The sequence below is a fragment of the Saccopteryx leptura genome, chromosome 6 (genome assembly GCF_036850995.1).
Source record: "Saccopteryx leptura isolate mSacLep1 chromosome 6, mSacLep1_pri_phased_curated, whole genome shotgun sequence".
NCBI classification, from domain to species: Eukaryota; Metazoa; Chordata; class Mammalia; order Chiroptera; family Emballonuridae; genus Saccopteryx; species Saccopteryx leptura.
Genome location: NC_089508.1, coordinates 26,896,742 through 27,037,934, shown reverse-complemented (window position 1 = coordinate 27,037,934; position 141,193 = coordinate 26,896,742). Strand labels below are relative to the sequence as shown.

General features: G+C 50.4%; 3 protein-coding genes and 2 non-coding genes across 5 annotated transcripts; 1 reads left to right on the top strand and 4 right to left on the bottom strand.

The window, feature by feature from the left end:
* Window positions 1-22,775: 22,775 nt before the first annotated feature.
* Window positions 22,776-34,912, bottom strand: NPC2 (NPC intracellular cholesterol transporter 2). The gene is made up of 4 exons (XM_066388404.1): window positions 34,733-34,912; window positions 29,368-29,475; window positions 25,567-25,739; window positions 22,776-23,475 (listed from the first exon to the last, which is right to left on the bottom strand). Exons 1-4 carry the CDS (start codon window positions 34,812-34,814, stop codon window positions 23,389-23,391), a joined length of 450 nt encoding a protein of 149 aa, XP_066244501.1. The 5' UTR covers window positions 34,815-34,912; the 3' UTR covers window positions 22,776-23,388.
* LOC136377702 (U2 spliceosomal RNA) lies at window positions 26,671-26,865 on the bottom strand. Its single transcript, XR_010746374.1, has one exon. It is a non-coding gene; the product is annotated as a U2 spliceosomal RNA (small nuclear RNA).
* LOC136377710 (U2 spliceosomal RNA) lies at window positions 26,932-27,121 on the bottom strand. Its single transcript, XR_010746375.1, has one exon. It is a non-coding gene; the product is annotated as a U2 spliceosomal RNA (small nuclear RNA).
* Window positions 34,913-35,218: 306 nt separating the features above from the next.
* ISCA2 (iron-sulfur cluster assembly 2) lies at window positions 35,219-37,718 on the top strand. Its single transcript, XM_066344036.1, has 4 exons — window positions 35,219-35,315; window positions 35,562-35,664; window positions 35,777-35,892; window positions 36,336-37,718. The coding sequence occupies exons 1-4, from the start codon at window positions 35,245-35,247 to the stop codon at window positions 36,508-36,510; spliced, it is 465 nt and encodes a 154-aa protein (XP_066200133.1). The 5' UTR covers window positions 35,219-35,244; the 3' UTR covers window positions 36,511-37,718.
* A 585-nt stretch (window positions 37,719-38,303) lies between these two features.
* Window positions 38,304-139,241, bottom strand: LTBP2 (latent transforming growth factor beta binding protein 2). The gene is made up of 36 exons (XM_066344034.1): window positions 138,427-139,241; window positions 131,471-131,541; window positions 116,087-116,333; window positions 92,644-92,834; window positions 90,171-90,341; window positions 89,670-89,876; window positions 88,498-88,784; window positions 87,363-87,465; window positions 76,309-76,383; window positions 73,566-73,688; window positions 70,470-70,634; window positions 70,003-70,218; window positions 68,857-68,876; window positions 67,664-67,703; window positions 66,850-66,963; window positions 64,636-64,764; window positions 63,813-63,941; window positions 59,283-59,402; window positions 54,296-54,415; window positions 53,123-53,245; window positions 52,785-52,910; window positions 52,223-52,348; window positions 51,274-51,396; window positions 51,050-51,175; window positions 50,505-50,627; window positions 49,706-49,837; window positions 49,283-49,408; window positions 48,633-48,776; window positions 47,549-47,740; window positions 47,359-47,442; window positions 46,526-46,654; window positions 46,038-46,175; window positions 45,791-45,958; window positions 45,205-45,486; window positions 43,461-43,610; window positions 38,304-42,861 (listed from the first exon to the last, which is right to left on the bottom strand). The coding sequence occupies exons 1-36, from the start codon at window positions 138,918-138,920 to the stop codon at window positions 42,716-42,718; spliced, it is 5,460 nt and encodes a 1,819-aa protein (XP_066200131.1). The 5' UTR covers window positions 138,921-139,241; the 3' UTR covers window positions 38,304-42,715.
* Window positions 139,242-141,193: the final 1,952 nt, after the last annotated feature.

The following is a 141,193-nucleotide window of genomic DNA, read 5'->3' as shown; positions in this document are numbered from 1 at the left end:
CTGGGCATTTTCGAATATTGATTGCATTCAAGCATGTTTCTGAAAGTGCTTTGTAAATTAGAAAGTGCTGTGCAAATGCCAGTTATTATAGAGAAACCCAGAACGCCACTGTGGCACACATGGATCTCCTTTGTACCCAGAAAGTAATTAAATGGGCGCTTTTGAACAATTCTGTTAATAAAAATTTTTATACATACATTATCTTATTGATCTTCACATGACTGCTCTGAAGTGGGTAAGCAAATATGACTAGCCCCATTCTATGGATAAGGAGATCAAACTCAGAAAACAGAGTCTGGGGAACTCTGTTTCCTTCACTTTCCTCTGCAATCTCCTGTCCTCCCTGCCCTCTGCCCCTCTGCAGTGGGTTAGAGAAGACACCTGTTTCATCTTCTTGACAGTACACGGGGGCTGGGGTGGGCCGTGTGTGAGTGTGTGAGTGCCATGGGCAGCTCTTGAAAGATGGAATGAAATACCAGAGAATTTGTCTAGCAAGAACTTGTTTTACTCTCTGCTAACCTTGGGCCAAACAGATGATCTTCCAAAGCACACCTGGCACCCCGCATCCTCAGGCCACAGGGCCAGACTGGCCCAGGAGCCTGTGTGTGAACTGGAAGTCCCTTCCAGGCAGCCAGTGTAATTCCAGGCCTCTGCTAACTCCCTCCAGCCACCAGAGGCCACTGCTAGATCCTACGCAAGCTGAGTCACTGCACCAGCCCGCTCACTAGGACCAGGGCTCCCTCAGAAGTAGGAAGAGGCCCTGGCTGGGTAGCTTAGTTGGTTAGCACATTATCCTGATGTGCCAAGGTTGTGAGTTTGATCCCTGGTAAGGGCACATAGAAAAATCAACTAGTGAATGCATAAATAAGTGGAACCACAAATAGATGTTTCTTTCTCTCTCCCTTTAAAGTCAATAAAGAAACAATTTTAAAAATAAAAGAAGTGTGAAGGATAATCAAGCTGCCTCTGACCCCTCAGAGAGGCTCTATTTCTCCCAGCAGTAATAACTCACTTTCTGAGGGAATTCCTTTAAAAATCGCAGCCCACTAAATCCACCAGGACGCGGTCCCTTCTGTCAGCTAGGCTTTCTTACTCTCATCCCATATCACTCTACGCTTCCTCTTCTCACCTCTCATGGTCTTCCTCCCTCCAAAATGTCCCCTGCCCCCCCCACCTCCCCTCTGTGGCCTGATGCACTGTGACGTGGTTGCCCTTTGGGTCGTCTCAGGTGGAAGCTGTCTTGCTCTCTCAGCCTTTGGCTCAGGCGACAGGATGGTGGCCTCTGGCTCAACAAACCATGAAGCCCTCCCTCTGTCCTGAAACCCGGCTGCAGTGGTTCCTGCTGCCTGCTCTGCACTCCACTCTTCCCTGGTGCTGGCCTGGGTCCGCCTCACTCATGGAGGGTATCCCTCTCCCTCTTCTGGGGACAGCTTTACCAGCCGAAGGCCTAAATGTCATCATCACCTGGAATGACATCGCATCTTCAAGAGCCACTCCCTCAACAGCATGGTCTCTTGCTGCAGGAACCCCCCCCCCTCCCGCCCCAATCACCCTCTGAACCAAATTGTCTTGGAAATGCCACATCTCTGGGACATTAAATCCGAACATCCTGTGGCAAGCCACAGTCCACATCCTTTGTACTCTCCATGGCCTTTCCTTTAACTGTCCTGTGATATCATTGGTCCTCCAATTTCCTGGCTTTTTATTTTCTCTCTGTATCAGTCCCTCCTGTCTTCTCTTCCATCTTGGGTCAGCCTGGGTTCCATATTCCATTTCTTCCAATAGCTCATACATCAACAGCACACCTCCATTGCTCCCTTGTCTTTTCGTGACACTCCTTTGGCAAAGACTCAGTCCAAAGCTAATTCACTTATTTACCTTCTCTGCACTTCTAGCTAAGGTACTGGGCGCTGTCAGAGAAAAGTCAGATGGCTGCACAGACTGAGGGGACTACACAATTGAGCCTGCATCGCAACCAGGCCTTCAAATGGCCCAGAATTTTCTTCCCCTTCTTTTCTTTTTCTTTCTTTCTTTTTTTTTTATTATTAAGTGAGAGGCAGGGAGGCAGAGAAACAGACTCCTGCATGCACCCTAACCAGGATACACCCTGCAAGCCCCCTCAGGACGTATACTCTGCCCATCTGGGGCCATTGCTCGATTGCTCAGCAACCAAGCTATTTTAGTGCCTGAGGTGAGGCCATGGAGCCATCTTCAGCACCCGGGGCCAACTTTGCTCAAGCCAATCGAACCATGGCTGCAGGAGGGGAAGAGAGAGTAAGGGGGGGGTGGAGAGGGAAGGGTAGAGAAGCAGATGGTCGCTTCTCCTGTGTGCCCTCACCCCTTACTGGGACTTCCACACTCCAGGCCAACGCTTTACCATTGAGCCAACTGGCCAGGGCTTCTTCCCTTTCTTTAGTTAAGTCCCTTTCTAGAGCTCATCATCAGCTCTTTCAGACCTTTCCCACTGTCTTCAGATCATCACTTCGCCCAACATCTCCCTCTATATTCTCTGCAGGGAACCTTTGGGAAAGTAAGAGACATCTGGCAGAAATCTCATCAACATCCTAACATCATACAGACTTTATACTCTCCTTCTTTGTTCTCTGGTCACAATGGAACAGGTAGGGGTCCAGATGTCCTCTTAAGAACCTGGGCTAATTCTTTTAAGTGCTTTGGACCCTCTCCCTTTCCACCTCCCTGAAACCTCATTCAATTGATTTTCCATGTACTTCTCTCTTATCTTGCATTTCTTCCTCTCTGCTGGCTCCTTCTCATTAACATTTAAACATGTTTGAGATTTATGCCTTAAAAACAAAACTAAACAAAAAATCCTCTCCCATATCCCCCACGTTCTATCTCAGTGCCCTGTATTCATTAGTCATTGCTTGTGTAATAAATTTACCCCAACATTTCGAGATTTACAACAGCCAACACAAAACAATAGCCATTTATTACTTCACAGTTTCTGAGGATCAGGTATCTGGGATCGGCTAAGCCAGATGGCTTGCATCTCTCATGAGGGTGCAGTCGAGATGGGGCAGCGATTATCTGAAGGTTTGATGGGGGCTGGAGGACCTGCTTCCACTATGGCTCTCTCCGAGGTTGTTGGTTGGGGGCCTCCGTTCCTTGTCATGTCAGCCTCAGGACGTGGCAGCTAGCTTCCCCCAGAGGGAGTGATCTGAGAGAAAGTGGCTACAATGAAAGCTGCAAGGTTATTTGGGTTTTTTTTTTTGTACTAGAATCTTGGGAATGACGTTCCATCACTTCTGCGGTACTCCATTGGTCCCAGACCAGCCCCTGATCAGTGTGGGAGGGGACGGCGAGGGTGAGACTGCCAGGGGGTGAGGGTCCTCGGGGCCATCGTGAAAGCTGGCTGCCACACCTCACTTCACAGCCAGACTTACCTGAGGAGTTGTGTACACTGGCCGTCCCCACAGTTTTTGGCCATCTCTTCACTCAGACTGCTCTCACGGAGTCCCCGGTGACTTCCTCACTCTGAAGTCCAATGGCTACTTCTCAGTCCTTGTCTTAGGGGCCACTCTGCAGTATTCCATCTTGGCGAGTTTCTCCTCTTTCTCACACTTTCTTCCTTGGCTCCTGTGTTTCTGTTGTTTTTACATTTTGGCCCTTCTTGATTGTAGTCACAAGCTTCTTTTCACCCATCTGTCTTCTCTTTAGGTTGCTACACCGCAGGGTTCTGCGGGAATTCCCTCCTCTGACTATCATTTGGCCCCTGCTAGCCTTATCACCTGACACTCCTGGCTTCCCCACACCCTACACCCTACCTGCCAGCCCTACAGAATGTCCGGTGGCTCCTGCTCTCTGCCCACCCCTCAGGGCTCCTCTTTGTCCAGTCTTGGACTCCTCAAGGAAAGGAGGGAAAGGCCTGAAGGAAGGAAATATAAGGCCATACATTTTTAAATGGGTGTAGTGTAACTGAGATTCATCAGCCTCAGGTGGAGAAATTTTAGGGGTGATTTGATTACTGTTTTCAAGTCTACAGGCGCCCCTTGCTTTGAGAAATATGACCACTGCCCTCTCTACTCCTAAGACCTAATAGGAAAAGGTAAAGTCTTAGTAAGGACAGAAATGACAGATCTGGGTTAGAGACAGAGACGCATTAATTGCCGGGAATTAGCTAGAGCAATGTAGAATCTGATCAGCAGATTTTTAAAAGTAGGTTAGTCTTTTGAACATCTGAGATGACTCACGGGTAGACTGAGCTCGGGCTGGGCAGGTGGATTGGGTAACCCACTACACCGAGGATCCACACCTTCCATGGCTGCATGAGGGGCAAGTCCAAGAACTGAGCTTAGAACCCAATCGCTTGCCTATTTCCAACAGTAGAAAGTGACTGTGACAAGCCCCCGACTGCAGGGTGGGTTCATTCGGCCTGCAGGGTCAGGGCACCCCAGCTATGGCTGTCGGTTTGCACCAATCCTGAAAGAGGCCCGAGGTCGGGCTACAGGTAGGGAGAAGTACAGTGAGGACTGAGTTGGTCTGGTATTTAGAAGAGAAGAACAGCACACTCTCCCGGTCTCCCAGGAACACACCTGTGCCTTTTCCTTCCCCCTTGTCTCCCCCCTAGGCACATAGGCACATTACCTTTTCCTTCCCTCTCCCAAGCTCCAAAGGCTTTTATTTATTGATTTATTTGTTTATTTATTTATTTATGTTTTCCCGAGGCTACGCAGCCCAGCTGGCTTAATTCTACTACCTCTATAACTTTCTAAATAAACTTTCTCTTATAATTTGAAAAGAAAAGCAGCACAATCAGAGAGAATAACCTTGGCTAAGGAGCTGGCTGGCGCACCACCTCCTTCAGGGAGTCCTGAGACCTCCAGGCTGGCTTACTACTTTTTCTCTGTGCTCTCAAACAGTCAGTGCTATCTTGGTCCTTAAATTAACTTTGTGGCACTGAGATGGTAGGGTTTATCTCTCTTTATCAAACTATGAACCCCTTGATGGAAAGAAACTATGTTTTATTGATTGTTGTCTCTGGGACCTGGTACAGGACATAGACTGGGCAAACAAGCCTTGACTAGCTGACCTAGGGGACAAGGCCTTGGGCGACTTTGTACTACACTGTCTCCAGAAGAGACCAGGATAGCCCAGGAAAAAGCCCTGGCTTTTTGGAACCACATTAAATGACTGAAGACTTAACCTAAGAAAATCTGGGTTCAAGTCCCTGCTCAGCCACTTATTAGCAGCATGACTTGATTTAACACATGATGATCCCTTCCCTATGCCTCAGTTTCCTCATCTATCAAATGGGGGTGATGATCCCACAGATTCAGAGTTGCCTTAAATAAGCTAATTGTTGTGCAGGTGGTGAAAACATCTAGAGAAAAGTCCTTAAGACTTATACAGAGATAAGAAGTTATTAATAGCCTCATTATTATTCTTACCCAGAATGCCTATGGAAAAGCAGAATGTGGCAGCCCCCGTCGCTACACCCCACCCTTCCATACTATTTCTGTCCCTGGAAAGCAGGTTCTTAGAGTGGTAGTCCCCACTTTGCCACTGTGGGGCAGGGGGCGAATGTCAGGTAGAGCTGCCCCCCTCTCCAGCTCTGCAGCCTGCCCTTGCTAGTGGCCCTCACCACGACACTGGCACAGCAGCCATGCGGAGGGTTGCAGGCAGCGTCTTGTCTCCATGACTGCATTTGATGCTGGCTAAGCTGGAGAGGGACTCAGGTGACCAGTTAGGCCCAGGTGAAAGGGGAAGCAGCTTTCAGTCCTCTTCTGCATTTCTAAGGAAGAGTGAGCAGCCCAAGGAGGTTCATTCTAGCTCTTCTTAATTTCCTTCCCATGGCTTCTCCACTGCCTGCAGCCCACCTGCCTGGGAGCTGGAGGGGAAACGAATCCGGTGTTTCTCCTCCCCCACACACTCCTTCCCGGCCATCCAGTGTGATGCTTGCACGTAGCAGCTGGCCCATGACGAGGGAGCAGCACAGAGAAGCAGGTGGCCCGAAGATAAGGAGAAGAAATCCGTATGTGTGGGGTCTGATGGTCACCCCATCCTCCATAAAGTTCTGGAGACAACATCCAGGTTCTGCCAGCGAGCAGACTCCTTCAGTCCAGGGGTCCCCAAACTTTTTACACAGGGGGCCATTTCACTGTCCCTCAGACCGTTGGAGGGCCGGACTATAAAAAAAACTATGAACAAATCCCTATGCACACTGCACATATCTTATTTTAAAGTAAAAAAAAACAAAATGGGAACAAATACAATATTTAAAATAAAGAACAAGTAAATTTAAATCAACAAACTGACCAGTATTTCAATGGGAACTATGCTCCTCTCACTGACCACCACTGAAAGAGGTGCCCTTCCGGAAGTGCGGGGAGGGCTGGATAAATGGCCTCAGAGGGCCGCATGCGTAGTTTGGGGACCCCTGCTTCAGTCTGTAAGCCCAGCAGGCTCCCAGCAGACCTCCTGACCTCCCCACCCCTGGGTGTCGTCTTTCTGTTTCGCTGCTTTAACCTGTGAACCTCAGCAGGAGGGGCAGAACAGATCTATAGAAGTGGGGTCTTCCTGGCTTTGGGAATAATCAAAGCCCCTGGGTCAGCAAAATAGGGGCGGAGGAGAGATATCAGGAGAAGATATCTGATGCCCAGGAAGGCTGGCATCTGGAGTAAGGTGTCAGACAGAGGCTCCCCCAACCCTGCTCAGTGCTCTGTCCACAAGTGGAGGAGGACCAGCAGAGGTTCCTGCCAGTTTCACGGGAATGGGCCATTATCAGAGAAGCGCAGCCTGGCTGCTCTGAGGTCCCCTAACTCAGCTTAGCTCCTCCTCCCCCGCTCGGCCAGCCAGGTCTGCTCGCTGCTGACTTAAAACGCTGCCCTGAATTCTATCTTTAGCTCTGGCTGCTGGAAGCCTAAATGACAGGCAGGATGGGGGCTTGTGCAGGGGTGGGAAAAATTTGCACCTACCAGGTTTCCTGAGAAAGTGGCACAATTGTAAGGAGCAGGGTCCATGTTGTATTTATTGCTGCAGCTGTGGCCAGCACAGTGGTGTGCATGAAACAGGTAGTTTGTTTTTCAGATCTAAGCCAAGCTACAAATTACATAGACAAACTCAATACCTGGTTGGGAAAGTCCCTTCTTGCATCCCATAATATGTGCTGCATGATCCCAGAATGCTTTGTTTCACTGACATATACATCAGTGTTCGTATACCGGGATATCTGTGTTCCAAAAAAGAGAAGCTTGCTAACCTACCCCTTAGTTAGTTAACCCCAGCAACTCCCGTGTCCCCAAGCCATAATGACCCCTAAGTCCCACGTTCAGGGTGCAGAACCTGGGATCCGGTCTCAGTGTTTCTGCCCTCTGCAGAGCCCTCAATAAGTCTGCTTTTGCTTTTATCAGTGTCCCTGATCTAAATTCTTTTATATCAGGAGACAAGAACCCGTACTCATCAGTAATGTGCACAGAGCTCCACCAATAGTGGTTGAATGGATGGGTGATAAAGCAGAGGCCCCCAGAGGGGAGGGTGAAAGCAAGGCTAATGGTGCATAGACCAAGTCACAGACTTCTGTGAAGGAACTCTGTATCATCTTGGGCACGTCACTTCTTCACTGGCCTCAGTTTCTTCATTTGTAAAAGGAAACTAGATAAGCAGTTTTCAGACCATCTCCACGGACCATCGCCACCACCACTTCTCATCCTCCACCCCATCCACATAAACAAGGCACTCTGCTGAGCTTGGCGTGGACAGAAGAGAAATAATGGATTGACAGGCTCTCCTACTCCTTCCATTGGGGTTAAGTCATTTTGATCCATTCTGGATAGTGAGCTTCCTGGAAAGAATTCTTTAGACAAAGGGCAGCTCAGTTCCCCAAGCGCTTCCAGACTTGAGAAGCCAGAATGAAATTAATTCTTGCAGCAGGTGGTAACAACAGCCCTCAACTGCCTCTCATCAGGACTGATATGAAAATCTCTAATCTAAGCCATAAAATAGCGAGTTCCTATGCAGCCAATTCTCTTTTCCGATGAGAAAATGAAGTGCACAGGAAAGGATGGCAGGGGCACGGGGGCAAGGGGAGGCCCTTGCAAGGCAGTAGGAGGGTGGGTTTGAAGCACCTGACCCAAGGATGAGCCAAACCCACAGCTGGACCTAGAGAGAAGAGCTGTCACGGAGCTGGCAAGACTAGAGACAGGGAGAGTTCAGAGGAAAGAGCCAGGGGGTTACTGACAAGTTTGGGCTCTTATCTCCTGATATAAAAAAATTTAGACCAGGGACACTGATAAAAACAAAGGCAGATTTAATGAAGCTCTGCAGAGAGCAAGAACACTGAGACAGGGTCCCAGGTTTTGCGCCCTGAATGTGGGGCTTAGAGGTCTTATGTTTTGGGGACACAGAAGTTGCTGGGGTTAACAAATAGGAAGTAGCTTGGCAAGCTTCTCTTTTTTTGGAACATAGATATCCGGTATATGAACACTTATGTTCAGGTATATGTTAGTGAAGCAAAGCATTCTGGGATCGTGCAGCACTTATGGGATGCAAGAAGGGACTTTCCCAACCAGGTATTGAGTTTGTCTTTGTGATTTGTAGCTTGGCTTTAGACCTGGGAAACAAACTTAAAAGGAGTCAGGTTAGTTCCTGGACCATTGTTTTATAGCTACCTATTGATAATTGCCATAGTTCCGGCAGGACTTGACTCGATGGGCAATTTATTCTGGTAGGGCTAGACTCTATGGAACAATTTTGCTGAATATTTTATTCTACCTGTTTCAAGGGGAGGAAAAAGAGTCAGAGCCTTCCTCCCCTGTCTGTCCTGAGGTGGGAGGGTACCGCAGGCCTTTGCGGTCCCGAAGGGGTTCTAGCAGCCTAGTGTCCCAGGACCTGGATATCTGGGGGTGCTGGCCCAGTGGAGCCCAGGAGGAAACAAGGTTAGTAGCAAGGCACGAAGGCCTCGTGGAAAGGGAAGCCTAAGCATGGAACTTTCCATTCTTCCATTTGGCTTGCCTCAAGAAAAGAATGGGCCTGACCAGGCGGTGGCGCAGTGGATAGAGCGTGGGACTGGGATGCGGAGGACCCAGGTTTGAGACCCCGAGGTCACCAGCTTAAGCATGGGTTTATCTGGTTTGATCAAAGCTCACCAGCTTGGACCCAAGGTCGCTGGCTTGAGCAAGGGGTTACCCGGTCTGCTGAAGGCCTGCGGTCAAGGCACATATGAGAAAGCAATCAATGAACAACTAAGGTGTCGCAACGCGCAACGAAAAACTAATGATTGATGCTTCTCATCTCTCTGTTCCTGTCTGTCTGTCCCTGTCTAAACCTCTCTCTGACTCTGTTAAAAAAAAATTAAATTAAAAAAAATAATAAAGAAATATAGAAAGAAAGAAAGGAATGGGTGTGACTGGGACCTCAAGCAAGCTGCTTTAATCCTGCAAGCCTCCCCCCACCCCCTGTTGTATGGAGATAACCTTTGACCTACATCAAGGAGCTGTTCTGATCAAATCACATTAAGATATGAAAGTTTTTCTTTTTAAGTGTTAAGACTGCTCTTTAGGTATTATTATTATTATTCCATTTTTCTTTTACAGGGATTACTCACGGGCTAGAGGCTGTGGTTTAGCTGGCAGGTCTGTTCCTCTGGGCTCTTCTTCCTCTCTTGGAAAGTTGCTCCAGTGCCGCCCAGGGCTGCCTCTCACCCCCCTTTGAACTTCCTTCTCCCTTCCTTCTCAAAGGCATCCTCCTTCCACCCCTGTTCTTTCACTAGCCTTTATCCTGGTGTGGCTTCTGGCACTGAGCTTCCAATAAGACAACGTTCCTGTTTGGACCCCCTGTCCCAACCCCCCAGCTCCAGCTCATCTTGCATAGTTGGGCTGGAATCATCTCCTTCTTGGAAACAGGCTGCGTGTTCAGGTGTGCATCCCACACAAGCCCGAGCTACTCACCGGGGACTGGCCGAGGCCCACTCGCTTCTCACTGACCTGACCTCCCAGGCACCAACTCTGCCATGGCCCCTCTGCAGACAGTCAGTTTTCTATACCCTCCTGCCTCCAAGCCATCCCCTCATCCAGTACCCGAATTTCCTTCCCATTTTTCTGCTAAATCAACCAAATACACTTTGACTAATTGGTCAAACATCTCCTCCACTCCAGGAAACCTCCCCCAAATAACCTCATGAAATCTTGACCTCCCTTCACTTGAACACTTTCTAGAATAGAACAGGATTGGCATCTCGGTAGTGTGTGCATATTGAGATATATGTCTCTGGGTTCTGGTAAATTCTGAGGGTCATCCTTCCCAAAGGCACCATACCTACTGGTTCCCCATGGTGCGATTGGTACAGGCTACTAATCAATTAGCAGACTCATCATGTAGGAAGATGACCCGGTCAGGCTGGGTGGTGGGGAAGATGACTGACAGCATCAGGCGTAGAAGCCGCAGTGACTATCACAGCAAGACTTCCCAGAGCCTTTTCACTAAGACGGGGTCACAGGGTGTCCTCTACTGCCACTCGCAGCACTCATCATCTACACCAGTGGTAGTCAACCTGGTCCCTACTGCCCAGTAGTGGGCATTCCAGCTTTCATGGTGGGCGGTAGCGGAGCAACCAAAGTATAAATAAAAAGATAGATTTAACTATAGTAAGTTGTTTTATAAAGATTTATTCTGCCAAATAGCGAAAATCTGACATAAAAGTACTGGGTAAGTAATTATTATTATATGCTTTAACTTGCTGTAACTCTGCTTTATATATTTTATAAAGTAAAGTTACTTCCCTACTTTATAAACCACCATTACTGTGGAACTGGTGGGCGGTTAGAAAATTTTACTACTAACAGAGATACAAAGGTGGGCGGTAGGTATAAAAAGGTTGACTACCCCTGCTCTACAAGCTGTGGCCAGGACTGTAGCTGAGGTGCAGACACAGCTGCCATCCCCAGAATGGAGGCTGGTTGGATCTGGCTACCTGCACATTGCGAAGGGGTGAAGGTTCGGGGATAACTTACTTGCACACATTGGGCTCAGCACATAGTCCTGGCCCATTCTGTGATCTTAAATTCAGAGATGGCAGGAAGAGTGCTTTTTTTTGCTGCTAGGCCTGGCAATTTAACCCAGAGTAACCTTTGGGTGCCTTCAAATTCTGCAATTTCTTTCTGTATTGTTCTGTTTGGAAAACTACAAAGCCCACTCTGCTAGCAATTTACCAAAATAAACAAGAATTCTGCTTTCCGTGACAAAGATGGTCCCTGAATGCCAGTCTCAGGGCTGCCAGATTGCAATCTTAAGTGGGTGCAGCCAGCGCGGTTATAATGTGCAAGTGATTTATCATAGAGATGTGAGAACAGCAGAAAATGCAGTCAGGAGGGAGTGGAGAATTGCTGTCTAGTTCTTGCTTCATCTCTAACTTCTTTGACAACAAATCTCATGCCCTTGACTCTCTCTACCCCCCCCCCCCTTTAACCGCAGATGATTCTTGGTTTTCCATTCTGTTCTATTTGGCTTATTTTCATTTCCTTGCTGACATGAGAGTAGCCTGGCCTGCTGCTTTCAAACCACATCACTGCCTGCTGGCACATCCCATGCCAGGCCATTCAAGACCTTGGGCTTGCGGTCGGTCTGATCCCTTCACCAGAGAGCTGCTTCTGGGGTGATTGATTCGATATTCTTTTGGAACAGTATCCAGATTACAAAAATGCAACCTTGCTCCTTCCCCTGTCCTGAACACTGAATGAATAGGGTCTCTGATTCTTTGGAAAGGTAGTGGGCAGGCTTGGATCTGACATACAGAGTTGCTGAGAAGCTGGAAAGAATTTTCTCAGGTAGGCAGAGTGGGGGGTCTGGGAGTGGAGGCTCTGAGTGGCACCAGCCAGGGACCATTAGAGATTACATTAGGGGAGTTAAAAGCAGCAATTAAGTCTGAGTACATTGTCTCCCTCATCTCAGCCGCTGGGGAGAACCGGTCCCAGTAATCACCACTATTCCCACTGCTGCTCTCCAGCCTTCCTCACTCTCCTACTCTTCCGACTTCCTGCTTCCTACTGCCTACCCCTGAGAACTGTGCTCGTCACGGCTTTGCAATTTGGATGGTTATCTTTGCCAAGATTCTATCTACTCTGATCCCAGGGATTCCCTGGGCTGGACAGTGAGCATGTACTTGCTGTGCATGGTTTCAAGGTGCCTCGTTTTAAAAGCACACCCAGCTCTGACTTCAAGGAGCTCATAGTTTACCTGGAGTCAAGGTAAACAAGATAGCAACGGAAACATGCAGAGAAGCTAGGGAATAATTTCCTTGCAGACAATGACAGGAAGTTCAATTCTCTTTGTACTTGGGGCTTTCATCCCACTCATGTCTCTCCCTCATAATTTCTCCCTGGAATGGTTTGGACATAACACCGCACGAAGCCTCTTTATTTATAGAGTCTCTCCAAAGAGAAACAGAAATGGTCCTAACTCTCTCTGGGGGAGGGGGTAGGCAGAGTAATCTTGATAATAAAATCCAATTAATTTACAGACCAGACTAAGAATTGTTTGCTATGGAATCAGTTCAACACTCAGTGTGCAACTACTCTGCCTACAGGACACTACTGTGCTTGATAGGTCTTTACACGAGTGGTGAGTGGTACAAAAACGAACAAGAAAAGTCCTGCTTCTGAAAAGCATGTCCTCCATGCATTTCTGGTGATGACTTATAAAACTTCAATCATACAGAATCCTTTGGAATCTAGTACTTTGAGTTATTAATGCTTCTCAGACTCTTTCATGGCACTACTGCTAAAATCATTAATGTCTTTAGAAGTCTCATCAGTTTTTGCCCTGGCTGGGCCGCTCAGTTGGTTAGAGCATTGTCCTGATACACCAGGTTGTGGGTTTGATCCCCAGTCAGGGCACATACAAGAATCAACCAATGAAAAAAAAAAAAATCAAACAATGAATGCATAAATATGTGGATCAACAAATCGATCTTTTTCTTTCTCCCTTCCCCTCTCTCTAAAATCAATAATTTTTTTAAGAAGTCTCATGAATTTTTATAATCATATGAAATGTATATTCTACTTATATCAGTATTGGTTTTAATATAAAATGATGCTCCAGCTTGACCTGTGGTGGAGCAGTGGATAAAGTGTTGACCTGGAACACTGAGGTCGCTGGTTTGAAACCCTGGGCTTGCCTGGCCAAGGCACATTATGGGAAGCAACTACTATAAGGATGCTTCCGCTTCCACTTCTCCTCTCCTCTCACTCTCTCTCTCTCCTTTACCTAAAAATCAATCAATAAAAAAAAATTTTTTTTAATGATGCTTCTTTCCTCCAATCCCATTTTCCTCAAAGTCTAGTTACAACTGCAACAGTAGCAAAATGGGACAGTTATCCTGTTTTTATTTTAGTCTTTTAATTTATTGATTAATTTTAGAGAGACAGGAATGGGGGGAGAGAGAAAGAAAGAGGGAAAAAGAGAAACATCAATTAGTTGTTTGATTCTTGTATGTGTCCTGACTGGGGATCGAACTCACAACCTTGGTGTATCAGAACAATGCTCTAACCAACCAAGCTACCCAGCCAAGGCTATCCTGTTTTTATGTACCCCTGCACATTATCTTATGCCCATACCTAAGAACACAAGTACCTCTGAGGGACAATTAGGGTAACAGTACTTATTATCAATCCTCCCTCCTTCCCAGGACACCTCCTAGGTCTGACCTTGCCAGGCAGCTCCAGACTCTCAATATTCCTACCTTGATCCTCCACTCCTTCAAACCAGGAGCTTCCTAGTCCTGGGACCTCCCGTCCCAGCCCACCTTCCTTTGTGCTTCTATTAGAGGAAGGCTCCCTCTCTCAATTCTGGTCCTTGTTTTTATGATTTGTATTGCTTTTAGTTTTGGACACATAACTATTTAGGCCCAATGGCAAATAGTGCCACAAAAAAAAAGTCATTAAGTTATTAATCATTCCATTAATTAATTCATTCAAAAAATATTTATTGGCCACTTTCTCCTTAGACACTGGGAATAATACAGTGTTGAGCAAAGTAGAAATGTTTTCTACCCCAGTGGTGTTTACAAGTTCCTGGGAGAGACAGACATGAGTCAAACCATCATATCAGCATGGAATTCCAAACAGTGCCATGAAAGGGAAGGAACAGGAGACTGTGAGACGACAGAGCCAATACTGGGTCTGATGTGGCCGAGGTTGTCGGGGACAGCTTCCCTGAGGAAGAGGCATTGCTGCGGAACTGTGGAGGTTGAAGTAGGAATTCACTAAACGAAACTTAACTAAGTGAGGGGAGGCATGCCAAGCAGAGGGAACAGTATGTTGTAAGAGTCCCGTGAGCAGGGAACATGACCAACGTGAGGAACTGAAAGGCGACGAGTGTGGCTGGGACAGAGACAAAGAAAGGAGAAGTGGGTCAGATGGGCTGAGTAGGTGGGGGCCAGAACTCTACAGTCCACATAGATACTTTTAGCTGGGTACTTATGTATACATACTGGGTATACACTCAGGGCATAACCAATTATGCTTATTTATTTCCACAGAAAATTAAGTAGGAGGAACTTTAAGTAAAAACAAATGAACTAAGATCAGTAGTTCAAGAGGAAGTAAATTCTACAATAAATATTTTCCCTCAAATTTCAGGGACCTATTTGTTGAATGAATGAAAGAATCATAAATGAAGGATGAGTCAAGACCTAGGACAGTATCGGACATCTCCATGTACAGTCATGCGTCTAGCAGAAGCCCCTGACCTGGCTCTGCCTCTTCCAGAACAAATCACCCACAGTGCTCTGCCTCTGGTTGCCATGGCATTCAGCACACATGACTGTCATGACATCGTCCCACTGTATTCCAGTGATGGTTTGCTGCTTGCCTCTCTCACTAGCCTCTGAGCTCCCTGAAGGCAGGGATGTTGCCTTACTCACTTTCATCCCCAGGGCTCAGCACAGTGCCTGACACAACATAACAGGTGCTCAGTAAGTGCTGTGTGAAGGAATGCACACTGTCCTGCCCCTTGTCAGGACAAAGAAGTGAGCAGTTGCCCAAGCCTTCTATACCCTCAGGGCTAACAGCAAACATTTCAGAAGAGCCAGCTGCATGAGACATCTGTTTTGTGGCCAAACTTTAAACTTAACTAAGGTTAAGGGATCAAGCCTAGGACCTTGCTTTTCTTGTGGGTTTTTCTGTGGGTGTGTTCAGCTCAAGTCAACAGGAACTAAGCAGGGAAATCCAAAGGAAGAATTGTCAGTCTTCTCTGCTAACCTATGATATTAATATTCTGAGTGTGAGTAGCCTTTGTTTTTCCAACCTACAGGCACACACCTGTCATTTCCTTTTGTTCATGCAATATTTCTATGAGGTACTAAACTAACAGAGGTTAAATGATTCATCCAAGGTCATGGCAAATCAGTTAGGCCTAGAGGCTTTTCTCCTATATTCATTCCACTGCCTTCATTTCCTACCCAGCACTTTCCCTGTTAGCCACCTTGCAACAAGACGGTTATCAGTGGCCATAGTCTGGGAGATGCTCCGGATAGTTCCCTGGGCCTTGTGCCTGCCGAGACAGTTATGGTGGGAATCTGAGGGGATTCTGCCAGGGGCTGCAGAGATTCAGCACACCAACGAGGGGAGAGAGTTGGGTAAACTGAATCTTCTTTCTCCCACCCTCTCATACAATATGCAGCTACAGAGCCATGACCCAGGCAGGGGCAGGGAGGTGAGAGGCTAGAGACAGACAGCAGCCAGGAGGGAGGGGGAGCCATTTCCTCCTGAGCCTAGGGCCAGGAAGCCTGCAGGCTGGAGACAAGCTAGGATTGTCAATGAGTCCTGGGCACAGATGACAGCTGGCTTCTTCAAGATGTAAGCTCAAGTCCTGTTCTAGAGCTACCTACCCAGGATAAAGTACTATGTGCCTTTTTTCAGAAGAACGAAACCAAATCAACCATTAGCTTCCTGCCCCTTTGGAGACCAAGACTACCATAGGGTTAAGTGAGTCAGATTAAAAACCTCAAGAATCATGACATTTTTCTACATTAAAAAAAGTTTATTTTGCCTGACCAGGTGGTGGTGCAGTGGATAGAGCATCAGACTGGGGTGTGGAGGACCCAGGTTCGAGACCCCAAGGTCGCCAGCTTGAGTACGGGCTCATCTGGTTTGAGCAAAAGCTCATCAGCTTGGACCCAAGGTTGCTGGCTCAAGCAAGGGGTTACTCGGTTTGCTGAAGGCCTGCAGTCAAGGCACATATGAGAAAGCAATCAATGAACAACTAAGGTGTCACAATGAAAAACTGATGATTGATGCTTCTCATCTCTCTCTGTTCCTGTCTGTCTGTCCCTATATATCCCTCTCTCTGTCTCTGTAAAAAAAGAAATAAAATTAAATTAAAATAAAAAAAAGTTCACTTAGTACCTACGAAGTGCTGAGTTCTAGGCATTTACATAAAGATGTAAGTGCAGTCTCTATTAATATGTTTACAGTCTAGAAGGAAGATGAGCTGACACACAAAAGTTATACATGAAAATGAACATGGTTAAGTGTCATAAAGAGAGGGTTAGAATCTACCTTGATGGAGGATGGAGGAATCCCACTGGGAGGACCATCAGAATGGCTACCACTCTTTTTTTTTTTTTTTACAGAGACAGAGAGAGTCAGAGAGAGGGATAGACAGGGACAGACAGACAGGAATGGAGAGATGAGAAGCATCAATCATTAGTTTTTCGTTGCGCATTGCAATACCTTAATTGTTCATTGATTGCCTTCTCATACATGCCTTGACCGCGGGCCTTCAGCAGACCGAGTAACCCCTTGCTCGAGCCAGCGACCTTGGGCTCAAGCTGGTGAGCTTTTGCTCAAACCAGATGAGTCCACGCTCAAGCTGGTGACCTCGAGGTCTTGAACCTGGGTCTTCCGCATCCCAGTCCAACGCTCTATCCACTGCGCCACCGCCTGATCAGGCTGAATGGCTACCACTCTTGACAGGCACCTGGAATTAAATCTGGAGGACAAATGTGTGGCCAATGCCGGAGATTCTGGGCCACTGAGTAGTTTCCATGGCTGCAACCTTCTTTTCTTATCTAGGAGGCTAATATTAATCAGGTGCTTATTAGAGTCAGGGACTACACTGAGCACTTTGCACACACCACCTCAGGTCATCATGAAATCGCCCTGAGGCGGGTGTTTTTACCCTGTTTTACAGCTGAGAAAACTGAGGCCTTAAGAAGTTCAATAAAGAGAGAAGATCTTAAAAAATACTCATCACACACATAAAAAGATGGTCAACTGTAATTGAAAAAAAGATGTTGAATAAGTGCCCAAAGTTAATCAGCTAGAAACTGTTAGAGGCAGTATACAAAGCCAGTTTATATTAAAAAATTTAAATGTTACAGAGATCTATAAACAACTACTGTGATCCAACAGTGAAAACCTCCCCACAGACCCTGGGGCAATGCTCAGCTGCCTTTGGAACAGTCCAAATTCTGGGTGGCATCTCTGTCTCTCTGGTATCAGGCTCACAGATGCTAAAGATCGCTGGAGGGGCAGAGACCAACTCCAGGCAGGAGAAGGCAAGATTAGGAGGAAATGTCAAGACCATAGACTTCAGAATCCTGGAGACTCAGGAAAGTCTCATGGGCCAAACATATCTGAGATGGTCACTAACTGGATGTCTAGGCCTTTGTCTCCATCCTAAGGCCCCTAAGGGACTTCAGAGGTTTTCCTTGCTCTTACAGGTATAAATAGTCTGTGTCTGTTTCCCTGTGGCATTCAAACTTCCCTGTCTTGTGAACAAAAAAAGGGACTATGTAGCAAACCTGGGGACTCAGGCCTGACAAGCCCAGTGACCTAAAGTAACCACCCAGAATTGTCTGATCATAAACTCCTAATTGGGCAGACCAGGCAGGAGTCAGGTGCCAGGCCTATAACTTCCTTAGCAAAAGCCAGTCTACCTTAACTGAGCTCCGTTCACTGTTCTTATGCAGCTAAGATAACATAACCTTTGAAATGTCAGAGTGATTTTCTTTTCTAGACCCCTCAAAGCATAAGCACGAGACTACAGAACCCCTCATGGTTATCTCGTTCCCCACACACCATCTCTGTGTGCTGTCAATGACCCACCAATGCAAAGAAGCATATGTCTATCCATTTTCTTTTTTATCCACTTCTACTGATTTCCCCACTGTTTTCTCCTGCTTCTTTAACTTACCACCAACTTATTTCATATAACCTGCCTTACATTTCTCCTTTGAGACTAATGTATAAAATAAGCTGTAAATATATAAAATAAGCTGTAAAACTGCCATTTTTGGGAGCACTTTCTCTACCCTTTGACATCTTGCTTCTGGGCATGTCCTTAAAATTTGGCTCAAAGGAACTTGAATAAAACTTTTCTATAGGCTGGGCATTCTTTTGTTCACAGTCCCAATGAATCATAAGCTGATAGTTCTGACAGAGACTTAGGGATTGTCTGGCCAGTCCCTTCAATGTGTACATTCCACATTAACAGTAGCTCATGGCAGAGCCACCAGAATGTTTTCTGTGTTTCAGTAGGGCATCTAACCACGAAACAGTGATGTAAGCTACTTCCCTGGCTTACAGAACCCAGACAAGAAGCTTGTAACTGTTGTGTGCGTCCATGGAGAACCTCCCCTTTCTATTTACTCCATTTGCGGTACCCCTTTTTGTGTTAGAGGCATGTGGTTGGGTAGGGGGTGGGTAGGGGGTTTGAGAGGGAAGTAATGCATTTCTCTAACGCAGCAAACAGAGCTACCTTAACTGAGCTCTGTTCATTGTTCTTATGCATCTAAGATAATATGACCTTTGAAATGTAGACCCCTCAAAGCATAAGCATGAGATTATAGAACTCCTCTTGGTTATCTTGTTTCCCACATTCCATTTTTGCATTGCCCACATTCCAGAGACTACTGTTGCCTCCTGCCTGTCCTTCTGCTTCTTCACCTGGAATCCCTGGCATCTCTGCCATGTTCAAGGCCAGCAGCCATCCATTTTGTCTGCCAGGCCCTTATCGGCCTGACCCACTGGCAGTCAGAGCTGAGCTGATTCTCTCACCTGCCAGCTGCTTATCTGAGACACATACAGTGTGGAGAACAGCCTGCCATGCAGAGAGGAGCCAAGACTTTTCCACTCTGGGCCCAACCAGATGAGGGGTGGCAGCACTGACATGCTAGGTCTGCCCCAGGACCTCCTGTCCTTACTCTCCATCTGGGACAGCAAACATCCGTGCTCTGTGGCCACCATGGGGCCATGAGCAAAGAGCAGGTGGGGAATGCCTGCAGAGTGGGAGAAATTACTGCTCTTCTGCCACCATCCTAAGGAGCTGGCCAGGCTCACCACACTGCTCACTCTCTTCCAGGACCCTCGAGCCAACCGTGCAGCCTATTTCCTGGGCTTCTACCCTCCCCTCCACTTTTTAGGAACCAAACCCCAGGTTTGGAGAGCATGGTAGGTTTCCATAGCAATGAGCCTTTTAACTGTTTCCATGGTAACCAACACCCAGACCATTTAGTTGCTAGTCAACTGACAGCTGTAAATGAATAGGCTTCAGTTTAGAATCTGAGGCATAGGCCAGGGGATTCTCTTCATAGAAAAAAATACAACCACCCTAGATATTCTCTTAGGCAGTATTTGAGGAGATCCAGTGCCACTTCCAAACTCAGGTCACATGACACTGCCCATACCATTCCCTACACACACATACACACCCCTGAGTATCCCAGGACTTGAAATCCTCCAAGCTCTATTTCCTGTTCTGTGTCCTTCCCAAAGGGCCCTGGGGGAAAAAACAAAAATAAAACAAACAAAAAAACCACCAGTTGTTCAGGTGACTATCACCATGGTGACATTTCTCACACATAACCCTTTCCACTGTGTCAACGCTCTTGCCATGCACCCCAACCCTGTCCTCATACCAACCCAGTCATGTAAGCAACATCTACTTTGCTGATTATCTGATGTGAATGGCTACTTCCAGGTCATCTTCCTTTGGCCTCAACCTCACCTATGTCAAGCCACCCTTCCTACATCTGTGGGTGTTCTCAGAGAACAGACTGTTTTATCAACCTTTGCAAAGCATAATTAAGATCAACCTGTTTCTTTTAAAAAGTCAACTAACATTTTGAATCAAAGAGGATTGGAAATTACTCCATGCTTTTTGCTTTTTATTAGCCTAAATGCCAGGCCTCCCACCTAGCCCTCTACCAAACTGGGTATACTAGGTACTGTATTACCTTTCCTCGGCAAGCGGGGGTACCACTCATGATTTTTCTTTATAAATAGTGACTAGAGTCTGGAATTCATGCAAGAAATATGTCTAAGCCTCCATGGCCTGCTCAGTGGATTAGAAAAGTATGAGACTATCGGTGGAAAGAACATGACCTTTTTTATACAGCCTAAGATCTGGCGCTTCTCATTGTTCTAATGACTGGGGGGGGGACACTGTGAACGTCTGTACAGAAAGTGACCTTTCAAACTAATCCCCCTGCAGGAGCCCTAACTAGCTCACTGCTGCAGGCTCCAGCGAGCCTCACATTGGCCAGAAAACAGAAGCTGCGGCGTTACCTTTCGGCTCTGACTGAAGGGTACATGCTAGCTGAACCATTTTTCTTCATTTCACATATGAGGGCAGATGTAGGAAATGCAGAGCAGGCCGCTGTTAGCCTCAGAGGAGCTCAACGACATGAGGTGTCCCTGGGGACAGGGAGCGAGCGGAGCTGAGCTCTTCCAGGCACCTCAGGCAGTTCTGTGCACATAGGGTAGCCTCATTTTTCTGAGGCGACATACCACACACCAGGTTGAATTTTGATTTTTTAGATGTTTCCAGATGAAGAACAATATCTCCTAGAATAATTGCTAACATTTACTGAAGCGATGCTATGTGCCAGGGGTCTTTCTAAATGTTTTTCATGCATCATCTCATTTAATCCTGAGCCCTACTGTTACTATCCCTGTTTAATAGCGAAGGAAACTGAAGCACCGGAGAGGTTGAAGGATTTAAATACAGCACCAGTAGTCCTATTAATTGGTGAAGGAATTCATACAAGTCTGATATACCTAGGGCCCATGATAGGGAGACAAGAGTACCCTGTCCTCCAGACACAATGTGATGGGATACATAAAAGTTCTCAGCTAGAGTCCAGTGGTTGGGCCCTGGCCAGTGGTGCAGTGGGTAGAGTGTTGTCTTGGAGTATCAAGGTCTGCAGCTTAATCCTGGGGGCTCTGGTTTGAGCCCTGATCAGGGCATGTATGAGAAGCAATCAATGGGTGCACAACTAAGTGGAATAAGGATTTGATGCTTCTCTCTCTGCCTCCCTTCCTCTCCTCCAAATCAATGAGGAGAGGAAGAAATAAAAAGTACAGAGGTGGAATGGCTCCAGGAATTAGCTAGTAAATCTTGGCCTGTTCATAACTTTATTCCCAATCCACGGCTGTCCCCTGGTGGTGGAAAATTCACAAGCCAAAGAAATCCAAGACTAGTGAACTTAGCAGGATGAAAAGACCTGGATCAAATGACTTATCTGCTGTATAAACACCCTAACCAAAAAACAGATAAGCCTTTCAAGGTCCATATTACCCAGCTCACTTGTGAATAAGATTGTAATCCCTGTGACAGCTAAAAGCTGATTGACAGTATAAGTGATTAAATCAGGTAGCAAAATATATGCCCCATGATTATACTTGTACTTCAAAAGCAGGAAATTCCAAGATATAATTAATTAGCCATTACTTAAAACTTCACTTTTTTTTTTTTAGCAAGACAGACAGACAGACAGGAAGGGAGAGAGATGAGAAGAATCAACTTATGGTTGTGTCACTCTAGTTGTTCACTGATTGCTCCTCGTACGTGCCTCGACTGGGGGGCTCCAGCTGAGCCAATGACCCCTTATTCAAGCCATCGATGTTGGGCTAAAGCCAACAACCATGGGGTCATGTTGATGATCCCTTGCTCAAGCCAGTGACCCCTCACTCAAGCTGGATGAGCCGTGCTCAAGCCAGTGACCTCAGAGTTTTGAACCTGGGACTCAGTATGCCAGGCTGATGCTCTATCTACTGTGCCACCACCAGTCGGCTCACATTTCATTTTTAAGCTTCTAGGCTTTCCTTGTGGCAGAAGAAAAACTACTATGCTTCAGGCCAACTTGTAATCTTGCACCCCTCCCCCACCTCAATTCAGTTTCCTCGACTTTTCAGATGTTATTATCAATTAGGTAATGTTTGCTTTCACTGCTTATTTCAAGCATGCTTGGTGGTATAAAATTCTGCGCAATAAAGCAAAACAAGGTCAATTCATATATATAGGTAAGGTCTAACAGGGCAGAAAGGGGAGATAGACTCACGCATGCATCCAGGTCAGGATCCATCCAGGATCCCGTCTGGGGCCGAAACTGCACATCTAGGACCTTGCTCGCAACCGAGCTATTTTTAGCACTTGAGGCAGGCTCCACAGAGCCATCCTCAGTGCCTGGGGCTGATGCGCTGGAACCAATCAAGCCATCGCTGTGGGATGGAAAGAGAAAGGGGGAAAAGGGATGGAGAAGCAGATGGTCGCTTCTGCTGTGACATGACCAGGAATCGAACCCAGCACATCCACACGCCAGGGCGAAAAAGCAGTTTATGAAAGAGTCATGTCTTTGCTGTACTCTGGGACCATGGGACTGGGTATCTACCCTGCATGGATCTGGGGGATATACTCTGAAAGTAGCACCTGACCTAAGCACAAATGCAGAAGACTGCCAAGTTTTTATTTATGCAAAGGGACATTTCCAGGTGTGTAAAGAAGTCACAAGTTGAAGTTCAAAACAAAAAACAAACATCTGCTAATCAAGTGTTGCATTTAATGAAAACCGCCTAAGACAGAAAAGGAGACATGAGAACCAGTCACCCAGAGTTGAATTCTGTCACAGACCACCTCCCCCTCCACTGAAATGCTGGAGAGCATTGTTGAAGCGGCTGAGCTGAACGTACTGTCGAGTCAGCAGGCTTGCTGGCCAGATGCACTGCACTCAATGAGGCACTTGGGAACGTAATATCCCAGGTAGAGGAATGTGGTTTGGAACCTGTCCTCCACTAGCTACAAGGGCCAAGAACCCCAGGGCAAGTTCTTCAATATCCCTAAGCAGCCTCATTTGGGTCCTGTCTGGCTGGTCCCTCTTTATTCCAACAGGAAAAAACACTAAAGACAATTAAATCCATCCCTACAGTCTCTCTCTTCTTTCCTTCAACCCTTTTACAAAAGATATTACAAGGGCAGCGGTTCTGGGCTCCCAGGAAACAGGGTCTTAGATGCGGCTGGAGGCTGAGAGGCATGAAACAGCAGTCTAGAAATTCCTTTCATCTTATGGCACTGATTTAGTTTAGACTTGATTTCTCCTCCCTCCCCCTGCCCGTGTCTCTACTCCCCAGACGGACACACTGGCACCAAATGGCTCTAGTTTTCAAGCTGCACTGGGATTTCCCAGCAGAAGAGACTTTGGTTTTTGTCATCCCGAAGTTCCCACTGCACCACCAGTTTTATCTGGAGAAAGAGAAAAGAATTGGGAAAAATGAACCTGGGACCTCACATTGTCACAAACTACCTAATTCTTCCTGTGTTTTTTCTTTTTATTTATATTTGTTTATTATTTTGTTTTTTTAGAGAGAGACAGAGACAGACAGGAAGGAAGAGAGATGAGAAGCATCGACTTGTAGTTGTGGCACTTTAGTTGTTCATTGATTGCTTTATCGTATGTGCCTTGACTTGGTGACTCTAGTCAAGCCTGTGACCCCTTGCTCAAGCCAGCGACCTTGGGTTTCAATCCAGCAATCTTTGGGCTCAAACTAGCAACCACGGGATCATGCTGATGATCCCACGCTCAAGCCAGCGACCCTGTGCTAGAGCTAGATGAGCCGACACTCAAGCTGGCGACCACGGGGTTTCAAACCTGGTACCTCAGTGTCCCAGGTTGATGCTCTATCAAAATGCCACAACTCGTCAGGTTCAACTCTTTTTTTTTTTTTTTCTGAAGCTGGAAACGGGGAGAGACAGTCAGACAGACTCCCACATGCGCCCGACCGGGATCCACCTGGCACGCCCACCAGGGGGTGATGCTCTGCCCCTCCGGGGCTTCACTCTGCCGCGACCAGAGCCACTCTAGCGCCTGGGGCAGAGGCCAAGGAACCATCCCCAGCACCCAGGCCATCTTTGCTCCAATGGAGCCTTGGCTGCGGGAGGGGAAGAGAGAGACAGAGAGAAAGGGGAGGGGGTGGAGAAGCAAATGGGCGCTTCTCCTATGTGCCCTGGCTGGGAATCGAACCCGGGTCCCCCGCACGCCAGGCCAACACTCTACCGCTGAGCCAACCGGCCAGGGCCGGTTCAACTGTTTCTTTACAAGACAATATTTGAGTGATAGTGATACCCAGGCTTAATGAACCTTGTTTTATAAGTTTTTCAAGACAAATACACATTAACTACTACTTCACTTAGTGCTTAATTAACATAGTTTAAGCTGTTTTTCAAATGTACTATAATTTACTTAGTAAATAACTACCATATATAAAGTGCCTACCATGTATCAGGGCCTAACTAGACACTCTGCATATGTAACTGAGGCTCTGAACACCCATGATTACATGGCTACTCTGCAAATTAATCTACAAACCTGTCCCTGACCTTTAGGGTGTCTGACATCCCTTAAATGCAGACTCTCTACGTTAGAGACTCTTCAGAATGTTTTTTAAATACTTGTCATTTCTAGAAAATAAATGGCCAGACTGCTCCTAGGTTCTATTTGATCGGAAAAAAGTAATTCCTTTACTTTCTCCTTCTTATCAAGATTTATATTTTTAATACAGGCTCATTCCAGCAGGCTCTATCCCACAAATGTTTGGTAGAAAAAGAAGCAGGTAGCCCTGGCTGGGTTGGTTAGAGTGATGTTCCGATATGCCAAGGTTGCAGATTTGATCCCTGCTCAGGGTACATACAAGAATCAACCAATGAATGCATAATTAAGTGGAAAAGCAGATTGATATTTCTCTCTCACTCTCTCTAAAATCAGTAATAATAATTAAAAAGCAGGTGTAGCAGGGTGAGTCAGGGGCAAAGGTGGGGTCAGAGTGGGGTGAAAGGGAGAAAAAAGAGTGGAGAAAGCTACCTCTCTGCTCTGGAGCTAACAAGCTACTGCTCTGTTGTTAACAGAATAATGGAGAAACCAGGATTTTCTGATGACAATACTATGACAACTCAAACCATTTGATATCTGGCTAAAATCCTTTAACTGTTTTGGAGTCACAAGACCCACCTCTGAGTCTAGGCTGTACTATTTCTTAGCAGAGTGGACTCTGCTCATATTGCATAATATTGGAAGCTCAAATTTCTTTATCTGTAAAAAGGGGATAATATGCCCTCTACAAAGGGTGGTCATGAGACTCCAGTGAAATGCATATAAAAATGGCTAACCATTGGGCAACATACAAAGAACAAAGGGACACTAAAAACTACCTGCTGGACATCCTGACTCCTAAAAGGCTAATTTATCTCCTTCCCTCAGGCTCCCTGCCCGCAGAGATGAAGGGCTCCTGCCCCCACCTCAGAGACCTAATCTAGTCCCAGGTCTCCAGCGCCACTCACCGGGGGGTATTCACTCTTCACTGGGAGTTTAGTCACGTAGTTGTAGGTCTTGTTTTCTTCTATGGGGCAGCTGACTCCACTCTTACAACCATCGGGCTCAGGAATAGGAAAAGGAACCGCGGCGCCCATCACGATGCCATGCACCACGGCTTTGCTCCCTTGAGACTGAGTATCTTAGGGGAAAAGAAAAGAGACTCAGAGAGTGAAGGAAATAGCCTATTTCCAAACTCTAAATAAAAACCTGATATATCTCAAACAACAGCACTGCTATGACGGCAAATCATGAGTCTGTACCTTTAATTCCTAGGGTCTGTTTCTCTTTGTAGTTCTGCTTTGTACCTCTGTGAATGCTGCAGAGCAGGCATGCACTCCAAAATTTGAAAAATTACTGAATTATGCAAAAAAACAATATCAGTGGGGTTGTTTTCTTTGCTCTTAACCCTACCTTGCTCTTTATTGCCTTTAAATTTTTTTAAAATTTACTGATTGATTTTAGAGAGAAAAGAAGGGAGAGAAACATGATTTGTTGTTCCACTTATTTATGCACACATTGGTTGATTCTTGTGTGTGCCCTGACTGGGGCTCAAACCTGCATTTTTGGCATTTCAGGACAATGCTCTAACCAACTGAGCTACCCAGCCTGGGCTCTTTGCCGCCTTTTATAGTTTTTCAGGAGAATCAGACCTACTTGGATAAATAACCTCTTTCAATAAAGTGACTGAAATTTGGCCATACACTTTCTTTTACTATTTATGTTGGCTTCTGTCAGAGTATATTGTGTATCTTTAAGAATTTTACTAGACTGGTCTCTGAATTCTCAAATACTCTGGCACAAAGGATTCCACGAGAAATTACAAAGGAAATACTAGGTAATGTGGAAAGAAGGAACGAGTCTACACAGACATGCCATGGACTGTGACAGTAGAGAAAGAGGTAAGCCTTTATAAACTGGTCAAGATTAGAAAGAGGTAATTTTCTTGCTAAGTTCTACCCACCATATGACGAGATGGGCAGGAGGAAGAATAAATATAATAAAATTGGGGTAACCGGAGTTAGGAGCCGTTAGGTTACTCTGGAGATCTGAAGTATTGGCTCTGGTTTTGGTGTGTGTGCACCGTTCCTGGAGGTACTGCGATACCGGGCTGACGCACGAAGTGGATGGAGCAAGCTCCTATTCCATCTCCCTGCTCAAAAAAAAAAATCCATTTAATGTACTGTCCTCAGCTAGAAGATGTATCAGATATTAAACTAGTAAGAACAGCCCTAGATATTAAACTGGTGGCACAGTGGATAGGGCATTTTCCTGAAGCACTGAGGTTGCAGGTTCGACCCTAGGGTTGCAGGCTAAAGCCTAGGGTCGCTGGCTTGATGTCGTTCGAGCCCAGGTTAGGGAGCGTATGAGAAGCAATCAATAGCTGCACAACTAAGTAGAACATAGAGTTGATGCTTCTTTTTTTCTCTATCTCAAAAACAAACAAACTTATGATTATAAATAAAAATAAACTGGTAAGAACAGATACTATACTTGATCTTAGCCAAAAAGCCGAGAAGTGATGGGCTGTTTCTTTCTGCCTGGGTTGACAATTACTTTTGTTTAGAAAGTACTTCTTTTTAGCAGGAACAATGAGACCAGGGTATCATCCAGTAGAGAAAACAACTCTAGTACTTAGAGCTGTCTTTAGGCTTAAGAGCCAGGGATGCACACTGACTGGGTAGCTCAGTTGGTTAGAACGTCGTTTTGATATGCCAAAGTTGTGGGTTCGATCCCTGGTCAGATGGGCACATACAAGAATCGACCAATGAATGCATAAATAAGTAGGATAACAGACTGATGCATGCTGCTCTCTCTCTAAAGGCAATCAGTGATTTTTTTAGAAATGTAGAAAAAAGCTCTGGCTGGATAGCTCAGTTGGTTAGAGCATCATCCTGAAGCACAGAGGTTGCTGATTCGATACCTGCTCAGGGCACATACAGAACAGACTGAAGTGCTTGTCTTTCTTGTTCTCTCCCTTCCTCTTTCTAAAATCAGTAAAATAAATATATTTTAAAAATGTAAATAAAAAAAATAAAATAAAAAGGAACAGGAGATGACAGGAACTTTGAGATTTCCTTTTTGGGGGGGGAGCAGTGAAGAAGGAAACTTTATTCAGAACAAAATAGCTCAAGTGTATACAGCATGGCTATGAGGCAGCCCTGGGGCCAGGCCCCACTCTGCTAGGTGGCTCTGCTCTGCTCCTGCTGGTCTGGTCTGCTCTGCTCCTTCAGCTCAGCCAGGGAGACGCTTTCTTCAGCCGTTGTGGAAAAGGAAAGGGCACTCTTAAGACAGCGGTTCTCAACCTGTGGGTCGCCCACAGGTTGAGAACCACTGCTCTAAGATTTCTTTTTTTTTTTTTCATTTTTCTGAAGCTGGAAACGGGGAGAGACAGTCAGACAGACTCCCGCATGCGCCCGACCGGGATCCACCCGGCACGCCCACCAGGGGTGACGCTCTGTCCACCAGGGGGCGATGCTCTGCCCATCCTGGGCGTCGCCATGTTGCGACCAGAGCCACTCCAGCGCCTGAGGCAGAGGCCACAGAGCCATCCCCAGCGCCCGGGCCATCTTTGCTCCAATGGAGCCTTGGCTGCGGGAGGGGAAGAGAGAGACAGAGAGGAAAGCGCGGCGGAGGGGTGGAGAAGCAAATGGGCGCTTCTCCTGTGTGCCCTGGCCGGGAATCGAACCCGGGTCCTCCGCACGCTAGGCCTCTAAGATTTCTTATTAGACACTCTAGTCTAGTTCCACAGGCCAGAAAATGAGAGGAGGATCAAGATAGATGCCCTTTCCAGAAATAAAGACTTTGTATTTGTCTAGATTCCTGGGAATCTGAAGGTAATGAATGTAGTATCAGAAACCAACAAGTCCTAATAATATTTCTTCAAGTTGAAGAAAGTTCTGAGATTTCCTGATTGCTTCTTGGATCCCCAGTGAATTCCCTAATCCTTAAGGGGCTAAGTATTAACTGCTCTTATATTTTGAGGCAGAATACAGACTTAGTAGCTGGAAGGTATAGTGCTTAAAATAGTATTTTGGAGGAGTTCCAAGGTCTACAGAACTGGGGTCTATACTGATACTCTGCAGTTTGTAGCTAAGCAGAGCTGACATTCCACAAAAGCCTATTGTGCAATATAGTGCAAAACAGGACATAGAGACGCCCAGTTGTCCTCTCTCACCTGTGAACACATGGATGTCTCTCTTTTGCTTAAAGGGAGTCTGGACGCTAGCAAAACAGGCTGTGGGAACTCTGTATAAGAAGCTAAGCCTGACCAGGCGGTGGCGCAGTGGATAGAGCGTTGGACTGGGATGCGGAGGACCCAGGTTCGAGACCCCAAGGTCACCAGCTTGAGTGTGGGCTCATCTGGTTTGAGCAAAGCTCACCAGCTTGAGCCCAAGGTCGCTGGCTCGAGCAAGGGGTTACTTGGTCTGCTGAAGGCCTGCAGTCAAGGCACATGTGAGAAAGCAATCAATGAACAACTAAGGTGTCACAACGAAAAACTGATGATTGATGCTTCTCATCTCTCCTCTCTGTTCCTGTCTGTCTGTCCCTATCTATCCCTCTAACTCTCTTGTCTCTGAAAAAAGAAAAAAGAAAAAAAAAAAAGAAGAAGCTGTGTAAGGGTATAGTGAATCTAGCTTTACACAGGTTGGAAGGGAAGGCACAGATTGTTTGACTGCAGTTCCCCTGCTCCACATTTCCATGTTCATTCCAATACTCGAGATTGATGTTATGTTTTAAGATCATTTCAAAGAGCCACATTTACTCACAACTGGTGAAGGTGACATTGACAGTGTATGACTGTCCTTTCTGCAGATGGCAGGGCTGAACAGGGCATGGGATCACATTCACTTCCTTTATAACTCCAACCCCGGAACCTGTAAAAGAAGAAAAGTTGAGTTCAAATAGGTTGTCCCTACCTAGTGGAAAGACTGTGCTCTCCCAATTACGGTGAGCTCTTTCTCCTGACCATCAGTGGTCTCCAGGAAACCGTTCATATTTGATGAGAGAATTAAAACACAGCCAGCTCCCCTACTCTGTAACCCGAGAGGGCTTCACCATGGAAAATCATTCTCACCCCCCTCCCCTTTCACCCCCACACAGGATTTTAAAGCAGCAAACATATCGTACAAGTGATGGCTCAAGTCCCAGCACTTGTTTCCATTTGGAATCTTGACACGGGTTGCTTCCAAACTGTTCTCTGCCACCATCTTCCAATCCTGTCCTGATACCTCTCCAAATTAGTGGTCTCCAAGCATAGTATACCTCACTAATGAGAACAACTTTAAGTACTCATCGGCAATATATAGATATGTATACTCCACTTTGGACACCTATGTTCTTCAAAATAAGTATCTTTGAAGCAGAGTGTGTGTCCTTTCTTTCTTTTTTTTTTTCAACTTTCTTTTTTTTTTTTTTCATTTTTCCGAAGCTGGAAATGGGGAGGCAGTCAGACAGACTCCCGCATGCACTCGACCGGGATCCACCTGGCATGCCCACCAGGGGGCGATGCTTTGCCCCTCTGGGGCGTCACTCTGTTGCGTCCAGAGCCATTCTAGCGCCTGAGGCAGAGGCCACAGAGCCATCCCCAGCGCCCGGATGGGGAAGAGAGAGACAGAGAGGAAGGAGAGGGGGAGGGGTGGAGAAGCAAATGGGCGCCTCTCCTGTGTGCCCTGGCTGGGAATTGAACCCGGGACTCCTGCATGCCAGGCCGACACGCTACCGCTGAGCCAACCGGCCAGGGCCTTCTTTTCTTTTTAATTTAATTTAATTTATTTATTGGTTTTAGAGAGAAGGAGGGGAGGGAGAGAGAGAAATATCAACTTGTTCCACTTATTTATGTATTCATTGATTGATTCTTGTATGTGCCCTGGCTGGGGATCAAACCTGAAACCTTGGCATATTGGGGACACTCTAATCAATGGAGCTACCCCACCAGCCTCCCCCCCTATTTTCTTTTTTTTTCTTCTTTCAGCCCAAAACAGGACAAAAGTGCTTTTTGTTCATGAAAAATGCTTGAGCAAAGAAGGTTAAATACAAATCTTATTAATCCCCATATCTCATCCAGGCCCCTGACACTAGACAAGTGGATGAGAGAGAATGCAAGTGAACTGCTGGTTAGCACTACCTGTAACAGGGTAAACTTAAGCTCTGCAACTCAGCCATCGCTGGTGAGAGGTGGGCTCTGAGACCTGATGCCTAGGCTGGAAATCTCACTGGCTTCATACTTACTATGTAACCTCAAGGCAAGATACTTGCCCTCTCTGGGGATAATAATAGCACCTATTTCATAATGTAGATGAGCTAACACACATATAGTTCCAAATGCTTTGAACATAGTAATGGTACACAGTAGCCCCGTTCTCTGTGGTTTTCCCTTTCTGTGGTTTTAGTTACCTATGGTCAACTGTGGTCCAAACAGATTAAATGGACAATTCCAGAAATAAATAATTCTTAAGTTTTAAATTGTGAGCGTGATGAATCTTGCACCATCCCACTCAATCCCGCCCAGGACATGACTCACTCCTTTGTCCAGCAAGGCATTTAGTAGTTGACTGTTCCAGCATTACAATGCTTATGTTCAAGTAATCTTACTTTAATAATGGTCCCAAAGAAGAGTAGCAATTCTGGCACTTCAGATATGCCAAAGAGAAGCCGTAAAGTGCTTCCTCTATGTGAAAAGGTATGTATGTACAGGAAAAATAGTATACAGTGTGTCCGTAAAGTCATGGTGCACTTTTGACCGGTCACAGGAAAGCAACAAAAGACGATAGAAATGTGAAATCTGCACCAAATAAAAGGAAAACTCTCCCAGTTTCATACCTATTCAGTGCAGTTCGATGTGGGCTCATGCACAGATTTTTTAGGGCTCCTTAGGTAGCTATCCCGTATAGCCTCTACAGACTCGTCACTGACTGATGGCCTACCAGAACGGGGTTTCTCCACCAAACTGCCGGTTTCCTTCAACTGCTTATCCCACCGAGTAATGTTATTCTTATGTGGTGGCGCTCTGTTATAAACGCGCCGATATTCATATTGCACTTTGGTCACGGATTCGAATTTAGCAAGCCACAGAACACACTGAACTTTCCTCTGTACCGTCCACATCTCGACTGGCATGGCTGTGGGCTGCTCCATTGTATACACGGTATTACGTCATCATCTGCGCATGCGCACATGCTGCCGCATCATCCTACAGAAACTGGGAGGGTTTTCCTTTTATTTGGTGCAGATTTCACAATTCTATCGTCTTTTGTTGCTTTCCTGTGACCGGTCAAAAGTGCACCATGACTTTACGGACACACAGTATATAGGCTTCAGTACTATTCACAGTTTTAGGAATCTACTGGGGGGGTGTCTTAGAATGTATTTCCTGTGGATAAGGGGGGTTACGATATAAATGTTCACTTCTATTGTCACCATACCAGGATTCAGTCCATAAATTTAATCTGGAATAGCTGCTCCTGGGTTGGCTATAATGTTTGCTTTGGACACACAAGGTGGGTCTCCCATCTCAAATATACTTTTTGGGTAGAAATGACAGATCCAGCTGATAGAATGGATTCTGTCTCAAAAATAGGACCCATCTGAAGATAAAAAGGAACTGAAGGGTTGAGAGCACGTTATGTGCTTTGTAGTCACTAAGACAGCTCCCTCCTACAGGACATGAACAGAGAAGCTCTGGTGGATGCCCTGTGCTTTTCAAGCGTGCAACTGCTCTTGGGGAGAACAGGTTCATCTTACTGACCAACACTGCTCCAGCGAGCTCTTTAAACACCTTGTATTCACTTATGCCCGGCTTACTTCTCCATCATGGCAAAGTTCTCAAACTATACACTCAAGAATTCTCTTCTCTAAGCACTCTGTTCCACTCTGTTCTATCTTCCATGGAGATAAAAAAATCCAGAACTTTAACCAAAAACCTACTGAAAACCAGTGCTTATGCTCAAGTTTCCACATCTGGCTTCTACCTGCTTTTTTTCAAGGCTGGGTCACCTGATCTAGAAGGAAATGAGTCAAGGGTAGTACTTGTAGCTCCTTCATCCAGTTTTTTCGGCTGACAAGAGGTTCTTGGACTTCCAATGTCAATAGAACAAACTCCTCAATCCTAACCTGCAGAAATTGCAAAACTAGTTTGCTTGGCCCTATTTCTCACTTGAGGCAATGCCACTCCAGCAAAAAGGGGGTGTATACCGGAACTCAAAAAACTTTTGATGTGGTCACTGAAGTTTTTACATTGCATTTCCCAACTCAAAAGTAAATTGGAAATCTGTTAACTGAAGCCCTCCTTATCCAAAGTTTTTTAAAAAATAAATCAATCTTGTTATTTATTCATTTTTTTTTAGAGAGGAGAGAATGAGAGAGAGAGAAAGAGAGAGAAAGGGGGGGGGAGCAGGAAACATCAACTCCCATATGTGCCTTGACCAGACAAGTGCAGGGTTTCGAACCGGCGACCTCAGCATTCCAGGTTGACGCTTAATCCACTGCTCCACCACAGGTCAGGCCCAAAAGAGTTCTTGCCACAGGTGTACACCTGCTTTTTCAAATGAATAGAACAATGTCTGCTAGATTTAGTTTCTTTCTTTTTTTTTTTAATGTTTCCACTGACACCCAAAGTGGCTCAAAATCACTCACTAGTTTCCTACTGTTTACTAGCTGAGAGCTTGGGCAAGGTACTCTATGTGCCTGTTTCCTCATCTGTAAAACAGATTGTGAGGGCTGAGTGAGTTAATACACTGTCTTTATCCAAATGCTGGCCACTAAATTTAATGAAGGGAAAGGTAGTAACTTGAGGTAATAATAGCACCTTTCAAGTGCCAGTCTCCATCTGTGGAACAGCGTTTGTTAGGTATTAACAGGCCAGCCATCTTTATTCCTTAATCTGTCCCCTGGACCCCAACTTTGCTTTTGCTTCAATATGAATTTTTTGTGTGTGTGACACAGAGAGAGAGACAGAGAGAGGGACAGATAGGGACAGACAGACAGAAAGGGAGAGATGAGAAGCATCAATTCTTCATTGTGGCACCTTAACTGTTCATTGACTACTTTCTCATTTGTGCCTTGACAAGGGGGGGTTACAGCAGAGTGAGTGACACTTTGCTCAAGCCAGTGACCTTGGGGTCATGTCTATGACCCCACACTCAAGCTGGTGACCTCGGGGTTTCAAACCTGGGTCCTCCATCTCCCAGTCCGACGCTCTATCCACTGTGCCACCACCTGGTCAGGCCAATATGAATTTTGATGACATAGTGGAAAGAGTATTTATTCCCTCATTTACTTTTTCAACAAATATATTTATTGGGCACTTACTATTACTTGTAAACTGGATAAAAAGGAGCAAAATTCTGCTGTGTGACTTTGGGCAAGTTTCCTAACATTTGAGGAATTCCATGACTGACTACATGATCTCCAAGTTTGCTTCCAACTCATAAATTTTATAAAAATCAGTTTCACGCCTCTTTCATTTATCATTAAATGTCTTCACTTCAAAAAAGTTTGATTCGAACAGTTAATTCTACAGACTTGACTGAACGACCTCACAATTTCTACACCCCATCCCTGGTACTTCCCAACAAAGATTCCAACCACAGCGGTAACAGGGGGTTATGTGTCACCGGCTGCGATCACAAACACGAGTTTTATAGATAAGAGGAGTCATAAATTCCATAGCCCAAGGGACACACTAACGGAAAGAATCATGAAAAAGAGAAATGACTTTTCACTTGGCAGCAAAAGGTAAATTAAAAGAAAAAACAAACAGAGTGGGATGAGAGGTCATCCAACATACAAGGCAAAAATGAAAGTTCTGCGTCGCACCCCTCATCCCCCGCGCTGCCTATGGACCTTCGGTTGTCTGCCCTACACACTTTAGTAAACTTTAGCAAAATGTCCATCCATCCCCAGGAATGTCCAGAGACCACCACACACTCTTTCCATGGGCAGAGGAAAAGTCTGTGAACTGTAGAGTTTCCTCAAAGCCGGCACCTTCACCCCTACCCGAGCCCGCCCACGGGGGTCCAAGGCTGAGCCTGGCCGCCGACGGGGCCCGCCCAACCTAGCTCGGGGTCTCAGCACCAGGTTCCGGCGGAGACTCCCACCGAGAGCGCGGGAACCTCAGGCTGGTCCGGGGCTCACCGCAGTCCTTGAAATGCACGGGCTCCGCCAGGGCGTAGGCGCTGAGCGCCAGGAGCAGGAACGCGGTGGCCGAGAAACGCATCGCTGCTAAGGAACTTCCAAGAGCAAGGAAGAAAGAAGTTGCCGCAGCAGTCACAAAATAAACCTGCCGGGGCGGGGTCGGGGAGGGCTCAGTCAGGCGACCGGAACCAGTAAACAAGGCCGAGTCCTGCCCTCGTCCCGCCTCCGCCTCTTGGGAGCCAAGCTCCGGTCGGTCTCCGCCCACCATGGGGACTTCACTGCCCCGCCGCGGGCTGAGATACATCTTCGGCCCCGCCTCTCTCTTCAGCTCTTGGTTTTGTTGCTGCGCCCTCGTTTCCGCAGTGGGAGCATTTCTAGCCAATAAAATCCCTCCCCTTCTCTCACCACCCTATAGGCGTGCTTGGAGGCGGGGTCTCTGTGGGTCCCGCCTCCCGAGGCTCACGAGGAAAAGGGGATTGGGGCGACGCGAGGGGTGGGGTTTGAGGGGGAAGATGGCGGCCGCCAGGGGTTTATCCCTAACTTCGGCGGCGCTGAGGGCGGTCGCCCCGTGGTGGAGGAGCAGGTACCAGGCCTAGAGGGCACTTGGGAAGTGTGTTAGGTTTTGCGCCTTTCATAAATAAGTGGAAACTAAGGTTCGCGGGAGAGGTGAGGTTGTGGCGTGAGGCTGTCCTGTTGGAGTTCGTCAGGTTTGGCCTGAGGCAGTGCAGGTGGATGGATGGTCGTCAGGTTTGGCGTGAGGCCGTCCAGGTGGGGAGTCACCAGGTGCCCCTCTGCTCCTGAGCTCATCCTCTTTCTTTGCGCGCGACAGGCTCCTCGCGGCCTACGCCGGACCCCGGGTGCATCGGGAAGTTTCGTCCTCCAGCGCTGAGGTTGGCGAAGGGCAGATTCACCTCACGGACAGCTGCGTCCAGGTAAGCGGGTCAGCGGTGCCCGGACTGGAGTCGGAAGTGCAGGGACCTTCCTTTTCTCCTCCTTCTTCCTCTCCTTGCCTGGCATTCCTGATCCCCTCTTCCTGCATTTCAGAGGCTTCTGGAAATCACTCAAGGGTCAGAATTCCTCAGGCTGGAGGTGGAGGGAGGTGGTTGCTCCGGATTCCAGTACAGATTTTCACTGGATACAGTTATCAACCCCGACGACAGGCAAGGAGGAAGGGGTGGATGCTCCGAGAATGTGCGGGAGGGATCAGAGTGTCTCCAGGTTAAGGTGCACTTTTATTCCAGATTTAAAAGGTTTGCTAGGATGCTTAACACCACCCTTCTCTCACATTGGGGGTACAGCGAGGATTTGTTGTCTTGATTCACAGTAACTAAGTTATAGGAGGAAAGTTTGCCTGCCTGGATCCATAGGATAGTTGGTAGAGTTAGGATGGACTAGATCCCAGGCCTAAATCTCTCTTAAACATTTACCAGTATTCATTCTGTTGACTCTTTTTGCCTCAAAATCAGCACCTTTTGGAGGTAAGGAATGCTTCCTCTATTTCAGATAACTCAGGATGTGCACCTCTCACGTCAGGGCCCAGAGGGTGTCATGTTTTTGGTGTTTATGATATTTATTAATGTTTTTCTCCTTTTTTTTTTTTCAGGGTATTTGAACAGGGTGGGGCAAGAGTGGTGGTTGACTCTGATAGCTTGGCCTTCGTGAAAGGGGCCCAGGTGGACTTCAGCCAAGAACTGATCCGAAGCTCATTTCAAGTGTTGAACAATCCTCAAGCGCAGCAAGGCTGCTCCTGTGGGTCATCCTTCTCTGTCAAACTTTGATTAGATGACAGGTGACCCAGAGATTGCTACCATTGGTACCAATTAGAAGAACCTGGGATTAGTAGAATTTTGGTGGTTTTCTTCCTATCATGTACCTCCATCAATTTTATTTCCCACAATTTAGGAATGTTGTGTTTTGCCACTATTACTCTCAGAATGTGAAGCTTTTACTCCTGACTTAGTTTCTCCTGCACAATTCTAAGGCCAAGGCTCTAGATCTTGTTACCTAAAATTTAATAACTAGTTGAAACCCAGTATAATCTGTAGAGCCTCCAAGAGTCCAGAATTTGAGTTACTTTTCTGGCCTTCAGAACTGCTTTACAAAAGTGTATAGTTATGTATAAAAGCTTCATTTTAAAGAAAGTCCTTGTTACTTGTGTTTTGGAGTAGAGTCACAGATTAGGTAGCTTGAACACTCATCAGTAGGCCAGAGACGATGAGAAAGGCAGATGAAATGTTCTCGTTTTCATCTCACCTTTCCTAAATGTGCTAGTTGATTTGTCCTTATTTTTTCTGCTGCTCATGCTCTGCTTCCCAGTTGATAAGACTTTTTCTCACACTCAGGAATCTTCTAGGTTCACAAAACCAAAAGCCCATCACTCAGAAAACGGACCTAACACCTACTGAAAACTGAATCACTTGAAAAATAACCTCTAAACTCCCACAGACATTTCAAGATTCTGTGGTCATTTACTGACTCAATCTTTTAAGGATATGTTGCTTCATTTACATTATGGTGTAAACTGTTCTGGTCTTATGTATAGCAGGAACTGGTCCCTTTGTTAGAATAGATAGTGGATACTGTAATTAGAGATCTTCTTTTAGGTGGGATTACCAGATGAAGTGCAGGATGCCAGTTAAATGTGAATTTTAGGTAGATAATTTTAGTATAAGTGTGTCCCAAATATTGCATGAAACGCACTTATACTAAATATGATTTATCTGAAATTTAAATTTAACTGGGCATCCTATCTACTTGTTATTCCTGGAAACCTTACTTAGGATCACTGAAGGAAAAGTGTTTTAAGCCACAGGTTCTAATGAATTTTAAAGTATTTGTTTTGGGTATGCATTTAGTTAGGCTATAGAGCTAGAAATACACTGCTCACAAAATTTAGGGGATCAGGGAATGTGCAGATACTCCAGTACTTCCAGCCTTTTGTATAGTGCATTTTCACTAATGAAATAAAAGTTGGTTTTGCATCTCATTTGCATTATTGAATAACTTTCTTTGACTTGTCATTTGCTTTTCTGATGTTTAATTTTAAAAAATGCCTTTTTTTAATCACTTCATATTCATTTTGAAATATCCCCTAATGTTTGTGAGCAGTATGGTTATGGTAAGTATATGACTGCTAGGGGAGACAGAACCGCATGGACAGACAACTGAAAAACAAAGACGGAAATACCACCACCATGACATGATTTATGAAAGCTAATGATGGGGGAACCACAACCAAGTTGATTCTGGAAGAAAAAGGTAGTTAAACCTCTCTTTTTTCTCAAGAGCCTAAAAGTTTCCTATGGCAGAAACTTGTATTTCTGGATTGGACTAGAACATTTCTCGACTGGATTAAAATTAAGGTTGTTCAGTAAAAAAATTTGCCATTAAAAAAATGGAAAGAGTTCAGAGACAAAGGATCTGAGATAGAAACCTAGATGTTTACATTTTAACTCTGGAAAATCTAGGACTTGGAGAAAACAAACCTCATGTGGATACAGTGCATACGGAGAGGAAAGAAGGAGGCACTCAGAAACCTGAGCAGATTTCTTAGTAGATTTTCATGGAAGGAGATATAAACCAATACACCGTGGAAGCATCTGTTTTGCCGGCAGTAACTGGGCCTAATAATGTTCAGTTCAGGCTCAGCCTTTTCATCCTCCTCAAAAAGATATTTTGCTGCACTTTAAGTGTTAGGAATATTCTTCCAGAATATTTTTGTGGGTTATTGATTTGGTGATTTAAAAACTCATAGCGAGCATCAGCATAATAGTTTTAGTAGCTAAATGTACCTCCAATTGGGATCAATTAGGAAGGAACAGGGTCCCTTGGAATGCCTGTGTGTGAAGTACCTACTGTTAATGGGGGAAATGGAATTTTGTGTTTGGAAAGGGTGGATTTGGGAGAAATCACCTTATGTTACACCACAGACTTGATGGGGGAACCTGAAGTAATGAGAAGTTTCCACTGGAGGTGGGTGATGGCAGAAATTTTAAGAACACAGGACATGGGGAAATGATAGTGTCAAGGTGATAGACAGTTGGCAGTTTGCTTGGAATAAACAGTAAACTGTGAAACAGGTTTGAGATCTTTTGCAGGCACTTTCTGACCAGATGCTTCCTGGCAGGCAAGAAAAGCCAGACATTTTCACAAATTTTGCTCACTGCAGATTCGTTTGGGAAGACTATACTCTTCTAGTATCAATTGGAGGATTTTTTTTTCTTTTTGCCTCCCTTTCAAGAGGAGGCTATCAAGACCCTGTTTGTTGCAGAATTGATGTTACTGAACTGTATATGCAAGCTAGTGAGTGCCACCTTTGTTTTAGCAGAACAGGGCAGGAGCCACAGGCAGAGAAGCCCTGGCTCTGCTTTATGTTGGGTCCAAAGAGGGGTCCTCTTGGACAACGTATACATATTACCTTGATATGGAATAATGCTTTAGTTGTATGATTGACAGTGACTAGTAGAATGGAAACTATAGGTGTCTAACCCACCCTTCGTTTCTTTCATGTTAGGAGAATACAGGTTCAGAAGTAAGAGATTAGGAAGGACTACTAAAGTAGGTGTCTAAGAAGATGCTTTATTTTCTCTTCTGAAAATTGAACCTTATTCTTTTGGTCTTTTGTTATATGTTGGCTTTAATTGTAAAATATAGTCAGGTAAATATAGAAATAAAAGGAACATTTAAACAGTCTATGGCCAGCAGCTGTATTTAAAAATATTTTATTTTTTTGAATAGGCAATACATATGGTACAAAATTCCAAGAGACACAAAAGGGGATACAATGAAAAGTGTCCCAGTCCTGTACCCATCCACCCTGTCATCCTCCCCACAATTACCATTGTCTCTTTAAGAATTTAGCCCACAGATATAATCCCATAGATATAAAATAACATTTGCACAAGAATATTCATTATAGCATTTTTAATAGTAAAAGATAGGAAACAATGGAAATGTCCACCAGTAGGGGACTGATTAAATAAATTATGGTTTATCCATTCAATGGAATAGTATACATTTATAAAGCAGAATGAGACAGCTCTATGTGCAAGTATGAAGTGAAAAAAGCCAAGTGTAGAACAGCATGCATAGTATGCTGTTTGTGTTTTTAATACATGGAAAATGTGCATACGCATGACATATCTCTGGAAGGGCAAGCAGGAAGGCAGCAAGGGTTAGGAACGGGTAATGAGGACAGCATTTAAGAAAGCACAGTGCCAGCAGGGTATATTGAGGAGTGGTAAGACATTCTCTGAAATACAGGGTGGAAGGTGGAGTTAGAAGATATCCAATTTTCTTTCCCCTTTAGACAAATAGCAGCATGTGTTACACTTTGTTATACAACCCTCCTTTCCCCCTCCATCTATTTTGGATATCTTCCCAGTAGAGGTCTGCTTTACCTTCCACTAATAAGAGGTACTTAGGTGAGACGTGGAAGGCGCTGACTGCAGACTGACCTGGACAACCACATCTTCCTTAGACTTGATGTTCTCATTCAGATATGTAGAGAGCTTCGGTTCACCAGCAGTCTCCTGAAGTTACCTGATTTGGGGCTTAATATCCTTCCTTGACTGTTCCTCTAGCACTTGCAACAATTTTGTAAGAATTTATTTTTCTGCATTTCTGCTAAAAATACTGAAGAGTTATTTTGGATATCTTAACAAGGCATTTAGAGTCACTTCTTTTAAAGGCTCCACAGCAATGAATTGTTTCTAGTCTTTTGCTATTACAAGTAATGCTATAATAACCTCTTAACATACACCATTTCACATTTGGTGAGACTATAGCTGAAGATTAAATTTCTAGAAGTGGAATTACTGATTCAAAGAGTAAGTGCTTTTATAATTTTGAAAAACATTTCCATATCCTCTTTAGAAGTTATATCAATTTATGCAGCTGTCAGCTAGCTATGTATGGAGTGCCTCTTTCTCCAGATGCTTGCCAACAGACAAAGTGTCTCCGTGTGGCATAACTTGCATTTCTTTTATTATGAATGAAGGTCATGGCCATGGCTGTTTGGCTCAGTGGATAGAGCATCAGTCCAGCTTATGGACATTCTGGGTTCAATTCCTGGTCAGTGCACACAGAAGTGACCATCTGCTTCTCTCTCCCTCCATCCCCCCTTCCCTCTTCCTCTATCACAGCCAGTGGCTCAGTTGGCCCTAGCATCAGCCCCAGGTGCTGAGGATAACTCAGTTGGTCCAAGTGTGTCAGCCTCCGGCTCAGTTGATTCAAGCATTGGCCCAAGACAGGATTGCCAGGTGGATCCTGGTCAGGGCACATGTGGGGAGTCTGTCTCACTATCTCTGTTCCTCTCAAAAAAAAAAAAAAATTAAGGTCAGAATATTTTCATAAGTTTAAGAACTATATGCTGAAAACAGCTAGTATAGTGACCTAGAGCAAATTGAACGGTGTGTTTCCATTTCCTTATGTCTAAGTTGGGAATAAAAGTACTAAAGAGGATTGTTGGATGAATAAATGAAACGTGTATAGCACTCCACACTGCCTAGCACATAGCAAACATTCAATAAGTTATGTGATGGCTGACAATCAGAGCAGCAGGTAGGACAGGACAGATTAAATTAAGAAAATAGCGTTCATTTCCTTGTCTCCAGGCACAGGGAGCCTTGTTCATTTACATTGCTGTTCATCAGAAAAATACAAAGTCAGAGCTTTTCTTGTCTTAGAAAAGGAAAGAACATTTTCCCATTGGAGCCCAACCATAGGCTATTGGCAGAGCTGGCGAGGGTTAGGCACAGCCTCCTTTTTAATATTTAGCCTTAGCACGGTGAAGAAATTTGGTTTCATGTGAAACAGAAAAGCCCAGGTCTACATTTCTTTCTGCGGTGGTTCTAAATTCCCCTCTAGCCAAGGCTGGAGTGGGCCTCTGCTTGTAAACTCAGAGGAATGCCAGCCAGCCATTTTATGAAGGAAGAGGGCAGAGGTTTCTGAGTAGAGAGGAGAAACAACATAGGAATTTTGCTTCTAAAACAAGATTACCCTGTACTTCACAAGTTAGAAAATAGACCTCTTTATTTTTAGCACATCAAACTGGTGTCCACAAAAGAAGAGCTCAGGAGAAGTTTATTTCCTGTAAGAAGTATGTCGTTAGTACAGGTCTTCAGGGACAGGCCCCCTGTCTTGCAGCAGCCCTTGTTGCGTAGGAGCTACCACTGGATATATTCTGAATGTTTAATTACTCAAAGGTACTGAATATTTTCTTTAGACTTGTATAAAGCCCTGGCTTCCCCCCCCCCCAATCAATTTCCCATATTTTTAATAATGGCCCTCGTGCTTTCTCAGGCTCCTTGCTCCTCTTCATTTGTGTTTCTTACCCTCAGCAAGCTAGTATTAGTTTTGCTTCTCTGAGATGAGGGGATCTTCTTCCCCTCCCACGGCCTCAGAAGTGGCCACAAGATGACGTGGCAAGACCTGGTCTAGACCAGACTGGCCAAGTGGCAGTGATGGTTCTCGGGAGGAGGTTTTGGAGTCGCTCCCCAAACGTTCTCCAGTTCCTTTTTTGCTCCATAGATTCTGAAAGACCATTCGAGGACAGATGTAGCCTCTGACCCAGTTTTAGAATCATCAGGATGATAGGTGGATCACGGCTGGAAGAGGGTGTCTGCAGTGTGAGGCCGAAGGACCTTGCGTGTTTGCACAGCTTGAGGGGGAGAATGAGGGCTATCCTTTGGTAAGCACCCCATAGCAGGGCCAGGACAGATGGCAGACTGGGTCTCATGGCCAGTGGCTGAAGCATTAAAGCATTTGGTGGTGTCTGAGCCAAGCAAGGGCATGGCGGCAGTGACGAGATCACAGCCCAAACCTAAGCTGGGCGAGATGAAAAGAAGGCAAGGCTGGCTGGGAGTGGGGCTACAGGGCCTCCTGCCTGATGTCTTCATGTTGTCTTCCCAGCTAGGAAGCGTCTTCGGGGGCCCCCTGCCTGAGGCCCATTTCCGGGTACCTGCCCACACTGACCTCTCATTGCTACTCCTTGGCAGTGCAGTGGGGGGGCCCCGCCTCGGCCACGTAACCTGGGGAACAGTGGCAGCGGTAGGAGCCCTCCGTGTTCTCGCAGTGACCATGGGCACAGAGCGCAGCAGGCCCATTCAAGTCATCACACTCGTTCACATCTAAGAGAAAGGAAAGCAGGAGAGGGCTGGTGGGAGCTGAACACCCTCTGGCCTCTTGCTTCTGGTCGCTAAGCCCTGGCCCTGGCCTGGAGTGGAATCCTAGGTATGGCAGCCAGAGGCTGAAGTAACTGCCCTAACCTAAGGACACAAGCTGACGGTAGGGAGCCCATACTGTGCCCAGGAGAGTGATCAGACTGTTGTCCTGGCCTTTTTTAAAATTTTTATTTTTATTTTATTTATTCATTTTTGGAGAGGAGAGAGAGAGACAGAAAGGGAGAGAGAAGAGAGAGAGAAGGGGGGAGGAGCTGGAAGCATCAACTCCCATATGTGCCTTGACCAGGCAAGCCCAGGGTTTGGCCTTTTTTTTCTGTCTAGACACCTCCATGGAAAGGGCTTTCCTAACAAAGCATTTGACCTTTCAGAGCTTTCTTACCACCCGACCTGGTGCTGGGTGCCCTCGCCAGGGGCAGCAGTGGCTATCCCAGCAATCCTGCTTGGTCATGCACCCATAAAGCAGACAATGGGTCAGCCTGGCTTTTCCACACAGAGCCATCAGGGCCAGTCTGCTTCCCAGGCGTTCCCACTGATGCGACACTTACCCACGCAGGCCATGTGGGCCATGTCCAACTGGAAGCCCTCAAAGCAGTCACAGGTGTAGCCCTCCCGCACGCGCACACAGCGGCCATTCTCACAGCCGTTCAGGATGCCGCACTCCTCTGCCTGAAGCCCTTCGAAGCCGGCCTGGTGTTCTGGTGGGAGGAGGTCAGAAGAAAGCTGGGGCCTGCACCCCCTGGACCCTCACCCTCCACTACAAAGGTTTGCCCCAGTTGAATTCCTGGGGTTAGGGGGAGGGTTATAAAACTCATACAGAAAGATGCTAAAACAAAAGGCAATATTCTTTTTAAAATGAGTCATTTTAGGTGGGGTAGACCTTTAAATGAGGCCCCTGAGAAAGCTGGGATTCACTGCTTTCACAGTGCCAGAGCTCCTCAGCAGTGGGGTGTCTATATAATTTTGGTTTTGTGGTTGATGGGAGAATGTTTGGTAAAAACTTTACTTTTTTTTTTTGCTGGGAGGCAATTGGCAGCAAAAGTGGGTTACCCTCACTCAACACAAAGCAAAACTACCAGATCTGCCAAACCCTCGTCTCTGGACTAGGATAGAGCATTGGACTGGGACATGGAAGACCTAGGTTCAAAACCCCAAGGTTGCTGGCTTGAGTATGGGGTCACTAGCTTGAGCGTGGGATTATAAACTTGACCCCATGGTTGCTGGCTTGAGCCCAGAGGTTGCTGGCTTGAAGCCCAAGGTTCTGGCTTGAGCAAGGAGTCACCCTGCTGTAGCCCCCTGGTCAAGGCACATATGAGAAAGGAAACAAAAAACAACTAAGATACTGCAATAAAGAATTGATGCTTTTGGCCCTGGCCGGTTGGCTCAGTGGTAGAGCATCGGCCTGGAGTGCAGGAGTCCCGGGTTCAATTCCCGGCCAGGGCACACAGGAGAAGCGCCCATCTGCTTCTCCACCCCTCCCCCTCTCCTTCCTCTCTGTCTCTCTCTTCCCCTCCCGCAGCCAGGGCTCCACTGGAGCAAGGTTTCCTCGGGCACTGAGGATGGCTCTGTGGCCTCTGCCTCAGGCGCTGGAATGGCTCTGATTGTGGCAGAGCAATGCCCCAAGATGGGCAGAGCATCGCCCCCGGTGGGCGTGCCAGTGGATCCTGGTCGGGTGCATGTGGAAGTCTGTCTGACTGCCTCCCCGTTTCCAGCTTCGGAAAAATACAAAAAAAAAAAAAGAATTGATGCTTTTTATCTCTCTCCCTTCCTGTTTGTTCTTCTCTCTGACTCTCTCTCTGTCTCTGTCAAGAAGAAAAAAAAAAAAAAGAATACACATCCTAAGTGCTGGGGTCATTGTCACTTACAAACCAAGTCACCGCACAGGGCCTTTAAAGTGATTAGAGATCCTTAATTAACATTTCAGGCCACAAGTTTGAACTTGCAGAGCAGGTTGTTCTGCATACTCAAAGTGGTGAGGGAGAAGAAATGGACAGTACCAGAGTGCACCTGCTCTCTCTGTCCGCTTTCACTCTCAACCTCCTCCCACAGGGCAGCTTCTGAGGGTGGGCAGTGGTGTCCTGTACCTCTGTGTCCCCCGTGCTAGTTTATCCGGGGAGTTGTTGGGGTCTGACTTGGCCATTTGGAGTTGTATCTGCAGTGACCCATGAGAGGGCTTGGTGCATCTTTCCCCCTTCCTGTCCTCACCCTGCTGGCAGCGATTAGCAGGTGGAGGAGACGGAAGTGAAACAACTTTGGTGCCCACCTCTTCCCTATTTTTGCAGCAACACAGACCTGGATGGCTGGCCACGTAGTGGGGCTGCAGTTCCGAGGGCTGCAGGGGAGACTCTAGGCCTGGTGCGTGGTCCCCTGCGCGGCTGGCTGTGTTCGGGAAGGGCGGCTCGGGGATGGTGTCCTCAGGGCCCAGGTAGTTGTAGAAGGGGGCCCCATCTGGGCCATAGAGGCCGTAGTGCAGGTCGTCGGGCCCAGGGCCATACTCATAGCCTGGCCGGAAGTGGACCCCAGCTTCCCGCTCTGCTTCAATCCGGGCCACGTTGCACAGCTGAGCATAGACCTCTGTCAGGGAGGAGGGAGAGCAAGCTGGGCCCAACTCCTGGTAACTAAAGCCTGGTGTGCTATCCCCTGGCCCAGTGCCCCAGGGTGAGGGAGCATGTGGGACTGGTGCCCTCCGAGAGTCCCTGGCAGGGCAGCTGTCCCCAGCTCCATTTGATCCCCAAACAAGACTGAGGACAGGGGCACTACTCTGATACTCACTCCTGTCTATATCCCCCCTTCCAAGGTGAGGGCATTCTCGACCCTGAGGCCCAGCCCAACGCTGCAGGCGTCTGCCCCGCTCCACGCGCCTGGCCACCCCTCTCACCAGAGCTCCTGGGGGGGCACAGAGCACACTGCTGGCTCCAGGCCTCGCCGTCCTGGCAGCAGCATTCCGTGTAGGTGGTGCGGCGCCCGTGCAGGGGTTGGCTGCACACATAGTTGGTGACTTTTTTCCAGCAGATGTCCATGTGGATGTCGTGGTCAGGCAGGTCCTCTGGTGGCACAGACAGAGACGTGTGAGCCCCCTGTCCAGGCGCAGCGCCCCGGCTGCCCCCCACCCCAGGCCCACGGACCCATGCTGCTGGTGCTGTTCACGCAGCGCTGCTGGCTGCGGTCCAGGGTGAGGGGAGGGCTGCAGAAGCAGTGGAAGGAGCCTTCCGTGTTCACACACTCGCCGTTCTCACATGCCATGTCCTGGCACTCATTGTGATCTGTGGTGGCAGGAAGACGGGAGGAATGTGTGGGCACTGCCGAGGCAGCTTGCCCATGGTCTACCTTCATCAAAAGGAATTTGCTTGTAACTGACGTCGAAGAGGTAGCACCCTGCTCCCCCTCCCCTGCTGCAGCCCAGCCTCAGGCCCCTCCCCAAGGATACTCTCCTCACAGGTTCCCACGTCCAGTCCCTGACATCCCCACAGCTCCCCTCACCTCAGACCTGCCTGCTGCAGCTGGCATCTGTCCCCAGGAGGGGGACTCCCAGCAAGAAAGGGGCTGGCTGGCAGGGCTGGGTGAGCACTCAGAGGTGCACCTGGGGATGGGGAGGGGTGGAGTGTGTCCTCACCCTCACACTTCCTGCGGGCGGCATCGTAGTGGTAGCCAGGATTGCACAGGCAGATGTAGCCAGGAACCGTGTTGAGGCACCGGCCGTTCTGGCAGAGCCCGGACCCGAACATCACACACTCATCAGCATCTGTGGGAAGGCAGGGCGGTGAGGGGACGGTAATAAGCAGAATGAGGCAGTCCCAGACAGAGACTCAGGACTCCGAAGCCAGACTTGCTGGGATCGAATCCTGGCCCTGCCACCTGCTAGTTGGGTGACTTTGGGCAACTTGCTTAAGTTCTCCTTGCCTCAGTTTCCTACCTAAAAATTGTAGATATGACTACTTAACCTCTTATAGTCGTGACGAGAATTAAAAGATTAATACATTGTAAGGTGCTTAAAATAGTGCTTGGGACACAGCAAGCACTTGAGGAAAGCTACTTCATTTTCTGTCATTTCCTTCTCCAACTTTAGGGTCAGGGCACTCATACCTACACTACCCACGTTGAGTATGACTTCCGCAGTCACTGGCTCTGTAAGTGAGGCCAGGGCCCTAAGCAGCAGCTCTGGCCTCTCGCTCTTTCCCTATACCTGTGACTAGCTAGGGAGGGCATCATGGTTTGCTCTTGGAGGGTTCAGCCTTGGGGGATCAGAAAAACCAAGGTGGGGTAATATGGACGTTCCTGGAGGAACTCCAGTCAGAGCTTCCAGCCAAAACTCTGCAGGTCGTCAGCCCTAGGACAGGAATGGGAGTCTGGGACAGCAGGCAGCGTTTCCCAGGGGACTCCTGGAGAACCAGGCTGGGTCAGCTCAGCTGTGCGGAGCCTGGGGAGCAGGGTGTGTAAGGAGTTTACCTGTGTATGTGGTCTGTCCAAACATCCAGGCTCCTTCCACAGGGATGTAGCCTTTACCACTAGGGCAGATCTCACTGAATTCGACTGTAGGGAAACATCCAAGCTCAGAGACAGGAGGGTTCTGCCCCCATTCTCTCAGTGTGCCCTGCAGAGCGACCCTGAGAGGATTTGGGACCCCTAGGGGCTCTACCTGAGTCCTCAGCTGGGCACAGGTCACAGGCGTCTCCCCAGCTGGCACCCAGGGTACAGCAGCACTCGGCCTGCGTGGTGTTCCGGCCCAGGAGGCTGGAGCAGGGCGGCTGGCCTTCGTGCCCAGAGTAGCATTCCATGCGGATGGGGCCTGGGACGTGGTCCTCTGGTGGGGCCTCGGGGATACTCTGACCTGTGTGTGATAGATACCCCTATTATCGTCTGTTCATGGCCCTCTGGGACATCCTAGCCATTACAAATTTACCATTTATATACTACTTTACAGGGTACAAAATGTTTTTATCTATTGTATCTCATGAGAAGTTCTCAACAACTCTGTGTGGTGTGCATTATTATATCAGTTCCCTTTACAGACAGGCCACGGAGACTTGGAAGAACCAAGTGACTTGCCACACCACCAGCTATTCAGTGGCATACATAGCAGGGGTCCACCCCAGGTCCTCAGGTGCCAGAGCCCCTGCTCTTTCCAGCGTACCACCCCGCCTTCAGCCACTCCAGTGGGGTACCCCCAGTAATAAGGGCACCCCTCTGCCCATTCCTCTGCTTCGCACTCTACTCTATTCACTTCCACCCTTCCTGTTCTAGGTCCTGCTTGCTTTTCCCCAAATCAGAGAAGATCCCTGAGTACCAATTCAGCGTGGGGTGAGAGGCTGACCCCACAGCTCTGGGGTGGGGTGGGAGAGGGGAGTTCGGCTTAACTCTTCCTCCAGGCCGCCCTCACCCAGAGGGTTTCCTGCGGTTGGATTGAGGGTCCCGCCAAGGCTCGATCTGTGGCCCCTAGGGCCATCCTAAATTGGCTTCTGAGCTTCCTGAGCCCCTGTAGGGTCCCTCTCAGCCCTGTGGCCTCTGGGCTCTTTCCTGGCCTGGAGCAGACCCCCCCCCCCTTGTCTTGACATCTGCTGCACTCTCAGACTCCTTGCCCCTCCACACTTCATTCCTAAGCTGCACCCCTGCCCACCGTGCCCCAGTCCTGGCCCGGGCTCCCTCTCAGGAGCTGGAGCAGTGGCCCGTGAGCCATAGAGTGGTTGTACCTAGCGGCTGGGAGGGGAACGGAGCGTGCTCACCTCCGCCCCCTCGCGGACGGCAGCGTCCTTCCTGAGCGTCGTACTCCTCCAGGTCGCTGGCGCAGAGGCACAGGAAGGAGCCCTCCACGTTCTCACAGAGTGCCGCCCCACACACGGCCAGCATGAGCTCACACTCGTTCACATCTGCCAGACATGGGGACAGGCTTGTGGGTGCAGAAGAGGCAGCCAGCCCCTGCCCTATGCCCCTGCCTCCAGCCTGGAGGGCACATACTCATCCCTTCAAAAGAAAGGTCTTGGGGGCAGAGCAGAAGTGAGTATGAGTCAGCAGGAAGGAGGGACAGATGACAGAGGGCATAGGGGGAGAGAGAAGGATGGCAGGCAAGGGTCACTAAATGGTTCCTCCCTCTGCACATTCTCTGAACCAAGGTGTCTCTTGAGGCCCTGGGGTCTCTAGAGAAGGGTGGCGCCCTCATTAGTTTGCCTGCTCCCCCTGCTGGTCGAATGTGGCCATGCTTCCCCTAAATCTCCCTGCCTTGCCCCCTCTATGAGGACCCATTATGGAGCCGCGTGACCATGAACATTTCAGGAGGAGGGTCCTGGGACAGCCAAGCTCTGTGGAAATGGGATAAAGGGCCCAAGGTCCTCCTCCCTCCCTGGCCCAGAGCCTAGCCAGCCTTCAAGCTTCTCACCAACGCAGTCCCAGCCGGAGGACGAGGTCTCAAAGCCCTGGTCACAGAGGCAGCGGAAGGAGCCCTCTGTGTTGTCGCAGAAGCCGTGGCTCCCACACAGGGTATCGTTGACACACTCATCTATGTCTGTGCGACAATGGAGACTAGAGTATAGGGTGTGTTCTCACTTTATTTGCTGGGAATGTTTATTTATTTGGTCTATCAGCACCAAGATTGGTGAAAAGTAACTTCTAAACACAGGACAAGAAAGAACTCTAACATTCCTCTCCAATTTTTGTGCAAGTCCTGCTGTATAAAAAATATACAAACTTTCAAACAGCTGCAAAACTAGTGTCCTCGGGACAAAATAGTTTGTAGTCGGACACATGAAAATAGGTGTCCCTATTTTCCGCCCTCCTGCCTCTGACTCCCCTCCCTACTCACCAATGCAATCTCCAGCTGGGGCCATGTGGAAGCCAGGCTGGCAGCCCAGGACACAGCGGTAGGAGCCAGGGCTGTTCTCACACCTCCAGGCCCCACACACCGGGTCTCCGTAGTCCTCACACTCGTCAACATCTGTCCTCAGAACCATGAGAAGGAACAGAAGTGTCCAGGTCACTGCTCTGGCCCCACCTCACTGGTATTACAAGGCTATGCCCACAACCTCCAGGTTCTTGCTTTGTTCCAAATTACTGTGATCATCTCAACCCCAAAATATCAAGCTCAGGGTCGTTTCCCCTGACCCAGCAGGGATGAACGTCTAAAAGACAGCTCGATGCTATTAGGAAAGCATTGAGCTCTTAGCCGCCTTTCTCCCACCCCCTTCTCCCTATAGCAGAGCACTTTATACTTTTCTTTATATAAAACCTTCACCAAAGTGTATTACAGGGAGTTATTTTCATATCTGTCTCCCTTGCTCAATTTTAAGATTGCCCATAACTGTCTGTTTGTCCTAGCAAAAGACATTGAAACTAGCAGGTGTTTAATAAATGTCTATTGAATCAGTTTGGCTTTAAAAACTAGATGGTGTGCTCTGCTAGCACAAGGATGAGTGTTGTGTTCATTTTGTCATCCACGCACAGTCCCTGAGTCAGCAGAGGCTCAGTAAATGTATTATCCATTGGGTGACTGATGTGCAGAAAGTGCTCTGCTTCCTGGAAGCTGCCGTTCCTGGTCCCAGTGAGCAGAGGACCAGGCAGGGGTGGAGGTGGGCAGAGCCCTGTCCCCCCCTGGAAACGCTTACCCACACACTCCCCGCTCTCTGGGGAGGGCTGGAAGCCAGTCTCGCACAGACAGTTGAAGGAGCCCTCCGTGTTGACACAGTTCCCTCCCAGACACCGGTCTGTGACTGCACACTCGTCCACATCTAAAATGGAGACATCTATCAGCAGCCCCAGTCATGGGTCCCTGGGCTCGGGGCAGCTTCCTGTGGGCCCCGAGTAGCTCATAGGAGGGCCAGGGAGTGGCTCGGGGTAGGAAAGGGCTGAAGATCCGAGGAAGAATTCAGAGCTGGAGGTCAGAGGCCAGGCTGATGGGAGGAGCCCTTGAACGGGGGCTCTGCCAAGGGGAGAACGATGACACTCAAAGAATTCAGAGGGCGCATGCCTGCTGTAGACATCGTAGAGGCCCTGGGGAGAGAGTCCCCCCCTGAGACTCAGCCCCTCTCCTTACTGTCAGCCTCCCATTCCCAACCCCAGGTGGGACCAGGAGCATTTTCTCTCAGTACTCTAGACAGAGCCTCTAACGCCCCCTGCTGCTGATAAGACCATGGCCAGGCTGGCTCCTCACCCTGGCAGCTGGTGCCTCCCTCTGCGCTGACAAAGCCAGGTGCACAGAGACAGAAGAAGGAGCCGTGGCTGTTGAGGCACTCGCCATGGGGCGCGCAGTGCGCCTCTCCTACGCACTCGTCCACATCTGCAAGGAGAAGACAGGCAGCGGTGTCCCCTGTGGATGTTCCGCCTCCCCACACACTCACTGCCCCCTGTCCCTGTGGGGGGACCTGAGCCGCTCACCCTCGCACACAGTGCCATTGGCCAGCTGGAAGCCCAGGGGACAGAGGCACCGGTAGGAGCCAGCCATGTTCTTGCACTCGCCCCCAAGGCAGTTGCTCTGGAGGTCTGCACACTCGTCCACATCTGCAGGGTCACACGGGAGGAAGGAAGCCGATGGCTATAGCTCCCGAGGACAGGAACCAAGGGGGACGTTCCCAGAGGGCCTGTCACCTGCCTGAGGAGTCTGGCTCCATGGAGGCATCACCCCCTTATAAAGCAGCACTGCGTGGAGAGGCTGGGGAAGGAGCCTTCGGGGAGCAGGATGACCGATGCTCCCTCCCCTCTGGCCCCAGCCCAGCAGGCTCCCCTGCCTCTTGGCTGGGCTTCCCCAGCTCCTCAGACAGTGCCCACCTTGAGGACACTTGGCCCTCTCAGCAACACTGGCCTAGGCTGACCAAACCACACTGCCCTTGTGGCTGAGATGGCTTAGCTTTTACTGAGAAGCAATAGGAAAATAAATGGGAAATAAACCAAGGAAACAGATACACAGAACTGAGAAGATAACAGAAACTAGATTCTTCAAGTTGGCCTACAGGTTTCCTGGTACAGCCAGTGTTTCTTAAAATACAGCTCCAGCACCCACCCTATGAGGAACCCTTGGGGAGCGTGTCAGAAAACAGATCCCAAGTCCGTTCCTCCCCCAACGGCCTGCCCCGACAGAGGTTAAGTTAGCAGGTTTGGGACACGGCCTAGAAAGCCACACTATCCTGGCGATGCGGCTACACACTGAAGCTTGTGATCCAGGGGTCTATTGGTCCCTAAACCCAGACCTGTACATGTCTGCAACTAACCCAACACTCGAAGTTGGCAGAGGGGCCTCTGGTCTGGGAACAGCCTCTGCTGTGTCCTGGCCACTCCCTTCTCTAAGGGTGAGAGGCTGGTCTTCCTCAGCTGCCACAAGGGCTCTTACCTTCACAGGTGTGGCCTTGGGGGCTGGGCTGGTAGCCCTGGTCACAGTCCCTGCAGGAGAAGGAGCCGGCAGTGTTGGTGCAGACTCCTGAGGGGCAAACTCCCGGGAAGGCGCATTCATCTAGGTCTGGGGCAGATAGCAGCTGGTCACCCGGGGGCTCGGGAGGGCTCCCCCTACCTGGGGAGGCAGGAACCTCCTGCACTTCTGGCCTCCCTCTCTGAGATGGTAGAACTCTCTCCAGACCCCTGCCTGGGGAGGGGCGGGCCCTGGCTGTGGACCTCTAAAGCGACCCTGGCACCCTTCCCTGGAATGCTCCTTGGGCAACCTACTGTAAGCTGTCCTCTGGTCTCTGTGGCTCCCCTTTGCTTCTGTCCTCACTTCTAAACTTGGGGATCATGACAACAGATCTCCTTGGGGCCAAGTCCATGTATAGAGTCCTCTGGCTTAGGCTAGAGACCCTCAGCATTAGCCCAAAGGTTGGGGACAAAGCGAGTGTTCTTTGGAAGGTAAGAGGGCTTATGTTATATTCTTGGTCCCTCTCTGCCACCACCCCCCTGGTTACCTTCACAGGCAGTGCCGTCTTCATTCACCCAGTACCCACTCTCGCAGGCTGAGCAGGCGAAGGAGCCCTCAGTATTGAGGCAGAGGCCTGTGGGGCACAAGGCCCGGCTGGCACACTCATTGACATCTGAAACAGGTCATTGAGTTCTGTGTGGGCCTTGGGCAGCAGAGACGGACAGGTGGGCGGGGCTAGGGGAAAGGAGCAGTCTCAGCAGTGATGTGTGTTGGGCAGAGCAGTTAGGGATGGGGATGCAGGGACCAGGTTGGACTGGGGGTGTGCGCGGGGCGGGGGGCTGCAGACGGGTGTGTTGTGGAGGAAGGTGCTTCAGCACCTGGTACCTTGGCAGCTCTTCCCATCTGCGCTGACCTCATAGCCCTGCTCACAAGAGCACCTGAAGGAACCCTCCAGATTGATGCACCTTCCATGGGAGCACACCCCGGGGCTCAGACACTCGTTCACATCTGGGGGAGGCAAGTCCAGGAGAGCGAGCTGGCCTCCTCTCCTCAAAGTGCCATTGTCAGGCTAAAGCATCTCTAGTAGGAGGCCAGGAGTCACCCTTCAGAGGACCCACAGGCCACTCTGGGACGGCCGTGATCGCTCCTGCTCCTGGCCCCACTCACCCACGCAGGGCCGGATGCCCTTCCCCACTGAGCTCCTTCGTCTCTCTCTAGTAACACCAAGGGCTCTGCTCCAGAAAGGGGTGCCAGGTCCCTCAGCCCTGAGACTGGCTTGGCCCATCCGAGGACACCTGGAGAGAAGTGTCCCAGGCCCTGGACTCCTTACAGTGGCTCTGAGCCCCTCTGGCTTCCTACCTGCCAGCCAGACTGGTATGCTCTCACATTCTCAGCCTCACAAACAGCTTCAATAGGTGAGTGGGCAATGAGAAGAAAGGCCTAGCTATGCCCGGGTGGCTGAAGGGCAGTGTCAAGGGCCTGGGAAATGTCTGCCCACTCCAGACCTCAAAGCATCTATTCACAGCTCAGTACCCCCAGCATTCTGAACCCTGGGCCCTTCTTCCTGCGGGGGCTTAAAGGAAAGAACATTCCTCCTACAGCTGACAAGCAGGCGCTCTGGTTCAGTTAGGCCTTGCTGCTTAGACGCTGCTGATGGGGTACAAGAGGACTAAGAAGGCCCTCCTCCCAGGAAATCCAGGCAGGGCCTGGCTGCTAGCTCATGCCACCTGAGTCGGCCTCTCCCTAAGGTGCTTGGCACCTCACTCCACCCAGGAGCTAGCCACAGAGGCTTCTGGGACCTTCGCCTATAGCTCCTGAATGGATATGACCCAGGAGCCAAAGCGGCCCCCACCCTGGCTGATTCAGAGAGCCAGCCATCAGTAACTGAAGCACACCCAATCTCATGCCCAGTGTCATCTGGGAAGCCAGCTGGCTCATGAAGAACAATGGCCTCCAAACCACTTCCCTCTGCCCACCTCTCTCTCTCCCTGTGTGTGGGTGCAACCAGAGGTCCCAAGGCCAAATGGTTCTCTCAGCGCCTTGGCAGGCAGCCCTCACCTACGCAGCTCCCGCTCTGGCCCCTGTAGCCCTTCTCGCAGGCCAGGCAAGTGTAGGAGCCGGGGGAGTTGACGCATCTCCCATTAGGGCAAGTGTCAGGGTGACGGCATTCGTCGATATCTGCAAAATAACAGCCGCCGCCTTGGTCATCCTTGGGGACCAGAGCGCTCGGTATGTCTGTGAGAAAGCAAATCCTGACCCTGCCCTTGGCTGGGGAGAGGGAGGAATGTCAGTTTTCCTACGGACGGAAAATAGAGGAAAAAGTGAGTATTGTCTTGTATTCCCAACTCCACCTCCCACCCGCTGTCCTGGACAAAGAGGAGATGGAAGCACTTTAGCAGGGGAGAGTCCCTGGGTGGGCGTGAGAGGCTGAGGTGACTGCCAGCTGTGTGTGTGTGTGGGGGGGGGGTGAGCAAGTGCCACTTCATGAGCTGGACTTCTGGGAACGGCCTTCGTATCTCCCTTGGTGACCTCCTGTTTTTGTTTTGTTTTGTTTGTTTGTTTTGTTTTGATTTACAAGTGGTGACAATTACTGGGATTGTACGTGCTGGGCCCAGTAGGCCTCAGAATAGATCACCAGCTAGGTGATGAAAGCAACATGGGCTTCCTGCGCCAGAAACTGAGGACGGAAGATGACCAATGGGCACTGAAGATGGTCTTGGATGTGGCCGAGACCGGCCCCGAGGCTGACGCAGAGCTAAGGGTGCACACTGGCAAGGTTTCTCTGCTGTAGAGAAGACTTTTCTTCCAGCCCAGGCCCACGGAGGGCTCCCAGCACCCACTCGGCTGAGATCCAAAAGAATGAGCTTGAGCACCAACCAGACAAGCAGGGGAGGAGGGGACCCAGGAGGGAGAGGAGGAGAGCGGCAACAAGGAGGGTGGGGGTCTTGCTTTCAGGAACCGCACACAAGTTCTTCCTGATGTGACCTGGCATCGTGGGGAGCCCCTAGCCAAGGCCCCAGAGGCTCTGGCTGAGTTAGGAAGGCCATGACCCAGGAACGGAACTCAGGCTGGGGCTGCAGGAAAGCACTGCATCCCCCAGACTGAGCTCCAGAGGAAACAACAGGCTTTACTCTTCTTCTTCTTTTTTAAATTGATTGATTTTAGTGAGAGAGGAAAGGAGAGAGAGACAGGAATATTGATTCGTTCCTGTATGTGCCCTGACAAGGGATTGAACCGGCAACCTTGGTGCTCTAGGACAATGCTCTAACCATCCAAGCTATCTATCCGGCCAGGGCTGTTTTAGTCTTCTTAAATGGGTAATTGTCATTGTCTTGGAGGAAGTCTACCCACTTAGGCAGAGTCAGAGGCCCTCTTGCTCAGGAGGAATACCTACTTGGCCTCATGGGAGGAAATATAGGAGGCAGGGCCAAGGGTCAGAACACAGGGTTTCTACCTGGGACAAAAGCCAGAAGATGTTATTATAGAACAGGACACAGGTCCTGCCTTGGAGAGTGAAAATGAGTCTCCCCAGAGGTTGTTAGCAAGAGACAGGACACACCAAAGCCCTCTGTCCCAGGGAACCAGGGCCTTCTCAAGACTGAACTTTCACCCTGAGGGTCCAGACGGAGAGGAAGACATTCACAGGGAAGGTGGTTAGTCAAATGGGTATCTGCAAGAAAACACAGAGAACTCCCTGGGACACTGAGATAAGGCTCATCTCTGGGAAAAGGGCAGCCCAGAGCCTCTAGTTGGGTGTGGTGACACCAAGCCAAACTGTTCTGAGGGTTTCTGTAAAAACAGAGATGGAGAGAATGAGACAGAGATGGAGGGAATGAAGGATTTAAGACCACCACTGTGGCCACCTAGGAGACAGCAGCTGGCACCATGGCCTGCTGGCATCGGCCAAAGTACGGGGCGGGGGGGGGGGGGCTGGACAAAGCCATTGAGAATGATAAGCCACCTGCTTCAGAAAAGTGAGGCTTTGGGGATGAAGAAACAAGGAACAAGGAGCAGACAAGGATCCTCCTCTAAGACCACACTGAGAAACAACGAAGTCTCTGGACCTCTCCCACAGGAATCAGGCTGTGTAGGAAGGAGGTTAGATTTGCCAGGAGCAAAACCCCTGAGGTCTGTCCTGCCCTGAATTATCTGGACACGTCTATGGAGGTGGTGCACGAGGGGGTCTCATGCTGAGGGTTAGGAGACTAGTGGCCCTAACGCTGTTCACTAAAGTTCTAGCTCTTTCTGGGCCACAGAAGGCTTGTGCCTGCCTCCTGGTCCCTTGAGGTTGGGTGGGACCAGGGGACTGGACATGTGTGATTAATGAACCAAAGCATTTAATTGAGTGCGGCGCTGCCGAGTGCTCTCTGTTCCACGGAGACTGCCACATTCAAGACGCTGGCTGTCCCTCCTGCCTGGTTCTAGAGCTGGGGAATGTGGGCGGGACGCCCGGCTGACCCACGGTGGACATGCCGCACTGGCCAGATAGAAAATTTGTGTGTTCTGGGAGCATTTGCATAGGTTATCAGTTTGGCTCAAATAAACTTATAAAATTATTATTTTTTTTTAATTTGCTGTATTCTAAGTCATTAGGCTGGGGGTTGTTTGTTAATGCAGCGAAACCTAGTTTATCCTGGGAGACCCCTGCTGACTTCCTTCCTCAGAGCCCCCGCCAGCGATGACTGCTCATGAGAGGTTTGCCGCCTGTGGCAGAGTGAGGGCAGAAGAGCAAAGCAGCCCTTAGTCCCCACCTGAGCCAGGAAAGGCCCCTTCTGAATGGGAGCTATTTGCTAAACCAATCAAAAGGACCCAGATAGACTGCATGAAGCGGAAGCAGGCCCTGGTAAAGGCACCGGCTCTGCTGTCACCAGACACCACAAGGCTGTTCCACCGGTCCTTTGGTGCCTGGAGTGCAGCTAGATTTTTCTGCCTAGTCTAGGGCTTGAATTTTGATCTCAGAACATGGTAGGTCTGGGTAGGTTTCCCTGGTCACGAGGGTGGGAGCTGTCATTTTTATTGCTGTATTCCTCACTGTGACTGGAACACAGCTGGCACTTGGCCAATGTTTGTTGATCAAACAGTGAGACCATGTGACTAAATATCTGAGGCTGCCGCAGAGACCCCAGGAGACCCATGAAAACAGGCATTTCGGGGACCAGCTCTTCAACCAGCTGTCTATATGGGGAGAATTCAGGAGCTCCTCCACCAGCGTTTAGCCTTTGCATGAGGAAACAGAAGGGCACCCGCCTCTCTGTTCCTTGTGAGAGCACAGGGTGGGGAGGGTGCTCAGTCAGGGGCCAGAAGCTAAGGTGACCTTGGATGTGGATGGGGGACAGCAAAGCCCTGGTAATTGCAGGGCAACAGCCCCTCTCCGTGGGAACCCAGAGTCCTGGTATGACAGACATGCCATTGAGACTTTGGATGGGCTGCTGTCCAGACCACTCAGGCCGTTCACCAGAGACTCTGAGTTTCAGTGGAGAGAGTGGTTTCTTAGCTGGAAAAGGAAGAAAGAGGGAGAGGAAGTTGACTGGGCTCCCGGGGTGATGGGCCGGTCTGTGGTTACTGATGGAAACCTGGAGACGTGTGCAGGCTGCATCAGTCTTTCTTTCAGCAGGTTCAGAGTGCCCGCCCTGGGCCAGGAGCTCAGCCTGGCCTCCCAGCGGGACGTGCGTCTGGAACCTTTCCTCCGGAAGGGCATGGGGAGTCTAGATTTGGACAAGAGTGGGGCCCTCAGCTGGTAATACTTCCCCGTGTTCACCGAGCATTGTGTGTGCACACAGTATGGCTTGATCTAGTGAGGCCCTCGCAAGAGCCTCTGAAATGGGCACGATGGTTTCTATTTTCAGACATTGAGACAAGAGCCAAACACAGGTCTGTCTCTGCCAGAGCCTGCGATCTTAACATGGCCTAGGTAGGATAAATTTGATTTTTTTAATGTCCCAGTGTTGGCTCGGTTCGTGTCCTTCAGTCTAGTTTCTCTTTTTAATGACGTCTAAGGTCAAATTCATCATGTTGTGATGTTTAAATGAGGTAATTAATCTACCTGGTATCTAGCACAGTACCTGGCACACAGTAGGCACCCTTCACATGCTAACTGCCTTCACTCTCTGTTCTCCCGGAGATGCCAGGCTGCCTGTCTCCATCATGACAATGAAAACAAGGGGCTCTGGCTTTCATCACACAGGCTTGAGTTTTAAAGGGGGAGCATCAAGAGGTAGGCGTTGAGGGGGGAAGGTGACATGCGGGGTGGGGCTCCAGATAGAATTCTCTGTCCTACAACCAAGCCACCTTTTGCTAGAACCTTTTAGGACTCTGGAATTAGCTTGTGTGGTAGTGGCATTGGGGAGGGGGGCTCGCCCTTCACAAATCCCACAAGCTCATCCACAACACTCTCACTCCAGGCAAGTTCTGGCTAGGAAAACCTGGGAGCTGGGAGGAGACTGGGCCTAACCTCTGACCTGGGGCAGGATTTCCCTCCAGAGAGAGCCTGGGTCTACCCTCATCCATTCCTGTTCCAGCCAGTCCTGGGAGCACACAGTGAGAGGGCTGCCAGGAGGTGGCGCCATAGTGGCAATTTCAAGCCAACTGGCAAAGTCACAGCCATCTTTTTTGGCCTGGAAAAGGTAGCAAGAATTGGGGCTCATTCATTCATTCAATTAGAATATGTTAGCGGTTTCCAACACACAGATGATTGTCATGGGCCATCTAGGATATGGTCCAGTCCTAAGGGGCTCACAACCTAAAAGGTTTAGCAAGAAGGCGCAAGAAGAGCGACATGGCTCAAAGTGAGAAGCACAGGTGTACTGAGGCATGTCACCGGGGCCTCACGTACATAAAGTTGCTTGTGTTTTCTGCTTCAGAGGCTAGACAGGATACCAAAATATCACTGAGGGGATGGAAGGGCTTAGAAGTTCCAAGACAGGTCTCTGTCCATAGGCGTGGGCTTGGCATCAAGGGGCCCAGTCAAGGACAAGCTGGAAGGGGGGTCAGAGGCAAGCAGTGCATAGGGAGGGACCAGTGCATGGGGCAGCACCCAGTTCCTTACCTTGGCAGAGTCCCTTCCTGACCATGATGTAGCCCTGATCACACTCGCAGTGGTAGGAGCCCTCTGTGTTGGTGCACCGCCCCCCGCGGCATGCCTCCGGCTGCTTGCACTCATCTATGTCTGCAATCACATGGAAAAGGCTGCTCGCACTCATCTATGTCTGCAATCACATGGAAAAGGCTGCTCACATTCATCTATGTCTTCAGTCACATGGGGCCAGCCCTGCAGGGGGTCCTGGGGCATCCCTTCAGAGGCCAAGAAAAAGGACACCCATGCTCAGGCCCAGGAGGAGAAGGCATCCTTGCTGTGGCTATGATTGGCAGGGGGTTTCTATGCCAGGTCAGAGACTGACCTAGCTCAGGCCCCTGCAAACCCCTGAGTTCATTTCTCCCAAGAAAGTTACTTTTGGGGCCCATGGGGACCCTCACAACTGTCTCCTCATCACAGTGCAAGAGCTGGTCTTGAGGTCAGGTGGCAGTCCATAGGACATGATCTGAGAAAGCCAACAAAGTCCCCCTTCTGGCCCCAATACATCCCCCGTATTGGTCTGGTCCTAGAGGTCTTACAGACCTTTTTAAAGGTTAGGGATTAGTAAGAGACAGCATGTTGGGCAGCTGAGGAACTACCAGTGAGGCTTATTCCATTGTCCCAAAGCGCACTGGTGCTCCATGATGGCTCAAAAGCCGAACCGTGGCCACGCCACTCTCTTGCTTAGCCCACACCAGGGTTCCCCACAGCTCAGCCTGCCTCACACGGCCTCTAGCCCCAGGCCCCAGTCTTGCTATATTCCCTGATCCCCCCTGGTCCACCCTCTAAGCCAGTGGTCCCCAACCTTTTTTGAGCCACAGACCGGTTTAATGTCAGATAATATTTTCACGGACTGGCCTTTAGGGTGGTACGGATAAATGTATCTTGTGACCGAGACAAGCATCAAGAGTGAGTCTTAGATGGATGTAACAGAGGGAATCTGGTCATTTTAAAAAAATATGACATCGTTCAGACTTAAATATAAATAAAATGGAAATAATGTAAGTTATTTATTCTTACTCTGTGGACCGGTACCAGATGGCCCATGGACCGGTACCGGTCCGCGGCCCGGGGGTTGGGGACTACTGCTCTAAGCCTTTGCTCACACAAATGCCTCTGCCTGGTTTGGTGGCCAGCAGAGTTCTCTCATTTTGAAGACTAGGTCAATTAATCAACTCTGTGCTGCTCTAGCCATGCCCCACTCCCCGCTCCACAGTCAAATTAGTGCAGGTCTCACCTTTGCCCCCACCCCCAGCACTGGTTCAAAGACTTCACAGAGTCCTCGTGCGGATTAAGTGAGATGAAGGTGAAGAGATTAGCTAGGGCTTGTTTGGCACAAGGAAGGCATTGAAGAGATGTCAGCTGTTGTTATTATTACTATAGCATTTAAACGACCCCATTAAATCTAAACTCCTCAGCTGGGAAAGTAAGATCTTTTATGAGCTGCCCCCTGCTCTTACCTACGTTCCTGCCCCCACACACCTCCTAGCTTCATCCACACAGGAATTGCTTCTGAGCTTCTGCACATGCTGACTCCTTGCCTGGAGTGGCCTCCCACCCACCAGCATGGCTGTCTCTAACTCATCATGCAGGTGAATCTGACTTCCCTCCAACCCATATGGCCCTTCCCAGAGTTCCCTTAGGACCCAGCCCTAACTGTTCATTTACTTGCTTTTTGCTCCCTGACTACCAAGAATATGCCTTATCATCCTAGTGTGCCCAGTGCCCAGCACAGGACCCTAAAAGTGCATATTACGTCAATGTAATGATAATAATTTGCTTGTGGACAGTGTTTTCCTCTGATCAAGTACTTCATAACACTTTAGTACACAGTGGAGTCCCAGTCAGAAGGTGTAAAATGCATACTCCCAGGCTCATACCTGGAGATTCTGACCCAAGGGTCCTGGATGAGCCCAAGAACCTGCATTTTAATAACTCTCCAGGCAATTCTGAAATAACTGGTCCTCACTTTAGAAGCTCTAATCCCAATGGAAGAGAAAAGGGAGCTCAGAGGCAGAGCCCTGTGTGGGACCTGGAGGAAGGGTCCACAAACTGGTGGAGCAGGACTACTGTCCGATAGATGAGGCTGGGAAAACTGACGTGCCCCATGGAGGAAAATGGAAATGGGAGAAGCCGGCTCTTAACATACGTACAGAGATGGACTCCAGGTGAAAATGGAGTGAAAATGTCGCGAGAGGCAAAGCTACAACTCGAATGAAAGTGTAGGAGACCTTGTGACTTAAGGGTGCGAAAGGACTTCTTAAAGCCCACAAGCATAAAAATAAGGCAAAAAGGTGAATTTGCATACATCAGAATTAAGGATTTCTGTTAAAAGAGGGCATGTGAATAAGGAAAATGGACAGAGGACAAAATGGGGGAGTTGCAGTATCTAAATGCAGCAAGTATCTGGGATACAGAAGGAACTCCACAAGACCACCAGGGAAACCAGCTACCGCCATTGGAAAGTGAGCGAAAGACGGGAACAAGCAATTTCGGGTGAGGAGACCCACAGGCTAACAACCTATGAAGAGAGATACTCATACTTACTACTAAACTAACCTTATTGGTCACATAATTTATATTAATCATTTAGACTTCTATTATTTGAATTCTAGAAATTGTCAACTAATGAAATAATCCATAAAGTAAGTAATGAAAATAGTGAGATTTTGTTTTATGAGATGGGTCAGCTTTAGACAGCGGCTGCTACCCTGGATGAGACCTCACTGAGTGGCAGCCAGACCCCACTGAGAGAAGTCCTGACAGCTGACCCTGAGCTCCCTCCTCCTCCCCCAACTGTGGGGTCTGGCAGAGACATCCCAGACACCCAGGCTGGCATGCAGCAGAACCGCTTGTTTGGGCCAGTCCTGGCGACACCATTCCCTGCAGCAGCCACTGCTGGGCCCGGGCCAGCACTCAGTGTCTCTGGCCCACACACTAGCCAAGGCCTGGGAACCCAGAGCAGCCCCCTGGCCCCAGGCTCTCCCCTCGCTAACTCAGCTTGTTTGGAGCACTGCTGCCTGAGTCACTTCCTTGAAAGCCACTTGACCGAATCGCCACCCTCTGCTTACAGATCCGCGACTGGCTGGCACTGCCTGCGGGACCATGTCCAACACTCCAGACTGGCACGCGAGACACTTCCCAACTGGCCCTGGCCCCTGCCCCCTCCTCACATGCCCCGTGCTCCAGTCACACTGGGTTTATCATCACTCCCAGAGTGTGCCAGGCTTGCTCACTGCTCCGCTCTCTGCAGAAGTGGTTCTCTCCCGGAAACAACCCCTGCTCCCTCCAGGCCTTCATTTCGCTTGGAAGGGAGTGTGATGTTGGAAGCAAACCATGGTTTGGGGCCGAAATGACTTGGATTCTGTTTCCAGCACTGCCACAACTAGGTGTGAGGTCCCTGCATGTTTCAATTCATCGCTCTGAGCCTCAGTTTGTTAAACTATATAATGGGTATAAGTATCTCTATTGCATGGGCTTGGGATGATGAGCTTCATAAATAAAGTGCTTAGGACAGTGACAGTGTGCAATAAGTGCTTGTTAAATGGTACCTATAATTCTTCTGCCCCAGCTCAAACACCCCATGGGGAAGCCTTCCCCCATTCTTCCACATAGAACTGTCGTTTCCTCATCTCCCGGGGCCACCATCAGGCTGTCCCCAGCGCTTACACAGTTCCTGGCACATAGGTGCCCAATGCTTGAGTGCTGAGTGAATGATTCCACCTACCATTAAGGTAGTGGTTTGTCTCCTCTACTCTGCTTTCCCCCACAATCAGATGAGGGGGCCTGGGTGGCTTTGGTCTCTGCAGATCAGATCCTTGGGGGTTAGAACCCAAGGGGACCCTGGCAATGGGAGAATACACGGCTCCCTGGCTGCCCCAGCCAGAACCACAATGTGAGCCCCAAGAAAGCAGTGCCATTCTCCAGGTGAAAAGTCCAGCTGGGTTACGAACCTTAAGGCCCTGCTTGGAAAGTGTTGCACCATATTCTCTGTGAACTCTTCTGTAAAAATGAATGCAGCACAGTACGATTGCTGCGTTTGGAAGGGTTCGCGTTGGAGGCACCCTTACCCATGCAGAGCTTCCTTGGGAAGCTCAAAGCCTCATGAGCACCAAGACGCAGAGGACCTGTGCTCCTCCCACAAAGGCATGCTTCTCCCCTGTCTGCAGGGGAGTCCCAGTCGGCGTCCTCACGGGTCGCCCTCCTTACCCAAAATGAAAACAGCTCCTGTCACTCAGGATTTGGGGACCTGGTGTTTAGTCCTCCTCTCCAGCCGTGTCCCTGGACCCTCACACTCTTGGCTTGAGCCACAGTTCCCTGAAGCCTTTGTGAACATTGCTGCTTTGTGCATTTGCACCTCCTGAATTTGGTGCCAGGGTAGGTCGGCTTCCTGCCAAGTCCAGCTCAGAGCCCTGGTCTTGGTTCCCTGGGCCCCTGGACTTCCCGCCCTGCAGAGCTGTGGCTGAGTACTGTGAACACCTGAATCCCAAGGCAAGGGCTTACCTTGGCATTCCTGTGTGGTCCCTGCGGTGGCCGGTGTGTAGCCAGGGTAGCAGAGGCAGGAGTAGGAGCCCACGTGGTTGACACAGCGCCCTTTGCCCATGCAGGGGTCCCGCAGACACTCATTGTCATCTGAGCAGAGGAAGGTAAGGAGAGAGGTCAGGGAGGCTTTTCTTTGGGTGCCTGCCAGCAAACCCCCCCCCCCATGCTAAGGGCTGGACAGGGGCTGATGCCATGGGACAAGGAGGGGACGAGGGAGCAGCGGCCAGAGAGATGCAGTATCTCTAAGGCCGGGAGCCATTAAGTCAGCCCATTGGGCCCCTCAGGCACCAAGGGGCTGGGGCTGCTGCCACACACCTCCTCCCTGCCCCACAGTGGGTGGGTCTGCTTTCTATAATAATATTTGGGGAGGGGGCAGGAGGGATCAGGCCCACACTTGATTTGTCTTGGCCCCAATCCTCTCTCCCATGGCCCTGGTGGGGACATGTATAACGAGGGCAGACCTTGGTCCACTCTGCAGATGGCAAGATGGCCAGTTTGAGGCGAGGGCTGAACTCAGAGCCGAAGGCTCTAGGTACCATCAGGGGTCCCTGGGGTGGCTTCCCACTCTCCTGAAGTCCCGGAGACTTGTCAAATGCTGCTCCCAGGGATTGGTCTCCCCAAGGTTAAGGTCAGCTTTGTCCACAGGGACTGTGCTCCTCCTCAGCCCACAAAGCACACGGCACTGCTTAGACCTGCTGCTGCTGCGGCTCTTGACCCTGTCCCCTAGCACCCTGCTCCCATCCGCCCCAGAGCCTGAGTGAGCTCAGGACTCCCAGGTGAGCACCTGTGCAGTAGGCCTGGCTGGGGTGCAGCCGGTAGCCGGGGCTGCACACACATCTGTATCCATCTGGGAGGTTCACACAGGTTCCAGGGCCACAGATGTTGGTGGCTCCAGCAGCACATCTGTCAATATCTGTGGGAGACAGAGCAAAGCAGGGGTTAAGGCAGGGTGACGGAGGGACAAAGCGTGAGGGAGCAGGAGACAGGGGTCTCAAAGGACACACAGAAGCCTCATCCCACCCTGAGTCGGGCCCTCCCACATCCACATATATGGCATAGCCGGTATAGCCTGCCCCTGCCCCACACCTCTCCCAGGGCCCTGCGCCCCACCAGGACGGAGCTCCCAGGAGCACATCGCTCTGACCCATACCAGCAGATCCCAGCGGCCCACGTCCTGAGTCCTAGGGCTGCCCTGCAAGGCCTCCCGCCTGACCTTACCCTGAATATGGGCATGGCTCTCACCATGCTGCCCAGTAATTCCCTCCTCTGGCGAATCCTGCCCTGTTTCCCACAGACAGACAGACAGACAGATCTGGCGGGCAGGGTGTTTGGGAAGAACTGGCAGGGGAAGCAGGTACAGGGGCTGGGGACAACTGAGCAGGTCCTTGAATGCCACATTGCGACCCAGAAGCAAGGGGGTCACGCAAGGCGGGGTGTGCTCAGACCTGCCTCAGAAAGACCTCTCAGCTTGCCGGGCGCCTCGCTCAGAGTGGGTGGCAGGGGAGGCACAGGGGTCCTTAGAAACCTGCCTAAGTAATTTAAACAAGGACTACTCTGGGTGGTGGTAACGGGGTAAAAAGTGGGAGACAAGCGCTGAATTCAGGGACAGTTTGGAGACTCACCAGGACTCAGGGCCGAGACTGCCTACAGAGCAGAGACTCTAGCTTTTTTGAACTATGTCCTCAGTGCTAGAAAATCACCTCACACTTAGAACACGCTGAATGGGCAAACCACGGACTGGATGAATGGCGCGTTTGGCCTCTGTGTCCACTCCAATGTCTTAGCGGGAAGCCCACGTACCCTGGGCTCCCCCACCCTGCCCCAAGGGAAGGGGTGGGGGTGTAGCCTGTGCTGGGGCGCAGTGGGGCTTCAGCGCACTAGCTAAGTAGGACTGAACTGAACATGTACACTGATCTGTTTGCAAGGCTACCTTGTCACTGGCCTGGCTCCAAGTATCGGCCTGGAGGACTCCCAGCCAGGTTCTAACAATCCTCCTGGAGGGATGAGGCTGGGGGATGGCAGGGAAGACGGGGGATCGGGCATACGGCTATTGGTGGTGGCTGGGGGGGTTCTGTCCCCCTTAGAGCTGCGGCCGAGCCTGGGCTGTCAGAGACTTGGACTCCTGAGCCAAGCCCCGTGCCCCTGCTCCTCTCGCCTAGCCTACCGGAGGGAGGAGATGAGCAGAGTGCTGAGCCCGGAGGAGAGAGCTGCTGGTAGAGGCAGCGGGGTGCCCTGGCTCAAGCCCAGGAAGACAAAACCCGACCCCCATCCCCACATTCTCTGGACTGTCCCACCGGACTGCAGCGCCTCTCCTTTTGCCAGATGAAATCCAGAAAGACCCGCCTCCCACAAGATGGCCTCCGTCTGTGAGGTTAAGAGATCAGCAAGCCCCGGGTGAGGGCGCGTGTGAGGGCACATAGGAGCTCACACGTGCACAGGGAGCAGCAGGGTAACACCGGCCTGGCTCCTCTAGAGCCAAGTCCCCAAACAATGAGCCTTGAGAAGGGCACATTCCAGGGCAAGGTGGATTTGCCCAGAATCTCCCCACATTGCACCCCCTCGCCATTGTAGCCACAGGCTCCCAGGCAATTAAACAACCTTGAGAACCAGCACCGTTTTCCTTCCCGAAAGCCGGCCCTCCCCATGGGCAGGAGGCTGCCCGCTGCCAGGGCACTCAGATGACTCAGAGTCGACAGCCTGGAAGAGCCAGGCTCCTGGGGGCTCTCCACGCTCCCTTTCCTCTGGAGCTCCCCTGGGTTCTCCTGGAAGGTCTCTGAGCAAGACCCTCTCCCAAGGCGTCCCTAGTCTTTCCCTGCCCTGGCGGGACCCTTGCTCCAGGAAGGACTCCTGGGTTTACTAGGCGCCCTGTGGTCTCTGTAAGAGGCGGTCAGGGCACTGAGCTTGTGTGAGGCTTCACTGGACACTGTTAGTTCATTTGGTTGAGAAACCCTGGATTCGGCTCTGGGCAGTCACACCTCCCAGGGCTGCCTGCAGGTACCTGGGAGGCCCAGGGTCACCAGCACGTTGGTTGGGGTGGTCACATGCTCTTCTCCCTGGTTCTCTGGAATTCCTTGTCCAGGCAGTGGAGGCGTTGGCCTTCCTGTGGCATCTCCTGCAGGGGGGAGAGAAGAGAGGAAGCAGGTGGGCATGGCCCCTTGGCCTCCCGCCTTCCCACGTGGGACAGTCCTCCTTCCACAGTTGCTGGCAGAAGCCCCTCCCTGCTCCCTGCTGTTCTGAGAGCCAGGCGTGGAGCCTAGGGCAGGTCACCCCTTCCTCCTCCTAGCCTCCTGAGACCTGACCTGGCCCCACATGCAGTCAGATAATCTGCGAGCTCACTGGGTCTTGGAGCTCATCCAGTCTCACGCTCCACTTCACACGAGGGGAGACTGCAGCTTGCAGAAATGACCACGTATCCAAGGCCACCTAGCTTCCTGGACACAGAGCCAAAGCCAGGTCTTCTGGTTCCTGTTTCAGCATTCTTCTTCTGTTTGCAAAGCGCTTTACAGTTTGCAGAGCTCTGCCGTGAACGTCAACATCTCATCTGCCTCGAGAGGCAGAAGGGCAGGTGTTTGTGTCCATTGTAGGAGGAGAAGAAGCAGAGCCTCTCACCTTGCAAGTGCCCTGTCCCCAACCCCAGCTCCTAAGGTGTATGGAGTCCACAGAAAAGCCTTCACATGTCACACTGTCACCCATGACCTCATCTGATTTGAGCCCCATGTATCAGCTCATGCATGCTAACTCCACTACTAGATGAAGATCTCCCCTTCCTTCCCTTCTCTGTTACCTGGGAGCCTATGGAAGGACGGACTCACCTGGGACCCAGGAAGGTACTTGGGTAACACTGGTTGTGACCTGCGCAGAAATAAGAGAATGTTCCTCTTGGTTCCTCTGTCTCCCCCATGACGCACTTCCTTCTACGAAGCTTCCCATCCAACTCGCTCACTCACTTTTTCATTCATTTCTGGTATTGAAAGTTCTTACTACATGCTGGGCATTTTGTGAGGCACTTTATGTCCACCTATTAGTCAATCTCCACTATCCTATGATAGGAAGTTGGAATGATTAAATTAACCGATGTATATAATGTGCCGGCTCAGGGTCATATCAGCAAGTATCGTATCACTGCTGCGACCTCAGATGCAGCCACAGAAGCTCCAGAGGTTTACTAGCCTACCTAGTGTCATAGGGCGAGTGTGGCGAAGCTAGGACCTCAGGCCACAGCTGCAGTCCCTCATCACAGCTGAAGACAGAGGCAGATAAGCCACTGGGGGCCAAGAGGATCGCAGAAGATGGCAGAGGATGACAGACGAGCATGGCTCAGGACTGTGAGGACATGGAAGTGGAACTTCGGTCTGGGAAGAAAATGGGCTTTTCCAGAGGAAGGAGCAGCTCTTCAGAAAGACAGTGCTGGGGACAGTCAGGGATGCGAGCTGGGGGTGGGGAGAGGAACTGGCAGACCAGCGAGGGAAAAAGCAGATTCACTCTCCTGGGATGTGTTTCTAGGACGACACTCAGTTCTTTACAGGGGACTCCTGGGCACAGGGAAGTGGGTAGGATCCCTTTTCTCAGTGAAGTGGATTGAGGCTACCCACAGCTCTGCCTCTATTGCCCCATGAGCCACACACAGAGGAGACCCTGAGGTTTCAGCAAATCAAGCTCAGAAGGTGCCAAATCTGAAATTAATCTAGAACCAGTTCTAGACCTCGCCTGCTTGAATGACAGACAGCCCAAACTGACAGGACACAGTCCTACTGCTTTTCTGAAGGGGTCCCAGACCGTCCCAAGTGAGAAAGCATAGAAGCTACTCGATAAACAACAGCTGTTGCTATGACTTCCTTTCAGATAAAACTGGGTCTTTGGGCCCAGCCTCCCATGTCAGTACCTCTCCAAGTGAAATCCTGCATACTCTCCACTGCCCCCCGCCCTCCCTCACAGGACACTGCCTCGGTGGCTGCTGGGTCTCCCTCTCTCCATGCTTGTCCAGCTGGTAGGGGGACTCACTCACCTGGCCAGCCTGAGAGTCACCTGGGAAGGAAAGGAGAGAGCATGAGCCCGGGGGGGGGGGGGTAGGCTGGCTGCCTTCTCCCCTCCACCAAGGCCAGGGCTGGTTCAGTCTGCGACCTCCTAACCTTGTCCCCCTCAGGTCAGCAGTGGAGAGAGTTCGAACCCTTCTTGCCTGACTTTGTCCCTCCTACACCACTGGGACTGGCCACTGCAGATCCCAGAATCCCAGGAGGGCCTACAAAGTGTCACTTGGTGAAAGGAAACCGGCTTTCCTTTCAGGTATCTCACAACAGGAGCCCCACCCCACCTGGGCCACACCACCCTGTGGGTGCTGGAGGTAACCCTGCTCCTCACACTGTCACCTCCCCACTCCCAAGCCTCCCAGTCTCACCAGGTCACTCCACCCCTCGCCCTTGGCTATAGGCCAGGCCCAAGGGGAACAGTTCTGGGAAGGAGAGGGCTTGCTCCTGGCTTGGCCGGTGTCCAGTTCCCATGACAACTAGGGCTCTGTCCTGACTTCCCTATCTGTCTGTCCCAGAGTGCTGGAGCAATCACGGCCATCACCTAGTTCTCCCGGTTCTCGTACGCCCTTGGCCTCCCGCACTCTGTGTCACCAGTAACCCAGGCAATGCCTCCTGCCTGGTTTCCCAGGGCACCTGCCAGGGGGCCTCGAGCCCAGTCTGCTCCCAGCCACATGCCTCCTGGGCCTGCGGCAGTTGAGCTGGAGTTAGTGCTCTGACTCTGAGGCCAGCACTGGAGATCCGGAGCACCCAGACCCCCCAGGACCCCCCTGCCAGCGCCCCAGGCCTCGCGGCAAGCACCAGCCTCAGAGGCTGCACGGCATGGGGCAGGGGGCGGACAGGCATGGTCAGCTGGGGCGGGGGCTGCTGACCTCCCCCACCTCCACCAGCGACTCCCTGGGACGTGGGCACCTTTGACCCCACATGGGACAGGAAGCGGGTGAGGCCTTCCTGCCATCCAGGCCAGCAGAGCAGGTTCCGGGGCTGGGTGTTGTGCTCCAGACTCCCTTCCCTAAGGCTCCAGAGACGAGATGCCATGCACCCAGGATAAAATCCCAGTGGCCCTTTGAGGTATTGTAATCCAAGGGGAAAGGGAATCTCTTGGGCATTTCCCCCAGCCCAGATACCTGTGTCAGGGATGGTCTCAGCCTCCAGCCAGGTGCTGGTGGCCGCCCGGAGTGGCTGCTTCTCGGCTGGCCCGGGCAGGGTCCCGTCGCTCTTCTGCCCTTGCTCCCTCGAGGGCCTGGCCAGCTCCTCCTCCTCGGCTTTCCTCATGCTCAGGCGGATGTCCGAGCTCGAGTAGGTATAGCCGTGGCCGGCAGGGCAGATCTCCCTGAAGGCCTCTGCAAGTGCAGTGGTCAGAGGACACGCTGAGAGAGGCTGTTGCTGCAGGAAGCAGGGCCCGCCCTTCCCTCCCTTTTGGGTCCAGGCTACTGTGGCAGCAAGGAGGAAGGGACCCCAGGTTGGGTTAAGGAGTTGAGCAGGAAGGAAGATCAGGGTCTTTGGCTTGAGGTTAAGTTCAGGTGAGGGAAAACAGCACTGGGTTAGAGGAAGCCCCTTAGTGGCCAGAGCTGAGAGGCAGACGGGGGGTTACCTGTGCCAGGCAGGGGGCATTTCTCACACTTGCTGCCCCATGCTTTGCCCACTCGGCTGCAGCAGCATATCTGCTTGGTGATCTTCTGGATCAGAGGCAGGGCGCAGGTGCCGGGCCCCAGTGACCGATAGCACAGTCCCTGCTGCATGGAGACAGCCTTGTCCGCTGCAACAGACACAGGGGGTCGGGGTGGGCGGGCGGCCAGGGGGAGGGAAAGCGCAGGCGAGGGAGCAGAGGGAGGTGTGGCCGGGCGCGTGCACTTGGATTGGCCTGGCCTGTGTCACAGTCTGGAAGTTTGGGGCCCTGAAAATGCTCGTGACAATATTAGGAGGATCAGTTGAGTGGAATGCATCAGCACCTACTCACATTACATGTTTGAGGGGACTGGACTCCCACCCCCACGGAGAACCTGAGAGCAGGAAATGGGGATGCACCTGCTTGCCTCCACGTGCTGAGTGAGATACAAGTGTTTACCAAAGCCCATCAAGGGTCTTGGGCCTAGTGGGGAGCAGTAGGCTCTGAGGGCCGCAGTCTCCTTGGGGAAATGAGACAAGGTGAGAACGAAAGGCCTGATGGGGAACTTTCAGGACAGGGGCCCTGTCATCTCTGTAACCCAGGGACTCCGCACAGTGTCTGATAAAGGCCGATGCCCGGTACATGCTGATTGGATGGATGGATGGCCAGATTCATGGATCAAAAGCCAGTGGACCACAGTGAGTGTGAACTAGGCTGGTTTCGATATATATATAAATATAATGTAATAACAATGCCACCGCCAGTGTCCCCTTGCTTGCACTTTGATAGTAAATATTACAGATTATTTTCTTATAAATTACCTCAGCAGAAGATGAGGAGGCCATGGCTCATTGAAAGAGACTGAAATCTTCAGAGGGCCAGAGGAGGGTGAGCGGTGGGGTAAGAGGGCCACACTCAACACTGAGGAACTGGTGACTCTGGGGAGTCCTGGTCAGGACTCAGCAGCCCAAGTTCAACTCCCTGCTCCATGACCTCCCAGGCCTTATCTCCTTTGTGTGTGAGATAGGGGTGGTGATGAAAATCCCAGGGGCGGTGGATGCCTGTATCTCTGCCTGTCCCTTGTATTCTGGTAACAGCACCCCAGTTTTCTGGTAAGACCCACCCCTGCCCCCAGTCTTGGTCCCCCACTTCCTGGTTGAAGGAGGGTAGTCCATATCTTTGGTCACAGTAATTGAATACGGATGGACACTTGATAAGTAGCCCAATGATGATAATCAGCTTTGGGACTTTCCTGGATTATTGGAAAAGAGGGGTTTTTTATTTTCTGATTTTTGTTGTTGTTGAGTTTGTAAGGCTGGGAGGATGTAGACCTGGAATGTCTGGGGGTACCTTTGAAGGAACAAGAAATCAACACCAAGGAAAGAGAGCAAGAGACATCCTAAATATTTTCCCCAAAGCATGGGGCAGCAAGTGTGAGAAATGCCCCCTGCCTGGCACAGGTAACACCAAGGAAATGTTTTTGCTTGCAGTGGTTTGAGTTGGGTTTCTGTCACTTGCAACCCAAAGACTACTGACATATAAATCTTCTCCACAGTGATATATGAGAAAGGGCCTTGTCAAAGGTCATATACTATACACAGGTCAGCTATCAGCCAGGCCGTGCGCCTGGGTCTTCAGGTTCAATCTCTGCCTCCAGCAGCCACTGCCCTTGGGATACTGTAGGGAAGAATGTGGCCCCTTGGAGCCCCAGGGCGAGGTGACATAGCTGGGAATGTCAGGAGTCTTGCCCAGCCCAGGGCAGGCACCCTTGTAGCTGCTCTTCTAGCCCTGGTCAGGTAACAGGAAGGAGGGCAAAGCTCCGAAACGAAGGGGAGAGAAACTTAGTGCTTTCCCCTCCCAACTCCAGGGAGATGAATCATCAGAGGAGGCTGGAGGGAGGGAAAGAAAATACTAAGGAAGGAGGAAAAAAAGAACACCCAAGGGCCACCTCTGCTTCCCTGTATTAAGTATCTCTTTCTGGCACTAATAAATATGTCACCTCAGACATTAAACACACCTGCCTAGTGAAGGAATCTTAAGTGGGGGTGGGATGGGGAGAATCAAGGCCTTGATTACATGTCTCTGTCACCATGAGGTCTTCCTGAGAGCAGCCTGACATGTCCTTCCCACCCTGGGCCCCCTCACTCTCTCAGTGTCCCCTCTAAGGCTTTTACTATCTCCTCTCTCTGGAGACACACACTAGGTTGGGTCCTCCCTCCACATGGGGTGCTCCCTCTGGATGGTGCTGGAGTCGTGCTCATTTTGTGGCCACCTCACACCCAGCGCCTGGCGGTTCGCAGACCGAGGGCTTTAGTGACCGCAGGGAGCTCTGCTGAGCAGGGGTGGCCGGCCTAATCTGGGCTGTCACTGGGCAAAGGCCAGTCAGGACTGGCTTCATTCAGCTCTGGTCAGGCCTCCCTGCCCCAGGAAAGCCCCGTCAGGGCCTTGGCGTCAGCTCTGCCTTCTGGGAGCTGTCAGCCTGGGCCTGTCCCAGCGGGAAACCACAGAGGTCACTGGAAACAGTGGCCTGGCTGTGCACACACATGCACACACACGGGCACAAAGCTAATAAGACTCACGCACGCATGTGTTCACGGACGCAGGACCACAAGGGCCCAGAGGATTACGGAAAGGCCGGGGCTGGGCCGCCGTGGTATTCATGCTATAGTCGGGGCCCTTTCAGAAAGGCCTGCAGCTAAGTGAGCAGGCTGCTAAGCTCAGCTGCTGGAAGAGGCAGCTGCCGCTCAGCCAGCAGTCAGAGCAGAGGCAACACACATCCCCCCACAGTAAACGGGGCCACAGACAGGACAGAAATACTTAGAGAAAAAAAATGAGAGTAGAAAATCCCAAACTGCAAAGTCCTCAAAGAAATGCCTAAAGCCCAAGGTGAAGTAGCAGCTGTCTGTCCCAGCAGGGGACAGATCCATTTGTGTACTCTGGGTCCATTCCAGGCTGAGTAGCAGACACTGGGCCCTGAGATAGGGTCTGGGGGAAATTTCTGCCCCAGGCCTGGCCCGTGGACCCTGAGAGTCCCAGCTTGCTTCCCAGTGTTCCCCACCCCTGCTCCTCACCAGCACTCACACACACAGCGGCTCCTCGATGGATCCAGCATGAGGCCAGGCCTGCAGGTGCACAGGTAGCTGCCCCTGGTGTTCACGCACTCCGAGTCCTTGCACAGGCCCAGGGTCAAGCACTCGTTGATATCTGCAGGGTTAAAGGAGATGACCATGTACCCGCCGCCCTGAGGCCTGGTGGAGGGGATGGGCTGGGGCAGAGATCTTCAAACACTTTCTCCAAATTAAAGGACAACAATGAGAGAGCTGCTATTGGTTAAGTTGATCCCACTCTCTGTACCTCAATGTCCTCATCTGTAAAATGGGGATACTAAGAGTAACTACCAGAGAGTCTCGAACAGGAGGACAAGACAAGATAAAAATGGCAGATCTCTTGGTCCTGTGATTGGTAATAATGATCATAATAACATCAAAAGCCAATGTTTACTGAGTGCCTAATGGCATGCTAGGTGCTTTACATGTGATGTTTCATTTAATTTTCACAAACAATTTTATTCAGTAGGTCCACATGACCTCATTTTCTAGGTGGGAAAACTGAGGCTCCAGGGGTGACTTGCTCAAAGTCACTCAGCTAGAAAGTGACACGCTGGGATGCAAACAGGGGGAGTAGATAAGGGGGACAGCTGGGGTTGGAGGGCAGAGAGAGGAATTCCCAGACGCTCCTTATTCAGCTTTCCTTGAGAGAGCCCGAGTCGTCTCTGCAGGACCCCCGGTCTGGGGACATGTGCGCAGCGAGCGGCAGGATGGAGGGGCCCGATAAGGAAGAAGAGGCAGGCACTGGGAGGCTGAGGGTTAGGAGGGCCATTCTCCAGGGCCTTCGAGCACCCAGCCTCAGGCAGGCCTCATCATGCCCTGCCACCAGTGGCTGCTCCAGCTGCTGTTCCACCAAGAGAGCTCCCTCCGGGATCTCAAAAGTGTGTCACACCACAGCTTCTTCCTGCCACGAGGAGGCCCCAACTCTCACACTCCGAGCTCCGAGAAGTCAGGGCCCCTCTTGGTGAGGGTCCCGTTGTGGATCGGGGTGGCAGCAACAATGGCAAGTAGGAAGATCTGTAAGTCTAAGCCAGGTATCCCTTGAAGACTTCCTGGATCCTCCAGTCTGGGAAGGCCCCCAGCATGCGGTCCCATAGCACTCCGTCTTCTCTCTGTCCAGAGCACTGCTATCATTGTGTGAGATTATTTAGGTGTCTGTCTTCATCTGGGGCAGCAGCCATGCCCTACCTGGCCCTGTGTACTAGCACCTGCACAGTGTATGCAGCTCACAGCACCCCCAAATTACTCTGTGGATGTAGAAGAGAAGGATGGATAGAGGGGGGGAGGTGGGCACAAACAGATGCAGAGTTGGGTGGGTCCCTTTGCAGACGTGGACACCATGGCTACAGACACGAGAAGGGGGAGGTTTCAGGGGCAGGGCCCTCTGGGGAGGGTCCTTGGCGTCCTGTATCTTGGGGGCTCAGTGGATAGAAGACAGAGCCCATTTGAGATTCTGGAAACTACTTTAACCTCCAGGCTGGGAAATCTGCCAGGAGGAAAGGCCACCGGAGGCAGTTTAGCTATGAGCAGCTTTACCAAACCCTCCAGGGCAAAACTAGACATCTCTGCATTCCCGCTGTCTGCTAGGCCCTCAGCACATGGCCCCTGAGGCGGCCCTTTTGCTGATCCAAGCACCTTTTCTTATCCACAGGCCAGAAGTCCTCCGTGGGGCCTGGCTCCCCGCAGGCACAGAGCCCAGCCACGCCAGGGCTTCCTCGGAGGCCATCTGGGTCTATCCCTTGTTTCTAACCCAGCTTCACCCCAAGTAGCCACACAGACAGCAGTACATCCAGTTCTCAAAGCTTTCCGAGGCGGAAGCGCCTCAGTTCCTCACTGACTTCCGCAGCCTCAGAAGCCCCTCAGGCTGACAGGCCCCACTCGTATCAACCTCTCACCAGGCCTGCAGCCGGCAGAGGCTCCTCACTCAGAGCCTGAGCCACCGAAGGCAGCTGCTGCCACCTCGGTGAGCCCTCTGAACCCTCAGCCATTCTGGTCTCACCCCCACCCCCACCCCCACTGGGATTCCCTGTAGTGACAAAGCCATAACTGAGCCCCACCTCCCACCCGCTGTCTCAGAGTGCCCCCGGGCCTTGCCCTTTGGGGGCTTTCTCATCCAGAGCACCCTAGTCCTTGGCTGGCCTTACAGAGCCTGTCAGCCAGGCCAGCAAGGCCAGGGTTTGTGCTCTATGGTCCCCTCCCTCTTCCCTCTTCCCCTGTGTCCTCCCCTCTCCTGCTCCTGGCTGTGGGCTGAGGTGGTGGCAGGGGCGGGGGTGGGGGGACAGCTGAAGGTGCTTGGTGGGGAAAGTCCAGAGGTCCGCACTGACTCAGGCTGCCTCGATCTCCCAGCCTAGAGTCAAAAGTCCCCCATTCCAAGGAGGTCAGCCCCCAGGAGGTGAGCAGATGTGCGGGGAACGGGGTGGTACTTCAGACATGGCATCACACATTCCTACAGAGGCACCTGGCCCTGGTCCGGGAGGGGGCGGGTGGAGATGGGGAGGCCGGGAAGGGTTCAGCCACCAGGTCCTTCCTCAGCTCACTGTCACTGTGCCCTGACCTCCTCAGGCTTCCGGAACCAGCAACCCCCGGAGCTCCCCCAAGTTGGGGCATAGAGGGGCCCAGTGGAGACCACGCAGGCAACATCACCGATGATGCGGGGCGGGTGGGGGTGTCCGTCACTTCCCTTCCCCAAGTCCAGCCTTGGCCGAGGTCATCCTTACCTTGGCAGTGAGTGAGGTTTAGTCTCCTGTACCCCTGGGGACACTCCAGCTGGCCATTTTCAATCACTGGGGAGTCTGAGGAGTGAAGATATGGACAGGTCTCAGTGAGAGCCCTCGGGCTCCTCTGTCACCCATGCTGGGAAGTGGGGTGCCGTCTGGATGTCCAGCCCACTCTGCAGCTGTGAGGCCCTTCTCCCCCCATCACCTCGGGCAGCTATGCCCTCTCGGCTGAAATCCTCTCTCTGGCTCCAACCAGGCTACTCAAAGTCCACCTTGCTCCTAATAAAAATGATACTAAGTAACTATATCTTGTATATAATTATAATATTATAAGAGTAGTATATATTTATATATATTGTAGAGTATATTTTATACTGTATCAATGTAATACGATATCAGATAGGATTGAACACATTTTATTACTTTTTAAAAAAATTTTTGTTTTGAAGAAATTATAGATGTGCCGGAAGTTGCAGAAAATAGTACCCGAGTGTCCATCACCCAGTTTCTCTAAATGGTTACTTCTTACGTAACTACAGTTGTTTTATTGGTTTTTAAACATCTGATACAACAATTCACACCCTGGCTAAGGTCAGTCTATTTGGATACTCGGTTTTGATGCTGCCATAGCTGACAGTTTCCTAGATCAAGAGGGAGGAAACTCATCAGTCATTGCGCTTATAAAGGCAGGACATTTATTTTTCATGCACATTCACCAACCATGGGATGCTGTTGAAATCAAGCTAGTAAATTTCCACTTTCCCATGGGGGGCAGCGATTAGTTGTTCTTACCAATTCTAAGCTAGAAAATTCCAGTTTCCAAGTGCACAAATGGAGATGGTTTGCAGCATCTCATAATTAGGAAATAATTCTCAGAATGTCAGTGCTGGTACATCTCCTGCCTTGATTTCACAACAATTCCCTTTACTTTTCAGAGAAATGAAAAACTATTTACATGAAAGAAAACCAGGGAAATATCTCTGTTACTTTGGAGGGACACACTCATATGTCAACCTTGTTGAAAAGCTCTAACAGGTAGCGTACTACTGACAGCCTCCTGTCATCACAGAAAAGGGCAGCAAATGTGGAACACCCATCTCTTCTTTAAAAAAGAATAGCTCCTCTTCAAGTTTGACAATTCCTCTACCAAGAAGGGCATAGCCAGCAATTCTCAGAGCATTCAAGGGGTTTTCTTTTTTTTTTTTTTTTTTTTTTTTTTTCATTTTTCTGAAGCTGGAAACAGGGAGAGACAGTCAGACAGACTCCCGCATGCGCCCGACCGGGATCCACCCGGCACGCCCACCAGGGGCGGTGCTCTGCCCATCCTGGGCGTCGCCATATTGCGACCAGAGCCACTCTAGCGCCTGAGGCAGAGGCCACAGAGCCATCCCCAGCGCCCGGGCCATCTTTGCTCCAATGGAGCCTCGGCTGCGGGAGGGGAAGAGAGAGACAGAGAGGAAAGCGCGGCGGAGGGGTGGAGAAGCAAATGGGCGCTTCTCCTATGTGCCCTGGCCGGGAATCGAACCCGGGTCCTCCGCACTCAAGGGGTTTTCAAAGACACTATTTCAACACAAAGCTCCATAAAGATACTGTCACACTTTTAAAGGTGTCATTTTGTAAAGTTAACTGCATGTGATCTCCTGTTGCAGTTTGTCTTTTTCTTCCATTGGCTTCTTTGCGGCCACAGCTTGCCCACGAGGGCTTCGGCGAGGGAACTGCGCCTCCAGTGCTCTCCAGTGCCACTACCGGTCGTGGCATCGGCGATGAACTTCCAGAGCTGTTTAGTAGCGCTTATTTTATTCCAGAAGTCATTTACCGTTGAGAATACATGCCCTCTGGTTCACCCTTTCTTTGGCTTACAAAAATAGAGTTCTACAAAAATATATTTTATTGTTGAAATACAGTCTTGCAAGTACAAAAAGACGTTAGAAATAGCTATACTTTCATCCAGTACAGCAAAGTTTGTGTCTTGATGTTTCTAAATTTTTTTTAATCAAGACAGCTTTGACTCTGTCATTAGCTGCTATCTCTGGGCGCCTTAGGCACTTAAGGCAAAGTTTATTATTAATAGCACATGTAAAATATAATTCGTGTGGCCTTCGTGATCATTTGGATCCTGGGCTTCACTTTGGGTCACATCTGAGAGGTCATCATTATTTTAACCTTGGACTATGGCTGATTAATGGTAGGAGACAAGTGTTAGCTTTGTTATTTATTTATTTATTTATTTATTTATTTATTTATTTTTAGTGAGAGAGAGAGAGAGAAAGAGGGAGAGATGGACAGACAGGAACAGATAGACAGGGAGAAAGATGAGAAGCATCAATTATTTGTTGTGGCACTTTAGTTGTTCATTGATTACTTTCTCATATGTGCCATAATCAGTGGGCTCCAGCCAAACCAGTGACCTTTTGCTCAAGCCAGCAACCTTGGACTCAATCCAGTGACCTTTGGGCTCAAGCCAGCGACCATGGGGGTTATATCTATGATCTCATGCTCAAGCCAGCAACCCCATGCTCAAGCTCATGAGCCCACATTCAAACTGGCAACCTCAGGGTTTCGAACCTTGGTCCTCAGTGTCCCAGGCCAACACTCTATCCACTGTGCCACCACCTATTCAGGCTAGCTTGCATTTTTAAATGATTACTTGCAATTATGTTATTAGTATGATTTTAAATTCTATTTCTTTGCAGGGATTTTAAAGAGTTGCTTCTCCCCTTGGTGATGGTTGCTTTGGTTAAAACTATACATATACATCACTGAAAAATCCCATAAGCCAGGCATTGTTACACGTTGTATGTTGTGGGACACCCAACAAACACGAGAGGTGCCATCTTTCCTTGGAACCCCACTCTTCCCTGCACTTTGTGTGCCAAACATGACAGGTGACAGTCTGATACATGGATCACATGAGGACATAAATTAGTAAAGCTCAATTTTTTAAGGTTAAAAGGATGAAAATATAAGTTGTAGGATTTGTTCCTGCTGTGGAAGGTCTTGCTCAGGGTTTGTATGCTGTACCTCCATGGGGACTAGGCTCCAGCCTAAAAGCACTTGAGCTGTGTGATTCATAGTGACGGGGAAAGTTAGGTGTCACCACCCCGGCACCCAAGCCAGGCACGCCTCTTGAGTGCTCCCAACACACGCAGGCCTTCCCTTGTCATAGCACTTACCATGACAGGCTGTTTGCTTGCCTATCTCCCCTGATACAGCATAAGCTCCATGAGGGCAAGGACCTCATGGAAGACCACAGGTCTTCTTCATTGTTGCTATGTCTCTAGAGCCAAGCATAGCACTTGGAACAGTGTAGACAGTCAGTCAAAGTGGAATGAATAATAACAGCAAACACTAAAACAAAACTCACTATGGGCCACACCCTATTGTGAAAGCTATACACAGATTAATTTATTTAATCCTCATAGCCCCTTGAAGGTAGTTACTAAGATTATCCCCATTTTACAGGTGAGCAAACTGAGACACAGAAGTGTTTAGGAAACATGCCTAAGGTCTCTCAGCAGGTGGTTGGAGATGAGATTGCGACCCCAGGCATTTGCCTCCAGAGGATAGAGTCTGAACCATTCCTCTCTACTGCCTCCAAATAAATAAATGGTTGAGTTCATAGCGAGCCTTAGGAGATGTCTAAGATGAGAATCCCAGGGTCCTGAGGTCATAGGGAGACACCTGCCCGCAGGAAAAGCATTGCCCTTTCTGGGAACCTTCCCTTTCCCCTGTCCCGCTCAACTTCTCTCCCCTTTTCTTCTTTACAAGAGATTAGGAGAGTGAATGGGAATAAAGAAAAAGACAAGGATACCCAGAGGAGTTCAGACGAACTAATTAGATACTGGGTAAATGCTCCACAATGCACGTAATCAAAGTGCCATGCAGAATCAATAAAGGAAATGGTGACGAACCTGTGCTACCCCTCATGGCCTTGCAGCCGGCTCGGGGATCGAAGAGTAGAGGATTTGTAAGATCTGGAGGGAGAGAGAGTGGCTGCTAAGCTGTAATTTCCACAGGTGCTTCAAGGAGATACTTGGAAGCTCCAAGTGACCTTGCAATTGGGACTCTTAGACTCAAAGAAGCTAAAGCAGCTCCTGAGAGATCAGCTGGGATCAACCCGAACACTACAAAATGCCCATGAATCGCAAACGAGTAAGAAAGCCTGGGCTGTGAGGGTCTGGAACTCAGGTCTCTGGCCACTGACCCGGGCCTTGTCATTTATTGCCGCACCTTGGCTGGGGCAGCTCCGGGAAGGAAGCAGAGGGCCCCTGGCTGCAGCCAGCCCTGCCCTGCTAATTCCCCGCCTCGGCTGCTGGGAATCCCAGGAACGCCTCAACAAGAGCAAACTAATTGCTGGAAACAGTTTTGGCCCTGACCTGATGACAGAGCTCAGGGAAGAGGAGGTGAAGACATCAGTCTGGCCACAGGGCTGTTTACAAGCGATGCCGATCTCAGCCTGTGATGACAGATGGCTGCAGCAGGAAGATGTGGAGGGTCCCCTGCCACACACCCTCTGCCCAGAGAACACACACACTCGCACTGCAGATGAAGCTGATCTCAATGTGCAGGGCACATGGCAGGCTGGAGCTGAACCCCCAATTTGCAAACCTCAGGCAGATGAGCTAGACAGAAACTTCTACTTTCCAGAGAAGGTGAAAGTGTGGGTGCTGGGGCAGCCAGGCTGGTATCTAATTCCTGGCTCCAGTCTGCAGACCTGTGTGACCTGGGACACATTTCTTAAACTCTTTTGGTCTTAATTTTTCTCATCTATAGAAGTGGCGACAGAAATTCAGTTCCTGTGTTGTAAAAATTAACTTGATTGAAACAATCAATGGCAGTCTGAAGCTAGCATGATGCTTGCCACAGCCTCTAGTGCTCCCCAAGTCTTTCTTCCCCCCTTCCTTCCTTCCTTCCTTCCTTCCTTCCTTCCTTCCTTCCTTCCTTCCTTCCCCTTCCTTCCTTCCTTCCTTCCTTCCTTCCTTCCTTCCTGCCTGCCTGCCTTCTTTCCTTCCCTTCCCTTCTCCTTCTTTCTTTCTTTCTTTCTTTCTTTCCTTCCTTCCTTCCTTCCTTCCTTCCTTCCTTCCTTCCTTCCTTCCTTCCTTCCTTCCTTCCTTCCTTCCTTCCTTCCTTCCTCACAATCTCAAGGATAGTAAGCTGGCCTGCTGCCTCTCACTAGCTGTAGAGACTTGGGCAAGTTACTCAACCTCTCTGAGCCTCGGACTTTTTAAATTAGTAAAGTGGGGATGACAATTCCATCCTCGAGTGGTTATTGTGAACACTGAACAAGCATGTAAAACTCTGAGCACAATGCTTGTCACATGTTGGCAATTTTCATCATACTCATTATTCCAGACTTTCCTCCTTGGTGAAGTCCTGATGGATCCTCCCAATAACTGTAGAAATTCCATCCAAAGTGGGCTCTGCCTGCTTCCTCGGGGAGGCATTAGAGCTGACGTGGGCGTCTTAGTCACCACAACGAGGTGGAGAGGGGTCTGTTCAGACCCTGGCTCAGACAGGTGCCACGCAGCCCCCGTCCACTCTCCCTTCCTGGAGCTCTCCCGGCCAGAGATGCCACGTGTCAGGGACACCCACACTTGTGTAAGGAGGGTGCTGACATGAGTCCAGGCATAATTCCCAGGATGCTTTGAGTGAGTTCCTTGGAAGAAGTTCTCAGAACATCCCTAAGCCAAAGAAACACTGTTTTCAGCCCAACAACTAAAATTATGAAAATCCCTTTTTAAGGGCAGGAGACTGGGCATGTTCCCCAGAGTCTCAGAGAAGAGGAACCCCACCCAGCACAGCTGTTTCCCAAGCTGAGGTCGTCTAGTTTAGCAAATGCCGGGGCACAAGAAGTGGCACAGGAGGCAGATTAGAAAGCAGTTAGAAGCAGAGGCCTGGGGTTGTGTAGACCTGGGCTTTCAAGCCCAGTTTCCTTATCTGTAAAATAAAGATAGTTAACACCCAAAACTCTGAGAAATATTGTTAGAATATAACAAAATAAGGAAGCACTTAGCATGGTGCCTGGTGCTTATGAAGTGTTTTGAACAACAACGACAGTGATGATAATGTCACTGCTCCAACCTGGCCTCATATCCAAATCACCCTCATATACGTCCATCCTCCATCAGGGGGTAGCATCACAGACCTGTGCCTGTCACATTCCCTGTGGGCCAGGGCCCCGACAAAACCAAGCCAAATCCAAGCTTTCTTTATACTGCATGTTTCAAATAAATTTTCAGATGTATATATAAATCTCCATTTCCTCAAAAGTTAATTTTCTTCCCCAACTCCTTCTACAAACCTTCTACTACGGCAGGCACACTCCCTGTGGCGGGGAGCTCAGGACTTCTGGGCACAACCCATTATATTGCTGGGCAGTTGCAATTTTATTTTTATTTATTTATTTTTTAGAGAGACTCAGAGAGAGGGACAGATAGGGACAGACAGGAAGGGAGAGAGATGAGAAGCATCAATTCTTTGTTGTGGCACCTTTGTTGTTCATTGATTGCTTTTTCATATGTGCTTTGAGGGGGGAGTAGGGGGTTACAGCAGAGCAAGTGACCCCTTGCTCAATCCAGCAACCTTGGGCCCAAGCCAGCGACCTTAGGCTTCAAGCCATTGACCTTTGGGCTCAAGCCAGAGACCATGGGGTCATGTCTATGATCCCACACTCAAGCCAATGACCCTGCGCTCAAGCTGGTGAGCTCATGCTCAAACCAGATGAGCCCGCACTCAAGCCAGTGACCTCAAGGTTTTGAACCCGGGTCCTCCGCATCCCAGTCTGATGCTCTATCCACTGCACCACTGCCTGGTCAGGCTGGGCAGTCGCAATTTTATAAAAATTCAGTCTCATCATGGCTTCTTCTTTTTATCCTTGTTTTAGGAGTTCCATTCAGCTAGTCTTCAGATGGCTCTCCAGAAGATTGTTCTATAATTTAGTTGTAATTTTGCCGTGGTTATGGGAGGAGGCGAGCGTAGCATTTACCTGTTCTGCCACCTTGACCAGAAGTCACAGTTGCAGTTTTTAATAAGCTGTTCCTTGCAGTCAGTATTGCATTGGGCTCTGTTTACTGGATACTTCTACATATTGGCTTTTGCCCTCCTGAACTGCATGGAACAAGCCTACTCACGTCTTCCTGCAACAATTTGTCAGTACATCTCAGTGAACTCTTATGCCTGGGCTGCGGGTTCCTGCCCTGCCTGTTTATTCATCCTCAATCTACTGGAGAGACATTGTCTTTCATGCACACATAACTCATGAAATACAGTGTTGAGATGCATCCTCCTGCCTGTGAAATTATGGTGTAGGGTCCTGATGTTCGTTGTCTTCAGGCAGACCCAGGCCTCCTCAGAATAATTAGGGAGATCTTGGTCAGCTGAGAATCAGCCACACTGCGGTATTTGAACCTTGGCGCCACTTGTTCTGACTATGTGACCATGGGCAAGTCCCTCAGCCTTCTCTGAACTTCATTCTCCTCATCTGTCAAATGGGAATAAAGCAACCACCTTACTCGCAGGTGGTTGTAACCATTAAATGTGATCATGCCGGTGGTGAGCCTAGCATGGTGTAAAAGTTCAGTAACTGGTAGCCATCCTTGCTTTTAAGAGGCAAAGCTGCAGAATTCTTTGAAGGGGCAGAGCAAGAGTCAGCTCTCCCCAGAGACACAGGGAGAGGCCTGGGATCTGAGGTGAACTCATCTCGTGCCAGGTGGATGGAAAGATGATCTCATGGCAAACAGCTGGAGCCCCTAATGCAGACCTCGAGCTGTGTGCCAGCCCTGCCTGCCCCAGCAAAGGGGCCTGGGGGTTGACACAGCCAGTGCCAAGGCTGATGGAACAGCAGCCAACTTTCCAGGCAACCCAGATGTCTGTCTTTCTCAGACAAAAACTGAAAAATGTGGCTTCAATCAAAGTGGCCTTTGAGTGCTCTCCGACCCTGGCCGGGGGACTTCAGAAGTTCTGAGTGGGACCTTTGGTAAGGCCCACAGTGTCAGGAAGGTCAGCTGCATCTGTCAGTGAAGGAGAAGAGGGAACCACAGGCTCACCTGGGTCGACTGAGCCAGCTCCCTGAGAAAGAGGGCACTGGGGATTTTTCTGGAAGAAAAGGAATTTGTCTATGCCACATAACTGAAACTTCAAGGCTGTCCTTTTTCCATGTCAGAAATAGCAGCATTCTGTAGGGACCTTCTTCAACAGTCCAACACAGAGCCTCACAAGCCGAAGGTGATTTAGGAGAACAAATGAAGTCACATAGCTCCCTGGCTGCTGGCTGTATGACTTCTCTCGCCCCTGATTTCGCTAGACCAGTGGTCCCCAACCTTTTTTGGGCCATGGATCGGTTTAATGTCAGAAAATATTTTCACAGACCGGCCTTTAGGGTGGGATGGATAAATGTATCATGTGATCGAGATAAGCATCAAGAGTGAGTCTTAGATGTAACAGAGGGAATCTGGTCATTTTTTAAAAATAAAACATCGTTCAGACTTAAATATAAATAAAACGGAAATAATGTAAGTTATTTATTCTTTCTCTGTGGACTGGTACCAAATGGCCCACGGACCGGTATCGGTCTGCGGCCTGGGGGTTGGGGACCACTGCGCTAAACCACCTCTCTGGGGATGACAAAGTCCTTCCTTGAGGGGCAAAGTCTTATTTTATCAGAAAAATAAAGGCTCAGAGGGACAAAGCCACCAGGGTTGAGAATGTTCTGGAACCCAGAAGTCTTGCCCCCCATTCCCAATCTCACCCTGTAGCTGGCCTTTCCTCCTCTGACTCTTGCACAGTAGCTGGTTTGTCACGCCTTCTTAAAGAAACATCCCCCAACTGGCCACAGCTAGGTGTGTGGCACCCTGTCAACACAAACAAGGTTCCCATCTCTTGTCCCTTCTCTACATAATGCCCAGCTGCACTTTAATGTCTTTTGAATGTTTATGTTGCCCTGCTTTTTGTTATTATGTTCTTTAGTGTGCTAGAATGCTTGACATTCCAGGGTCTGCACTCTGGTGCCCCTGCTTGCTGAGTGTGCTGAACACAGCAGGGTGGGGGCAGGTGTTGAACACAGCAGTGGGGGGAGGCGTTGGGAGGTGATACCTGGGACAGGGAGGGGAAGAAGGCTCTGCCTTGGGGGTGCTGTACTCCAGGAAACATTGCTCACTCTCTTGGTCTCACCTGACCGTGCAATTTCCTTGGCTTATTAAGCATTTACCTATTTCTTTGACTGGCTTATGCTGATAAATCATTAGATCTCATCCTGAATGTCACCTCCTCTAAGAAGCTTTCCCTGATATACCAGTTTGAGCTAGGATTTCCTACCCACAGGGAATAGATGTGCAGGTTGAGCAGTGCACAAAAGCACCACAGTAAGGGGATCGTTGGCATCCTAGACTTGTGTATTTGTAAAGGCTGTTTTGAGCAAATGGAAGGAGGACCTTTCTCTAATTCACACAAAGGTGCTATAGGACCTGTCATTGTCCCCAGTTTTGCCGTCTGTCTCCACTGCGTTGGGCACTGTCTAGTCATTGCACTAGCTCTTCGATGGCCAGTACCTGTCTATATCCTCCTTCCCCCACTAGACTGTAAGCTTGGAGAGAGGAGATACTGTTTCTACCTAATTCCCAACTGTCTGTTCAGGGCCTCCACACTAGGGGCACCTTAAACTGCTTCATTGATGAAAATAGTTGTTGACTGAATGGAATGTGGGGTATGGAAGTCTTTAGGGTCAGAGGGACCAGAAGGAAGGAAAACAAGGGAAAATGAAAAGTGGCAAAAACATCCCCGGCCTGTAGGGGGAGGTGCTGAGCAGTCTGACACAGTCTTCCAGGTGGGGCAGTGGGTCTGTTCCCTTTTTGGAGAGATACCATCCAATAATAATATTAATATAACAGCTACCATTCATGGACCTAACACTAAGCATAGGCATCATCCCAGTTACTCTCCACTGCAGCCCTACGAAGCTGGCACTACTGTCGTCTGCATTTTGTAGATCAGAGACGGAGCAGAGGGGTCAGTGGGCAGAGCTGGGACTGATACCTGGTATGTGCTGGACATTCAAGTCTGGAAGCTTAAAACAACTTTTTGCTGCTCCACCAAAAATTCTATTACACTGTGACACCATCCACACTTATTTTTAATTAGGAAAATATGGTCACTGCTCCAAAGTCGGGGTCTGAAGTTAAGAACAGCCCTGCCCCTCCCACCTTTGGGCTGCAGTCCAGGCTCCCCACAGAGCCGGCTCACTGGGCCGGGTGCTGACAGGCATAAGGAATACACAGCAGGCCCAGGCCCAGGAGTGAGGCCTGGAGGGGAAGTCAGGCTGAGCGGGCAGGAGCCATACTCAAGGCACAGGCACCTCATCACAGCCTCCCGACTGCAAGATCAATGCCTATGAGAGCAGCGTTCTGCTTACTCCTGAATTCTCGGTGCTTGGCACACACACGAGGCACCCGGTAAGTATTTGCTGAGTGAGTGAATGAATGAATAAATATGAATAAATACATATTAGGTTTTCCCACCACCCAAAAGAGGGCAGGGAACTGCATTTTCCATATCCAAGGCTGAAGACATTCTGGGACAGACACCCAATCCTGATTCAAAAACTGGAGGCAGAAAGCAAAGGGTAAGGAGAAGGCCTGGGGGCCCCTCCAGGGAGAGAATGAGGGAAACACGGAATCACCAAGTCAAGACCCCTGGGTCCCTGGTGCCTGGGCAGGGGGTATATGGAAGGGGGCAGAGAAGTAGAAGAGGGCCAAGCATGGAATGGGGTCCCTAAAATCTGAGCAAGAACAACTGCCAAGAGGGAGGAAGCTCTCCCGGGCAATCAGACGGAGCAGGTAGGCCAGGCTGCACTAGCAGAGGGTCTGAACTGTCTGGGTCATCAGGAGCCTCGGCCACCAGCCAGAAAGAAGCACTCTCAGAGCAGATCTGGAAAGGCTGCCCAGTTTGCCAACCTGGTCTCTGAGACCCTGGTGGGAAATGGGTGGGGGGTAGAGCAGAGGCCACTGGGAGACCTGGGAGAGCTTCCCACTCAACCCTGGATCCTGGCACCCAGCACTCACCTGGTCTGCGCAGGCATGGGGCACACAAGGTCACCCCCCAGAAGGCCCCCACACTGCCACAGCAATCCTCTTGGGTAGTCAGTTCCAGCAGGGGGTTGGCACACTGGAAAAAAGGCCATAGACATGTATCACCACTCCTTTCTTCCCCTGCTGTGCACAGAGGTGTCCCAGGAAAGCCTGAGACAAAAGCTCCTTTCCCCACAAATCTTGCCAGAAGATACTCCCACCCAAGGGAGGGTGGGAGAGTCAGCTGATGTCCCGGAAGGAAGCAGAGAAACCAGTCCACTCAGCCAGACCTTAAACTTAAGGGGTGGGGACACAGCCCGGGCGAGATAAGATCTTCTCTGTGCAGACTGGCAAACTGCCTCCTTCCATGTCCCAGCCCACAGATGGGGGTCCCAAAGGGTGGGCTTTCCTCTGTCAAACTCCAGGGTCATCCAGAGTGCCTGTGGGCATGGCCGAGGCCCAGGGATACCACCAGCTAGGAGTCCAGGATGGACTCAGCGACCCGATCCCTTGGCTACTACTCCTCACCTTCTCCAGTTCCCTAACCTCGAGAGGGATTTAAGGAAAGTGCAACCCCGAGGAAAACCATCCTGGTTTTGGTTTCACCCTCGTCTTAGGTGGCTGGACTCAGAAAAGCTCACCTGATTTTCCATCACTGACTGTGGACGCTTCTGGAGAGGGAGGGGAAAGTGCCTTTCATTGCACGTTCAAGGTTTTGGGATTTAACCTGCATTTGCTAAATTCACATCTGTGTCCCTAATTTCAGCTGAATTCCAAACTCTTTCTCGCTAGCTCTTATAGCCCCATTGTCCCTGTACCAGAGGGTCCTAGACTCATCTCCAGGAGAGCCCAAGGTTTCCTGGGGCCGGAGGACACGGGTGCCCCTCCAGGAGGAGTCTCCCGGGCCCTCTTCTGTGTGCATTGACGGGTACCTGGTGGAGCCCGGAAGGAGGCCCCGCCTCTCTGCACTCAGGCACTTTTATGCTTGAGTTTTCCCATCTGAGGAATGGAAGTCCCTGCGGCCACTCACAATTCACAAGAACAAGGAGAGAGAGAAGGAGGAGGGGCAGAGTGGGTGACGCTCGCTCTCTGGATGCTTCCAGGGCTGAGGCAGGAGCTGCTTTCTCACCTGGCCATTCACAGCGCTCAGGTAACACCGGCCCAGCAGCCCCTGAAGCCTGGGTGCCGCCGGGGGCAGTGGCCGAGGGGCCTGTCCGGACCGCGCGGGGATGCTGTTGCCGTTCCAGTGGCTGTGCCCGGGGCGGGCCGGAAGCCGGGGCGAGGCTCTGGTCTCCACGCTGTTCTCCTCCGGGGCCTCCTCGGCCTCCCCCCGCACTCGAGCCACCTGGTGGACCTGCACGGAGGCCTCGGGCGGGTGGTGAACGTGCACCTTCACCAAGGAGGGGTTCACAGAGGCTGGGCACAGGGGCTGGGGTCAGAGTTGGAGAAACGGGGCCCCACCCTCTGAAGAGTGCCCGCCAGCCCTGGGCCAGGGGAGCCCCTGGGTGTGTGTCACCTCCAAATTCTCCCGCATTTTTTCCCTCTCTACTCAAACCCCAGCACAAGTCCCCAGCGAGGACAGGATGACACACAAATCCTCCACTCTGCCTCTCAATGAAGGACCTTCGTTAGCAACTTCTGAACTACCTTCCTGATTGCCCCTTCTCCACGATCCTGTAGGATCCCTGGGCTCCAGCGCAGCTGAGCCTGCGTGGTCCCGCCTCCATGCCCTCACTCACACCGGTCTCTCCCTGGGGAACCCCTCCTACTCCTCCGCTTAACCAGAGGCCACCCATTGTTTAAGGTCCAACAGAAGTCCACCTCCTCCAAGCAGTCTTGCCTGATCACTCTGGGCTTAGGGGCTTCTCCATCCCCTGACCTCCTCTACTTTTGTGCTTTTACTTGGCACCTAATAACGGAAGGCAGGGGAAATGAAGTGCTTTATAATGTTATTCTCTTTCCTGTTCAGCCTGCCTCCATTACCCAGGTCCATGGGTTCCTCAAAGGCAGGACCCAGTCCTTATACTCTCTGTCTCATGCATAGCACCCAGTAGGGGGTAAGGGCAAGTATACTGCTGAGTTCGGATGGAAGGGCAAGGAGCAGTTTAGGGGCTAAAGGGCTAAAGCTGAGAACTGAGGGCTGAGGAGGAGGAGGGAGGTTTGCCTGAAAAGAAAGGCCTGGGGCCAGCTTGCTGTCCCCTCCTCCACCATGCTGGCACCCACCCTACGGGGTGGCCCCCACTCTATGGGGTCACCTAGTGCACCCCTCCCCCCAGCCCCCAGCCCCAGCCCTGTGCTCACCCAGCTGGTTGGAGAGCGGCAATGTGAAGGTGGACCGCCTCAGCGGGCCCTCCAGCAGGGCCCTGTGGTGGGATCCCCTTCCTGCGAGCTCTCTGTCCAGCTGTGGGACAGGCAAGTGACAGAACTTCCCGGTGGAGTTGGTGGGGCACCAGCACTCATCCCTGCCGATGCATCGGCCTCCATTCAGGCAGGGGATCTGGCAGAAATCTACAACATTGACCTCAAGGTGACTGGGGGTGGAAGAACATAGCAGCGCCCACCATGTCGCTTGTGGGTGACAACACAGAAGCAGGGGAGCAGAACTCCGAATCTGCGTGGCTAGGTGAGCCCAGCATTGCCTGAAATGCAGGGACTTTCCAGGAGGCCTGGAGTGAAGAGGGGTTGATAATAACCCATATTCTTGCTGTTTTAAAGAGCCCTTTCAAGCCTTTCCTCAACCCCACAATAACCTGGGAGACAGGGCCAGCCGGGAACTGTCGTCTGAGGGCAGAAGGGACTCACAGATGCGGAAGCCAGACTTGGGGTCATGCCCGTGACCACCCTGGCTGTACAGGGTGGTGGTGTCGCCACGCTCACAGCTGTTGGCACAGTGCCCATGGGCACAGGTCTGCTTGCAGATGGTCGGAGTGAAGATGATCTTGATCTTCTTGATTTTTTCCGTGAGGTTCAGTCCTGCAGAGAGAGGGCTTGGGTCCAGGGGGCAGGGCTAAGAGGCACAGCTGTGGCCTCTGGAGGCTGCTTAGGAAGGCTCACGGGACCAGGGGTGAATCCATTCCAAGGGCGTTTGCTAAGTACCGACTGGACACAAGGCCCCATAGCTGGGGCAGGGTAACCCCTTTGAGGAGTTCACAGAGCATCCTTTATCGAGGGACATCAGTGTGCAGCCAACTAAGCTCATGCTTAACACACATGAAATCTCAACCCTTTTAACTGAGTATTATTTTACTTTTTTTAAGATTATATTTATTTATTTTAGAGAGAGAGAGAAAGTGGGGTGGAGAAGGAAACATCAACTCCCATATGTGCCTTGAGCAGGCAAGCCCAGGGTTTCAAACTGGCGATTTCAGCATTCCAGGTTGATGCTTTTATCCACTGCACCATCACAGGTCAGGCTGAGTATTATTTTAGGTTGAACCATTAGAAGTTGACATTTTTGTAGGTTAGAACAGTGGATTGTTGGCAACCAACCTACATCCAACCTAATATTTCCATTTTACAGCTAAGGAAACGGGCTCAGAGAAAGTTGGGTTGCACACAGTGCGGCTGGGCTTTGAACTGAAGGGCAGATAGAATGCAGCTCAGACCTGCCGAAGTGGAGAGCTTTCTAAGAGGTGGAGAGAGAGGGAGCCTGAAAGAACCAGAGACAGCTGGGGGAGGGGTGCTGGTTACCAGAACAAGGATCAGTACTCTTGTTGGTTGGTGGTGGGAAATCGCTGAAAAATCTCAGTATGAGATCAAAGCGGCAATGTGGGGGGCATGGGCTGAATGCCCCCCAGCTGAGTGTGCAGGTGGAGGAGGGGAGGCAGGGTGGCCCAGTGGGGAAGTCAGTGCAGCAGTGCAAACTGAGGACGCTTCACTTAAGAGTGGTTGTGGGAAGCTCAGATAGGGAAGCTGGAAGGCAGAGGGTTGAGGAGAGAAAGTGCAAATAGTCCATGTGGACCACCCGTCCAAGAAGCTTGACTGTGATAGGAGAAAAGAGAGAGAGAGCCAGCCAGAGGAAAGTGGAGAAATAACTCTGTGTGTGAGAGACAGAGAGAGCTGTAAGCCAGTATATACGCAGCCAGGAGAGGGTGGGACAGGGACAGGGTGAACCGGGAGGTCAGAGGGAGCCAGGGGAGGACAGCGTGCCTGGGCTTTCCAGAGGGATCGAGAAAGGAAGTGTGTCTGCCTTAGACAAGAAGAAGGACACCGCCTCTTCAAATGACGAGAAAGGAGGTCATCAACCATAAAAATGAATGAAGTGCTGACACACGCTACCACATGCATAAACCTCAAAGACATTACAGGAACTGAAAGAGCCAAACACAAAGGCCACACACTGTATGATTCCATTTATATGAAACGGCCGGGATATGCAAGTGTAGAGAGGCAGAAAGTCCATCGGTGGGTCAGAGGCCGGGGGAGGGGAAATAGGCAATGATGGCTTAGTGGTTATGAAGTTTTTTTTTGTTTTTTTTTCTGAGTGATGACAATGTTTTGGAATGAGATAATAGTGGCAGTTGCATCAAACTGTGAATATATGGAAAACCACTGATGGTTTAAAAAGTAATGCTATGTTATGTGAATTTCACCTCAATGTTTACAATGGAAAAGAGAGAAAGGAGATCAGCTTGGGCAGGGATTGAGATAAGGGGGCAGTGTGTGTTGTGGGGGGGGCAGGTGGACAGGGAGGGAGGAGCTCTCCAGGAGGTGGTGGGCATGTCCATGTGCCAAAGGGATGGGACCTGGAGGAGTGGGACAGTTGGAGTAGCTGCTCTGAGAACGGAGAGTATGTCCAGGCAGACGGGGAAGTATTGCTGGGCAACGACCAAGCTGTGAATCCACGGGGTCCCCCGGTTCTCTCCTCTGGGAAGCAGAGGCCCAGTCAAAGGTGCTAAGGAAGCGACTGGTCGGATTGGTTCAGGAAGCTTGGGGTTTGCAGGAAGGGTGAGTTGGGAGGACTGGGGCCGGGGAGCTGAGGTTCATAGCTGGACATAAGGAACTTAAGGCAGGATAGGAGTCAGATGGGGCAGAAATGGAGCAATCAAAGTCCAAGGGTCTCAAAGAGGCAAAGTCCCAATCAGCTAGTTTGTGACCCCTGGGGCCTGGCACAGAGCAGGCATTGGACAACTGTTTGTTGATTGGCTGAAAGCATGAAGACCAGGTGACAACTCAGCCCTTCAGTGAGAGTGAAGGAGAGAAACAACGTGGGGAGAAGAAAATCAGAGATTTAGATGCCCTGCTCTTCTAGGTCCCCGAGACAGGGCATCCTTACCCCAAGGGGATGACTGGAGGTCCAGATATGCTGCCTGCTGGGCACCATCCCTTCTCGCAAGGCCTGGCCCTACGGGCAGGGCATTAGAAGTCAGCTGGCCATTGGCTGTGGTGGCCGGGTAAAGTCGGACAGTCCTGGACAGCCCCACACGCTGCTGGGAGGAGCGGGTCTGGCTGAGCTCACTCAGGGTCCTGTGGAAACAGCCGTGACATGCGGGTTTGCATCCAAGGGCAGCGTCTCTGTGCAATCCCTGTTCAGGACGCTCATCCCCTGCCTGCACCAGGACAGCGCTCTCTATTTGGCTGCTTTCTTACCAATTCCAAGAAAACAAAGGTACCTTGAAGCAGGGGACTGAGCCAAGAACAGCGAGCTAGTTCAGTGGGAGTCCCAGTTATATGGAATAGCCAGGCTTTGGCTGGGTATTCTGGGCAAGTCACTGAGCTTCTCTGGACCTCAGGACCCTTGGCTGTAAAATGAAGGTATTAGACTAGTCCCGTGGAGCTCTAACATCCTGAGTCTTTGAGACTCTTATGGAGCAGCCCCTGGCCCAGACCGAGTCCTGTGCCTACCCTCTGCCATGCCTTAATGCAACCCTTCAAACACATTGCCCGTGGCATAGGTGCCCAACATACACACGTGCACAGACTGATTCAAGGGGTAGAGTCTAGAATATTTCTTTCATTTATTTTCATAAAAAATATATAACAATAATATTCAAGGAGAAAAAAAATGAATTCATCATCCCCCACACCAATAGAACAAATCATTTTTCATATTTCTTTTCAACCTTTGTTGAAGTATATGCTGTTAAACTATTGTCCACATCTGTAGATATATTTGAATTCTGATTTTTCACTTAACATTAGATCACCCCTTATACAATTGCATGATTTCCATATTTATTATCTTAATTGCTACATAACAGTCTATCTTAAGATGAATCGCAATTTATTTACACATTCTCAATATTTAGATTATTTTTAATTTTTAACTGTGAACATTTTCACTCATGGCTTTTTTCTTCTGTGTAAATATTCCTTGCATATAGGGGGACTCATTATACTATCCTATTTTATTCTCTGTGTTTGAAAAATTCTAATAAACATTTTGAAAAGGATTATTATTTTAGGATTAATTGCCTGGACTAGAATGACCATATCAAAAGTTTATAAACATTTATAGCTCTAGGTCCGTGATGGCGAACCTTTTTATAAAAACTGCCCACTTTTGCAGTGCTGGTCAACCCACTAGTGGGTGGGAGGGACCAGGTTGACCAGCACTGCAAAAGTGGGCGGTTTTTATAAAAAGGTTCGCCATCAAGGCTCTAGGTAGACAATTGCATATTTAGTATAAATGTGTCCCTGGACAGTTGGCTCAGTGTTAGAGCATTGGCCCAACGTGTGGAAGCCCCAGGTTTTATTCCCAGCCAGGGCACACAGGAGAAGCGTCCATCTGCTTCTCCACCCTTTCCCCTCTCCTTCCTCTCTGTCTCTCTCTTCCCCTCCCGCAGCCAAGGCTCCATTGGAGCAAAGTTGGCCCAGGCGCTGAGGATGGCTCCATGGCCTTCGCCTCGGGTGCTAGAATGGCTCCTCTTGCAACAGAGCAACGCCCCAGATGAGCAGAGCATCGTTCCCTGGTGGGTATGCCGGGTGGATCCCGGTCAGGCACATGTGAGAGTCTGCCTCCCTGCTTCTCACCTCAGAAAAATACAAAAAAAAAGTACAAATGTGCCCCTTAGAGTGCAACCTCGCCAGTATAGCATATTACTAATTTTTATACTTTTCTAATTAAAGAAGCATAAAATGAAACTTCAATGTTGCTGTTATCTTTTTTTCCCATCACTTCTGAGGTTGAAATTTTTTTCATACACCTATTTACCACTTGTGAAAAGTTTCTGCTCTTGTTCTTTGATATCTAAACTATTCAAGTTACTTGTCTCATAAATTTGAACAAGTTCCTCATGTGTTTATTATAAGGCAGGTCATTCTACAAGGCAGCCTCCACTGTAAATATCTGCAGCTGTCACAGTGTACGTGAACCACTGCCTACCTGATGGTGTCCAGACTGTGGTGGGTATGAGCACGCTGTAGACACATAGACACTGAAGCTGACACAGTAACACTTGCTCAAGACTGTTCAACAGGTAAATCAAACCCTGGAATTCCAACTCAGGGCAGTCCAACTCCTGTGCCACCCAACAAACCAGCCCAGACCATGATGAAGGCTTAGCTGAGAAGCATCACTGAGGTCGGGGGGGTTCTCCTTCCCCCAGTAGGCCCCACCCCTCGCCTTTCCATTTGGAGTCCTTGCCCAAGTGGGATAAGGTCCTGAGACTCTCCCATCACCATTCCTACTCCAGTTCTGTTGGCCTTGGGTGCCCAGGCCCTCTTATTCTTTCCTGGAAGAAACCAGATCAGGAGAGATGTCAGAGCCCAGCACCCTGAACCTCTTCCCAGCCCTGTTGGCCCAGGACTGGGCTGCTGGGAGCTTCAATGTTGTTCTTCCTCCCAGTGTCACCAGCAGCAAATCCTCCTCCTGGTAGGCCCCTCTTCCTCACTTGCTTCCTGAGTTTGGGAGCTGGAGTGCGGGAGAGGTCCTGTTAGCCTCCTAGAAGCCCTGGAAGCAATACTGAACCAGAATAGGGAGCCCAGACCTCAGGCACCTGCTTCTCATTCGCAGGAGAAGGCCAGCACAACCAGTTGCAGTAGGAAACACAGGCCTTTCGACAGCTTCCAAGAGAGTGCCTGAGCTGGTGGGTCAGTGGGAGTCCTCTCCTGGTGGCACCAGGCTGGCGCCATGGCTCAGCCTAGAGTCAGCACCCTAGAGACGTGAGTAGCTCATATTCTGCCCAGAACACCTGGCACTTCGTTAAACTTGACCCTGACAAAGAGTTCTCCAACCTGGTCAGGTGGTTTGTTGTCATTGTTGTTCTTATTGTTGCTGTCACTTGTTTCTCTCTTTAGAGATTCTTGAGTTCAAATCTCTTCAGGGCCACCTGAGGACCACTGGGAGAGCCACCAGCTTGCCTGGAACGTACATCCCCACAACGATGCCACTCAGTTAAATGTGTTGTGCCTATACTCTGCCCAACACACTCAGGTTTTTTAAACAGTGATGGGAAAACAACGGGTGCCCTCCACCCCACCCACCTTCACCCTTGCCTGGCAACTCCACCCAGTCTCATTTACATATGGGCTTCCGTACATTGTTTTGTTTAATAAGCATTCTGCTGCCAAAAAAGCACTTAAAAACAGCGTTACAAGGTGAATAAAACAGTTATAGCGAACATTCATTGAACGCTGAGCCAGGTGCTTAAATGTATCATCTTATTCACGTTATTTTGCTGAATGAAAAAAGTAAGCTGCAGAATAATGTGGGTGGTATGATTCTAGTTTTGTGCTTTAAGAAAAAGCTTCTTCCCCCACCCCCATAAATATTTATACAGGCCTAGGAAAGGTCTGGAAGGATCTGTAAACAGTGGCTGCCTGTGGAGAAGGAAAGTGCCTGCATGTGTGTAACTACTGTTTGAAATTTTATATGTTCCTATATTTGTGGGGAGGGGTAGTAAAATTTTTCACAGAAAACATGCATTATTTTGTAATAAAAATAAATTTCTATTTTCCCCAGCAACTCCATTTTCTAGATAAGGAAACTGAAGCTCAGAAAAGCGCAGTAAACGTGTGTAGATAACCTGGATCCAAGGTGGGCTCTGATGGACAGCAGAGGTCTGGGAATTCAGGTGTAGGAAAGACTATGAACAGCCCATTTAAGAGATGGGTAGAATTTTTATAGCCTAAAACGAGGAGGAAGACATTCCAGATAAGAAAAATAACATTAGAAACTGCATGGGCCCTGGCCGGTTGGCTCAGCGGTAGAGCGTCGGCCTGGTGTGCGGGGGACCCGGGTTCGATTCCTGGCCAGGGCACATAGGAGAAGCGCCCATTTACTTCTCCACCCCCATCCCCTCCTTCCTCTCTGTCTCTCTCTTCCCCTCCCGCAGCCAAGGCTCCATTGGAGCAAAGATGGCCCGGGCGCTGAGGATGGCTCCTTGGCCTCTGCCCCAGGCGCTAGAGTGGCTCTGGTCGCCACAGAGCGACGCCCCGGAGGGGCAGAGCATCGCCCCCTGGTGGGCAGAGCATCGCCCCTGGTGGGCGTGCCGGGTGGATCCCGGTCGGGTGCATGCGGGAGTCTGTCTGACTCTCTCTCCCTGTTTCCAGCTTCAGAAAAATACAAAAAAAGAAAAAAAAGAAAAAAAGAAACTGCATGGAGGTGGGAAGCATGGACCATATTTAAGGAAGGACAATGAGCACAATTAGATAAAGCACAGAACTGAGGAGAGGAGAGAAGGGGGATAACATCCACTCAGTGCCAATCAGGTCATGGGTCTCGTGCTGTGTGTTTTACATAATGTACCATCTACTTGTCCAAACACCCTTATGATCAAAAACTTCCGTTTGGCCAAAACCACTTTAAACAAAGTAAAAAGTCAAATAACAAAATGAGAAAAACTGTGCAACTCGTGTCATAGAGAAAACACCAATTTCCATAATATATAAAGAGCTCTTAGAAAGAAAAAAGACAGATCAATATAGCCTTAAAGGAAAAATCAGCAAAGGAATATGAACAGTTCATAGAAAAAAAAAATGTTTCTTAAACTCATGAAAATATGCTCAGTCTTTCTCATTCTAAGAGATGTGTAAATGAAAACTACTCTGAGATAGCGTTCTGTAATCATCAGACTAGCAAAAATCTAAAAGTTTAATAAGTGCTTATTATTATTGATGATCTCTATTATATATAATAAATGATAATATATAATAATATGATATATGACATACTATAGTATATTATTATTATACAGTATTATATAATAGATGATATTATTATTATTATTATTATTAATGAGATTGTGCCCAGTCACTCTTAGATATTGTTGCTCAGAATATAAATTAATTCAGCCCTTATGGACAGAAATTTGGCAATGTTTGCCCACATCACAATGCATCTATGCTCTCTGCCCCTCCAGTTCTCTGCCCCTCTGAGACTGCAGCCAATACACCTGCTGTCGTGGGTGCTGCGGCCACCCAGCCCAGGTCCCCTTTGCAGCTGGCACACCTTCTATTGGCTTTTTCTGAGTTTTGCTTCTGGCTGATGGCAGCCATTTGACAGGCTCCTCCCATTACCATGACCACTAAGCCAATGACTGCCTGAACCAGAAATTCAGAAGCCCTCATTGCCTCAAGGTAGGATAACTCTGCAAGCTCTACCCCCCTCAGCCAGGCCTGGGCTTGCTTTCCCTAGGACAAAGTCTTGCTTGGCTCTCCCCACCTTCCCATCCTGCCTCCCTCCCTCCTTTAGCTCTCCCCCAACAAATCACCAAAGTCCATTTCCCCGCTGTGCATCCAGGGGAATCTGACCTAAGACACTTGTAAATGTCAAAAATAATGGATGGACAAGGTTATTCATAACAGCACTATTCTGTAATAGCAAAATATTTTGTAAAGACTAGAAACAACTTAAGTGTTCTTCAGCAGGGGATTGGTCAAACAAACCAGCATACATCCATAGGACGGAGTCACACGCCCATCAGAAAACAGCAGCTCCTTCACACCCACAGGGAGAAGTCTCCGAGATACAGTGAAAAGTGAAAAAACAGCCCAGATCTGGCCCACTGGCTCTTTTTGTACAGACTGTGAAATAACAATAGGGTTGTTATTTTTTTTACATTTTTAAATGGTTGTAAAAGAATTAAAGGAAGAAGAATATTATATGACATGAGAAAGTGATATGAAAATCAAATCTAAGTTTCCATAAATAAAGTGACTTGGAGCACAGCCACGCTCATTGTCTGAGACTGCTTCTCCTCAATGATGGCAGGGCCCAGCAGTTGCAGAAACCATATGTTGTTCAAAGCCTAAAGTATTTACTATCTGCCCTTTTAAGGAAAACGTTTGCTGACTCCTAGTGTGGGACATGTAAACTTTTGTGTAAAAATAGAGCAAATAAGGACACCTGTTGCATGTATTTATTTGCATTACTCATGAAGCAACCTTGGAAGGATGCCCTGGGAATTAATAACAGTGGGAAGTGGATGAACGGGGAATAAGCCAGTGCTACAATGTAACGAATGCTTTTTCTGAGCCAGCCTCTGTGCCAGTAATGCATTATCTCATGCCGGTCTCTCTGTAACCCTAAGAGTTACTCCTTTCCTCCCCATTTTATAGTCAAGAAAACAGGGCAGGGAGGTTCTCTATGGTGCTGAAGGTTGCAGAACTCCCAGGTACAGAAGTGAGGTTACCAAACCAGGTAACTTCACCCTAAAGCCACCTAGCATTTGTGATTTCTTTGTCACTGTTTTACAGATGAGGATATTGAGGCTTTGAGGAGTTAAGAAGAAAAAGTCTGATGGAGGGCCTGGAGTGTGTGTGTGTGTGTGTGTGTGTGTGTGTGTGTGTGTGTGTGTGTGTGTGTAGACTATACTAAATGGGTAAAGGGGAGTCCCTGGCGACTTTGGAGAAGCCCATCCTCTTTCACTCATTCAAAGAGCACCTATTGAGTGCCTGCCACGTGCCAGGCTCTGAGATCCAAGGATGGCAAAGACCCTCTCTGCTCCAATGGAAGCTTGGCAAAGGGGCTAGTACCCACCAAAGGTGGAGGGACGCAGTGGGAGCCACAGATTAGCCTTGAGATATTCGTTGCCTTCAAGTAGGTCTCGAACATGATAGGACAGGCCTTTTTAAAAGATAATTACTCTGGCCTGACCTGTGGTGGCACAGTGGATAAAGCGTCGACCTGGAAATGCTGAAGTCGCCGGTTCAAAACCCTGGGCTTGCCTGGTCAAGGCACATATGGGAGTTGATGCTTCCAGCTCCTCCCCCCCTTCTCTCTCTCTCTGTCTCTCCTCTCTCTCTCTCTCTCTCTCTCTCTCTCTCTCTCTGTCTCTCCCTCGCCTCTCTAAAATGAATTTTTAAAAAATTAATAAAAAAAAAAAAGGTAATTACTCTGGTGAGATTCCCTGTTGTGGCTGGACCAGATTAGGGAGGGCTGAAGGCTATAGGTTCAAGCCACAAGGACCAAGGGTCCTTGCCCAGAAGATGGCATGGATTCAAAGGCTATTTTAGACATAGAGAATTCCCAGCTGTGGCTTACACAAATGGACAGAGCAGGGTTCCGAAGCTAAGATCCCAATGTAAGAGATCCAAGCAATGGCTCAGTTTTGGACATGATGAGCATTGAGTGCCTCAGACAGATCTGCAGATGGAAACACCCAGGAGGAGACACTCAGGAGACAGCTGGGGTGAGGGTGGGGTGGGGAGGCATGTGTAGAGGTGGCAGTTACAGAGTTAAGGAGGGATGATATCACTCAGGGAAAGTGCGCAGAGCAAACCACACTTCAGAGTTCCTTCCACTGTTGGACTGAGGCGTTAAGTCTGCGAACACTTCCCACTATCAAGGGAGAAATGTGTTAATGAGCAGACAGTCTCAGTTTTGAGTTATGCTCCCATCAATTCGTCTCTGACCTTCGGCACTTGCTACCACTTGTCTGCTAGCACACGATAAAACAAATGAACAAGCCGTAAATGAATATTAATGAAAAAACGTGGCAGCAGCCACTGTACTTCACTCGACAGTTTATTCTACTCATGCGTGCCTTAGCCGGGTTTTTTATTTTGCACGTACAGACGATCGTCATAGTTTCTGTTCATAAAACTGTTCCCAGCTCTAATCATGGAATTAATTACATTGATGGTTTATGGTATTTCTTATGAACTCCAGGTGCTCTGACACCTGAACACTGAGAAATGTAGGAGTAGAGAGAGTAAAGAAGGGTGGGGGGGGGTCTGGGGGGGCATTCACTCTTTGGGCAGACAGAGAACGAGGCTGTGCAGGTGCCTGAGAGGGAGCAGACAGAGAGGTAGCAGGGGGAACAGGAAGAGAGCACCAAGACAGGAGTGTTCCCAGGACTCCATCTGGCTTCTGGCTGAAGGGACAGAAGCTGCTCCTTCCTGTGACACAGGTGAGCATGCCCCAGTGCCTCCCAGGTAGCTCCGCCTCCCCTGAGACTCTGGGCACGGGCAAGGCAGGGGGGAACCCTCACAGAGGTCTGCTCCGTCTGTCTTCCCGGCTGGCCACGCGGGCTTCATGCCTAGGCCACAGCCAGGTGGCCCTTGTACCAAACCTCCAGGCACCCAACATGGTGTTGCCCCAAATCCTGCCCCAGCCCCTGTCCTGTCCCAGCAGGGAACAAGCAGGCACCCAGGCCTGCTGGGGGAAGGGGAGGGGACACTGTGGCTTTGGCACAGGGCCAGGAGCCTGCTGAGTCTGGGGGTGCAGAGCTTGAGGGATGAACAGGGGAGACCCAGGCTGGGCTAAGGCAGCAGCCATCACTCTGACATCAGGGGGACCAGCTTGGGGGGTTCCCAGGTGTCACTGTGGGGAGGGGAGAACCTGAACCATTTTTTATTAAAAAAAAATACTGAGGCACAGAGAGGTTAAGGAATTTGTCCAAGATCATTCACCTAGAACTGTACTGCCCAACAGAGCTTTCTGTGATGAGGAGATAGATGCTCTGCAGCCTGTTACCCGATACATTGACTACTGGCTGCTTGTGGCATTCGGGCACTCAGAAGTGCAGCTGGTGTGACTGAGCAACTGAGTTTTACATTAAATTAAACTTAAATCGCTCCATGTGGCTGGGCACTACCACATTAGATAGCACTGTAATAAAAATGTAAGAGTTGGGATTTGGACCCCAAAAGTCTACCTTGGCCCGTAGCTACAGGGTCAGAGGGCTCCCCCGACTCCCTCACTGCATTCTCTGTCCCTGGAAAACGTCACTCCCACCCCAGGCAGTGGCTTCCCTGCCTGGCTTGCTCTTGGGGAATCAGTGCCCTCCCAACGTTGCTGTCCTGATCCCAACTGCATTATCTTGTCCTCAGAGTTCAGAAGGGCTGTGGCAGAAAAAGAGACTGGATTTCCTGAGGACAGACCCAGGGTCATGTCACGGGGGAGCAGTTTTCAGCCCAGTCTGAGGAAAGACTTCTAAAGAAAGAGCCAGAGTTGACCAGCAACACGGTGGCCCCTGAAGAGGCAGGAGCTCCCAGTCCCTGGAATCGTGGATCCGTGTTCCCATGTGCCAGAGAGAAATCACAGGCAACCCTGCTCAGGGCGGGGCTCCAGACTGATGACTTCTGAGAGACCAGGGCGGGGGAGGTTCAGTGGGCAGTGCCCAGGGGACCAGCCCCACCTGCTGCCAGAGACACTGATTCAGCATCGTCAACAGCAGCACCGTCCCTCCCTGGTGTCCTCCCGAAAGGGCCCAGAGCCTGCTGCCTTCAAGTGTCCTGAGACTTCTCCTGCTGCTGCTCCTGCTGTGTCCACTCCTGCAACCCCCTCGGCCTCACTGGTCAGTCTGAGGCCCTGCCCCGCCCGGCTGCGTGTGAGTCACATCCCCCTGCTCTGAGATCACATCCCCTTGTTCTCAGTTCTAGCTCTTTCTGTGACCACACCTAAGTCTGAGGGGTCTGGAGCTCTTGCCCACAGACCCCAGGGGATGCCCCCGGCAGGCTGCAGGTGCAGGTGGGAGGGGGCAGAACCCTGGGGCAGGGTCTCCTGCCCAGACCACATCTTGCTCTGCACAGGAGGAAACACAGCATCCCTGTTTCCTTGCAGGTGAATCAGAGGCAGAGGTGGGCAGGGGCTTCACATGTCTGGAGGAATGTCTGGGGGGCACTGAGGCCTGGCCTAGGGCCTGACCCCCGCCTCAGAGCAGTCCTGAAGTAGGTGCTGCCTCAGTCTCCCAAGGGTCCAGAGGCCCCTCTGAGCTTCATCACTGGGTGAGTTACAAAGAAGCACATGGAAAAAGGAAGTGGTGGGAGAGGTGAAGCTATTGAATGGGAATGAAAACACAAGCCAGGGCCTATGGACACCTGACAAGGGTTCCAGGAGATTAGAGGAGGAGCAGGAGGAAGGAGAGGAGAGACCTTTAGGCTGAGGGGATAGAGCGAGGACCATGTCCCAAAGCCAGGTAAAGCTTGGCATATGGGCATCTCACCACGACCATGAGATGCCCACCTCCTGAACCCTTAAGTTCTCAGCTTATGGCCTTTGGGACCCCTCTACCCTCCATAATGTGCCCCCCACCCTTAACACACGTGCGCACACAGAGACTGAACAGGCCTGCATTACTGGACAGCAAACACAGGCCTATGACTTCAGACAAGTTCACCCGACTTCTGGACTTGCCTGGACAGGTGCACTGTAGACAAAGGCAGCAGGGGGCCTGGTTCAAGGATACACTCTTCAGGGGCATGCAGCTAGATTGCTCTTCCAGGAGCTAGAACTCTGCCCCAGGACCATAAACAGAAGATTTCTACAAGAACTGGGACTTGTTTCTTGAGAGGTCTTCACTCAGTAATGCAGCAGCCCAAAGCTACCAACTGATTACATGCTAGTCTACGGCCATACCATCCTGAACGCGCCCGATCTCGTCTGATTACATGCTAGACATCAGCTACAGCCGTATCACTTTTTATTTTTGTGAAGCCCTTTACATTTGATGCCTCACTTGATGAATGAAACAACTGCTCTAGGAACTATCGTTCCCCATTTTGCAGAAGAGAAAACTAAAGCACAGAGAAGCTGTTATTCTGCCCACGAGTCCCCCAGCAGGAAAGTGCTGCTTGTGTCTCAGGGCCTGAGCTCTGTCTGCCTTTGGCAGACACCCTCCACCCTGATGCTCACTCACCCTTGGCCAAGACAGGAAACCCCACCAGGGCCAGACACATCTTCAGGTGGTCTGGGTAAATTCAGAGTTTCTAATTATCGCTGCTGCTTTTCTGATAGAAACAAAAGGCTCAGATAACCTCAGAGTCTGGGGACAAATAAGAGTGGGTGCCATTCATAGAACATCTAAAATGTGTCAGACGTGCCTGACAGGTGGTGGCACAGTGGATAGAGCATCGACCCGGAAAGTGAAGGTCTCCGGTTTGAAACCTCGAGGTTGCTGACTTGAGCACAGGTGATCCAGCTTGAGCGCTGGATCATTGACACGATCCCAAGGTCACTGGCTTGAGCCCAAGATCACTGGCTTGAGCAAGGGGTCACTGGCTCAGCTTGACAATTCTGGTCACAGAATGTCTGAGAAGCAATCAATGAACAACTAAAGTGCCACAACTACAAGTTGATACATCTCACTCTCTCCTCCCTCTTTCCCTCTCCCTTCCAGCTTCTCTCTCTCTCTCTTTCAAGTAAATAAAAATTTTAAAAATTAAAAAATAAAATCAATCAAAAAATTTAAAAATGTGTCAGACATATTTACATATTAGTAAATCCTCCTGCCTTTTTTTTTTCTTTTTTAGTGTGAAAGAGAGAGAGAGACCAGAAGGGAAAGAGATGAGAAGCATCATTTCTTCACTGCGGCACTTCAGTTGTTCATTAATTGCTTTCTCATATGTGCCTTGATGGTGTGGGCGGCTCCAGCCAAACCAGTGACCCCTTGCTCAAGCCAGCGACTTTGGGCTCAAGCCAGCTAGCTACCTTGGGCTCAACCCAAAGACTATGGGGTCATGTCTATGATCCCATGCTCAAGCTGGAGACCCCACACTCAAGCTGGTGAGCTCACACTCAAGCCAGTGACCTTGAGGTTTCAAACCTGGGTCCTCTGCCTCCCAGGCTGACACTCGATCCATTGCAGCACTGCTTGGTCAGGCTTCTCCAGATGATTCTATAAGGTAATGATGCCATCCCCATAGTAACAGATGAAAAAACTGAGGCTCGTGAGGTTTAAATCATTTGCTCAAGGCAGCATAGTTGTTAAGTGGTAGACCTGAGATTCAAACCCAGACTCGTTGAAGCATAAGACATAAATGATTTCACAACTTCCCCCCTCACACACTACTGCCTGCTGTGGGAGCTCTGACCTTGACCCAAGAACGCCAAAGAAAGAGATGTGGAATGAATTTGTTTCCCAAGAGTGTGTCTTGGCCGGAGTCTCAAGGAGACACCCCCCCTTGCCCGCGGTACCCGATTCCCTGGAGAGGCCTCTGCTGCAGTCCTCGCCCTCCGCTCAGTGCACCTGTGGGCGGACATGTTAGGCAGCGGTCAGGGGCTGAGGCTGGGAGGGAAACGCAGTGTGGGTGACCTGCTGGAAGCAGGAAGGTGGTAGCTCCAGAAGTTTTGATTTGCAATCTTCATTTTGCAAGGAATGGGGATTTTACTTTTCAAAGAGCCCTGGACTTCCTTGAATTTTAGACCTTTCACAAATATTTTTTTAGGAGAAACCGCCCCCCACACACAAAATGCCTGTCGCAGCTACTCACTTCCACAATGAATCACGGACACAAAACCACAGCTATGTGGCTAACAAAGGAACTATGTGTTTTCACATTTTGTTATTGGAAATCATTTAGCAATCTTCACTATGTCATCTTCAGACAGACATACAGACAGACAAGCATTATACTCCCCACTGGGTCCTAAGCAGCCAATCCTACAACCGTGGTCATCTGATGACTGCATTTAACACACTTTCCTTTTCTAATCCTTTTCTGGGAAGTTATTCTGCAAGACTTAACTCTTTATCCTCAGCCCCACATCAGAGGTGGTTAGTGTGAGTGCGTGTGCATCGTGCATACAGGTGAGCTGGTGATTAGGGGAGGATAAGAAGGAATGCTGACATTTTCACTCAGTGTTCCAAGTGGAAACAAATGTACATTTCAGAGTCCCCTTTCTATTACTGTTATAATACAATCCTCCCTGTGTATCCATATGGATTGGTTGCAGGACCCCTCCCCACACATACCAAAATTCATGAATGCTCCAGTCTCTTGTATAATATTGTGTATCATTTGCATATAACCTATGCATAGTCTCCCATATACTTGAAATCATCTCTAGATTACTTATAATATCTATTGCAATGTAACTGTGTAAATAGTTGTTATACTGTCTTGTTTAGGAAATGATGACAAGAAAAGAAGTTTGTACATGCCCAGTACAGACTCATAGGCCTAAACATAGCGTACATGTCAGCAACAATGTAAACATTTTTTTCTAAATGTTTTCTTTTCTTTTCTTTTTTTGCATTTTTTTTTTGAAGTTGGAAACGGGGAGGCAGTCAGACAGACTCCTGCATGCACCCAACCAGGATCCACCTGGCACGTCCACCAGGGGGCAATGCTCTGCCCATGGGGGGGCGTCGCTCTGTTGTGACCAGAGCCATTCTAGCGCCTGAGGCAGAGGCCACAGAGCCATCCTCAGCGCCCGGGCAAACTTTGCTCCAGTGGAGCCTTGGCTGCAGGAGGGGAAGAGAGAGACAGAGAGGAAGGAGAGGGGTAGGGGTGGAGAAGCAGATGGGTGCTTCTCCTGTGTGCCCTGGCTGGGGATTGAACCCGGGACTCCTGCATGCCAGGCCGATGCTCTGCCACTGAGCTAACCAGCCAGGGCTTCTAAATGTTTTCAATCCGTAGTTGTTTGAATTTGCAGATGTAGAACCCACTTTACTTTGCTAAAGTAATTTTCACATGGGAAGCTTACGGTGCCTGTCCTGACAGCAGTAAATTAGTTAAGCAGCGGCAGATTTAAACATCGCATAACTGGAAAAACTACTGGACCCATAAATCTGAAACTTCCTCTACACTGTGAATAAGGGGTGAAACCCGAAATATATTCGAAAACCTTGAGATCAAAAGGAAAATTCACAGGACCTGAAAAATCTCCATTATGATTTTTGAGGCATGATCTCTCAGCACAGTTTTGAACCCACACCCCTCATCTCTCTCTTTCTCCTTCTCCCTCTCTCTCTCTCTCTCTCTCTCTCTCTCTCACACACACACACACACACACACACACACACATGCACGCACGCACACACACACATGCACAGACACGCCAACCCAGAGGTTGGCATTAGCTGAGCAGCCACGGTCTGCACAAAGCAACCGGATGGGACAGACATTCCCTGGGGCATCTGAGAAAGAGTATTAACTGTCTTTCCATTCCCTTCTTGCTTCATGTCTCCCTCTTTCCTTGCAAACAAAAATCCTAGAGGATTAGGTCACTTAAATGCTATGAGTACAACCACAAGCTTGAAATGTTTGTTATTACTATTTTTTTAAAGCTGGATGCTGGAAACTGCATACATTAACGTTTTAATGACCCAACAGGCTCCCTTGCTCCTCACACGTGGCTGTGGGGAATGCTGCCCCAGGCTCTGGCCAGGTTTCTGTAGTTTTCTGAAAAAGACACCAGGTGCCATGTCATGCTCGACCCAGTCTTCTGCAGCTCCCATACCAGGCTTGCTGGTCTGCATTCACCTGAGTTCACCTGCTCTCGGGGCTGTTTAGCAAAATGGCTGCAAGCACGGGTTCTAGAGTCCTGAGCAGAGCTGAGCTGGAATCACCCGGCCTGGGATTCCTCACTGCAGAGTGGGGTAAAGGATTCTCTCCCATAGGGTCATTCTGGGGACTGGTCAATTTGCTGGAGACCTCCTACTTTTCCCAGCCCAAGTGGGACCCAGCAAGAAGCAGAAGTATTGATCCTCTCTGCTCTCTCCTGACCAGCCACTGTGGTGGGTCTTTGACCTGGAGGGTTAAGGAAGGGCTTCCCTACACAGCTGCCCCTCCCCAGAGTGACCCCCATCCTTTGTCTTTTCCCCTAACTCTGTCTGTGTCCTTGCAGATCAACCTTTTATCAAACTGTCCTCATTAAGTATGCCATCTGTTTCCTGCTGGGACTCTGACTGATACAGATAAGATCAGCTATCAAGTACTGAGCACTTAGCTATGTGGCTTAGCACTTTATTCACTTTCTTCTATTTTATTTTGACAGCAACACTGTATTTTATTGTATTTTGGCCAGTATTAGCATCCTTAATTTATACTGAGACTCAGGGAGATGAAGAAACTCATATAATATCAAACAGCTAGTGAGAAACAGAATCAGATGAAACTGAGGTCTGACTCATGACCCACGCTCTTAACCACTATGCCGTACTGTCCCTAATATTAAATTAGAAGGTGCCTGTAAAGTGCTTCGCACAATAGGCCAGCTGACTCAATAATGCTCATAAATGGTAGGTTAAAATAACAACCCCACCATACTCAAAAAACCCACAGTCCTCAGTTTATTGTGACATAACCCTAACCCAACCCTAACCACAACCCTCAGGTTAAAACCTCACTAATACCACACTAAAAATACCCTAACCACCATCCTATTGTGAAATAGAATGCCACCTCCATTATAACCCTAGTGTCACCCAGTCCAGACCAAAACATTCAGCACTGTAACTACAATTCTAGATGTCCCGTTATGCTGAGGCTGGGTCAGGGCTGTGGTGAGCACCGGGAGTCTCCCTGCATCTTTGGTCCCGGGTGCCTGCCCCCATCCCAGCGGCAGGTGGAGCCGTGCACCACGCTCCATTTATACACCATGCTTGGGATCAACAAAATTGGCCAAAAGACACTTGTGCAACATCCATTTCCTGCATGTCACTGAGCTGGTAACTTTAGTGTGAGGAGGAAAAGGAGAGGAGTGAGGAGGGCAGAGCATTAGTACAGTGCCGGACACACAGAGCAGGTGCAATGGCCCTGTGGGCAGTGATGATGAAGAAGGAGAGTTAGAAGAAGGAGAGGCTCATAGCTTTTTCCCATCACGTCGCTGCAGCTGTGGACGGATAGGAGGCCAACAGCTCACACCTCAGAGATTGTAGAGGGCTGGGCTGGAAGTCTCCCTCTGGGACCTGACCTAGGGGAGGATCCTGATACTCCTCAGCTCTGGGAGAATCCTGGAAAAGGGAGTCATTCAGTCTTCATCAGAGATCTTGGGTCTGTCTCAGCCCATCTAGGCCAGATGTCCTTCAAGCTTAACTAGGAAGGAGGAAGGTAGGCGGAAGTCTGCAGGAAGCAAACACCATTTCCCCTGAATCTGCCCACTTGCTCTGTGTGGGGGGCAAAAGAGGAGTTAGAAAGCCCCAGGCCCCTTTCTGCCCTGAGCACTTCGAGGCCTGAGCTTGCAACTTCACTAACCCAGAGTTGTGCGCTGGGCAGAGTATGGCGGAAAGAAGAGGCTGGGGGCTCTGTGGCACGGGGAGAGGCACGTTGGCCCTACCTTCACTGTGACTTGTTGGGACCCCTAGACCTAGAGTCAGAGCATAGCCAGATTGTGTGCCCAGCTGCCTCTGTCCAGAGCCGTTGTCCTTTTGTTATTCACACAGGTCCCTGAGCTCCATGAGTCTCAGGCATTTGGGTGGGTTGGAGAGGTGCACATTAACACTCTGCAAGGTCCCAGAGGCCCACTTCCCTTTTAGAGAAACCTAGAAGGGGCCTCAGCAGCTAAATCCAGCTAGAGAGGGCTGCCTTAAAGCCACACGCTTTGTGGGGGAAAGGGGAGATACTTCCCTTTGGGAAGAAGCCAGGTCCAAGGTCACCACAGAGAGCTGCACAGGCTGCACACTGCACAATTCTTGGGGTGTCTGTCATAGAGACTATGAAGTGACAGTCATCGCCTGGTAACCGAAAGGTCTGGCACGGAAAAGCCCATCTCTCCCATCTCATTGGTGGGAATGGAGTGCTTCCAACTCTACTGGGCAGGGATGGGCACAGTTGGCAGGGATTGAGTGCCAAGGGGCCCTGCACAAACCCTAATGTGGCCCCGTCTCCACCTCCAGAACAGTCTGCAAGCAGCAGGGAGAGGGCCGTGGGCAGTGAAGGAAGTTCTTAGCTGAGACACAGATCTCTTCTACTCTTTCAAAAAACAAAAAACCAGCAGCAGGGCTCCTGTGGCTTCAGACTTGGGACAATAAAACCCTTTCCGTTTGTTCTGGCCAGAAGCCCAAGAGTGATCATGTCCCTCTGACTACTACCTCTGAGCCCTCCCTCTTCCAAACCCAAAGTCCCGAGGAGGAGTTCCTGGGACTCTTCTAAGGTCCAAGAGATGGAGGAAACTGAGAAGAGGCCCTTCAGAGCTGCCACCCAGACTCCTGGCACTTCTAAGGGTCTGCTAAGCCCTGCTCTGGCTGCCCTGTAGTCACCCTTAGGAGAGGAGTATGGCCCTCAGCCTGCCCTTGCTCCAGACCCAGGGTGGGCAGGCACCCACCTGTTGGGAGCGCTGGGAGAGCCCCTTCCTGATCAATGACATGCTAGGGTACAGGCTGAGTGCAAGCTCAGAAAGGACGGACCGGAGACCACCATCTGCTCCAGGCAGCAACTGGGAATACACTGCGGCAGAGATGTTCATTCATTAGCTATTTACTGCACGCATACTATACGTCGGGCACTGTCTGGGAGCTTGGGATCATCGGAACAAAACAAGGATCCCTGCCCTCGAGGAGCTCAGATGATAAATAATAAATATCATAAGCAAATTATACATCATGCCAGAAAGTAGAAAATAAAAAGTACTGTAGAAATAAAAAGTGAGTCAAATGAGGGGACTCTTAAGCTGGAGGTTTACAGGTCCAGGGTCATTCAACGGTTGGGTACTCATCTAAGAGACTATGACGGGAAGCACATCTCCTAGTGTTGTGCATAGCAGCCAAGGTGAGCCTCAAGGTTAAAACCTTCAGAAGAGCCTGACCAGGCGGTGGCGCAGTGGATAGAGTGTCGGGCTGGGATGCAGAAGGACCCAGGTTCGAGACCCCGAGGTCACCAGTTTGAGAGCGGGATCATCTGGTTTGAGCAAAAGCTCACTAGTTTGGACCCAAGGTCGCTGGCTCCAGCAAGGGGTTACTTGGTCTGCTGAAGGCCCGCGGTCAAGGCACATATGAGAAAGCAATCAATGAACAACTAAGGTGTTGCAACGCGCAACGAAAAACTGATGATTGATGCTTCTCATCTCTCTCCGTTCCTGTGTGCCTGTCCCTGTCTATCCCTCTCTCTGTCTCTGTAAAATAAATAAATAAATAAATAAATAAATAAATAAATAAATAAATAAATAAAATAAAAAAACCTTCAGAAGAGGTCAAGGAGGGCCTCAGGGAAAGTAACCCGCTCCCCTGTAAGAGGTAGAAGCAGATACTGCAGCCCAGCGTCACGACTGCCGAGGAACAACAAGAGCAGCATTTGCAAGGCTCTGCCCAGTCCACCAAGAAATCTTTCACCCACACCGTTTTAGTTACTGCTCACAGCATCCCAGTGAGGAGAGAACTAGCCTTTCAATTTTGCAGACAGAGACATGAAGGCTTAGGAAAGTTACGTGCCCACGGACACTATGCCAGCTGGAAGCAAAACTGGGTCTCCTAACTGTAAGTCTTTCCGAAATAGTGTTGTCAAGGGTTAGGAAATTCCAGAAAAACCCCAGGGGGCAAGCGTGGGGCTCAGAGTTACAAAAACAGAATGAGAAAAACAAAGACTAAGAAAAGAAAAAAGACAAGAAAAGGAAGGAGGGCAGTCAGCTCCCAGAGGTCCCAAAAGCTTGACTCAGTCAGGATGACAGGGTTGAGTCAACCTTGCAGGGAGGCGTCATGACACGGCAGGAAAGATGTGGCTACTTAACCCCGTCAGAGCCTTGCTGGTGAGGACTTGAGGCCAGACTGCTAGGGACAGCTAAGGTCCGCCCTGGTGAAAGGCATCACATGTCCTTGTCACAACTTTGGAAATGGATAAAGGGGGAATGGACACATTTCACCATGGGAGATGTTGAATAGACAAGCCAGAGGTCACCATCTGAGGTCATTAACTGTTGACCTCAGAGAAGGTCCATTCTATGGGGAACTGTAGCCCAGGGAGGGCAGGACTTCCCCAAGTTCTCCTAGCATGAGTTGATCTCTCATTATGTCCCAGGGGTATATTAGAGAATGGTCTTGGGTCCAAGGGACTTCAATGAGGAGGAGGGAGTGTGGATAAATGGCCTCACCTCTCTCAGCCTCGTCAATAGAACAGGGACATTGGGAACCCACTGCAGGGAGTTGTGAGAAGTCAGCGAGACAGTGCGGGCAGACAGCCAAGCCCATTCACTGAGCCCATGTTTACTCAGCTTAACTCCGGGCCAGTCTTATTTGAGGTGCTGGAGATATATCAGCCAAGGAAACGGATAAGATCACTGTCCTTCTGCTAACAGCCTCGACAAACAAGGAAACGGACTCTCTCCTAGAGCCTCCAAGAACTCAGCCCTGTGACATCTTGACTTTAGCCTGGTTAGACCCATGCCAGATGTTTGACCTGTAGAACTGTAGGATACTAATTTGCCTTGTTTTAAGCTGCTAAATTCGTGGCAATTTGTCCTTGCAGCCATAGAAAACTAATATGGAGGGTGCAAAGAGATGGCTTGTGCAGAGAAGCTGCCCTCTGGGGAAGCAGCCCCTGAGAGTTACCACCCTGGGGTCCACAACTCCCCGATGCCTCCCTGCCACCCGTTTGCCGTGCTCAGCGCCGTCCTTGAGGCCCGTTGATGCTCAAGTACTGACTAAGCATGCTTAGACATCCACAGGGGCCAGCCTCTAACTCTCAGGTCAGGCTAAGGAGCAAACCCAGTGGAAATCTCTCCCATTCTGAGAAATGTATGATACTTCCCCTGGTAGAACAACCAAGCCGGACAAAGCCACCACTGGTGCTACTGCTGCATCTGCTGCATCTGCTGCATCTGCCAGTCACACTTCCCCTGAGGCCGGGTCTGGGCTCTGACTTCTCCCAGAGCATGTCTGCACACACACATACATACCCCCCACCCCTCCACACATAACCACACCTGGTTTTCTGTCTGCTCTTTGCCACAGTCTTCTGTCCACCCAAGTCCCCAAGGCAGAGAGAACCAGCTGCTGATGGCTAACATGGACTGAACACTAATTCAAATCAGGCACTATACTAAGTGCTCTATGTGTAGGATCTTATTTCATTCTCTCTGCAATTCTATCAGGTAGAGACTACTGACTCGGAGAGGTTAGGATGCTTATCCAATGCTGTACTGCTGGTGAGTAGTAAATCCAAGACTGGAACCCAGGATTGTCCAAAAGCCCAAGCTAGGACCCCTGCTACTCAAGGTGTGGTCCATGGATCAGCAGCATCAGTAGCACCTGAGACCTAACACTCACCCCAGACCTGCTGAATCCCAAGCTGGGTGTTAACACGTTCCCAGGTGATTCACTCCCCGTCGCAGTGTTGAGAAGCACTGTATAAAGCACCGTTTTCTGAGGTCTGCTGGTTTCAAGTTGTTATAACCACTTTCTTCCCCAGTGTCTCAAGACCCTTCCCCAGCTTCCTGGCTTTTGCTCCCCAGGTGGGGCGGCCCTCTGCTCAGCCTTGGGGAGCAAGCCTGGACCTGGGGCTCAGAAGGAGCAGTCAGCCCAGGCCCCAGCTGGACAACGTCAATCCACGTCTGGCTCTCCGCAGGGCGTGCTGCCTGCTGCCTGAGATTCTCCTGGCCCCTCCCTCTCATCTTCCCTCTGGGACACAAGTTTGTTGGCCTCTGTCTAACCCTCTCCTAAAGGGGGCCTCTGGCTGTCACCGAATCACTACAGTGTTTCCCCCTCTTGGACATTTTGTATCCCTTTCTCGCTCCTAGAATGGCCCTGAGTAATGTCACTCCCTTTCACTGGACACCAAGGGCCTGTCCAAATTGCCATCAGGAGAGGCAAGCGGCTGCTTGGGAAACCTGGCTAAGCTCACAGGAAATGTCTGACACCGCAAGGCAAGCAGGATTTGGCCTCCCAAAGCAAAACACAGCTGGGCTGACAGTGGGCCACTCGGACTTCCCCGGATTTCATGGCACTGAGGTCCCAGGGCAGAGAGACCGGGCTGGCTTGAAGGCTGCAGCTCATTAAAAACATCACAGTAGTCGCTGGCCAGGGAGCCTGTGAAGCTCAAAGAGGGTGGCCCTGCTGCGGGCAATAGACCTCACCCTAGGCCTTCGCCTTCCAGCACCTCCTGCATATACGAACCTTCGAACCTTCACTGGGAGAGCCAAGGCTCCCACAGCTCGTCCTCCCTTCCTCCCAGCCTCCTCCTCTCCCCAGCATCAAGCCTCATTCATTTACTCATTCATCTTCTGTTGATTGAGCACCTGCAGTGCCCGGTACCAGGGCCACGTTCCTGAATGGGCAGGACACAGCTCCTGGTCCAGTGAGCAAATAAACCGACCACCCCAAGGCAGCACGACAAGTGCTACAGAGGAAGGCAGGGAGCCTGAGCCCCTCCTGCACTCTGAGCAGCACAGGGGGGCATGCCCTCCGTCCCAGGCCCAGCTTGGACCAAGTGACAAAGTACAAATACAGACGGAGTGCTTTTTTTTTTTTATAAGCTAGGACAGTGAGAGGAGCTGCGGGGAAATCCAGGGTGTAAGAGAGAGAGTCCCTGCCTTCCAGGATGCAGACCACACAGTCTGACTGCAGACACAGGGCGCAGACCCTCAGGGGTGCGTGCAAGGGGTCAGATAGCTGGGCAGACGTGATGGGCAGGGGAGGTTGGTAGGAAGCGGGGATGGGCTTTGAAGAATGTGAGGAGCAGGAAGGGCTGGCAAGATGGGGCTCGGGCTGTCAGATAGCTCTGACTCGGGGGTGCGAGGGCAGAGTGGCCTGCCAAGCACCCACCCTCACACACATACACACTCTCACATACTCACACACACACACACTCACACACACACTCAAATACTCACACTCTCTCACACATACTCACATACTCACACACACACACTCACACACACACTCACATACTCACACTCTTACACACACTCACACACACACTCAAATACACTCTCTCACACACACTCACATACTCACACACACACACTCACACACACACTCAAATACTCACACTCTCTCACACACACTCACATACTCACACTCTTACACACACTCACATACACTCTCACACACTTTCTCACACACACTCACACACACTCTCACACACTCACACACACACACTCTCACACACACTCACATACTCACACTCATACACACACTCACATACACTCTCACACACTTTCTCTCTCACACACACTCACACACACACTCACACACACACTCTCACACACTCACACACACACTCTCACACACACTCACATACTCACACTCATACACACACATACACTCTCACACACTTTCTCTCTCTCCCCCCCCCCCCCCCACACACAAGATCAGCATTATGAAATAACTGAATCAAACAAGCCAAAGAGAGCTTGCAGGGAGAGAGCCCAGCTGGAAGGATACAGCTCCCACCCTGCCCCTGGCAGACCCTGGAGCTGGTATCACTGGGGCTCCTTCAGGTGCCTTCCCACCACCTGAGCCCCAGCTGGGACTAATCTGAGCAAGGCTCAGGCCCTGCCCACCACCCCCTGCTTGGTTCACCTAGGCACTTGGCTCAGCCCCTCTTTCTGCCCCAGCGTCTCTAGGCCTTGGCCTAAGGGTTTGGCTTTCCTGGTTTCGACCTTGGAGCTCCCTAAGCATCAACCTGAATTCATCCTTCAGCTCTTTCTGCTCCTGGCTGCCTTCGAAAACCACCTGCTTGGGTGGTTGGCGCCTGGAACCCCACCTCACCAAGACCATCATCAGCCCAGCCCCGTCTTCAGAGTTGCCAGACAATCTCAAGCTCCTCTCCTCTCTCTCCCAAGCTTTCCTGCTGGGGACCTGACCTAGTGGTCGGTCTCTTCCCCCCCACCCCGGCTCTCCCGGCTTCCGAAAGGGCAAACCCTTTTTTCCCCTTAGCTCAGCAAGACAAGGTTGCAACATTTCATAAAGAACTTCCAAAGTAGAAATCGAATGGAAAAACTAACCTGAAAAACCAAAAGGAAAACATAGCCCTCTAGAAATGGACCGGTTTACAAAGTTCAGATTTCCTGTCCTGAGCTAGAAAAAAACTCTAGCCAGCTTGGCTGGCAAGCATGCCAGGAAATCCTGCCCTGGAACCTTCCCTCTGCCCACTTTCCCTCTATCCACCCCCACCCCCCCATCCTTCTCTTCCCTCCAAGGAGAGAGGTGAGCGTTGGGTGGTGAGTGAACTGAACAGGTTTTTTCTGGCCCAGGAGTCCCTTCCTGCATCACAGAGACCACAGGTGGAGAAGGAGCAGGAGAAGGAGAGACATTCATAAAGAGTGTACCATGTGCCAGGGACTGTTCTAAGTGCTTTCCTTGTATTAACTAAGCTAATTCTTAGGACAATTCAATAATTATGGTGATCATCACTGTCCCCACCGCACTGATGAAGAATCAGAGAGGTACCCTGCCCACAGTTACCCACCTAGGAAGTGGCGATGCCAGGATTAGCACCAAGAGAGCTTGGTCTCAGGGACATGTGCTCGTCAGCTTTCTTTGACCTTGCCCCTTCCTGTCCACCCCAGCCTGGCAAGCCTATGCCAACCCCAACACCTGCTCTCCTGGACCCACCGCTGGAGGTCAAGGAAAGGGGAGGACAGTGGGGGGGGGACAACTTCAGCGTCCTCCAAGATCGTCACCAAATGGCCCTGAGGAAGGAGGTTCAGGCCCTCCATCCTCCCCAAGGAGGGCACTTACCTGGCCGGTGGCAGCTGTGGTGTCAGGGGCTGTGCTCTGGCTGCCATGCTCTCTCTGGCTCCGCTGCTCCTGCGCAAGTGGGGTGAACCCTCAGCTGAGCGTCGGGGGGCTGGCCTGGAGTTCTGGGGGTCAAATTCCTCGTCAGGGATGACCTCCTCACAGCGAGCTCCGCGGAAGCCGGAGCGGCACACGCAGAGCTGGGGCCGGCTGCAGGAGCCCCTGTTCTGGCACGGGGGCTGGCACACAGCTGGGGAGACAGAGAGAAGGGTGAGGGCAGGGGCCACAGGCCAGCACCCACCTGTCTCAAGGGCCCCCGGCCTGTGCTGCCTGGCCCCTCCACTCCAGCAGGAAGCCAACGGCTGGCCTCCAGAGACTCCCTGGCCCCTTCTCTCCTTCCCTCCACGCACAGGCCACAGCGTGAGGCTTGCCCGTCATCTGAGACAACCAAAGACCAAATGACCAGCGGTGTGGTGCTGCTCACCACCGCCACCTCCAGCGGAATCTCCCGGCATTGTGTTATACACTCAACAGTCTCCTTCTTGTTGTCTGCCTGTCTACCAGACTGGAAGTCCCACAGGGCTGACATTAGACATTTTGTTTTGTTCCCTCCTCCTGTAGCTCCAGAACTTGGAATAAAGACTGTCACACAGTAGCTTCTCAATAAATACTGAGTGAATGAATGAATGAATAACGAATGAGTATCTTTTACAGAAAAGGACTCAAGGCTGGCCTGAAAGTCAGGGGTTTGAGTTGTTGGAGGGTTTCTGTCTTCCTCAAGTCATGTGATCTTGACCTTACTGAGCCTCAGTTTCCTCATGAATCACATGAGGGTGGGCTGAAGAGGTTGGGGGACCCTAAGGGCATCTCAAAGGCATCTTCAGCATGACAGTCTCTCTTCTTCTTCCTCTTCTGAGAACCTCTGATCTGAAGCTCCCACCTTGCTCAGCAAGTGGAGGAACTCCTGACCAGGAGCCGGAAGGATTCTGTCTCCTGGACCCTGGGTCCAGCCTGGGGGTAGAGTGGAGCTGAACGGGACCCCTTTCTCCAAGCCAGTACCGTGCAGCAGCCACTGGCCACGGGGACCATGACCTCTCCCTTCACTGCCTTTCATCACCGTGCAACATCAGAGTCACCTCCAGTGACCAGCGGCCAAGGGAGAGTCACATGCAGGCCCACACACTGGAGTGTGGCCCACCTCTCCCAGGACCTTCCCTGGAGAACAGGTGGGAAGTCAGGAGCGCACAGTAAGGCTATGCTAAACCATCTAAACCAAGTGTCATACATTTGTTTGACAAATACAGTATTTGCTGAGCCCCTACTGTGTGCTAGGCACTAGAGACAAAGCCTTTGTCCACATGGAGCTTGTAGTTGAGTGAGGAAGACCAATAAGAAAAAGAAAACAATAGTATAATGTTGTTTCAGGCAACATCATGGGTGATATTCAGGCACTTTAGATGGGGGTTAGGGCAGGACTGTCTGAAGAGTGAGATGTGACCGGTGCAAAGGAGGTGGAAGGACGAAGATATGGGCAGACTTGAGCAGAGGGACAGGCAAGTGCAAAGCTCTGGAGGCTGGAAGAAACATGGAATGTTCTAGGAGTTGTCAGAGGTCCAGGGAGGCTGGGGTCTGGTGATAAATAGCGTGTGAGAATATTCAGCGAGGGAAGCAGAGGCAGATCTCACAGGCCCCACCTGAGTGACTGCCTGCCAGGTCCCTGTCACCACCACCACTGGAGAAGGCCCCACAGCCAAGCCAGGGCCAGCAAACGCTGGGGAAGGAGGTGTGTCCAGGCCAGGTCTCCACCCTGGGTTTTTAGGAGGGAGTCGAAAGAGAAAACCTGAGAGGTTTACCACGTGGACCATGAAGCTGCATCACTCCAAGTCCTTCAAAGCCACACCTCTCTACTGACAGATACCCAAACCTTGCTGTGGGTGACAGGAAGGTCATGCAGCAGTCTCCCGGTTTAGGTGTCACTTCCTCCTTTGAGTGGGTGTCCTTGCCTCTAAGATGGTCCTTCAAAACCAATCTAACAGGCCCTGGCCGGTTGGCTCAGCGGTAGAGCATCAGTTCGGCGTGTGGAAATTCCGGTTCGATTCCCGGCCAGGGCACACAGGAGAAGTGCCCATCTGCTTCTCCACCCCTCCCCTCTCCTTCCTCTCTCTCTTTCTTCCCCTCTCACAGCCAAGGCTCCATTGGAGCAAAGTTGGCCCGGGCGTTGAGGACAGCTCCATGGCCTCTGCCTCAGATGCTAGAATGGCTCTGATTGCAGCAAAAACAATGCCTCAGAGGGGCCAAGCATCACTCCCTGGTGGGCATGCCAGGTGGACTGGTTGGATGCATGCGAGAGTCTGTCTGTCAGCCTCTCCCCCGCTTCTCATTTCAGAAAAAATACAAAACAAAACAAAATAAAAAACCAATCTAGCTTCCACCTTTCCCCTCCTGGGCTCTGAGCATAGTCCATTCTTAACTTTAACATCTTCCATTCTCTAAACCCCAAACTCGTGTCTCACAGCGACTCACTTACTTCTGGTTCTGCCTTACTTACTAACACATTCTTGCAAACATTTAGTAAGCACCCTCTCTTGGTCATACTGGGTGTAGGGGGTGCAAAGACAACCAGACTGGTCCCTGAGTAGAGGAAGCTCTGCCCAGTGTGGGCTCTCATAACCAGGGAAGGCCCTTGCCACACGGGGAGTCAGGTCCTCAGTGCAAACCAAGCTTTGGTTGGTATAATGAACAGCTCATGGAAATGGGTAGTTGGGGTGGGGACTATAAAAATGGCGTTTAATATGTATATATCACTGTGGTAAATACAAATTCTAAAAGGTTTCCAAACCAGCCAGATTTGTTGGTGGTAAAAAACCCACTTGGGAAGATAACTTTTCTGGATCAGATCTTCTAAGAAAGATTTTCCAATGAGTTTTAGGTTTCTAGAGGTGTTGAGCCAGCCCTCACGGACTTCATTTGCATCCATTCTTGTATTGTTTTCAGAAATCCCAGCAAGAGCCGACTTCCTCGCTCAAACGCTTCAGTCTTGTTCTGAGCTAAACCTCTACACTATGGGATTGGAGCATAAAGCCCTCTCCTCTCTCTTCATTCCCCCAAACTCCCCCAAAATGGCTGCAAGCAGTGGTTCCAACTCCTTGTCTATGAAAGGGTACATTTTTATGACAGTTTTTTTTCTGGTCTGCTATAAAACAAGGGAAATGAAAACAGTTTCCTGAGTTGTTTTGTGATAGTTTTTGTTCCCTTATTTACAATTAAAAAAAAAAAGAAAAAAGTCTTTTATTTTGAAATAATATCTTTTCTACTTTTTTCGTGTGAAAGTGTTCTTTTTCTAATTAAAAGTGATGGCGCATGGTAGTTTGTTCTAACATCTGCACTTGGCAAAATGGAAAGCTGGCTACCATACTTTGGTGCCGAAGATGTTTTTGGATACTTCACAGCCAGGAGTTTGGGAGCCTTTGGGAAGGGGAGGCAATAGTGGTCACATGTCCATTTGTTTAAAGGAGACTGAAGCAAAACATTCCTCTGTCAAATGAGCACTGGTTTCAAAACTGAAGTATCCGAAAGGAAATCAGCCATCCCAGAATGACCGGTGGCAGATCTGCTGTGCCACGCCGCCGTTGGGAGAGACAGCTCCAACCAGCACCGCGAGAATTTTAAGAGAGAAAACTCCCCAACATGGCGGCCCGGGAAGACTTCTAGAGCCTCATCCCTTCCATTTTCCCTCAGGAGCAGAGATTGTGCCTTACACTTGAGCAATCGCCCCAGGATGGGGGATGCGGCTTGAATGAATCTTTGCTGGCTGATTATTGGTGATGTGTGAGGAGGCACAATGCCATGATGGCCATGTTTAGCCATTGAGGACACACCCCACTCCGCCCCCTGTTGAAAGCTGGCACCCTCAGACAACCGGAAGGTGACGCTGTCACCAGCCTCCCTGTGCTCACTCGCCAATGCCCGTCTTTGGCCATTCGTAATCGGGGCTCCTCCACACTCCCCTGGCACTCCCTCCCTCGCTGAGGCTCGGGCATGTGGAAAGTTTCAGCCTGGGAGTTCAGCTCTGTGGAGTGAGCAGGATGCCAAAGGAGAAGGGGAATAAAAAGAAAACTCTCAACATTGCTTTGAAAGTAAGAAATAGAAGGCATTGTTCCTCCAGCCCCCTACCTTCTGGCTGTGCCCCTTCTACCTTCTCTCTGCTCCAAAACAGTCAAGCAGGGGTTTGCTCAGATTTTCCACACAAAACCCCCACCTTTGGGAGGAGACCAAACTTGGAATGGGCAGGCCTGGGGGAGATTCTGGAAACAGCTCCCATTGTTTGGGCTGCTCCTACCATGCGCTCAGAGCCCCTGCAATCCACTACTCGGTAGCAGTAAGAACACGGGGTTGGGAGTCAGCAGAGTTTAATGTGACTCCAGCTCAGTCACACCTCAGCCGCGTGACCTTGGCCAAGTCCCATCTCATTGAGATTCTCCAGCCAGTGCTTCAGGTGTCTCATCCATAAAGTAGGTCTGATCTCTGCCTCAAAGAGTTCTTGTGACTCTCAACAGAGATCATGGATGTGGAAGTACCTCGCACGCTTTAAAGCTGTGCTGTCCAATGTAGTCTAATGCTATCACCATGAGCTGTATGTGGCTAGTTAAGATGAGATTGGTTAAAATTCAATAAAATTTAAAATTCAGTTCCTCAGTTGCACTAGCCACACTTCAAGGCCTCCCTAGCCACATGTGGTTCATGGCTACTGTGTTGAAACGAAAGACACAGACTATGTCCATCATCACAAAATGTTCTATTAGACAGCACTGCAAAGCTTTAAAAAAATCCTGCCGCAACCCCAACGGCAGAGGCAAGAGGGCTTCTGAGCTCCACTGTGACCCTTCCCCCGGAGAAAGGCGGAGTCCACGCAGGCTCCAGCTAGAGAGATGGACCAAGCCCTGAGATCCAGAAGGACTGCTTTCCAGGTGTTAAGTTCAGCCAGTTCCCTTCTTACCCCCCTCTCTTCTGATGACAGTTCCTCAGAGACACCTCCTCCCTTCATCTGTAACCCCGAAGATGAGGCACTCACTTCAGAGTGGGCCCCGTAGGCCTGTGCCTCCCTCCGAAGTCTCCAATGCCATCCCCTCTTGTCTGGAAGATGAACCTCAGCTCTAGATCAGACTCTGGGCCCAGAACTCCCATATCTGAAGCTCAGTTGCTCCTCCATTAAACCTCCACCTTCCCCAGAGGTAGAGCATTTGGCCCAGCGTGTGGAAGTCCCAGGTTCGATTCCCGGCCAGGGCACACAGGAGAAGCACCCATCTGCTTCTCCATCCCTCCCCCTCTCCTTTTTTTCTATCTCTCTCTTCCCCTCCCGCAGCCAAGGCTCTACTGGAGTAAAGTTGGCCCAGGCACTGAGGATAGGTCTGTGGCCTCCACCTCAGGTGCTAGAATGGCTCCAGTAGCAAAGGAGCAATGCCCCAGACGGACCAAGCATCACCCCCTGGTGGGCATGCCAGGTGGATCCCGGTCAGGCACAGGCAGGAGTCTGTCTCTCTACCTCCCTGCTTCTCACCTCAGAAAAATAAAAAATTTAAAAAAACAACAAAAAAACCTCCATCTTCCCTAAAATTTGTGTCAGTGGGACACTAAGAGCCTACCCACAGAGCTACGCAGTTCCTCCCTCAGGATGGGGCTGTGTCCCCTTCCACATCCAGAGGCCTTTGCAGACAGGACAGTCTCCTACTCACCCTCAGTACTGACCTCAGCCCTTTCCGGGCATCCCTCCACCTTAGAACCCCACCTGGAGGCCTGTTGTTGTTGTTTTTTAATGTTTACTATATTTATTTTAGAGGGAGAGAGAAGGAAAAGAGGGAGAGAGAGACAGAAACATAAATCTGCTTCTGCATGTGCCCTGACCAGGGATCAAACCAGCAACCTTTGCGCTTTGGGACAACGTTCTAACCCAACTGAGCTATGCAGCCTGGGCTGGAGGCCTCACTTTGCCCCTAGAATTCACTTGTGGGGAGTGGGGTGGGAGAGGGTCTTCCTGTGGCTCTGAGCTGTGTCTCCCCGACCTTGACCTTTGCTTTCCATAGAAAAGGGACCCAGATGTCAGAGATCCCTGAGGCAAGGAAATCTTTGTCTGGCTCCTACACCTTAGAATCCACCTAGAAACTCATCTTCTCCACACCCAAGCTCTGCCCCGGGTCTGTGTCCTCAGGCCCCAATCTCAGCCCTGAGCCCCAGGGCAGTGGGAGAAGGCAAGACCTCAAGGACTCACCCTGCTCCCACTGCAGCTGTGCTGGGGCCGCAGCTAGGACGGCTGGAAACAACACTGGGGCTCAGGGGCCAGCCAAGCGCCCGGCTCCAAAATAGCAGTTGTGTTCACATAAAAGCCTCTAATGAGAGAAAGATGCCGTTCTTGGCCCCTCGCGCACTCTCTGCAGACACTGTCTGGCAGGCTGAGTGGGCCTCTACCGTTTGGCAGAGGGAGGGGAGGAAAGGGAGGTGTGAGTCAGACCTTGGCCCCCAGCCCCTCTGCATGAACCGCCCTGCTAATTGCATTAACAAATGCCTAGATGCTGGGCCAGTTGGAGGCCAGGGCCAAGGAGCAGCCCCAATTCCCACGGGTTGTAGCAGGCATGAGGAGGGGGGACCATGGGCGGGGATGTGGCCCAGGGCTGAAGCATTCATTGGTTCTTCTCCAGCTCCTGCTCCAAAGCAGAAGAGTCACAATCCACCCTGCCACAGCCCCAAGGGCCTCGTCTAGAAGGAGGCAGGGTTTAGAGGCCTTAGAACCAGATGGGATCCCTGGAGATGAGAGAAGGATGGGACGGGGTCCTGGGACAGCCCCCATCAGGGACAAGTCCGGGGACCAGTCTCTTTTAGGGGAGCAGCTCCAGGGCATGGCAGAGAGTTGTGTGGCTGACAGAGCCAGCCAAGCCCCCTAGAGCAGCACCAGCTCCGTGCCCAGGACCCAGGAAGGTTGGGAGGGCAGGGCACCATTCCCACCTACAACTCAGCCCCGGCCAGGGCAGAAGGGTGCAGGAGAGAATGGCCCTGCTGTCAAAGAGACCTGCATCTGAATTCCAACCACATGACCTCGGGCAAGTTTCTTCACTTCTGTCCTGGCCAGGTAGCTCAGTTGGTTAGAGCATTGTCATGATATGCTAAGGTTTCAGGTTCAGTCCCCCATTAAGGGACATACAAGAAGCAACCAATGAATGCATAAATGAGTGGAACAACAAATTGATGTTCCTTTCTCTCTCAAAAAAATCTAAATAAATAAATAAAAATTTAAAAAACATTTCTTCACTTCTGCAAGCCTCAGCATCTTCATCTAAAAAATTGTTGTGCAGCCCTGGCCAGTTGGCTCAGTGGTAGAACATAGGGCCTGGCATGTAGAAGTCCCAGGTTCCATTCCTGGCTACAGCACACAGGAGCAGCACCCATCTTTCCTCTCTCCTTTCTCTATCTCTTCCCCTCCCACAACCAAGGCTCCATGGGAGCAAAGTTGGCCGGAGTGCTGAGGATGCTCCATGGCCTCCGCCTCAGGCTCCAGAATGGCTCCAGTTGCAGCAGAGCAACGCCCTAGATGGGCCTAGCATCGCCCCCTGGTGGGGATGCCGGGTGGATCCTGGTTGGGCGCATGCGGGAGTCTATCTGTCCGCTGCGCCCGACCCCTCCAGCTTCTCACTTCGGAAAAATACAGAAAAAGCCCTGGCCGGTTGGCTCAGCGGTAGAGCGTCGGCCTGGCGTGCGGAGAACCCGGGTTCGATCTCCGGCCAGGGCACACAGGAGAAGCGCCCATTTGCTTCTCCACCCCTCTGCCGCACTTTCCTCTCTGTCTCTCTCTTCCCCTCCCGCAGCCAAGGCTCCATTGGAGCAAAGATGGCCCGGGCGCTGGGGATGGCTCTGTGGCCTCTGCCTCAGGCGCTAGAGTGGCTCTGGTCGAAACATGGCGACGCCCCGGAGGGGCAGAGCATCGCCCCCTGGTGGGCGTGCCGGGTGGATCCCGGTCGGGCGCATGTGGGAGTCTGTCTGACTGTCCCTCCCTGTTTCCAGCTTCAGAAAAATGAAAAAAAAAAAAAAAAAGAAAAAGAAAAATACAAAAAATAATAATAATTTGATGTGTATCCGATATTTACTATTTACCCAAGATGGTGATCAGGACAGACACTGTCCTCTTCTCTATGTACCTTTCAACTTAGAGAGACTGTCACAAAACAAGTGAGCAAGTAAGCAGAAGCACAGAAATCGGGATATGAGTTACAGCGGAAATAGTGGGGGCGGGGGGAGGTCCAGAATAGTGAGGTTGGTGGGGGGCAGCTGTAGGCTGAGTGGTTCGGGGAGCTCCTCTGAGGAGGGGAGCTTGAACCGGAGACTGGAAGGATGACGAGGAGCCAGCCTCGTAAAGAGAGAACAAAAAGCAAAGCAGCAGAGCGGCACGTGCCACAGCCCGGAGGGAGCACGTTCCAGGAGCCCAGGCTGGATTCCGTGGGCGAGGGGGTGAGCGCCGAGAGACAGGCAGGAAGGTCTGGGCAAGGATGTGCTATGATCTAATTTATGAAGAGAGAGGCGGAGGGTAAGGAGTGCAGGGGGTGAGCAGTCAGCCAGGGGCTGCTGTCACCCAGGAGAGGGTGCTGGAGCCCTAGACTAGAGAGGCAGTAGGAGAAGCAGGCAGCTTCCCCAGAGACTTAGGGAGTAAAACAAACAGGGCTCCTGACGGATTGGATATAAAGCCTGAAGGGGAAGAAGGTGTCTCACGGCCCCCAGGTGTCTGGCTTAAGCATTCAGGTAGATGGGGATGCCTTTTAACAGGGTGGATAAGACCTGCCAGGGGAGTTGACTCAGAGGGAGGGAAACCACGAGTTCATTTTGGACAAGTTGGGGTGGTGATGTCTGGGAGGCATCAAGAGCAGATGTCGAGTAGGCAGCGGGACGGAGTAGTCTGGAGGTCGGGGGAGAGGTCTGGCTGAAGATATATATAAATCTGGGCGCCGTCAGCTCAGAGACGATGTTTACATCCATGGGAATGCATTAGATCATCCCAGGAGCGGTGCAGCAAGCAAGCAAAGAAGACCCAGGACTTGGTTCTGGGAAGCCACGTTTAGTTGTTAGGTAGAGGAGAAGCAGCAGCATGGATACAGAAGGGGCCAGGACAGAGCGTGACATGATGGCCACTCACAGGGCAAAAGGGGGTGAATTGTTAGCCAGGACAGAGCATGACATGATGGCCACTCACAGGGCAAAGGGAGTTGAATTGTTAGCCAGGGCAGAGTGTGACATGATGGCCACTCACAGGGCAAAGGGGGGTGAATTGTTAGCCAGGACAGAGCATGACATGATGGCCACTCACAGGGCAAAGGGGGGTGAATTGTTAGCCAGGACAGAGCATGACATGATGGCCACTCACAGGGCAAAAGGGGGGTGAATTGTTAGCCAGGACAGAGCATGACATGATGGCCACTCACAGGGCAAAAGGGGGTGAATTGTTAGCCAGGACAGAGCATGACATGATGGCCACTCACAGGGCAAAGGGAGTTGAATTGTTAGCCAGGATAGAGCGTGACATGATGGCCACTCACAGGGCAAAGGGGGGTGAATTGTTAGCCAGGATAGAGCGTGACATGATGGCCACTCACAGGGCAAAGGGGGGTGAATTGTTAGCCAGGATAGAGCATGACATGATGGCCACTCACAGGGCAAAGCGGGGTGAATTGTTTAGCCTGGTCCCTAGCACAGAGCATGGCACTATCATTGTTGCATATTAATTATTTGGCATGGTGCCTACTAATGCTCAGTAATGGGGAAGAAATAATGTTTGGCTTTGTTCCCATGGCCTGCTTTTGGTGTGGGGGATTTGGGAGATCTGGGGAAAGTCCTGAGGCAGCTCCATAAGATGCTGGGTAGAAAAGGAGAAGCCAACTCAGGAGGCGAGAAGAGGCAGCTGGGGATGGCAGAAGGAAACTCCTCACCCATGTGATCATTCACCCACTCGCTACCTTAACAAACGTGCTCTGAGTAGGTAGAGAGGGGCGGCACTGCCGTGCTATCAACAGGACACAGCACCGGCTTCAGGAGGCTCCGGGTGAGAACATCTCCTAAAATTGATCTTCAGGAGACACACCCGCTCACCAGGAAGACCTAAGGTGCCCGCAGGTGGTGGGGAGGGAGATGGATGGTCTCTTGCCAGGACTGACCCCTGCATGTCAGCTGGGTCTCTCTGAGGTCATGTGGTTCTTCCTTGTAGCCCCTTCCCACTTTCCTCTCCACCACTCTGGCTGCCGGTGGTCCGTGACCAATCAGTAAAGAATCAGCAAATTGCACCCTGCCCTGACCCTTTTCCTGAATATTTTGTTCAGTACTTACCATTACGAGGCTCTGGACTAATTTCTATACATGTATCTCTTTACTTCCTTCTTATAACCACTATAAGTACTATTCACATCCTCACTTGACATGTGGGGAAACTGAACCTGGCATTAGCCAAGTAGTTGCCTGAGATCACCATGCTAGTAAGTGATGGAGCAGGATTTGAACCCAGGGAGTCTGGCTCCAAAGTTAGGGCTCTTACTCTTTGGGACGAGGTCATTAGAAGGCTGGGATAAATGGGCTCGGGAAGCCCCCTCAGGAAAGCCAAGGCGAAGCCCAGATCGGGAGGGTTGGAGTCCTTGCGGCACTGAGATAGGACCAGAATGAAAGCCACGCAGAGGCTCAGGACTGAGAAGGCAGTAGCAAAGGCCCAGGCCACTCCAGATCTCCTGTGGGTCCCCTGAGTACTGTGGGGAGTTCTTAGGAAGGGCTGATAGAGCTGGGGCTGCAGAAGGGCTCGTCTCAGCACAGACCTGGGCTAGGCCCTGTGTTATTCAGTACACACTTACTGAGCCTTTACTTTGTGTCCAGTGAACACTTGCTCCTGAGCAGCATGCTGGGGGCCAGGAGACACTGCCCCTGTTCTCAACATCAAGGCCAAACGCGGATAGAGCACCTGGAACGTGCCAGGCCTTGAACTGAACATTTAACGCGAGTTATCTCATTCATTCCTTAAAACTAACTATGTGAGACAGAGACGAATACGAGTCTCATTTCACAGGAGAGGAAACTGAGGCACAGGGAGCTAAGCATCTGGGCCAGTCATGTAGCTAAGTGGTGGAGCTGTTATTTAAACCCAGGCAGCAGTACAGTCCCCTGGATCTAAATAAACTAAGACAACAGCTCACCTTCCAGGCTCTGCTGGTTCCCAGCTACAAGACTGAGACAAATAGTTAACCTTGTTTGTAAATGGGAATAAAAATCAAGTCTAGTTCACAGGGTTAAAAATTAATAATATAAAATCCTGACCCACAGGAAGAGCTACAGAGTGTTATTATTATTAATCTCCCCAAAACAATTCTTACCAGTTTTTATACCCACTATATGGATGAGGCTCTTTGGCAAAAGAGGGCCAGTCACTTGCCTGAGGACCCAGTACTGGAACTCACACTCATCATTCCTTGGATCTGGCACCAGAATTCAACGCACATGCTCTTAACCTGAAGCCTTATGTATGACCGGGGGTGTAGGGGTGAGTAATCCACCTAGCCCCCTCCTCAACCGCAAGGACTCCTTCTCCCCTCCACAGGACAACCCCAACCCCTGTGCAGCTAGGCTGGGATAAAATGAGAATTTAAAGAATTCTTCATTGCCCCGGCTGGGTAGCTTTGTTTAGAGTGACATCACGATACTTCAAGGTTGCAGGTTTGATTCCTGGTCAGGGCACATACAAGAATCAACTAATGAATGCATAAATAAGTGAAACAACAAATCGACGTTTCTCTCTCTCTCTCTCTCTCTCTCTCTCTCTCAAATCAATAAGTAAAAAATTTAAAAGAATTCTTCAAATCCTCTTCCCATTGTGTGTGCATGCATGTGTGTGCGTGTGCGTGTTGATGTGGTGATGAGGACGAGCCAGTCTGGAAGACTGGACAGTCTTCCAAAAGCCCTAACTATAAACAGGACTCACTCACCCACACTTCCCAGCCCTACCCTCAGCCGAGCGGGCCGGGCAGGCCCCAGCCCACAGCCTCCACAAATGCCTAGACACGTAAACCACATGGCAGATCTGGCCATGAAGAACAGAAGCCACCGAAGAACAGGCAGATACCAAGATGAGAGGAGAGAGGGCCCAACTTGAGATCCCATCAAGGGGGAAGGAGGAGCTGTAGCTCCGGCAATGGCCACCTGCAGACATAGTGGCTCCCCAAGGGCCAGTGACTGGGCAGGGTGAAGGACAGGGCCTGCCGGGGGACGGACTGGTATGTTACAGCAACCTAAGGTTCTGTGAGAGTAGGCACGAGGGGTCCCCAGTGGGATTGGGCCATCACTCCCTGCTCATAGGCTGTGGCTGAGCCCACAGATATCTGGGAGACACCAGGGCACAGACTGAGTCTTCACATGCTTCTGGGACTAGACTTCATTCTTGGCAGCGGGAGGATGTCACACACATTTTTGTCTGCCCTCCTCTGCTGCTGGCTGGGGAGTCACCCCATATGTGTGAAACTGCTAGGACAGTCCTGAGCATTCCCGGGCACTGGGGGTCTCAGCTCCAGGCGGAGGGGCAGCTGTGGGGAGGGGAGAGGGAGCGGGAAAACTATTGGGGTGGCAGGAGCGCCAGTTGACAGGACATGGAGCCAAGCGCCCCACATTCTACGGAGCTCAGGACCCAGCCATCCAGGGCCAACGCCCCACTGCCCAAGTGGTTCTTGTTAGGCTCATTAGCAGAGAAACAGCAACACGCAAGCAGCATAGGGCCCAGCTAATTAGCACAAAGACCTTCCGTGGGCAAGCCGACTTCAAGCGGGAAAGGCTGATGCCCACTGGCACTTCCTCCAGGAGAAGTGCCAGCCTGCATGCATGGGTCGGGGGACGACCAGGGGAGCAGCAGCGGAGAGGGCCCGGGAGGGAAACCACAGGGCCTGCGGACCCCCGGGGTGGAGTGGGTACTGGCAGCATGCTGGAGCAACCGCCTGCTGGGTCGTGGGGGTGTACACACACATTGGTTCTGACAATCTGCAGACTCACCCAATTTCAAGTTTCCAGTGTCGAAACTCCAGTTTGGCATAGACTAGTGCTGGAAAATCACGTGCGAGTTAGGAAGCAGAGAAGCTTCAGGGCTGGAGGGCCAGAGCGAGGCCCATGCCCAGACCTCTGGGGCAGCTGGTGAGAGAGCCACCCCCTCTGAAGGCGCCCTGCTCCAGCTTCAACTCAAACCTCAGCAACACTCCCTGCTAAGCTGGCTGGAACTTTCTAACCCTCCTCCCCACCTCTAACCCCAAAGCCCTGCCAAGGCCTCCAGTCGCCCATGGCCCTGCAACTCCGAGTGTGGTCCCTGGACCAGCAGCAGCATCCCCTGGGAACTAGTGAGAAGCAGACTCTCCAGCCCTGCCCCAGTCATGCGGAATCAGAACCTGCGCTTAAATAAGATCCCAGAAGATTCAGGGGAACTTCAAAACTGAGTAGGACAGCCCCCAAGGTAGGTCCTCTGACTGACCCCAAACTCCACTCAGTGTCTTCAGCTCTGGCCAGAATCACCTAGAATGCTTTTTTTTTTTTTTTTCTTTTACAGGAGAGAGAGAGAGAGAGAGAGAGAGAGAGAGAGAAAGAGAGAGAAACATTGATCTGTTCCTGTATGTGCCCTGACTGGGGATTGAACCGGCAACCTCTGGCTTCGGGACAAAGCTCTAACCAACCAAGCTATCCAGTCAGGGCTAGGGTGCTTTTTAAAAAATGCCAGAGCTTCTGCTGAGCATAAAACGAGCTGACTACCCACATCCCTGGCTTCTCTGCCCAGGGTAGCTGCTGATTTTGAGTCCCAGATCCTCCTCTCATGAGGTGTGTGACTTGGAGCTAGTCTCCACTTCTCTGAGGCTCACTGTCTTCATCTTTAAAATTATGAGGTGTCCCCCTCCACTCCTCCCCCAGCCACAGAGGGCCTGTCTTCTGAGAGTCTACTCTAGTCCGGGGTCCCTGAAAAAGAATGAGTTTCCAGGCAGACAATCTGCTTTGCTGTCTGTTTTTGAATTTGGGGTTTTTGTTTCTTTATCTGGAGACCCTCAGAGAGGCCCAGGATTCTGCCTGTGCAGCATTGGCTGACTGGGAAAGGTCCAGGCCGAGACAGAACCAAGGGCTTGGCGAGCCAGCATCCCTACCCCACGGGATTGGATGCAGCCCCATGTCTTCCCTGTCTCATCTCCACTGCTCCAGCACTTAGGGTAGAATATCCCTGGCCATGTTTCCCAACTGGCCTGAGCCTCAGTTTCCTCATCCGTAAATGGGGATGATCTATGAGTGCTTGTGCTGTAGAGTTATTGAGAGAGTTAACTAAGATAATGTATTGTATATGGAGAACTTAGCACAGTGTTGGAAATGTAGTTAAGCTCCAGGGATGAGCTAGTAGTGCAGTAGCAGCAGTAATGTGGCAGTAGTAGCAATGGTGGTAGTAATAATAGTGACAGTACCCTGGAGTCAGGTTACCTGAGTTCAAATCCTGCCATTTCAGGTCATGTGACCTTGAGCAAGTGACCTATCTGTGTCTCGGTTTTCTCATCTGTCAAATGCACAGTGATACTACCTGTCCCCCGCATGGGAATGGACGTGCACCTTGCGCCCAGTGAGTACCATGTGGGTGTTGTCCATTGTCTCTGTCACTGCCTCTGACACCATCCATGGAGGCTTGGCACGGGGCTCCAGCTCCCCCTGCCCCACTCCTTGGTTCCCATGTAACAAAGATGACTGTTCTCTTCCCTCCCCACCTGGGCCAGCCTGCCAGGCTTCAGAGCAGTCCAAGGGAAGTCTGCCCCCCCCCCCCACGGGCTGGGAGCCTCAGCTGACCAGCCTGGCCGGATGCCTGACAGAGGCCAGGACAGAGGGTGGCTTCCCATCACATGCACTATGCACGTTGCCCCGGAAGTGTCCAGTGCAGAGGCTCTGGGCCAGCCACATTCTACAGACCATGGGGGCACAGGGGCACCTAACAGACCCCTCAGACATGGCAAGTGAGGTGTCAACACAGTGGGCAGCAGGAAGGGAATGCAGGAAGCTTTAAAAACATAAGTGGGGCTTTTATCTGAGAAGCTGTTTTCAGTTGGAGGCATGTTATAATCTCCTCCTCTCCAGGGCATACTGCCTGTACTGCAGAGAGGACCTGCACCCCCAGGAGGCCAACTGGGAAGACACTTCTGATCCAGGCTCTGGCATCCCTGTGCCCTGCCCAGTCTGGAGGAGAGAGAAGGAGACCATTAGGGGCCATCCCCGTGCCCCGCCCAGTTTGGAGGAGAGAGAAGGAGACTGGTAGGGGCCATCCCCGTGCCCCACCCAGTTTGGAGGAGAGAGAAGGAGACCGGTAGGGGTGGGGCCACTCACGTTTGATACAGTGGTTGGTGCTGTTGGCTGTTGTCCATCCCGGGCAGCACTTTCCCCCGCAGACGTTCCTCCTGCACAGTCACCAAAACAAGGTCAGGTACAAAGATGCTCAGGGAAGGACTATTCACAGGGCCCCTCTGATGGTCCTGCCCCCTGCAAGAGAACGCTGTCAGGCTGGCAGACTGTCCCCTTATCTAGGGAGGCTGCACGGCCTGCGGTACGCACGCTGGGACCCTGCAGATCTGACACTGAGTCCTGACTCGGCCATTCTCTGCATGACGTCAGGAAACCTCTCTCTCCATCTGTACAATAGAGCAGTGGTCCCCAACCTTTTTTGGGCCACGGACCGGTTTAATGTCAGAAAATATTTTCACGGACCAGCCTTTAGGGTGGGACGGATAAATGTATCACGTGACCGAGACAAGCGTCAAGAGTGAGTCTTAGACGGATGTAACAGAGGGAATCTGGTCATTTTTTAAAAATAAAACATCAATCAGACTTAAATATAAATAAAACAGAAATAATGTAAATTATTTATTCTTTCTCTGCGGACAGGTACCAAATGGCCCACGGATAGGTACAGGTCCACGACCCCGGGGTTGGGGACCACTGCAATAGAGAGCCCACTGGGGCAGTAATGACAGTGATCATGAAGATGATCAAATAGCAAGCTTAGAGAGGTCCAGTCACTTGCCAAGGTTTTAAACCATGAGAGCCAGAGCCAGCTTTAAACCTGAGCTGGCCCAACTCTAAGTCACGCTCCAGTTCTGCACAGCTTCGCACCAGAAAATAAGCACCACGGTCCTTGCCCAACAAATGCTGACGATCCAAGGGGAGCTGGAAGATACACATAAAACTGTCTTAAGGACATACAAGTGCATCACCTGCCAACAATGCACAGTGGGAGGAGCTTTAGCCCTCAGCAGGCTAGTGCACAGGAAGACTGAGCACTGGGCTCTAGAATTTCTGTTTAACAGGGTGGCGAGCTGATAGGAAGGTGGGGCTGGGGACTTGGGTTGAGCTGCCTCTGCAGAAGGAGCGCTCTGTTCTAACTTGGGCAGGGTGATGGAACTTCCTTCACGGGACACAGTCCTCCTCCCAGCTACTCTTTGGTGCTGGCGCTGAGGACACCCTCAGGAAATGCTAACCTGCGCTAATGGCTGGGGCTCACCCAAACTTTGCTTTCAGGTGTCTGGTGAAGCCCCCTGAAGCACCAGCCCTGTCTCTCGATCTAAAGACCCAAATGCCCAGACCTGGGTGTTCCCTAGAAGGGAAGAAGACTTCTGGAGGCCTGGCTCCTTGGCTCAGGCGGGCCTGGGTCTGGCTTCGTGGAGCCCATCATGAGCATCAGAAGTGGACTGCTGAGCACTCAGGGACACTCAGGGTGAGTGCAGTGGCAGAGGTCACCCTAACAGTCAGGGTGAAGGGCAGGGCCAGGGCCATCTCTTGCCATCTGTGGCCAGCATGGCAAGCATCTGGTCCCGCTTAGGAATTTGTTTGACATTTGAGTGGACCCCAAAGCTCGTGTGGTTTTGGAGCCTTACAAAACATTCAAAATAAATTCCTGCAGCTTGAAAAAGATGAGGCTCATTCCTAGCCCTTTGGCCCAACCTCCCAGGGAGCTCCCAGAATGTCCCCCCAGGCAAGGGCTGTGCCATTCTGGCCACCTCGAAGCCTCTCTGGACCACTGCTTTCGGCAGCTTCCTGGCCCCATGATGGCCTCCACTCCATCAGAGCCCAAGCACCGGGCTCTGGAGAAGGGGCTGGTTCTCATACTCAGGGTATCTGAATGTGTACCCTGGTGGAAGGGGGCACTGCCTACCCATTTGTAAGTCATTACCCCTGTGATGGTGGCAAGGCTTTTTAGAGGCCTGGGAGCTCTGTGAAAGAAAACAGAACACATTCCCTGGGAGTTTTCTAAGAACTAGGGCCTGTGGAGCCCAGATAGCATGAACTGAGGGGCCTGCCTGGCTGGGTGGTTATGGCATGGAGCCCTGTCCAAGGAGGCCCCTGAGCCAGCTGTCACCTCAGATGACCTGAGGATGGCTGTGCAGCTGACTGTAGGAGGGCAGCAGCTGGACCTCCCTTGGCTGCCCATGGTGGGACCCTCAGGGCCAGCAGGGCCACAGTGAAGACTGACCAGAATCAAAGGCTGCCAGGCAGTGGGTATGGGGGAAGCACCCTGGGACGGGGACGTTACTCAAGAGGGATTCGGGTTTTCAATCAGAGGCCTTTCTAGACAGTATTAGAGTCTTGGTAGAGGCCCAGGAAGGTAGCCAGCTGGGAGATGACCATCCAGTGGGCTCTGGTTGAGAGCTGGAGAGAGCAATTAGCCTGACTAGCTGGGGTATATGACTCAGTGGTTCTGACTCCCTGGAAGGTACCACTTAGAGATCACACAAGCCCAGCTTTCCAGATGACACCACTCAGCAAACAGCCCAAGATGCAACATCATTGCCCAATACTTGGGCATACTTCTGGCTAAGAGCTTGGGACAGATGCTGTTCCACTTGGAACAAATCTCATCATACAAATCCTTTTAAAACCTTCCCTCTCCACTGGCCTCTACAAAGCTAACCAGGGCCCCACCTGACTCTGTAGTCTAATTCTCTCCATCACTCCTCCCTCATCGCCATGACCATCCGCAACCAGGGCTGTGGTTCTCCAAACATACAAAGTTTGTCATCCTTCAATTGCATTTTCTATGATCACTTTAAAAAAAAATTTTTTTTTAAGTGAGAGGAGGGCATATAGAGAGACAGACTCCCGCATGCACCCTGACTGGGCTGCACCTGGCAACCCTCATCTGGCGTCGATGCTCAAATCGGCCAAGCTATCCTCAGTCCTTGAGGCCAACGCTTGGACCAACCAAGCTATCCTCAGTGACCATGGCTGAGGCATGAACCAATTGAGCCACTCACTGGCTGTGAGAGGGGAAGAGAGGAAGAAGGGGTAGAGGGTGGAGAAGAGAAGCAGATGGTTGCTTCTCATGTGTGCTCCGACTGGGGATCAAACCCGGGATGTCCACATACTGTATGATCACATTTTGATGCTTTTTCTTAAGCTACTCCCTGTCTAGACTGCCTTCCCTCTCTTCTTTGGCAATTAAAATCCTTCCATGCCAAGACTTGCAAATCAAATCTTACCTCCTTTGTGTAAAACCTCCCCTGACATCTACCCAGCCTTCCCCATTCTCCATTTCCTGTCATCTTTTAGTACTGATTGTCTCAGGATGTTGGTTGCATGGGTCTCTGTTTGACTACCTTGAGGGTTCTTTCTTATTCCTCTTTGTGCCTCTAGAGTCTAACACAGTGCCTGACACATGTAATAAATTTAATACTTCCTTGTTTCACTTAATCTAGTGTTTCCCAAAAAGCAGATGAGCCGTACTGAGAGCAGGAAAGTGGGTTTTAAGTTTCCACGATCACAGCATTCAACAACTCTGAGTCACATGGTGAGAAAGTGATTCCCATTCCAGTCATCTTTCCAGTCTGATTAGATCAATGAAAAAAAAATCTGCCTGAGGTTGAAGCTGCAAGCCTGGTCCTTCTCCTAATACTTTCCCATCCTCCTTTCCAATAGGGAGAACACACCATGGGATTGAGCTTCTTAAGATAATGGTGTCTGAATAGAATTTGAGAATATTTTTTTTATTTCAATTTTCCTACTGTCATCTTCTCTTCGTGACAGGTGGTACTATTTTCAACTTATGATAGTAATACAAGATTTCTTTGAAAATAAATTTATGTAGAAAAAAATAAGTCAAAGACTATTTATAATAGCAAAGAAGCTGTAGCACATTTCAGTGTCTAAAAACAGGAGGATAGATAAATAAACTGTGGAATATTCAGACAGTAAAATAATATACAATAGTTCAAATGAGTAAACTTGGGCTATTTATATTAACATAGTTAAATCTCAAAAATCTAACAGAGGGGAACAACTGGTAGAAAGATAACACAGTATGACATCACTCATCTATGTTTAAAATATGCAAAACAAATTGTTATTTTATGAATGCATGTATCTGTAGTGGTACTATAAAAACATATGTTGGAATCATAAGTAATTTAGGGTAGGGATGGAGGCAAATTTACAAAGAAAATTTCAATTTAAAAAAATCAGAAGCAAATGTGCCAAAATATTAAGATTTGATAAAACTGGATTATGAGTTATATTATATCTAATACCTTTTTGTGTATTTGTACAAAACTTCATAATATAAAATACTTTAAAATAAATAAAACACAAAATTGTGTTATTTTAACAATATATAAATTTAAAGAAAACAATACAGCAAGAGATAAAAGAAAAAATATTATGAAAGAGGTATACCTTGAGGCTAGTTCAAGAAACCCTGAATTTTGGGAAACAATGGCTTAAAAAGTCTCCTACTGACTGTAAATGTCATTAGTGCAGGAACTGTGTCTACTCTGGTTTGTTGTGTGCAATAAATCTCCACTACATTTCAAGTTCCATGAGGACAAAAACAGTGTTGGCCATTGCCTATCCCCACCATTCAGCACAGTGCCTGGCCTGTTGGCAGCCTTCCAAATACTTGTTGAGTGAATGAAGAATGAATGAATGAATGAATGAATGATCCCCAGTAGTACTAATGTAATGCCAAGCTTCACCAGCAGGTGGCACTTGGTCCTTGGCCCTAAGAAACAGGCAAGGCAATTGCAAGAGAGATGGACTTGGCCAGGAGCTGTTAGCAAGAATGGACCTGGGTAGAGAAAGCCCATTAACAAGATTGTCACTCAACTCCTACCCAGCTGATTAGAGTGGCTGGCTGGAGTGCCAGACGAACTTACCCTTATTAAAGCTGCAGAAAAAAATCTGGGGAAGAAGCCAAACCCAGCATGTGATATGATGTATACACCTGCATATAGCAGGTGCCCGTGAGTGGCACCCAGCCCATGTACTTACACACCTGTGCATGTCTGACAGCCTTATTGTGGTGACAATCTGCTTTGCTCATCACTACCTAATTTCATGACTTCTAATAGTGCACCCTCCCAAGCCTGCCCTCTGTTACCCCACTCCCTTACCCCCGCTTAAACGCCTACACTGTAAGCTCCTCCACGATCTCGCCTAACCTACGCTTCCAGCCTCGCCCCCACGGCTCCACTGCACACAGGTGCAGTCCTGCCCCTAAGCCAATGCCAACAGTGAGAAGTCTTTGTCCTTGGGCAGTGCTATACCTCTAGGCCCCCCTCCTGCCACCTCTGCTTCTCCATATGCTGCCCATTGAGTGCCAGGGGTTCCAGCTCACAGGGCCCCCTTGTCTTCAGAGCTCCTCAGCACAACTCTTCCATTTCTTCATACTTAACAATAAGCACATTCACTGGTACGTATCTGGTCATTTCTCCAACTTGATTATGAGTAATTGAGTTGCTCTCCCGGCAGGAACAGTGCCTTCATCTCTGGGACCCGTCCCCTATCCCATGCTCCCCACACTTTGCTCTTAACAAACATGCATTCACTTGCACAGGTTAGGAAAGAGGGAGAAAAAAAAAAACACTTAAAACATGGCAGATGCCCCATTAACAATTGTTGACTGATTTTGTGTGTAAGCCACTTGGCCGAGTGCATGGGTCTACTCTCCGCCTGCTTTAAGCTGGGCCTTCCTGGGCAGCAGGGAGCTCATTCACTCATTTAACGGGCACTTGATGAGCGCCACACACATGCAGCACTCTTCCGGGCACTGGTAACAGAACAGTGAACATAACAAGGCATCTGTTTTCATAGAACTTACATTAGCATGGGCTGGGAGACCAGACCATAACACAGAAACAGAAACAAATATTATATGTCACATGGGGAATAAGTGCTATGAAGAGACTAAAGCAGGCTGAAGGGAGAGGGAGGGTGGGGCAGGAGCAGTCAGAGAAGGCCTCTCTGAGCAGAGGTCTGAAGGAAGCAAGGGAGTCCTGCTGAAGTGTGGGAGGTGTGCTGCCGCCGCGGAGGCCGTAAGAACATCCCTGGGCATAGAACCTGGCGTACAAGTGCCCTGCCCGCTGTGCACGAGGACTAAACCCAACTGGTAAATTGGACCCAGGCCAAGAGGGCAGCCAGGTTTCTTCCCGACCTCTCGGTGGTGCCTCCACCCAGCCCTGCACCGCCCAGGGCTCCCGGGGCCCTCATTCTAGAGACACCTGATACACGCAGGCAAGGCCCAGCGCCTGGCAGCCAGGACGCTCCCCGACTGAGGAGCCGCCCCACGCCCCCGGCAGGCAGTGGCGGTGGCGGGGAGAGGGTGGAAAGTAAATCGCAGGGCTGGGAAGAGCCTTAGCCCCGCAAAGTGGTTGAACCGCGCGCTGACACTTAGCTGCGCAGGCGGACACACAGACCCTCTTCCTCACCTCACCACTGACCGCAGCCACACCGGGGCAGGCTTCCTGTCCAAAGTGCCCCCGAGCCAACGCCCACTCCCACATCCAACCATCACTGTATCCTGGCCAGTCTGCGCCCAACCAAACATTTGTCCCCGTGTGTAGGTTTCGCTGCCAAGCCTCCTTCCCAGATATGCATCCGCCTTCGCACTCTGGAGTCCCGGACATCCTCCACCTATCCGTGCTTCGCGCTGGCGCCACCTCCCCTGGGTCTGAAGTGCCTAGAACGCCCGCCCCGCCGCCGCTCTCGGCTCCCTCTCCGACCCTGGCTGCACAGGTTAGCTGAGGGCCGGCAAATGCAAATACGCATTAGGTAAGGATTTAACATTGGGTCTCAGCGAGCTGGTACGAAAGAGTGAGGATTGTGTTTCTCTTTCCCCTCAACTTTTCTGAAAGTGGGTCAGATCTCCAAGCCTGGCTCCGAACTCTTTCACCGCAGCCAGAGGGACAAAGGGCAGAGCCTGGCACCCTCTCTTTTCGCCTGCACATCCCTCCAGGAATGAGCGCACAGCTCCAGCCCTCTTTCCCCACAACCCCCACGCTTCCCTCTCCAGCGCTCACCCGGTGAGCCGTCCTCGCGGCGGGGTTGGGGGCGCAGTCCGGGGCCGCTGCAGGGTTCCGAAACGCGGGAGAGCCGGGGCGGCCAGTGCCCGATGTGCGGGCTGCTGCTGGCCCAAGCGATTGCTTCTCCAAGTCTGCGCAGGTGGCCGGAGTCGCCGTGGCTGCTGCGCGCGGGGCGGCCTCCTGGCCTCCGTTTCGGCGGGCCTCCTGGGGCTCCCCCAGCCGGGTTGGGTCCGCTCCACGGGCGGCGAGCCCGGGACGGGCGCGTCCTGCCCCCGGAACAGACTGTATACCTCGGCTGCAGCCGCTGCGGGGTGGCTGCCCCCGGGGCGCCACAGCCGACTCGCGTCCCTGCCAGCCGGCTCGTATCTTCCCACCGGGTCCCTCTGAGCATGACCCATGCCCAGGAAAAAAGCCAGTGTGAGCGGCAGAAAGCTTCTCCAGGGGGTCCACAGGGCGCGCCCCGGGCAAGGGTTGGTGGTCGGCGGCCTCATAGTGCCGGGGGCTACGGCGCGAGCGGTGCGCGCGTGGAGCAGTCCGGGGACTGGCCGTTGGTGAGCCAGGCCGCCCGCGGGCTGCGCTCGGGTCCCCTCCTGGTGGCCCGCTTCTACTCGTCTAGGGGGCCCCGGAGTCAGACTGCTGTCCGGGATCTCCCCGGGGCGAAGGCTGGGCGACGAAGTGGCCAGGGGCTGTGCGCCCTGAGCCTGGCGAAGGCGCTTGGTCTGCAGCTGGGCGCGCACCGCTGCTTTACCTTCGCGCCTTCTCCGCGTCGCTGTAGCCTTCCGAAGGGGAACTGGAGGGTTTTTATTTTTGGAAACCTCTCCCTGTTTTTTCGTCTCTTTTATCCACACCATGCCCCCTCCTCGGAGGGACAGCTCAGCCCCCTCATTACGGGAGAGGGAGAGAGGAATTCCAGCAACACCCACTTTGGCACCGGGAAGCGAACGGGCGGTGAAGGGGGTTAACCCGTGAGTAGCTGAGGATGGCGCAGGGCTGACCCGAGGGTTGGTACGAGACAGGACGCCGGCAGGAACAGCGGCACGGGAGCCACCTTCCATCCTGGGCAAGCTCGGACTGCTGATTTGTCTTGAATTTATCACCTGCCCCTGATTTCGCGGACAAACTCCGGGCTGGATGACCAAGACTACAGCCTCAAAGGTCTGAGGAAGGCCGGAGGAGGTACCAAGAACATCGTGACAGAGACAGACCCTAGGGACGGACGTCTGGTTCCTTGGCTTCTCGCCCCAGCCACTGGGGGGCGTACGCCCGGATGCAGGCTCTGGGACAGCGCGGGGAGGTCTGGAAGTTCTCGTGAAGGAAGCCCTGGAAGGTCGCCTGGGAGGGACGCGCGCCCTCTAGTGGAGTTGACTGTGTCCTTGGCCATCCTGCAGCTGTAGAGCAACCTGCTGCAGCCAGCTGCCTTTGCTCCCCTGTTCTTGTCTGCTTCCTGTTGAGTCACAGTCAAGCCTGATGACTGGATGTCCTCTTTTTTCACAGAAGGTAGACCTGGAAGGTCTAGAATAAGGTCATTCAAGGAAACAGCGTATGTCCAAGAGGGGAATGAGATCCTGGCTTCCTGCCTCGGGCTCAGAAGTCCATCACGGCTGGAGGAATTTCCCCCAAGGGAATCTAATTTGCCTCTGATGGATCCTGTGCTCACATCTTCTTGTGTTGGCAGTGAAGGAAGAGGGGTGCAAGAATGCCATTTGCCGCCCACCTGAGTACCTCCAACAATTAGCTCATCATTCACACCCATGGCCCCTTGTCCTAAGTCTAAAGGCCTGGCAACCATGGGTGCATTTCTGTAGCCTACTGTTTCCTAGAGAGACAGAGCAGTCTGGCAGGGACCAGTTGGCAACCTCCCACATTACACAAAGGACAGGCAGTTTCAACCTAATGTTGGAGCACAGCTCAACTCCTGACCTTCGCCTTTGAAGCCTTGCATGACTGGCCCCCTATCTGATCGGTCTCACCTTTTGCAGGAGCACTCACCACTGCATTGCAGCTTCATTGCCTTCCTCCCTACTCCTCGAACAAGCCAAGTTAATGCCCACTTCCTTGCCGCTGGAACTCTCATCTCCAAGATGTTTATAGGACTAGCTCCTCATCATTTCTCTTCTCAACTCAAACATCACCTCCCGGAGTGCCCATCCCTGACCTCCCCAATCTAAAGCAGCCTTCCCATTCCCAAGTCATTACTGTTTTTTCTTACTTTTTTTTTTAGATTTTATTTATTCATTTTTATTGGAGAGAGAGAGAGAAGGAGAGAGAGAGAGAAGAGGGGAGGAGCAGGAAGCATCAACTCCCATATGTGCCTTGACCAGGCAAGCCCAGGGTTTCAAACCGGCAACCTCAACATTCCAGGTTGACATTTTATCCACTGCACCACCACAGGTCAGGTTCTAACTTTTTTTTACAAAAGGTTTTATGTATTGAGTTTAGAAAGAGGAGAGAGAGAAAGGCTGTGGAGGAGCAGGAAACATCAAGTTGTAGTAGTTGCTTCTCATATGTGCCTTGACTAGGCAAGCCAGGGACTTCTAGCCAGCGACCTCAGCATTCCAGGTCCATGCTCTATCCATTGTGCTCTCGCAGGTCAGGCTCAAGTCATCACTTGTTTGTTTATTTATTTGTTTATTTATTTATTTATTTATTTCCTGAAGTGAGAAGCAAGGAGGCAGACAGACAGACTCTTGCATGCACCTGATTGGGATCCACTTGGCATACTCACCAAGGGGCGATGCTCTGCCCATCTAGGGCATTGCTCCGT

Bases quoted from the DNA above. Each gene is read 5' to 3' on its own strand.
- NPC2 (XM_066388404.1), bottom strand. From the start codon at position 34,814: ATGCGTTTCTCGGCCACCGCGTTCCTGCTCCTGGCGCTCAGCGCCTAC. The intron at 29,476-34,732 runs GTGAGCCCCGGA...CTTCTTTTACAG, and splicing joins CGTGCATTTCAAGGACTGCG to GTTCCGGGGTTGGAGTTATA. The intron at 23,476-25,566 runs GTGAGTGGCGCT...CTCTTTCTCCAG, and splicing joins TGAAGAGTGAATACCCCCCG to ATAAAACTGGTGGTGCAGTG.
- ISCA2 (XM_066344036.1), top strand. From the start codon at position 35,245: ATGGCGGCCGCCAGGGGTTTATCCCTAACTTCGGCGGCGCTGAGGGCG. The intron at 35,665-35,776 runs GTAAGCGGGTCA...CCTGCATTTCAG, and splicing joins TCACGGACAGCTGCGTCCAG to AGGCTTCTGGAAATCACTCA. The intron at 35,893-36,335 runs GCAAGGAGGAAG...TTTTTTTTTCAG, and splicing joins GTTATCAACCCCGACGACAG to GGTATTTGAACAGGGTGGGG.
- LTBP2 (XM_066344034.1), bottom strand. From the start codon at position 138,920: ATGAGGCCGCCGACCACCAACCCTTGCCCGGGGCGCGCCCTGTGGACC. The intron at 89,877-90,170 runs GTGAGTCCCTTC...TCAATGTTGTAG, and splicing joins CAAGTCTGGCTTCCGCATCT to ATTTCTGCCAGATCCCCTGC. The intron at 88,785-89,669 runs GTGAGCACAGGG...CCCTGTGCCCAG, and splicing joins GCCGCTCTCCAACCAGCTGG to CCTCTGTGAACCCCTCCTTG.